This window comes from Cololabis saira, chromosome 17 (assembly GCF_033807715.1).
Source record: "Cololabis saira isolate AMF1-May2022 chromosome 17, fColSai1.1, whole genome shotgun sequence".
In the NCBI taxonomy this organism is placed as follows: Eukaryota; Metazoa; Chordata; class Actinopteri; order Beloniformes; family Belonidae; genus Cololabis; species Cololabis saira.
In genome coordinates this window covers 7,199,220-7,323,239 of record NC_084603.1, presented here as the reverse complement: position 1 = coordinate 7,323,239, position 124,020 = coordinate 7,199,220, and the positions used below count along the sequence as shown (strand labels likewise).

Below are 124,020 nucleotides of genomic sequence, written 5' to 3'. Positions count from 1 at the left end.
CATCACAATATTCAAATTTTCTGAGACAGTCCTATAGATAGATAGATAGATAGATAGATAGATAGATAGATAGATAGATAGATAGATAGATAGATAGATAGATAGATAGATAGATAGATAGATAGATAGATAGATAGATAGATAGATAGATAGATAGATAGATAGATAGATAGATAGATAGATAGATAGATAGATAGGCAAGACAACTTTATTTGTATAGCACAATTCAACACAAGGTCATTCAAAGTGCTTTACTTCAACATTAAAAGCGGCAAGACACAATTAAATAGTAAATAAATAAAATCCAGAGGTGTCAAAAGTATTCACATTCATTACTCAGGTAGAAGTATAAATACTAGAGTTTAAAAATACTCCTGTAGAAGTTGAAGTATCAACTCGTTTTTTACTCAAGTAAAAGTATAAAAGTACTGGTTTCAAAACTACTTAAAGTACACAAGTAAAAGTAATATGAGGGGGGAAAAGCCATTAAGGGCAAAAGCCTTTGAAAATGAATCCATCTTAGTATAATGCAAATATATTAAAGAAGCATATATGTGTACTATTGAGCATTAACATGTGTTTCAGAGAGCAGGAGATATGATAACTAGTTTCCTATAAGTATTGTAATGGTGCAAAAAGTCAAACTTCAGAGGCATGTTATCATTTATCCTAACCTTTATTGGAATGTACATCCAAGTTTAGTTGCAGGAATCTGAGGGAACGGATGTAAGAACAAAACTGGACAAGAACATCTGAAACAACCACAACCAAATTCACTCTATCCGGATGGAGCAATTTAACTGGATAGTTTTTTTTTTAAAGGCCAAAATGAAATAGAGTAACAAAGCTGTTTTTAAAATGTAAGGAGTAAAAAGTACAGATAATTGCGTGAAAATGTAAAAGTTAAAAGTAAAAGTTAAAAGTCGTCTGAAAAATAATTACTCCAGTGAAGTATAGATAACCATAATTTCTACTTAAGTAAGGTAACGAAGTATTTGTACTTTGTTACTTGACACCTCTGTAACATACACAATATAAAAGACAACTAGATAGATAGATAGATAGATAGATAGATAGATAGATAGATAGATAGATAGATAGATAGATAGATAGATAGATAGATAGATAGATAGATAGATAGATAGATAGATAGATAGATAGATAGATAGATAGATAGATAGATAGATAGATAGATAGATAGATAGATAGATAGATAGATAGATAGATAGGCAAGACAACTTTATTTGTATAGCACAAAGTAATTCAAAGTGCTTAACATCAACATTAAAAGCGGCAAAACACAATTAAACAGTAAATAACAAATGAAATGATAAGAAAAGAGGTAAAATAAGTTAGGGCAGTAGAATACAGCAGGTACGTATTTGATTTAAGAGTACGCTTCAGTAAACAGTCATGTTTTTAGCCCTGATTTGCAATGTGCAATAACCAGGACAGTGCAATAACGTGTGCAATATTACACAACACTTTTTCTATCCATATAATTCCTTTTATGGCACTTCACTTTTTATTTTAGTTTTTACCTTTTATTTCTATTTGTATCTTTATTTTGAATTTTTATCGTTTTATCTTTATATGGGTGTTTGGCTTTTGGGGTGTTTGATTTGTATATAACAGTGCTGTGTGTGTGTGTGTGTGTGTGTGTGTGTGTGTGTGTGTGTGTGTGTGTGTGTGTGTGTGTGTGTGTGTGTGTGTGTGTGTGTGTGTGTGTGTGTGTGTGTGTGTGTGTGTGTGTGTGTGTGTGTGTGTGTGTGTGTGTGTGTGAGATGGAGATGTCAATTTCCCCGAGGGAACCTCCCAAAGGGATTAATAAAGTTATCTGAATCTGATTTAAAGTCCTCGACTGGTCCAGTTTCGGGGCCCTCCATCCCTCCTTCATCACAAGCCGGGACCCAAATCAAAGACAATATTCTAGTTCTCAGATTCATTGAAAATGTAATGTAGCTTAAGCCTCAGATTGTAGAAAAATAACAGTGTTTTCAAGTACAAACGTGAAATAAAAAACTGAAACTGAATATTTCCCAAAATATATGGCTTTAGCTGAGCATCCACTAATTAGATGCATGAATACAGGAGTGAAGTTATTCAGTCATTAATCAAGCATCAAACAGGAATCTGATGTGACAATCAAATTATCTCAACAGCCACTTTTAACAGACTCAGGTGGTGTTTTCCTGCAAATACATGAAAAATAGGGAAGTATATCCAAAAAGGCTGAAAATGATGTAGATTTACCTGAGAACTTTACCATGATCTAAAGGCACAGGGTCCGGGGCCCACTGAAAACGGGTCTGTGACCCGCTTCTGGGTCCCGACCCACCAGTTGAGAATCACTACTTTAAAGGGTCTGGAGTGTGAAGATTCGTGGACCCCCCGACATCCCACCCCCACCTCCACCCCCCGGCACCAAAAGAGTCCGCTGACTTCTGCTCAAAATATAATACTATGAGGTATCACAACAAGAGACCCATAATAACCAAAGTAAGACATACAATGAAAAAACAGACACATTGCAAACTAAAAGACTCAGCACTTTAAGTATACTTAAAGAGCCTTAAGCAGAGAATACTCTGATTAAGGCTCTAATTCTATAAAACGGTCAGCAGTTATTGATGTAGGTTTGTCTTTTGTCCTACCCGTTGAAACTGCAAATTAATTTTAATTATCACTCAAAGCTTTTTTTTATTAATGCATCCAAAATATGCAGTTGTAAACTTTCATTTTCTAATTTGTATTAATATAATGTTGCATAAAATATGTACACCTGACAGCACATAAACACATATTTCTTCATATTCTTGGTGGTTATTGTGTAGTTGCTTATTTATCTAATTTTTTATGGCTATTCATTTATTTATTTTTCCCCATGGGTTATCTTTAGATGAGGACGTTCCTGCAGATATGGTTGCTGAAGAATCTGGTCTTCTGTCTCCTTAGATGTAGCTTTCTTATATAAAGGGGAAAAATATATATATATATATTCTAGCACTGGCATGGCAGCACCCGTGTCCAACTGGACTCTCAGCAGTCTGACCAGTACTTAGCTGTACCCTCCTATGTGATTTCTTGCTTGTGTTGTTCTCTCAGATGTAAGTCGCTTTGGATAAAAGGGTCTGCTAATGACAGTAGTAGTAGTAGTAGTAGTAGTAGTAGTAGTCAAAAACACACATTCAATAACAGCATGCAAACTGATCTATATTAGACAATTTTACATTAAAATCAAACAAAATATGTATTGTATCTCCACAGGCTTTGCCAGAGCTGCCCTCTGTTTTTCTTTCCTATATCTGTTTTGTGTATAGCTTTGGTAGGTGGTAAGAAACCTTAGACAAGGCCTTATGAAAAACAAAGATTCAGATTGTTGATGTGAATTGATAAGATTCAGCGCTTCAGCTTCAGTCTGATTTGGACTACAACACTGCTGTTCTTTAAATCAAACCACAGATCACTTCATATAAACCTGATTTTGCTATCTGCTGTGTGCAAACTGACAAACCAGCTCAGCTTATCAGCGTCTGTCTGAGAATGAATGATGAATCATGTTTGTGTCAACGAGATCAGCAAAAAGATACTCTGATGTGGTTATGTTTTGAAACAGGGCATACTATTTGCCGGGAATTTCTGGTTTGGATTCTTTTCTTCTCTTTTTTCTACTGTCCTCATTTCCAAACGTTATATTTAGACATTTGAAGCCTGCAATAATTTGCTCACTACTGTTCATACTGTCGTGTCAGGTTGAAGATATTTTTGGCATAGTGGAATACATTCAACATGGCTGTGATACATATTAGCAATACTGAGGTGTAGGACTTTATCAATGTTATTGATATTTAAAAAAAAAATTATATATTAATATTAAATTGTCGCAAAATGACTTTTTATGTTAAAATATCTTTTTTAATTTCTTTGCCAGGAATATCTCATGGCAGAGACGAATATGGGACCTTAGAAAATAATGACAGAAAGTAGAAAAAAGAAATGGGCACAAGCCAAAACAACAGTAAATCAGTAAAACAACATTGTGAAGTGGATTTCTTAACTACAGATGAAATGTTCCCTTAGAATGAAATGTCAAAATCATTTACAAAAAGATGTGGATATTTGTCAAATATAGTTATCTCAAGAGAGTCATCTCACAATATTGACACACACAAGCACAAGCTCCTCTTTAAAGCAGAACCTTTTCTGCTCTAAAGCAAAACGTTTTAATAAAGTTGAAACACTTCAACAAGTTATCCAAAAAATGTAATTTTGCAGTTTTTGTCATGAGTTTTTAATTCTAATCTTATTTTCGTGGCGCCCCCTAGAGGAAGCCTGTTGCAATACTTCTGATCATGTCTTGTCTTTCCTTTTTTTTCCCATATGAACTTCTTTAAGTGAAAACACAGATTTTTGAAGATTTTTACGCTGAATAGGATGCTGTGTTGTTCAGAATGAATTCTCGTGGAAACATGTTTTAACAGGTGTTATGAATGTAACCATGACAACAGCACCTTGTGCAGCATTTTATTGTACGAAAAGTGCTCTATAAATAAAGTTTGATTTGATTTGAACAGGAAAGTTGCATATGTGTGGGAGCGTCTAAATGAGCCTCAAATGCAAAAAAAAATTGAAGAAGAGATGTCACAGATATTAAGAAATGCAGAATATGGTCAGAAAAAAGGGGGAAGTTCAACTTGTTTCCTCCCTCAGTTGTCATGAATCAGTGACATGAATTAGTGCCAGGAAGAGTGAAAGAGGAGAGATTGCAGTTCATGTCAACGCTGTAATCCTGGTCCTGTTACTGTCAAGGAGTGTCTCCATGTTGAACTGTCGGTTGTGATTTTCCGTCCACTTTGTCTACCAAGACGTTTCAGCTGCGGCATCGGCCAATGCTGGTTCTGACTTTATCAGCTCAGTTGTTGTCAGGCTACACACAAAACACCACAGTCAATTCATACAAATCCCAGGAGATCTTTCTCTGCCAGACTTCTGACAGTTTCCCTGTGTATTTCATCATTTTCCTTTTTCCCAAATAATATATACTGCCTCCTACCTTTCACCCATCGACAGCTTGGATAAGCTCCAGCAGACCCCAGTGACCCTGAAAAGGATTGAAGCAGGAAAATGGATTAGTGGATATTGTTTTTACTGCAACAATATCATTCCTTTTTGGGGAATAATTATTCAAGCCATTCTCTATCAGTTAATATGTCTTTAAATTGCTTAAAATAAAGTCAGAGGTTCCAGATGAGGGGCCTTCATGTGTTAAGTAGGGCCTGATGTTCTCATCGCTACTCATACATGGTGTCATCATACCCAGAAAGAGTTCTCTAAGCCTTTTAAAATATAAAGTCCTTGGTCTGCATCAGTGTGGCATTGAAAGAACATTAACAATTATTTGAAACAAATAATTTTCCATAAAAATCAGAATCTACAGCTGGTGTAGGTTTGAAATAAATACCAACTTCAGCACATTTAGTTCAAAAACAGACCATTTCATGTAGAAATTACTCAAACCCAAGAGTTTCATCACAGGATCTGCTGGTGACTCTTGCAGTTGTTCTGTAAAAAAGCATGGGTCTGAAACCTGAGAGAAATTAACTAAGTTGCATATATTGCAACACTTGCATGGTAAGTTGCCTTTGTAAGACAAGTCAGCAAATGTGACACTTGAGGCGAAGAACCTCATGGGCTTGCTGTCAAATATTCTGAGCTTCACTGCTACAACCGGATATTGTGCGCTCATTGATTCAACTATGAATTCTGCATATTCATATCAAAGACTGCTTTCAATTAAAGTTAAGTCATCTGTCCAAAGGTTTTCAGTGCACCAGAGGTGAACTTTTTCACAGGAAAATCAGCCAAAATCCTACCAGGAAATGAGTCATGAAGGACGTTTGTGGAGTAGATAAATCAAAGCCTAGATAGGAATCCTGCTGATAACCATTGGACACTGTGCAACTGAAAGAACTTTGCTAAAAAGACACTGATTACTGATAATGAAAAACATCCATAGGGAGTCATTTCGAATAAAGAGTGCAATGACATTTTCTGCAGCATAATATTATCAATAAATCAATCAATGACAAAAAGTATTTCTTACAATCTGATACACCGTTTGAAAGAGGACCGAGGGCTCTCTTGCTCAAATATGTTTACAGTTACAATAGACCTTTTACATTTGTCCACTATATGTGTAATACACATCTATGACATTTCTCAGGAATAAGTCATCAATTATGTTCAAATGTTTGTTCAATATCTTTTTTCAATAGAAACAAACTGACACAACATAACATTTTTTGTTTGTTTATTTTGTAATGAACGGTTCAATCTCCCCAGTCTGCTGAATGAAGGAATGTCTGGTCTTCCATCCTGTAATACCTTGATTGTCCACTAGATGTCTCCTCACATCTTCCTCTGAGTGTTCACTCCACGCTGTGTGTAACGAGGGAATCACATGACACCTCGATGGCTTTTTCTTGCTATTGTCTGAATGAATGCGTTACATTGTTTATTTTCTTGTTCAGTAATGCTGAACTACTTGTTCTTTTTCCGTAAACACCATGAGTTTTCTGTCCTGGCAGTCAGTCTAATTTAAACTATAACTCCTTTCCAGACCTTTCCCCCTGGGTTGCAACCATGACAACCGTATTGTTTGTGCCAGCTTGCAAAATATCCTGAAGAAATATTTCCTCTTTCAAAGAATGAAATTGAAACTGTACATGCTACCCGGTACTGTCGTTATATGAATAATCAGGCGTAGGACGTGAGTGAGTGTTTGTGGAAACAGCTTGGTTATTAATTAACACTTTTAGACTTGACTAAATTAATTCTGATAAACTAACTAATTATCGGCATCTGACCCACTAAGAGTCCAACTACAAACTCTGCTAAAGTAATAAGCTTCCTCACAATTCCAACAATATTTTTAGTTTTCCCACTCATCTATGGAGTTTGGCTACGTTTTCTATCTATATGTCAGTTTGTTTTCACGTTGTTTTGTTTGACAATGTGGAGAAAATGCAGACATAGTAGCAGGTCCCTCTCTGATTTGATGGGTTATTGATCCATCTGGAAGCTTGTCAGTCTGTCTGAAGGGGTTAAAGGTGACTGACCTCATGAAAAGGAGTTGGCTTAGGGTCTTGTGTTGGACATTCTGAAAAAGGGAGGAGCTTTTAACAACATTGTTAGCTGAAATATTGTGAACAGGAATAGTTTTGTATTTATGTCTTGCACCATACATGGATAAATCTTTAACTGTGATGACTTGTCTGAATGGACAAACCACCTTTGTGTTCGTGATGAAGTATCTGTTCTCTTCTGCAAAGGATGTGCTTTTACTCTCTGTATTGCTGTAGTGAGAAGTGTCTTTTTCTTTCCTGTCCATCTTACATAATCTGCACGTGTTCTTACTTTCATTTTTCATATAAGTCCTTTTAGGATGAATACACTGAAACATAGCACTCTATCTTATCCTGAAACACGTAGAGCTTAACTGTCAAGATCTCTGTTATTTTTGGCACTAATCTACTGGAGATGTGACGGTGAGGAACATGTGTTGGCTTGGTTACCAATCCAGTATCCAGTGGCAACAGAGGTCTACTGGATGCTGGGTGGCTCTGTATTGGCTGGTGTGCCCACCACTCTCCCATGTCACCAAGTCACACAGGCACATCCATAAAGCAGTTCTTAATAATAATAAGTGGGGTTGTGAAATACACACAGCTCGGGAGTCAATATTGTGTGTGTGTAAGTGGGAGAGAGAGACTGGGGAGGGGTCAAACCTGCACTGTTATTACAAATAGTCTTTGTGGAGAACAACTTAATGTTCTAACCTGCAGGTGGTAGCGCATTCTGTCTCACCGTGCCACTTTCACTGTCTCAATCAAGTACACACACACACACACACACACACACACACACACACACACACACACACACACACACACACACACACACACACACACACGTGCGCACACCCTTACTTACTTCAACCTAACTCTCTTCCTCACATCCTGTCTACTATTCTTTCTTGACAACACCGGTCACGTTTCAGGATTGTGTCTGCTCTTGGTCATCACTAAGTCTATATCTAAAGGCATCCACTGGCAGGGAGGCAGACACAACAGGATAAGCGTCTTTGTCTCAGGCTCCTGTCTGTCATAGACACCCCCAACCCACCACCCCATATACCCCCTCCCAGCCACTCCTCTATTTGGGCGGCTGTTACAGAGAGGGCAGATGGCTCATTACCATAAATAGGACAGAGAGGGAGAGAGAAAGTAAGGGGCCGTGCACACCAACCAACAGAACCATGCCGCTCAAAAAACCAAGGAAATGGGAGTCCGTTGCTAGGAGAGAGGAAAGACAGCTTTATGGCAACACAAAGCCGATTCCCCCATCCAACCTCATCTCTCTCCCGCCCCCTCGTTCCCTGCTCTGGGGACCGAGCCTTGAATCTGCTGGCTGGGGACAGATGGCCGGCGGGCCCCACCGTCTCTACAGCTGGACACAGGCTGCACTGACACAGTGGGACCTGGCAGGACTGCATCACACCTCATCCCATCCAACCTATGAGAAGCAGGACTGGAACATGAACAAGCCCAGGCCATCAGCTAAGAATAGATCCACACTTGTTGCCAATAAGCAAATATGTGGCTGCACAAAAGATGATAATATGTGGAGTTTTCAAAGGTAGAACACACAGACGAAATCACTGTGTGTAGTTACAGCTACTCTCCTGCTTTTCTACAGCTACTTGATTGTATTTAACTATCCAAAGGACAGTCAGAGTAACAAGGACACACTGAGGAAGTGAGGTTACAGAACAGCTGATGGATGACGTGTTTCAGGGCAGTTTTTAACCAAGCACCAGTGGCTACTCATACCTTTATCTAACTCTTACAGGGACATGCTGCCCTTTCCAAGTTGAATAAGGCAAGACGTATTACAAAGCCGGATCATTTACTCTCTTTCTAATATGTCATGATTCTTCTTTTTAACAGACTTCCCCACATGAAGAGCAGATTGTAGGATTTGAGTATACAGTTTTTTACACCTCTGATGCAGCAGGTCCATGGCAAGGCCAACTGGAATCATTACATCCAAGTTGTACACAACCAAAGCTAATCTGGATTAAAACATTTGCATTTGTTGCGATTCCCAAAAGAGACTCACTGCTCCCCTCAACTATTGCAGCTTTGGACAGGATTAGAGAGTGGTCTAATGGGAGTGATATAAGTAAAGGATAAAGTTTTAGGCTTAATTCATCAACCCAGCTTCCGTGTTTTTATGAGGTATTAGCCATGTTCTCAGTAAGGGTATTCCTCTTTATGATTATTTCCAATCCATTTACCATTCTCCTACAAATATAACTTTCTTTATTTTTTATTTGTATCCTATCGCAGCAGGCACTTCGCCACTTTGGTCAGGATGGTGCTCCATCACATGGCTAGAGAGCGAGAGACAATTACAACCATGCTGAATATAACTTGCATGTTTGATAACTAGAAGGAAAGGACAGCATCTGCAGATAATTCACAGTTTATTCCCATTGAATTTTAATGTTATGGTTGACAAAAAAATAGAAGAAGCTGTGGTGAGAGGAGACACTTCGCCCTGTGCTGAGCATCCCTGTCAAGGCACCGCTTCTGAAACAATAGCACATCTGCTCCCACTTGACCTTTTGGTTGAAAGGGCAAGTAAACCAAACTGATCAATTGAGTAAAGACAAGAAATCGATTTAAATGGATGAAGAACTTTACATACACTTAAGCTACATAACTGTGACATGTGTTGAAGGATTATTGTGTCATAATTTAATTTGAGAACACAGCAATAATTGCTCTATTAAAGGCATTCACAGATTTGGACTAAGAGTTTGAGTAATTTCTCTCCCTGTCCCCCATAGAATTAGGGCAGAATGTGCGGCACAATCACATTTACATTTTAGGAGGGAAGAAGAGCAGAAAATGAGGGCAAAAAGGACAAATATCTAGTATGAAGGAAAGACAGCATAGCAGCAGCATGACAAGTAAGCAGAACAGAGGCGGTCCTGCATCACCTCGCCAGTCGTCCTGGTTGCATAGGAACACGAGGGCCATGCCTACCCTGCAGACACACTCCTTTCCTCTTTCCTCTGCCACGCTTCATTACCCAGTGTTCAGCCAGGCACAGAGAGGCACTGCACCACTTTCTCCTCACGACAGCCGTGCGTCCGCTCACAGCCTCGCTAACAACCAGGCTCCTCTCGGACCCAGCCAATGTAGGGTGTAGGCTCCCCCTCAGGCAACGGGTCACATTCACATTACATGTGTAATGCAGACATAACCATGAGAGGTCTGTACTGATGTCTTTTCTTGCTAAGCAGTGGTTTTCCACCTTTTCACTGCACAGGTGAAGTCTTTTCACTGACATGTGTCATGCGCCAACTGCGTCGCATGATCAGCTAGGCTGCAGAGCGTTCTGTTAGAACAATTTGAACTTTATATTATTTTGTCTACATGTAAGGCCTCCGCACTTGCCACACCTACAACAACCCAAAACCATGCAGATATCTTTTCTTTTTTCCATCAGCATGTTAAGTAAGCAACGTAGAAAAGTCCATCCTATGAATATTTTTGCATAATTTTACATGACTCCGGAGTCATTATGGATATCTTTGTGGCTGCTTTTTTTCACACTTTTAATAATTAAAAGAATATTTCATGTTTTCTTTTTTTATTGATAGTGTTTTGTTGTTTTGTCCAATTTTGGTAATTTTGTGCATCGTTGTGCACATTAAATATCTCTTGATGGTTGTTTTGCGCCTGACGTTTATCACTCTTTTGTCTCTGTGGTTATTTGCATTGAATTGTGGTTATTTCACTTCTCATTGTATGTCTTATTTTGAATCTCGAAACAGTTTGTTTTGTGTTTTCCGTTTGGCAGTTTTATGTCTGTGTTTTTATTTTATTCATATGTGACTTTGCTGGTATATTGTCTTTTGTGGTCATTAATAGTTTAATTTCTTCATTCATAGTCACTTTTGCCTCTCACTGTTTACATCATGTCTCTTTATAGGACACATTTAATACTTCGGGGATATAACCAAAGACACTGACACATTTTTTTAAATCCTTGATAAGTCAAAGTGATGGTTTTGTATTTATGTGTTGGTTGTTTTTGCACTTGTTTTGCACTGCATCCTGGGAATAAAGAAAATATCCTTGACTCTTCTATTACCTTACTCGGTGGTTAAGTAAATGTTTCTCCTTGTTTCTAAAACATATTTAAAGTGCAGCTGTCCTGAAATGTAGTTTCAAGTTGATTAGGAAAGCACCACAGCACTCACTTGTTCAGTGTTGGAAGAAGATGAGTGATCCTTTACAATGTGTCATTGCCCTCTACGGAGCTGGTAGTGCCAGACAACGCCACTGGGCACAAAACCATTATTGTCCCACAAGATAAAGTCCCCTTGTGACCAAGAAATGGCAGGGAGGAGCAGATGCTGTGAAATGATAAGGGAGTGTCAAAAAACGTTGTTTTTAACAAAAAATGCAGTTGTTTATAGTGAAGTTGACAGACATCACGGCTGCATTTTGAATTGTTGTTTGGATCTTTAATGTCAAACTGGGTTGTCTTCTCCTTCATCCTCCTACTACTCCACAGATAATTGACTGCAAGTGTTCATTTGCCTGGAGGAGCAGTCATTAAGGCTGAATTATAAAATTCAGCTCAGTGATAGAGCAGGCAAGGATCAATGGGTTAATTCAATTGCTCCCGCATGTGGTGTATTGTATAGCAGTGCAATTTGAAGGTCTTTACAAGGGAGTCGTGCAGTTTTACTGTGCTTTAAAGTGGAATGAGATAGCATTGAGACAAGGAAAGACCAAAGTTCAGTGATGTGCATTTGGTAACAAATAAATCATTACAAGACCATCTTTACCCCATTTTTTTATTCTGGGAAAGCACTATCCTTGCATATGTCATTGTATTCTGCTTATAAGCCAGAGACCGAGTAATGGATCATTTTACAAACTCCATTTCCAGAAGCTTTTTAAACTGCAGCAAACTCTTACATTTGTGATTCATCAATCAGTAACGGATAAAAATACAAATAAAATAATATCTCATTGTCTTTACTTATAAAGTTAAATGATCTGAAATGTGATGCCAGCAACACATTCAAACAGTTTGAAAAGAAGCAAAGACAGGCTCATATACAGCTGCTGACAGGTGAGAGGGTCAGGCTTGGCTATAAAAGGAGCATCCAACATGACACACCACCTTGTGCCGAGCTAGCAAGGATTCATCAAACATTTCAAAAGAAACAAAGCTTCCTTCTGGCATCAAATTATGTTTTGTGTCTGTGTGTATATGCGTTACAAAAAAAAAAGTAATCTGATTATAGTGCGCCGTAGTTCAAGGATAATACATCCCTGTAAGATGCAAGAGGGTTAGTTGTAATCAGATGCTGCTAATCATCAACCCCCAATGAGTTGTTCATCCAAATGTTTGATTAATTGTATAAAAATCGGATATTTTGGAAATTTCCTTGACTGAAGCATTCAGATAGAATAGAATAGAAGACTTTATTTATCTCCCAGAGGAGAAATTCAGTCGTGCAGCAGCCAAAACACACACACGCTTTATACAAAAAATTTAAAATAGAAATAACCAATAAATAGTTAAATAATAAAAAGAGCAATATAAAAAGTAGAAAAAGAGTATGTACAAGAGAGAAAAAAAATAGTAAACACCAAAAAAATTGATAATATTTACAAAAAATGTACAAATATTTTCAAAAATACTTGAGGTATTTACTGGTTATTGCACTTATAAAGAGACAGGTTTATTGCACATAGGTGGCTACAGTTGGTTATTATAGAGTCTGATGGCTGTGGGGATGAAGGACCTGCGGTAGCGTTCCTTCTTGCAGCGCGGGTGGAGATGAGTGTTACCACAATGCCAAGAGGGACAGACATGAGCAGTGGTCTTAGAGGGGGGAAAAATGTTGCTGCAGATCAGTCTGGGCGAGGTTATAAAAACATCTTCAAACCATTGATGTACCAGAAAATGGTTGTTTTGAAGCTACAAGTCCTCGACACCTTGCAGTCGTTGAGTTGACTATGAACACCTTGGTGTACTGCATTATTCTAGACGTAAAAAGAAACTGACATAGTCAAGTTAGAGCCAGAATTGTGGATTTTGCTTATGGCTAACATCCCTAGCTTTGCACCCTAGTCTCAGACTCTGTCCAAGCTATATCTTAATTTGAAACCATGACATTTTGTTACAATCATGTACAAAAATGGAACATTTTGATCTGTTGCTAATTCAATTTCAGTTTGTTATCAAAACCATCGCTGTGTCATGTGTCGATAAAAAGCATAGACATTTGGAAACGATGACATAATTGCACAGATTTGCACAATGATTTAGTCTTATGGGTCAGCAAGTATCCTTCCTTGATTGGCCAAGCCTATATTTTATAACCGTCACCTGAAGTTGACACACAGACGTGTCTTAATACTAGTGTAAACAACAACATGGAGATGAAACTAAAGTGCTGCTGACTTTGTCTGTGGTATCAGCTGTTATGCAGCTAAAGAGTGCATTTAATAATAAAACAAAAAACCAAAGCTTACTAATGTGGATGTGCATGTGGTAGGGGTTTCAAGTAAGTATTTCAGACAAGTAGAGAGAGATTGTATTAATTGTTCACATGCATTTGGGGGGTCATTTTACAAAAGGGGGAAACAAGGGCAGGTTAAGCCTTCTGTTTTAATTTACACAAGCCTTTTTGGTTATGAACTCTGCCTTTATAGTCACTCAAAATCAGTATTTACTAAAAAATAAATTGTTAAATCTGGTTAATAACAAAGGAAGTACAAATCTAACTAAGCAAATGACTAAACTGTGAGTAAAAATGTCATAAAATTCAATTTACCATCCCTAGTTCATGGTTGCGCTGCTGGAATGTACTGACATTTTTGAGGTATTATTACAAAATTTTGTTCAGTCTAATCTGAACAAATAAGACAAATCAATACAGAATTATAGCATATTTGCTTGACTGTTGAAAAGATCATTCCTCTGCCTTATGTGTTGAATTTTATTGCCCATGCATTAGAGGAGGCACTTATCTGCTGCCAGATAACAGACAATCAACACACTGCTGACACAATTCATAACACCTGGTAGGCCGAAAGGATTGTCAAACAAAGGCTTCTGTAGGCAAACACAGTCTTCAGCTGAGGATAACTGCAGGCAAGAGCAGGGAGAGCCTCATGGGAAAACAAACCTGAATAACAAAGACGGTGTTGCATTTGAAACAAGTTGACCACGCCTGAATGCACTGTTGACAGTTAGAGGGCGTGTACAAGTAACATTTAGACTCTTTTTGTAGAAAAGACATAAAATTAGCCTCTGACTATTTATTAATGGACTCCTCGGAAGAAAAAAAAAGCAGTTTGCTTTCCTTTCTTTGTGCTTTCGCTTTAGACAAGAAAGGTTTGCTCTCTTTAAAGTACTTAAGTATGGACTGTTAGTACCTCTGCAGGGGTGTCCAAAGTCAGTCCTCGAGGGCCGGTGTCCTGCAGGTTTCAGATGTTTCCCCTCCTTCAATACACCCTGATACAAAGGACTGTGTTATTAACAGACTTGTGCAGATCTTGATGACAAGTGATGATGATCCAAATCAGGTGTGCTGAAGCAGGGAAACATCTAAACCATGCAGGACAGCGGCCCTCAAGGACCCACTTTGGACAACCCTGCTCGAGTGTCCGTAACAGACCTCGAGCCACATGCATAAAGGATGCATGCACACAAAAACCATACTTATGCCTTTTCCTGCACATAAACTGGTATTCATGAAGGCAGAATTTGCTGTAAGAATGTGCAAACCTCATTTTGGAGTAGACCAGGAACAAAAGCAAGAAAAACTGAACATAAAATAGAAACCAGTATTTTCTCTAAAAGTTTCGTTTTTCATATATACTTTTTATAAATACTCATACTTAATTGTGGATATCAGAAATAACTCCAGCTATGCATAAGGATGACTACTCTGGCGGTTTTGAAAGAGAGCAAATACTTAGCATAGTTTTGATGTACTGACACAAGATCAAATTGGATATGCTGCTTTGGTTGTCATAGGGCTATTTAAGAGAACAGTTTCCATCTGCACATATGTGTCTTCTTCTCGATCATCACCATGTAAGGCTGTACTGTACAATATAGAGGCTAAACTTACATTAATGCAGCAGGAGCTGCTCATGATCTTTCTGTAGCTTGCACTGATGGCACCTTCTCTCTAAGTTGAGAATTGATTTATTCTGTTATTTTATTTTATTCTGTCAGTTTTTGTCCTGATTGTTATTCCAAAACTGATAACATTAAATTAAACAGAAGTCATAGTCTCTGCTTCTCTGATGAATCACAGTTAAGCATCATTTTGGTAAAAGTGTGCTTGTTTTCTGCCGTTTAAAATGTCATGTTTATTAAGTTGTAGTGCAAACAAGTTTTTTTTTCTAAATATGCAAATGAATAGGAACATGAATGTATCAGTTAATGATGGAAGTGGAAGTCGGGAGAAAAGAGAAAAGAAGACTCTTGTGCCCTTACTTGTGCGTGACTTTATAAATCTGCTAAAAACAATGTGTATGCACATGTCTTTGTGCCGACACACAAGCTTTATCAAGAACATGCACAGAGTAATGTGCACCTGGCCTCCGAAGGCCTCTGTAGCTCCACAGTCAGTTACAGCCTTTGTTGCACGAAGAGAATGCAAATGCTACCTGTAGAACCAGGTACTGGGTCGACCATACTTATCTAGGAAAATGATTTGCCGTGGAGCCTTCATGCCTGCATGCACGCGTGCCGATGCACACCTTTCTGTACACACACCTGTGCGTGTGTGTTAGCACTCTTAACATCATAATTCTCTTGATGACTCTCCCTCTTCACGTTTCAAAGTAGGTTCAAACTAATTAGCTCGGGGAGTCTATTTGGTCTGCTGCAAATCGTACTTTAAATAGTATGCTCTAGAATGTTCCCACCAGGGAACACAAAGTGCAACAAACCAGCGAAAATACTGGATAAAGTTTCTCAAAATACTTGTAGACATTTTGGACAATACTGCAGTCCCTCAAGATACAAAGAAAACCACAACCTACGGTAAACTATAGCATTTATTGTCCTAAACGTACATGTGAGAGACACGACAAGAAGGAAAGGGACAGACATGTGTCTAATGTCCTTGCAAACATTTTTATTCAGTATAGGTGTGTGTGACAGAGAAAAAAATATGGAAAAAAGAGGGGTCAATTTGAATTAAGAATACACCTGTGACGGGGAGGGTGTTTCTTCTGGAATGTGCATCATCCTGACAGTTTACACCCCTTTACTGGCTGTGTACCAATGCGCCTGTTTTCCCACTCCAGAAACCAAAGGTGTAATGAGGAAAAAAGAAAACACAGTGAGAACAACAAAGGCGAGAGGACAGATTGAATGAAGAGCAGCATACAAACAAAGGCAGTCCTTAATAGAGAGTTTTATGAGCTCCAGACCTGCTGAAATGGAGTGTAGTGCGTGTGCAGCAGCTCTTATCAGCTCGCTGGCAGCGGGGCAGGGAGGGTGAGAGCTTCCACACTCACAATCCGTAAAAATGGTCTGATTCATTTTCCGCATGAGAGGGTCTCACAGGGGCGGCATCAGACCGGCCAGTCCACACAGATTTATGGACCATTAAAACAGCAGGCCTCCTGACCGCTATGCCTCTATGGGCTGGCTGCTAAGACACACTGCACCCTCATTCATGCTTGGTCACTATTCTCCATCTCAAGCTAGATTCCTCATTGTTTATCCCTTCATCAGTGCCACTTTTACTGCCCTGCAGGAACTCCTCTCCCAGTCTGTAATTCTGCTATTCTTCACCTCATCCCTTTTGATATAAAATAAGCTGTTTACTGTTATCATTCTCACAGTTAAATGAAGGCCAGTTCCATCCACAACTCTTCGGTTGAATCTTTTGTTCATCTTTCATGTCATTAAAAGGACAATGTCTCACATCAGCTGCACATACAGAACAGGAAGCACTCTAGTGCCAAAATCACTGATGGTGGTCAGTTGGTAATGTTGTTTAAGCTTTACAGTTTTACAATCAAATACCAAGCACCTGCACACGCATTAGTAGTCTCTGTTGTTTTTTTTTTTTTAGGCATTTTCAATCAGCTGTTTCCGTGGTAATTAATGCATCTTGCTATCCTGTCTCTCATTTGCTAAGCTTTATAACTACATCATCACTAGGTGTGATACTGGAAGGAAAAATGGGGCAGAGTCTATGCTGCATGCTGGCCCTAAGAATAGCTCAGTGCGCAATAAAATGATGTAACAGAAAACTGAGCAAAGACTCAAAGACATGAATGAATGGATAGATGGATGAATGAATGGATACAGTTTTATAACTTCCAAATAAAGACCTTCACCTGACTCTTAGCTAGATAAATAGATTTGCCACATGAAAATCAATTCCGTGCCTTTGTATTGGCACAATTTCCCAATAAGTGGTTCTATTAATTAAGTAAACTCTGTCAAAAGGGTGCAGATACATAAGTAACCCACTAAAGTAGCGTAAAACTAATGACAAACACCATAAAGGTTCTTTTAAAGTGTTGTTTTGGTATTCGCTCCAACACAAAACCATCACACGTCACTGGAAAAGCCTGTTTGTCCAGTTGAAAGAAGAAAGAACAATGTGTGCCTCCATAATGATGCAAAAGTATTTACAGTACTGCAATGTGGCAGGTACTTGAGTTTCAAAGAAAACAGACGGCCTCTTCAGATCATTTCACAGAGGGCTACTCATGTGCGCTTATGGAATGGAGTGGCTGAGATGAGAAAGGTATCACTATAATGTGAAAGTTACAGTTTGGTGTGAAAGAAAACGGCTGGCAAGTAAAGCTGCACTCAACAGATAGGCTGGCAAGGATGCAAGACCAAACTGCCACCTCTCGTGAGGCACATCACTGGTTTTAAAAACACATTTCTACAGTCTTGGGAGGTAAAAAAATAAGAAATGTTAGTGCATGGATTATTATTATTATTAACATTATTATTTTTATTATGCAAAAAAAAAACATGCATCTGGAACTGAAGAAAAGTGATAACCTGATCAGTATTTTGTAAAAAATGTGCTTATATGCTGATGCATTACCAACAGTGCACGTGTTGCGTGTCCACGGGTCCTGTTTTCTCCTTGGATCATGGGTTACTCTTGGAGGCTGATTTATGGTTCTGCGTTACACCAACGCAGAACGTACGGCGTAGGTTACGCGTCGCCGCGTCGCCTACGCCGTAACCCTACGGCGTAGGCTCTGCGTCGATTTAACGCAGAACCGTAATTCAGGCTTTGGAGGGGGGGCCTATTGAGGGTATTTACTAATAATACATCCCATATATCTCCTTCGTCATAAATAAAGCTTTATTCAACCCATCTGTTTTATTTGAATCACCTTAAATAAATACGCGTTTCCCTGGCTCTTGCTGTTGGTAAAACTGAAAGAGAGCACACACTGCACGGGTGCAGAATTGGACGGCGTGCGCGTTCTCGCAGCTCCGGCGCTGCGGCAGTTGCCAGGGGAGATATGGAAGGGAGGGGCTGTGATTGGCTGAGAGCGGACCTGTTGCCATGACGACGGCGAGGGGTTTGGTAGCGTTGCCGTGCGCTGTGTGATCTGCGCGCTGCGTGCATGGAGGAAGCAGCTGCTGATCTGATCTCTGACATCGTGTGAGTGAGTGAGTGAGGCAGGCAGACATCTGAATTAAACTTAAGACGACGTGTCTGTAAAGAAACAGCATAAAAACCGAGGCGGGGATTGCATGATTGTAAGTATTTTTTTTTTCTCCACGGTGTTGTTTTTTTTTAATTCTCTTGTGATTATAAATGTGCCCCGACAGGAAGCGGGTGGTGTTCGGGAACAAGCTAAAAGTAAAAATTTGGTCAAGTGACTTTGCTTAGAGCCAGAGCAGCATGGCAGATCAAGCAGCAGCATGTGGCCAGCTAGCTCGTGTTTAACCTTACTTTTACGTGTCACTCGCTAACAGAATAGACGGGGATTTTTATTTTGTCGAGCCGGATATATTTGTGCTGTACTGAAAGATTTGTTAATAAGCAAGACTTTTTGTTGATAGTTTAATGTTATGCTAAAGCTAGCGGTGTCTGACTCATCGACGGACTGCTAGCGCTGCTTTACTCTGTGTTTTCTGTTTAAATACCAAGTCAAATAACTCGAGTTAATGGGAAACAAAAGTTTAACTTACCCTGGTGTGAGTTACCCCACAACGACTGATGTGTATCCGCGAAATGTGTCATTAGGAGTAACTTTGTAGTCTTTGTGTTGCTGTGGTTTGTCGTCTTGAGACAGAGGCTACAGCATTTCTTTTGAAGAGAATAACATATAATCTATATTTTTACCGCGGTTGAATTGGTTTGATATTAGATATTCGACATTAACACCCATAAAACTTGTGATACATACCACTGATTTTGGTCAAACCACTTGTGATGTGTTCATGGTCATCTAGACTATATACCACAAAACAGTAATTATTAAAAAATATTATTAAAAAATCATATATATGGGCTGATTTAAAAATCATATATATGGGCTGATTTAATGTAGTTTAATGAATTCAACACCCATACAACTTGTGATACATAACACCAATTGTTTTATGGGTGTTGAATTCATTAAACCTCGTTAAATCAGCCCATAATATGATTTTATAATAATTACTCTCTTGTGATATATAGTCTAGATGACCATGAACACATCACAAGCAATATGACCAAAATCAGTGGTATGTATCACAAGTTTTATGGGTGTTGAATTCATTAAACCTCATTAAATCAGCCCATATATATGATTTTTTTAATAAGATAATTTAATAATTACTGTTTTGTGTTATATAGTCTAGATGACCATGAACACATCACAAGTGGTTTGACCAAAATCAGTGGTATGTATCACAAGTTTTATGGGTGTTAATGTCCAATATCCAATATCCAATATCAAACCAATTCAACCGCGGATATTTTTTTCCACTAATTTGGAGTCTAATTGACCCAATTATATGGCTTTTGGGTTGTCATATTTTCTCAAGTTGTGCTACGCCGGGGTACGAAATTCTTCATTTTGTTTCTGTTAATGCAAGACACAAGTCTTCCCCATTTTCTTCTTATTATTATTTTTTTAACTATCTATAAATGGTTTAATATTATCGACTCTGCCAAAGGTTATGTTAAGAGTAGGGTTGCCAACCCCCTGAAAAATAAATAAGGGACACCTCAACCCTTCACCTTTCCTGGCGTGGTGAATTTTTTTAGCCCCTTTTTTGTGAGTGAAACGATTTTTTTAACTATTTGACTCGAACCTGAATTGAATTTGATGCATATTTTTGAATGCCATGAACACATGGAAAACAAATTATTATCCAGAAATTCACTTTAATACAAAATAACAAAATGAACTGAATAAAATAAGTATCTTTCTTAAACAGAATCATGTCCTGCTTAACTTAAAATTGTATAAATTAATATAAAACAATAGAAAGCAAGCAGAACATCCATTCTGTAATAGTGCACAATTTTAGTGCAATAACAAAACTGCAAACAGAAAGTCCGTAGTAAACACATTTGTGCCTCAAAGGTCATGACTGTAGGCTACAGTTGTAGTAAAACAGAAAAAAATAACTTATGAACTCAACAGCTCAATACCATTTTCTTATGGCATTTTATGACTATTTTTTGACTTTCACAGTAATATGGGACTTTAGTTTACGTACTTTAGTTTATAAATACAGGACGATTCCGTTTTTCAAGGGACGGTTGGCAACCCTATGTAAGACACAAGTCTTCCCCATTTTTTTTTTTTTAACTATCTGTAAATGGTTTAATATTTTATGGCTTATATCGACTGCGCCAGAGGTTATGTTAAGAGGTACACTGGCTAGCTGAGCACATGTTGTAATGGATTATCACAAGATTGTCCCAGATACCAGGCTCTACTAACAATGTCGGAGTGTGTAGGAAAAATGTGTCTCCTCCAATGGGAAATACTTGGTCCATATGTGTTCATATTGGCATTTTTATCAAAATGTGAAAATGAGAGTGTCAGTTTGAGGTATGGGCAATAAATGCATTCAAGTTGCATTTATTGATATGATAAATGGGTTACATTTGGATTTATTGTTCTTAATTAAAAAAAGAAATACTGATAACTCATGTAGAAAATAAGACTGTTGCTCTGCTCCTTTTCACCCTACAGAAGAACGTTCTTCTTTGATTTGATTTCAGCAGTGGGATGGCGTTAATGGAGCTGTCTCCATTTGAAGACCAGCCTCATTCATTTAAGAAGTGTGTGTTCAGATTTTGAGTGTAGTTTCTGACAGGTGCTGTCATAATTCGCTCTGCCTTCCATCTGCAAATCAAATCAATGCACTGCTTTGAGCAACTTAGGTCCACCATTAGGTATGTGATCAGGCGAAACAGTATTTTAGGCCTGAAATCAGAAAAGGACTCCAAACGTGTTGTACAGTGTGACGCTTGATTTTAATAGCGTCATAGCATTTAATCTCAAACCCAAGGAAACAGTGACTACTATTATCTGTTTACTAATCATTTTAAAACACTTAGAAGAAAAGTAATTAAGAATGTAATGAGTTCATTTACTTTGGTGGAGTTGGTAACATATTAACATAACTTATTCCATTTCTAAGAGGATGGCTTGTCATCCGTAACCTGTTACATGTCAGAAATAACCTTTCCCACACCGCATGTAATTTGTTATTAGAGTATCCACTGTTTCAAACTCTTTGAGTCTCACTTCCTGCTGTCTGTTTTGCATTTACTGGACTGAACAAACCTCATCTAAAATTAATGATGTGCTCCGTGGTTTCTCTCTATCTTTTGGAAAAAGAAAAAAAAAATGTAATGGGAAATTTATTTTACCTTTTGTTAAACTATGACTTCAGTGTATATCAGTGTTGTTCCTTTCTTTGTGCTTGACAGTTGCTAAAGCCTTTGTGATAAGAAGAGGACAAAGGCAACAAGAGCTTAAGGGTCAGATAAAGACAAAAAACAGATGTTTTCAATCCGCCATTATTTCATGGCAGAATTTCCATGATCATATTGTAGGTGAAACCATCTGTTGTCTTTGCTGGTGTTTGTGGCACTAGGATGCGTCCAGCCATGAATATGTCTGTTCGTTTAGCATCTGAAGGGTAAGTGCTTTTGCATCCCAGAATAGACAAGGTATGCTAACTTTACTGACGTTCATGGCTATAAATAAGACTTGCTGTAACCCAGTAAAGAAACTATCCTGATGTGAAATAGCTTTATTGACTACAGGGATGTAAATGTTCTTCTCTGGAGTTAGTTTTTCTTGAACATGCACAGGGGTATTTGAATTGCTGTTACAACTCAGAGGCATTGTAGCTAGCATATGCAAACTACTGCATGGTTGGAGTTTTTTTTCTACCACTATGACAGGGACAACAGAAGCAGAGTACTATGTTTCTGTACTGTGTTTGAAAAGGTAACTGGAAGACTCAAGGAAGAAAAAGTTTTGAGAGCAGTCAGCATAACGACGACAACAGATTACCTGTGCCACAGTATAATTTGGGACGTTCATAAATGAAATTCTCCTTTTACATATTTATACGACTCGGTTCAGTTCACATTATTGGGCTATCAAATACCAAAACCTGAATGATAAATAACTCAAGTACTGATGACAAATCAGAAAGATTTTTTGCAGAGTATGTATAATAACAAAACAGCATAAAAAAATGATGACAGGGGCACTGAACACTTATGCAGTGAATTACTATTATTCACTAGAGGCTGTCAGTTCACTCACCATATTAAATATTTTGTATAAAACTTCATAATAAAGTACTGACAATGGTGTTGAATCATAGCATATAATTGTAATTTGCAAGTTGCTTTGGATAAAAGTGTCCGCCAAAATAACTAAATGTAACTGTGACTCCCTGTCGAAGACAGAATGACAGAATCAGCAGTTTAAAATTGTGCTGTCATGTTATCAGTCTTATCAGAAAACTGTGTACTTTGACCCAGAGCAAATGAAAGACTATGTCCTCTGAAATCCACCACAGTCTTGTTGCATATGTGAGTGGCTGTGCCATTGAATTCTTCATGGGAGCAGATTCATGTGACAGAAACCTCTGGGATTGCTTAACACAGACTTAACCTGGATTCTTACAGAACAGCTAAACTGAAAAGCTCAAAGCTTCATAACCTGCTGTTATTGGAAAACCCTATAATTACAGTCACTTGTGATTTGCAATTAAGTGTTGGATTTTTTTATAGCTTTTATTGTTGAAATGTAAACTTATATGTTGGCAGAATAGAAGGAAGTTGGTAATTTATTTCCCTAAGTGACTACTTAGTACTTAGTGACTACGGTACTTCGTCTGTTTTTTTTTCCTTATTTAAAAATGGAAAATGGTTTAACAGCAGTTATTATTAGGACGGACAAAGTAGGGGCAAATATAGTCTTGTGTTATTTTTCTTTGACCACCCATTATGCCGGAGTAGGTTGCTAAACTGAGCAAATGTGTATTTGCTCAAGATCAGTCTCTAATCAATGAGCTTCAGCTCTGCCTGTTGACATTGGCCCATCTGAGTCACAGAGTTCAAGCAGTTTTGTAGTAGATGGTTTAAGTAATCACCCACACAGCCCCAGTGTGTTTTCGAAGCAGGGACATCCCCTGCAGGATGTAGTCTGCTGTCGTTTTGGGTCCGTGACGTTCTGTTAATCAACCATGGGTGGTAGCTCTGAATTTGAGTAGCAAATGTAAATGCCGTCAGAGACATATGTTATGGCTCTCGTGCTACCTTCCCCTTTTGTTATTTTCGTCTGCGTATGACTTTGTGTATGTGTGCTGTTCACATAATTGCTGGTTATTTGTGATGTTTCCCATCAGTTTGCGTCTCTAGCAAGATCACAGTTCTGTTGAGTAGCATCTGTTTTTATAGCCGTGAACTTCCCACTTCTTTGCACAGCTGTCAGTAGTTTGCAAACTAGGGGCAGCCTTTTGAGAGACTGACAAAAAGACACAACTGAATAAAACGTTTTTCTTCCCCTGTCGAGCTTCTGTATGTTTGAACCGTCACTATTTATAGATGTTGTTTATATGCAGTGTTTTTATTTTTGTTGTGGCACCCCTCCATCGACTTCATTCATTAGTGTACACCTCTTGATTGGTGGTCACACAGTGACTCTTTGGGGAGTCGCCTCCCTCCTGCTCAGCCGTCTTCCCTTCCCCTCCTTAACCCCCGACTGCTCCTGTGCCTGTCTCTTTTCTGACAGGGTGGAATCAAGACACAGCCCATTAAGGCCCGCTTCAGTGAAAGCAACAGTGACGTGACCGTTTCCTTGATTGAAAGAAAGGAAGAGGGAAGGACGGCTGTGTCCTGTGTCACAATGGGTCTTTGTCTCATCACCGTTGGCTGAATTAACAGGATTTGTTTAATTGATGGCAGTATGACAACAACAAGCTAGTTGACCAGCTTGTGTGTAAGTGATCGTCTTGAATATGTGGAGCTTGATGGATAGTCTCATCACTTTTTATGGAACAACTACCAGTCCAAGTGCTACAGAACTGTGGGACAGTTAGGTGTTAGGCCAAAATGAAAGCGAACACCTAAAAGGACTGTTTAAAATGAATGCATTATAAAAGCTCAGCAACTTTGGAGATTTGCGCTTTTAAAAAATGCTGGTTTGATCTGATCACCAAGGTGAAAAATAAAAAAACAGAAGTGGCAAACCCAATTATTATCGTATTGTTCCCTGCTGCTGCTAACTACATACTCATATGCTTTCTCTGAACTTGCTTTAGTTAAAGGGGACCTATTATGAAAAATATGTTTTTTCTTGCTTTAACATATATAAAGTGGTCTCCCCTCAGCCTGCCAACTCAGAGAAGGTGGAAAGCAACCAAATTCTGCAGTGTCTGTACAGCCGCCCGGATGAGCCATCCAGTGTGATGTGGATCTACGAGCCGTTCAGATTCTGCTCCCGTTGTTACGTAACGATTTACGTAGGTTGGCCTCCGATGCGTGAAACCACACCCACAACTAACGCGCCGGACGGAGATTCCGCCATTTTTTCGTAGCGGTGTATCGCGTCATTCAGGCAGCCAATCAGCACAGAGCCTCATTATCATAGCCCCGCCCACTCAGAATCCTGCATAGATAAGGAGGTTAGAGACTGGGATGATAAAGACATGGCTCAGAGGCTGAATTTCTCATTTTATTTAGCAAAAACAATCAAAAGCTTGTTTTTAAGACATTCAAGGCCTGTTTAAAATAGGTATTAGATGCCATAATAGGTCCCCTTTAAGTTACTTTGTCAGAAATCCACAGTCAATATTTTTGTCCTTTTGAAAACTATGCCTTGTTTTTCTGTGTTGGAACTCTGGGGCATTTGACACGAACATTTATTCTGTCAGAGTTTGATTATGAGTTTTGATTTAGAAAAAAGCTTTTGTTGCAGTGCCTTATTCCTGGGTTGTGGGTTTGTTGCGCATACTTATAACACTTGTAGTATTTATACACAACATAATCTTGTGCAGAGAAAATTCCTGTGAGGGTTTAAGGCAGGATTTCAGCTGGACTGTTGAAGACATTTCACTGGGGCTTCACAAATAGAAACGCTGTAGAAAAACTATGCTGTCATCTAATTTACACAGGAGTTTTGTTCTTAGTTTACAGGCAACTCAGTCTGTTATGTATGTTGACCATGGTGAGGGTTGGTGCGCTGAATTTATAGACAGCTGCCCAAAGAGATAAGGTTTCAGGTTTGACTGCCATGTACTTTGGAAGGCTTCACCTCTGTTTACAGTCAAAGTGCAGTCTTGTGTGTTTGAGTTTGTCTAAAACTTGTTTGTCTCTGGGTGATTGCATCAGTAGATACATTAGTATCTACCTGTGTCTTTCTAAGATACTTACTAATGGAATTTATAGTCTGTGAAAAGGAATACTCTTGCCACTCAGCCTGCTGCTTGTCTGAGTCCTCTGTTTTGGTTTAGATCAGGCCTTTCTGTCTTTGTGTGAAGTCTGAATTTGTTTTCTGAAAATGAACTTCCTCAACAGGCAGGAGGTGTTTCCTTCCCTCCCAGTCCCCTGTTTGAAACTGCTAGGCGAATACTGAGCACTTCGGAAACATGATTAGAGCAAAAACAACTGCTCCTTTGTATGGGCCAAGTGTAGGGCCAGTTGTAATGCTTTGTGCAAGCGTTTTCATTCACTTTCACCTCAGGCACTGAGTAAACGGTTTACGTTTACCAAATGGTTTTATTTGAAAATGTACCATTGAGGCATGTTTCAACCTCACATTAATGGATACTCTATTCGTCATGACATAATTTGTATCTTGCGTAAATTAAAAGAATTGGCCACTTGCCTGCCTCCCTCTCCCTCTATCCCACTCTAACTCTGTCCGCCTTTGTCTCATTCACATTTTTAGAGCCCCAGCCAGACTGGGTAGTTACCTAAATATCTGTTAGGGTTTCAAATAACAGCCATCACCGTGGGGCTTTGCGACACACCTTTGTGTAACTGGTTTGTGTCAGCTGGTTTATTTCGTGTGAATAGGGTGTGGTGTCATGTCGGTAAATGGACTCAAGGAAGATAGATCCATATTTATCTAGCGCTGTGAACCGTTGCTCTGTAGTTCAGATTAAAAAATAAAAGATGAACTATTTGCGTTTGTTTGTTTAACTTTTCGGTGCTTAGATTGGGCATGATGAAGTGTCGCTTGATGGCATTTAGTCAGGAGTTCCATGACATCCAGCTTGGCAATTGCCTTTCCCACTGCTCTTTGTCAGACAGGTTTGTGGAGAACAGCAGCAGACTGCTGGCTTCAGCATTTTCCGCCTGTATTGATCTCCCCACATTAACTCTCTCTTCATGCACAGACATGAGCACAATTGCTTCCCTTACAACATTGGCTGCCGTGGCAACTGAGTCCTGATCATGAGATCCACTCCCAGGGAAAGAAAAAAACAAAAAAAAACAAAACATCTCAAGCCAGGACCTTTTCATTTTAGAGCTGCTATCATCTCCTTTACATTCTCCGATACATATCTGACACATACTCTTGATTTGCCATTTACAGCTATCTCCATATGCCTTTTTGTATTTTTGAATAGGATAAGTGCTTAACAGGATAAAAGAGCAGTTTGAAAGGGGGAAAATGTGCCTTGGCACCTGCTGTTACCCTGCCTGTTTGCACATGAATATGATGAGGCCGGCGGGTGTTTAGGGCTGTTTTAACTTGTAGATGAGCCATCAGGTCAGCACGTTTAAGCTTTGTTGTGTTTTCAAGGATGTGCAGCAGTCAACAGGCCAGTCCATCTTATTTGCTCCCTCTCGCACCTTCACTACCTAGTGTCCCATTATCATTTGCGTTCTCAGCCGCCTGTCTTTGATGCTTTTTTCATAAGAGCAATGATAACCACAATCTAGGGCTGGGCGATATGGACCAAAAGTCATATCTCGATATTTTCTAGCTGAATGGCGATACTCGATATATATCGATATTTTTTCCGTGACGTAATTAGGGTTTCCCTTAAAGCATTATAGCATAGCATCTCTGTTAGCTTCATTTTTTTCTGAGGCAAACCCTTAAAAAAACAGTCAGTTTTAATACAAAGCCTCGTGCCAAATGTCACACAGGTTCCTTTATTAACAGAGGTCTGCACAATATCAAAATGTATAAAACAAATGAAATAAAAATAAACTGCCTGCATATATAGAATAAAAATGCTTCTTGAATAAAATAAAACAAATATCCCTTTCCTGCATAACAATTAAATTAAAATACACTGTGCAATTAATACAATGTAGACAGTAACAGGCAGACTTTTCCACTGAGGTTGACAGTTGTGCAAATAACAAAACATTTGTGCAAATCTCAAATAAAACATTCAAGTCAATTTGTCACAAAATAAGCTATATCAAAATCATAAAAAAAAAAAGTAAAAAAAAAATATATATATATATATATTTTTTTTTTTAAATCGATATAAACGATATTGTCTCGTACCATATCGTATTTGAAAATATATCGATATATATTAAAATCTCGATATATCGCCCAGCCCTACCACAATCATTGTCCAAGCAGTGGCAATTGACCAGCTGCCTTCAGGGTAAAACCTAAAATACTTTCCGTGTTTGGCTGGATGCACGGCAGCGTTCTCATCTGTCCAGCCTGCTTCTGTTGATATTCAAATCGAAGCTATTAGGAAGGGCTACTCAAGAGAGGATAAGCTTCCTCTGGTACCCATGGAGCCAGCAGAGAGGTCAAGTTTGGGACAATGGGCCAAGGTAAAGCTCTCCTTTGCCTCTAGCTTAATCACTCCACTCATTCTCCATTTTCTTTGCATCCCCCAGCCATAAAACTTAGTCAAGTTTATAACAGTCATTCATGCTCTGTCGAAGTAGAAAGGGTAACCATGTAAAGTGTTTACAGCTGGCTCTGAAGAGCACTTTGACCGCACCTTTTAATCCAACGACTCAGTGCACCGTTGGCTCTATTTGGCCACACCTTTGTAGGCTTGTCGTTTACTTTGACCTAATCATTTGCCATCAGAGTTTATTGACCGACAGAGTCAGAGATTTAGGCTTTAATTCACGTCGTACGGAATGGGAACCTCATCAAACGGTATCTTCAATGATACTTATTTTGCTCTTCCTCTTTTTTCTCTCTTGTAAAAAGCACCCTTAATGTGCTTTACGTTAGCTTTGGACCCTAATAAAAACAGGTCGTCTCTTCTAAAGGGTTTATAATGATACAATAAAGTCTTTCTAAACATAGTCCATAATGGTTTTTAGAAACATAAACTCTGGTCTTGTCTCTGTGCTTGGTCTCGTTACTGTTTGTAAATTAAATCAGAAAAGGAAACTGTCATGTCAAGGGATATCTGTGTTCTTGTTTCTTGAGCAGAGATTTTCGTCTGACACAAATGGGCAGTCTTCGTGCTGCCTGACATATCTGATTGCTCTACTTTGCTGAGAGCTGTGATTCATCCTAGACTGTGGATATTTTGCACAGCCTACCTCCCTACCAATTGGTTTCTCCGTCTCTTTTTCTATTGTTTTGTTCGTCTTTTATTGTTTTCAAATATCTGAAAGGACAGAGATAAATCATACCTCCTAACTATTGTAAAACCCTTTCTATGTTTATCCTGCTTGTTCTTTTGCCTTTGGCCTGGAAAGCTTATGCTCTTTAAACATAAAAAAAACAAGATCCTAGATTTAAACTTCACTCTTAATCTAAATTGGATGTGTCTCTTGTACGTTTAACCTCTTGATGATAGTTGAAGGGGAATATTGTAAATGGAGTAATGTTTCCTCCCTTTGTCCCTGACTGCATTATATTTACTGATATGTGTTTGTATACACCCCCTCTCTCCTGTCTCAGCCACTGTGCAAACACTCTTGAGTTTGACCTAATTCTTGTCGTCTGACAAATAATACTTACCTATCCACCACGCTGTGGGCCTTTACCTCTTCAACTTTCCAGCCTGTGCAGTTCTGTCTTAGACCACCTTAGAACTGTTTGCTCATAGGTGCAGAATCAGCATTACAATCAGAATCGGGGGGGGGGGGGGTTCTCAGTGGTCATCTGTGGCCAAGTCATGAGTCTAATTTTCTTACTTTCTTCTGCTTGTGTGATTTTTGCTCCTAATTGAAGGGACAACATGGTTGTCATGGTAACAACCAGGACATCAAGCTCGTTTGAGCTGAGTAAAAAAGTGAGCTTTAAATGTTCTTGGCTCGAGCAAAAATCACTGCTTGTATTATATGTGTGCTTTAAAGAACTAGCCTTTTTTTCTTTCATCTATTATTAAATATGCAGTAATATAAATGTCTTTAATGGAATCAAATCTCTTTTTCTGCATCGCAATTACTTTGCTCCAACTAAAACTAGGAAAGATCTCTGTTAAGACTGTCGGTCTTTAGCTTTTATATGTTCAACTCTGACATTTAGGTTAAGACTGATCCGATTTTTAGGGTTACAATATTAGTCGATTCAGAGTTGATTCATTATTGATAAAGATTTGACTTTGGCAGAAAACTTAGTTAAAACTGTTCAAATTATCTGCAAGTCTGTTCCAGTTAATGGAAGTTTTTTTTTTTTTTTTAATATATATATATAGTCTGGTGACTGTGGAGGCTACTGGAGTACAGTGAACTCATTGTCATGTTCCTGAAACCAGTTTAAGACCCCGTCCACACGTAGCCGGGTATTTTTAAAACCGAATATTTCCCCCCTTCGTTTATAAAAAAATTTGCATCCACATTACATCGTTTTTAAAAAAAACCCCTTCCACACATAACCGAAGATCTGCGTTTTCGACCACATTCATAAGCATTTCAAACCTGTAGATCATCTGCGGCTCCCGGGGAAGCTGCACCTCCGCGGCTCCGCTTCCCCGGCAGGCGCGTCTCCTTCTCCGCCACGGAGCTGCCGCCACGGAGCTGCCGCATTATCGACGCAGCCCTACGCCGTAGCCTACGCCGTAGGGTACGGCGTAGGGTGCGCGTCGCCGCGTACCCTACGGCGTAGGCTCTGTGTCGGTGTAACGCAGTAAGCGGTGGTCAAGACCAGAGACCATTTATTTAATAGCTTGGAGAACAGATGCTGGATCATCTGTAGTTCTGTAGTAAACAAAGATCGCACGTCAGAGCAGATTTGTTGTTGTTTTGGCGCATAATGTGACGTTCGAAAACGCAAACTCCGGTTGTCTCCGTCTACACGCATCTACATAAACGGAGTTTTCAAAAATCTTCACTTTGCCCAGAGTTTTTTTAAACCTTCGTTTATTTGCATTTTCGTGTGGATGACAGGTCAAAACGTAGGAAAATATCTCCGGTTTAGCAGATATCCGCAGATATCCGGCTACGTGTGGATGGGGTCTAAGATAAATATCCTTTATTCTGCTGGAAGTAAGATGGGTAAAGGGAAGGACATTGTCAGCATCAATACTCTGGCACTGAGGGGCCCAAACTAGGCCAAGAACATATCCCCCACACCATTACACCCCCAACATCAGCCCTAACCATTGATACAAGGCAGGATGGATGCTTTCATATAGTTTAGATTAGATTCAGATTCTGATCCTACCGTCTGAATGTCACAGGTGAAATTGAAACTCACCAGACTTGGCAATGTTTCTACAATGGGCTGCATCCTCGACTTCCTGTCCTTAGCTGACGGGGTTGGCACCCGGTAGGGATGGGCGGTATGGACTAAAAAATGTATCACGATTATTTCTGGCATTTATCCCGATAACGATAAAAATGACGATAAAAAAAATACCAATTCAACTCCACCTTTTTAACTATGAATCTATCTCACTCTCAGATCCGCCATGTTTGTCATCAACGGGAATTTATCTTTCTTTCTTTCTTTCTTTCTTTCTTTCTTTCTTTCTTTCTTTCTTTCTTTCTTTCTTTCTTTCTTTCTTTCTTTCTTTCTTTCTTTCTTTCTTTCTTTCTTTCTTTCTTTCTTTCTTTCTTTCTTTCTTTCTTTCTTTCCTTCCTTCTTTTCTCCCTTCCTTCCTCCTTTCCTTGTTTTCTCCCTTCCTTCTCCCCTTTCCTTCCTTCCTTCCTTTTTCCCCTTCCTTCCTTCTTTCCTCCTGCTCTCTCCTTCCTTCTTTCTTTCTTTCTTTCTTTCTTTCTTTCTTTCTTTCTTTCTTTCTTTCTTTCTTTCTTTCTTTCTTTCTTTCTTTCTTTCTCTCTTTCTTTCTTTCTTTCTTTCCTTCTTTCTTTCCTTCCTTCCTTCCTTCCTTCCTTCCTTCCTTCCTTCCTTCCTTCCTTCCTTCCTTCCTTCCTTCCTTCCTTCCTTCCCCTTCCTTCCTTCTGCTCCCACCTTCCTTCTCCCCTTCCTTCCTTCCTTCCTTCCTTCCTTCCTTCCTTCCTTCCCCTTCCTTCCTTCCTTCCTTCCTTCCTTCCTTCCCCTTCCTTCCTTCTGCTCCCACCTTCCTTCTCCCCTTCCTTCCTTCCTTCCTTCCTTCCTTCCTTCCTTCCTTCCTTCCTTCCTTCCTTCCTTCCCCTTCCTTCCTTCTGCTCCCACCTTCCTTCTCTCCTTCCTTCCTTCCTTCCTTCCTTCCTTCCTTCCTTCCTTCCTTCCTTCCTTCCTTCCTTCCTTCCTTCCTTCTTTTCTCCCTTCCTTCCTTCCTTCCTTCCTTCCTTCCTTCCTTCCTTCCTTCCTTCCTTCCTTCCTTCCTTCCTTCCTTCCTTCCTTCCTTCCTTCCTTCCTTCCTTCCTTCCTTCCTTCCTTCCTTCCTTCCTTCCTTCCAAAAATCAGCTTTACACAAAAACATCATCAACGGGAATTTATCGTTTTTACCGCGACATGACAAATTCTTATCGTGAGGAATTTTTTTGACGGTATATCGTGAACGGTAAAATATCGCCCATTCCTAGCACCCGGTGAGGTCTAATGCTGCTGTAACCCACCTGGTTCAAGGCTTTGGCCTGTTGTGCATTGAGAAATGGTATTATAACTTGGTTGTAACAAGTGTTTTTTTTTGAATGACTGTTGCCTCTCAGTAACTGGAGCCAGTCTGTTCATTCTCCTCCGACCTCTGACATCAACAAAGCGTTTTCATCCAGACAGCTGCCTCTCACTGGATATTTTCTCTATAAACTCTTGAGATGGTTTGTTTATGAAAATCCCAGTGGATCAGCAGTTTCTGAAATGTTCACACCAGCCTGTCTGGCACAAACAATTATGCCACATTCAGGGTCACTTAAATCCACTTTCTTCCCCTTTCTGATGCTCAGTTCGAACTTCAGCAAGTGGTCTTGACTGTGTCTGCATGCTTAAATGGATTGAGTTGCTGCTATGTGATTGGTTGATTATTTGTGTTAACAAGCTTGTTTATATAGTTGCAGTAAAAATTATTCAACTCCCACTGCAAATGAGGTCATTGGCAACATTTAGAAAAATAGTATCTGTTTGCAATAAATTAATCAAACAAGAACAAGTTAAATAGCTCAACACAACTAATATTACAAGTGATTTTCAGTGACTTCTGCCTGTCTCAAAATTATTCAACCTTAAGGTTTCCGCGGGGTTTTAAAAAGTATTAAAAAGTGATAAATGAAAATTGCCAAATTTAAGGCCATTAAAAGTGTTAAATTCACTGTCAGAGGTATTATTTTTTTTTAAATTGGTATTATTTTTTACCTTTTACATTTTAAGCAGTCTATTTTATTGTCATTCACAAAGTGAAATAAATGTGAAACATCTGGTCAACATCAATGAGTCTATAAATCTGTTCTGTATAGTGTTCTATAGTTCAAAATCTGTATTAATGTTAAAAGGTCTGTGATTAACACTTAATGTTGTGACAGTTTTTTAAAAAAATCTGAAGGTAGTGAAAAAGGTATTAAATTGGTATTAAATTTAACATAAGGATTGCTGTATAAACCCTGTAACTTGACCTAATGACTGAGATTCTATCCTTTCTTTCTTGTTCTGGAAATTAAGTAAAGTGGTACAGTATGTGCAGTTGTATTGTAATTGTAATTTCCACTTTGATTGTCTAAACAGTAAGGGCCCTTGAGTGTTTTTTACACAATACATTACTGATGGCAAAGGGAGTTTATAGTGTTAAATGACTGGGATCTCTCTGGATTGTAGCCTCTTTACTTAATCTGGCATGCAGGAAATTGAGGCTTGATACTCGCTGAATGCAGATCAGTCTTTAAGAGCCATCCACCATCAAAGATGCAGGACTTCTACTTGTTGCTGGAGTGACTGGATGTTCCCATGCTCATTTACACATATCGAGCAGCTGGGTCTTTACTGAAATGGGGTGGGTGTTGAAAAGTGGACCCTTAAGTCAGCTCAGCTTCGTGAGAGGATATCCTCAAAGGTCCTTGGTAGGAGTCAAGAGGAGGTTCAGTGAGAGCCTCTCCATCCTCCCTAGGCATGGAGGAGAGGAACGGTGAGTAGGCCAAGGAGTGCAGTAGAGCGAGACAGGCCTAGGAAAACCTAAGAAAGCCAGGTCAATGTTTGGAAGAGCGCGTGATTCCTACATGTTGCATGTGTTTATTTCAAGATGCCAACTTTATTCAGAAATGTCCTCAATGTCAAAACTTCTTCTTTTTGTATTTGGGTCAAAGACGTATAAGGCCTTTGAGTAGCCAATTTTTAAAATACTTAAAATAAAGATATTTTTGGCCATTTTCCAAACATTTGAAATGTAGTGTACACATACATGTATGTGAAAACTTCAAACAAAGGTATTTTAGTGTTTTTAAACCTTTAAACCGTCATTTGGGGCGACCATTTATCTCAAAATTAATAGATTTCCATAACAAAATGTATATTTTAATAAGTATCAGTAATTAAATTAACTGTTCAAGAAAGATAGACACATTTTTCCTTTCATTTTTTGAAAACCATTTTTAAATACATTCTATCCATAATGGCAGTGTCACCCTCTTACTTACTCTAAAATTCATAAAACTGATTTAAAATGTGTACAAGGTGTATCCACTTATGCATGCTATACCAATAATTTATATTTGAACCAAAACTGATAGACATTCAATTTTGAATTTGATACAGAATTGCCATTTGTTGGTTACCCCACATGACAGGTGGTCACCCCACATGATGCTTTCAGGTTTAATCAAATATAACAGGCTAACAGTTAGCTATATGATCTAAGCTAGCTACTTCTCACCACATATCACTAATAAATTTACCTTCAAAATATAGATTTGCAAATAAAACGAATTATTTACAGTTTTAGGGTGGTCACCCCACATGATATCAAAATGTGACGTATACACTGCAGCAGTTAGAAAGAGGATTTATTTGTAAAGGAGAGAGAGACTACTGACCTGCAGGTTGTCTCTCTGGGACCCTCATGGAGTAACTGGCTGATGCAACATCCTCTTTGAGATGATTGTCAATATAAAAGTCCCTCAATTGTATTTTTTTCATGGTCACCCCAGATGATAATTCAGACAATGAACATATTCGGACAAGATTAGTTTGTGTATTATGATTGAAATGTGTGTACAAATGTTCCATAACTTTGTCAATAAATCTAAAACAAGTTTGAAAGTATGCCCAATAGGGCAAGCATTATTTTTAAATTGTTTTAATGTGATTTAAAACCAGTTGTCCAAACAGAAGTCAAGGCCGGACGGTCACCCCACATGATGTTTTCACACTTCAGATGGCAGAAAATGACCAATAACCAACATGTTTAAATAAAATAAGAGTGGGCACATGTAGAAGGAACGTATTAGACATACATGTTATATTTTTTATTCATTTTTATGTTTATTATTAGGTAAAAAGTTCCATCGGACAGAAAAAGTAAGCGTCACGTCTTTGACCCATTTGTGGCCTATTTAACATTAACAGCCTCCCCTCTCTTGTCTCTCCAGACCTCTGTGATTTAATGGGTCCAATCATTGGGATGTCACCAGATAAAAAAACGGAAATTCCGGGTATGCAAGAGGAGCGGACAGGACTCAGAGGTGTCTGCGGTGTGGGTACGCTACCCGAGGCGGAGTGTGCGTCCAGTCCGCTGGCAACAAGCGTGGACCGCACCGGCGGTACCGAGGATGAGGAGCTCACTAACCTCAACTGGCTCCATGAGAACTTGCTTCAGAACTTCACACTGGGCGGCCCTGAAGCTCAGCCCAGCGGCAGCCCCCTCTTCGACATAGAAGGAGATTACGGGCCAAACCAGGGCCCGTCCTCCTCTTCCTCATCTTCGTCACACAGCAGAGGCAGGGAACGAGACTCGTTGAAGTCGAAGCCCCCTTTCTCGTTTTCCCTACTAATCTACATGGCCATTGAGCAGTCTCCCAGCAAGTCCTTGCCTGTTAAAGAAATCTACGGCTGGATTCTGGAGCATTTCCCTTATTTCTCCAACGCCCCCACTGGCTGGAAGAACTCAGTTCGTCACAACTTGTCGCTAAACAAATGCTTCCGGAAGGTCGACAGGAGTTTGGGAAAGGTAGGTCAGCAATGTGTTTATTTTCATTTTCAAAAACATCACAAGGAGAAATTTAGCTACTATATTATATAATATTAGGCATGGGACGATATGAAAATTTCATATCACGATATTAGTGGACAAAAATATCACGATTACGATATTATCACGATATTAGCGTGTCGCTTATACAATTCTTAAAATGCAAGGAAAAACACTAACCGTGGATCCACTGGTTCCTTCAGAACATTTATTCTCAAATCATTCTCAACACAGTGACACTTGAGGTAGAGAACAAATAGTGTACTGTAAATGTTATGCATTACAAAGTGTAAACTATAGTACCGGTACCGGTACTTATTTGAACTTTCTTTTTTTGTAAGAAAATACTTCCCTGAGAGTCGAAAGAAATAAGTGACAAATAGAAATAAAGTGACAAAGTAGAGCCAAATGCACACTGATTGTATTACTCTCTGAAACTTTAACAGTGGCTGGCTGCCTGCTACTTAGTACGGCTCTCTGGAAAAATAATAAAATAAAGGCACTGCTCTGTAGTATACAAAACAAAAGCTGCATGGCCAACACAAAGATTGAGTGAAAATAAAGTGCCACAGTAGTCAAATGCACACGGATTGTACTACTCTCTGAAAAAATATTAAATAAATAATAATAATAAATAATAATATTAATAAAATACATGAGAAAAAATAACACTGGCTTCTACCTGGCTGGTAGCCTTGTGTGACCAAAAAAAAAAAAATGTGGCGATAATTACAGTACCCCACGATAACGTTATCGCGGCCGTTTTTTATCGCGATATACGATAATATCGTATATCGCCCCATGCCTATATAATATATAATAATTCTGACGTCTGCTTTGTTTGTCAAAACAATGCAGATTTAAAGTATGCTGTGCTATTAAATGACAGTGTGGGGGACTTTAACACAGCTGCAGGGACCTTTGACTTTGCTACGATAAGAGTGGAATCCAGTCAAGGTTACAGATACCCCTCCAGGGAAAACAAAACACAGCACACTAAGAAAGGCCATCATCTCCTCAAGCACTTCAAGGTAGCGCGACTGTTTTAACCAGAGGAAGCATCTGACTCTTTGTTGGACTCTTTAGATTTCAGTACGCAGGAAGAAAGCCACCCTGACTTCAAGTGCAGTGTCTAGTGTGTAAGAACAATCTTTGCTTAGGGTTCCTGCTGGAACAGTTTACTATTCATTCCTGTTATCTTGTGAAAAGCACAAATGCACACTGCATATGCTGCACAAGCATTCTTGTGAGCAGATTGGGAGATATGCATTTACTGGCTAATGATACTGACTAACCTTTGTGTGGAAGAATGTGTTAAAAGTGAATCTTATGAGTGCAATATATGAATACCAATTAATATTAGTTTCTGAGAAGCATTCAGAGTTGAAGCTTGTAACCGCATATCCGAAAGCCTGACTCTCACAAAATCAGTTAGTGCAGTTCTTCAGTTTGGTGGGGTTGTGGTTCGAGCCTGTGGTGCGAAGGCCGCACACGGCCAAGACGTGATAATTTCCCAGCTTTGCCTGTTAAAACTCACCTAGCAGCAACACGGCGCGGTGCAGGCTGCTCAGCATGCAGCTGCACAGTGTGAGCCCTTCGTCTGCTGAGACGCCAGCACCAGTTTCACATGACACTGGCTGGTGGTTTCCGTTGCCATGGAGACATTTCCTTCTTCCTGCATCAGGGCTGGTTGGTAATCTGAGTCAAGGTTATTCTCCTCCCCTCCCTCGCTCCATTCTCCCACACTGGGCAAGAATATGCCATCATCAGATAAAGTGGCACACACTCCCGCTCACATCACAGTCATTGTTAGGACAAAGCTGTCACACTAATTCTTCTTTTTTATAGAGGCTGTTAAAGAATTATGTGGGGGGTTTTGTGTCTAGTTTTTTTTCTTCAGTTTTTTAATGTTTGTGATAGAGAACCACTTTCTGGATATTCTGACATTCCTGCAAAATGAGATTTAGTCTCATGAGATTTTAATTGTATTTATGTTGTATTTTGTCATCAGTTTCTTCCAGCTAGATTTTGTGTACAATATACGGTTTGAATATGCTTTAGTTAAAACGCTTATAGTCGGAAAAGTGATTTTGAAATGCAATGCGTCACCGTGGTGATTAATCTGCAGAGGTTAAGGTCATGCAGGATTTTTTTCTGGATAAATAATAATCTTGTCATTTGCAGTCAGCTGGCTCAGATCACCAAAATTGATGGCTAAGCTTTTCGAAGAATCTTTAAAGGAACTCTGCAGATTTTCTCTTCTTCCCACCAGTATTAATCCAAAAAGGGGGGTAAATTGTTATTTCTTTTATTTAAGTGAGCCTTTGTTATATTTAGACCATGCATGGGGATTACATACATCAAGGACAGGCTTCGCTACGGTGGGATGCACAGTCCTGATCCTGGTTTTTTCCCCCAATCCACTGAGAACAACTGAGGAAATTGGTGCATAAAGATGTTTGGCAGTGCATTCGTGAAGGGTATAACAGCCCATATTGCTACATTTAAGTATCAACAAGTCATGTACTGTATTTTCTGGACTATAAGCCGCACCTGTATATAAGCATCCGCTCTATTTAAAAAAAAAAACAATAAAAAAAGATATACAAGCCGCACCTGTATATAAACCGCATCCGCTCTATTTAAAAAAAAAAGATATTTAGCCGCAGATATTTATGTTGTTAGATTAGATATTTACTACATGTACAGAATGATTTTGAACTGTAAATGATGTACATGTTTGTACCTAAATAGATTCTTTCCTAACAGTGTCTTTTAACACGGCAGCAACTTTGCTGATTAAAACGGGACAGAACCAAGAGAAAATAACCGGTATTTATTTATCTATTTATCTGTTTGAAATCTGCTTCTACTTCTATCTGCTAAAGAAGAAGTAGCGTATTCTTCTTTGCATTTATTTTCTCTTAGTTTTGATTCTAATTCCGGTTAGAGCGCCTCGAGCGGTGGAAGAAAAATCCACAGAATAGCCACACCTTTGTATAAGCCGCATGGTTGAAAACCTATGAAAAAAGTAGCGGCTTATAGTCCAGAAAATACGGTATAAACAGTAACTGATGCTTTACAAATGTATTATGAGGAAGGTAATGTGCTGAATGTGTTTGTTCGGCCTCTGTGAAGCGACCATCGAGATCTTTCTCTCTCCACCGTGAGGACATTGAAATCCACATGAATCACAAATTGCAGACTCTTTGATTGACCCTTCTCTTTTCTTACAGGCCAATGGAAAAGGTTCTCTGTGGTGTGTTGATCCCGAGTACCGCCCCAACCTAATCCAAGCACTGAAGAAGCAGCACTTCCCAGCCGCACATGCCTTCTACACACCACCCGCCTCCCCACCCAGGTAAACTGTCACGACTCTCACAGTGCTGCAGAACTTTGTGTTGGCCTTAATGTTTAAAAGAAAAAAGGTCAATCTTGCCTGTTTGTTCTGTGTTGCAAATATAAATCTAGATGTTATTGTAGAGTTTTGTGTTTATTTCAATTATCCAAAATTATTAGAAGGTTACACATCAAGGGGATACGTGTCATTTTCTACCATCTCCTCTGCAAACTTGGAACCCGATCCTCCATAATCTATATTTTCTTTCCACAGTGCCTCCTCGCCCCCTCGCCATCTCTTTTTACAAGGCTGTTCATTTAAAGGTGAGACCGACGGAGAACTATCTCAGTTTGTGTCTGTGTATATGCACATTAAAAACTGTCCTCCAAGCAAGAAGCTGTGGATGTATAGAGTGCAGTTTTTGTAGCTTTGTTTTTTGTGCAGTATTTTAATTATGTTGCTTTTACACATTTCAGTCCCAAAACATTCAGCATCATTTTTGTCCTCAACCCTTGGTTTGATCTGTTGCTTTCAAGTCATTGATGCCTCATGTAGTCCATAAAGCAGAGAGCTCTCAGCCAATGTCTCAGCCCCCCCGCCCCCCCTTCTTGCCTCTTGGATTTGTAACCTTGACGACAAGCGGAGGTTTCTGCTGGTGCTCAGTGTCGAGTACTCAGTCTCACTGTAATCATTAATAATTTAGTGCTCCAGAAGTGAGCTATGAGGCTTCCAGATGCTTTGTCAGGTCTGAAAAGATCAGATGCACTCTCACCGTCAGTGGCTTAAGATTATCATCTGCTTTGTTTCTGTGAATCCTCTGCATACCCAGCTTGTTCAGTAAGCACCAGTTGGGTCACCTTGTGCCCAGTTCAAAACGACTGAGGAATTCATTCCAGCCAGTCCCAGTAGAGATGCGGCGCTACCATGCTTTCATACCTTAGGACTGACCGTCATGCATGTTCTCTCCTCTTCCAGAGTCTGACATTGATGCTGCCACTGCCATGATGCTCTTAAACTCTGCCCCCGGGCACCACGTTGACCCATGTAAGAGAATCCACAAGCAGGCATACTTTCACCTATTCTAGCTTTTTGTGTCCATGCCACCCCATCATTGCTTGATTTTATGTTCATTTTCTGTGCTTAAAGACGTCATTTTTTTTATGTTGAGTAAAATCCAGGTTCTTGCATTGAAAAGGATGCAAGAAAATGTATTTTACTTTGCTGCATGTATTTTTTCCTTTTAGAGTTTCGTTCAAATACATAGTAGAAAAAGAATGTCTGGCATTTGGGAAATCTTTGATACAACTCCTTGTTCGCAACTGTCTGGCACAAAGGGTAGAAATAGGGGTGAACAGCTAGAATGGCTGCTGGCAACACTAAACTCACTGACTGAGCTTATTTTTGTAATAAGATAAGTTAGAAAGCTTGAACTCAGATTATTTGATTCACTACTTTTATTATGACTGCCTTTATTCTAATGCTTGGTGTTCCTCTGCCAGGGTTTAATTCTGCTTTTTCTTGCATGTGGTGAACTGTTCATGAATCTGGTTTTCCCTAATGGGTCCACAAAATTTTTGTTCTGCTTAATACTTGAACTGTAAACAAAACAAGCCAGAGTTGCATTGTGTGAGGTGTCTGAAGTTTACTTTTTTTTTCTTCACAAAGTCCCAGTGGAATTTAGTCATTGTCGGCTGCTGCCTGTTCTAAACAAACCAAGTTTTTACATGGAATATTTAGAGAATAACTCTATAAAGCCTGTAAGATACCTGCATGTATAAGTGTACCAATCACTCTTTATCTTCTGTTTTCTGCAGGTAATTCTGACACCCCGCTGGACCTTTCCCGGCCCGACTCTGTACTGGTGAGCAGTGATCCAAAGCAGGACCACAACTACAGCAGTGCGGCCCTGCAGCGCTGCTCCTCCCGTTCCTCCTCTTCCTCTCTTTCCTCCCTGGATGAAGGCAGTTGTGACCGCAGGCAGTCCCACCGCGCCGGCAGCGAGGGTTTCCACAGCGACGAAGCCGACGAGGACTCCGACCTGTGGGACGAGAAGGGCCTCAGCCAGACTTCTCGACGTCCCCCCGCCATCAAGTGGCCCATAAGCAAACGGCCACGACGCGAGGTCAAGCCGGAGTTGGATGAGGAGCTGAAGGAGGCAGCCGGCTCGTTGCTCCACCTCGCCGGTATACGCAACTGCTCAGAGGGCTCGAAACGCACTGTCAAGAGCACAAAACTCAACAGGAAATAAAGTTCCCTTCACCCCCATAAGACTCCGGACCCTGTGAACCGTCACCTCTGACCCCTGATGATGTGTCCCAGTGTGCCTCCTTCTCCTTACCTGATCGTTCATTGGCCATTTTGAGCCTTTTTTTTGTGTGTGTGTGGGAGTATCTCTGTCCAACAAAACAAATGGCAATAGTATCGTTCACACAGGAGAACAAAGCCATATAGAGTAACTCGGGGGAAGGGCTGGCGGGGGGGGATTGTTTGGGCCAAGGAGAACGATCAAGATACCTATCCAAAATGACCTGCCTGCTTCTGTCGGATTAGAAGATTGCGATTCAAGAATTTTCTCAAAGAAAATATGGAATTCAAGGCCGAAGGTTTTATAACTCAAAGCGTTGCATGCTTCCTCCTCATACCTGTATTCTCTCTTCCAAGTGAATCTATTTATGAAGCGAATGAGTGCATGTTTGTAACAGACAAAATCTAACCTCCTGGAGTTATCAGTTTCTCCTCTTTGTTCTACAGACAAAAAAAAAGAAAAAAATGCCACTATTCCGAATGGAGCCCTCGCTCTGTAAATCCTCTTGTAAGAGATGCAATAATTCATCCATAACCTTAACTTTTTGACATTATTCCATGGTGGCAATTTTTCAGAGTTGAGTATGCTAGTAAAACTTTACAATTAAGAGAATGAATGGAGTAGTATTATGACCTTGTTATGCGATACACTTATTATTACACATGAGCCGTGGCTCTTTTTCAGGATTAGCAAGATGTGGAAATAGTATTACCCTGCCACTGCCAAATTTAGTTGCAAAGATAGCTATAGTACTTCTCTCAGTTTTTGTGCAGCCATTATGATGACAAGCCTGTTTCCTTTTTGTTGCAAACTCCCTGCACATCTATCAGTCTCTTTCATCACCAGCATGATTTAGACATTTATTGTGCAGAACATTTATTCCCATGTTTGGTGCCAGCCTATGCAAAGTGAACATCTGCCACGCCTTTGCCAGATCTTCACCGCGTGTTCATAGGTTACCCTGGTGTAGATTTTATTTTTGTGTATCATAGTGAATGTCGACTTCCACCTAAACCCGTGTTGATGGTCACGAGGAATCATTTCACACAGTCAGATAGTTTGCTTTTACTTTTCTGACAAATGTGGCTCCAATGAATCAGATGAACAGAAGATGCCAGATCTCCCTGCTACAGCTGTCCTGCGGTCCTTTTTGGAGGAGAAGCGAGGAACAGAAGCGGATAGTGCTTAACACAGCGTGTGCAGTTAGTTTATATCTCTGTCTCCTTGGTTTTTGTACAATGCACTTACAGAAAAATTACATAATTTATACAAGTGATCTTCTGTTGGGTCATTCCATGGCTAAGTTATTATACAATTTTTGAAGAATGGTTCTTCTGTTATGGTTGAAATTTTGTAAAGACACATGCGTTAGAGCATCTTCAAGGAGGAGTCCCTTTGCATGCGAGATAGTCGAGACATGTGCTGACCTCAGTTCTGGCTGGCGAGGAACGTTTGTTGTTGCTCTTCCCCTCCAGAACAAAATAAGGAAGTACGAGTTCTCTTCTGGAGTGCTTAATTGTCAGTTGATTACAAGCAGTTCGCTGAGGGGAAGTTGCCAGACACTCACGTTGACGGCCACAAATGTCATTTGAGCTTTTTGAGAGGCTGCACACTCATAGCGCACGTAGCAAAGACGAACTCAAGGGGGATAGTAAGAAAAATTGAATATTTCTTCCAACAGTTCTGGTGTTGCTGCGACTGTCAGTCAGGCATACATGGTCAGTGCCAAACCTTTTTCTTGTGCCACTGATGTGAAACTGCAAAGGGCCATGATCACTATGTACCACTGCTGACGCACTGTAGTTGCATTTTCTAAAATAAGGAAATGGGAGACGACTCGAGTCAGCAGAGTGACTGAACCAGGCTTTTGGTTTATTTCTGTCACTTACGAGTGGGAATAATTGAATAAGCTGCAGTTCCTCAGAACGAATACTTGCATACACTGGTTTTGCTCAGCTGTGAAAAAAAGAACAAATTATTGTTCATCAATCATCACCTTATTTATAACTATAATTTATGGGATTTTTGAATGCCTACTCTATCAAACACTGGTCATGTGAAACAAATGACAAGGCACCTTTATTTTCCTAACTCTGTGAACTCCTTTTACGGAGTATTTTTGATTTTCTCCTTCTTTATTTTACAGCAATACACTCTTTTTTTTGTTTTCTTTTTACAGTGATGAAGTATTTTGCCAATGTTTATTGTCTTTTGAGCGGGTTTTGTTTCCCTCCAATTTAACACAACTGCCAGGTTTTCTCAATGTTTTTGTTTTGCTTTATTTTTTATTAGACTGGATAGAATACAGTTAATTAACATTGATCCTGAAAGCTTTTTGTTGCCAAAACTGATGTATAGCAGGGGTATGGAAATGGAGGTTGATGCATTCCCTGTGTACTGTGAGAGTTCTTTTGGGCCGATTTAATCATTTTTATGTTCGTTTTGTGTATAGTTTATGTTTAGGTATGGCTTGAATAGTCAGAAATCGAAGAATAGCCGTCAGTCTCAACACAGATTAGATTTTTAAAGAATTACTGCCACTCATAACTCATGCTTCCAAGTGTTGTTAATGGGATGCTGAAATGTTTGGAATATCACTGTAAACTGGATCAGACTAACTCAGCTCCTGGGCAGCTGCTGTCTCATGTCAGACCTATATTTGAGTGCAACAACTGCAGAGAAATTATGGAAAGGCCTGCAGAGGATCGCTCACTCATTTTTTTTCTGTAGCACTTGAATAACTAACAATAAGTTGGTCTCAAAGTGACAGAGCGGATGTGTGGATGAGCTACCTAAATGTTTCACGGTCCCAGGACTTGCACAACTTCTATAAAAAAAAGAGAAAAAGAAAAAAAAAAAGGCCTTGTCGCTTCATTGCTCTTCAGCTGTTCTTGAATATTGATTGTGTGATTTTTGTTGCAGTTCCAATGGGTGTAATAATTCTTGCATTTGACGAAGCTGCCAACCCAGTATCAGTTTATTTGTTGTCTGCCATGTCTGTTGGACTGACACACCTTTTTGGTTTTTGTATGCTAACCTCTGTTGATAAAATGTTTATAAGATTTATTTTCGCCAAAGATATGCAATTGCATTATATATGGTATTACAAAATATTAATAAAATCCTGTTCTTGTTATTTCTGTGTGTGACTAGCTGAGATTTTTCTCTTTTTGTCCCCATAATTCTGCTGTAACCGCAAAAATGTTCAGACACATTACAGCTTTGTTAATGGTGTAGCGTTCTCAGCTTTCATGGCAAAGATTTCCCATCAAGCCCTGCAGTTCAGCTCTGTTTTGACTGCACATGCTGCTCACTTTACCTTTTCTCCAGCATGTGTTGTGAATGCAGCAGCGTGGCAGGCTGCCAGAAATGCACCTAACGTCAACTTAAATTCCAGGGCTGCTGTGCCAGTGATGGATGCATCATCAGATGTGCTAACGACACTCTTGGCTGTAAGTTAATTAGTCATGGAGGACTGTGGGATGAACACGGTGTGACCCTGAACAAGGGCCTGTCTGACTAGCCTCGGGCCCACTGGCACAGCCCTATTGTTCAATAGAGTCCTGTTTGTCGACTGGAAGAGGGGGGCTTCTCCCTACTGACTGCCTCAATTCAGCTGGAAATCAGAGCAGCATCCCCTCCACCCCACCCCCCCTCCCACACGGCCCTAGCAACCACGCCACGCCGACAGTTGCCAGGCAACCAGACAATGCTGGAGCCTCTGGATGTGCTGTGCGTGCGAGAGAGTCTGTGTTTTGCTTGTGTACATTTAAAATCAGGGACAGTGAGCCTGAAGCGGAGAAAATAAAGAAACAGTAATACTATGTGGTGAAAATCCAAAGAGATTATTATGGATTAGATCAAATTAATCATGTAGGATTTGTACTGTGATGGATGCATTAGTAACATGTCATTTCACTTCAAGTCTAAATGAGGTCATGTGCGTTTTAAAGGGAGAGCACAGAGACGACTATCCTTTGCGGTGCAATAACCGGCTTGTGATTTCTGACCTTGTTTTTGTTGTAGTACAGTATGCAGCAGTGTAACCTTGCTGTAAATAATATGTCTGGCTATATTTTGCTTGAAAAAAAAAAAAAGTAGAATATTTTTGGATTACTAAATCAACATATCAATATAAAAAGAAGGGAATTTAAAAATATCTAAAATTATTTTCAATAAAAAAAACTAAGAAATAAGGCATTCTACATGTTTTTCAGGCATTCAGATATGGTCAAAATGGTTAAAAGAAATATACTATAGTATAGTTGTAGAGTATGCCATACTGACACAAACGACTAGATAAGATAAAATGTATTTGCCATAAGTACATTTTTTAAAGTACATAGGAATTTCTTGTGCAGAGGTCATTCACAGTACAAACATAATAAAGAGTACAAATTTAAAAACTAAAATAAAAAGACTAGAATGTTGTCTACCACTGCAAAATCTTCTCTTTGATGGTTTTTTATTGGTATTATTATTATTATTATTACTGCTTTTAATCAGAAAAGAGAGTAGCAGTTGTTCACTCTCTATTGGCAATACAAACAAACTGTGTTAATTATTAATTACAAGAAAAAGTAATTCTATCAATCTATGTAAAATATGTTTACATCTATCTATCTATCTATCTATCTATCTATCTATCTATCTATCTATCTATCTATCTATCTATCTATCTATCTATCTATCTATCTATCTATCTATCTATCTATCTATCTATCTATCTATCTATCTATCTATCTATCTATCTATCTAAAATACGTTTACATATTCCCCAGTCTACAGGACTGTCTCAGAAAATTAAAATATTGTGATAAAGTATTTTATTTTCTGTAATGCAATCAAAAAAACAAAAATGTCATACACTCTGGATCATGGATGTATTAATAAAAACTGGATTCATTACAAATCAACTGAAATATTGGAAGCCTATTATTATTTTAATATTGCTGATTATTGTTTACAGTTTAAGATTAAGATTCCCAGAATATTCAAATTTTTTGAGATAGGATATTTGGGTTTCCTTAAGCTGTTGATCAGCAATATTAAAATATTAAAAGGCTTGCAATATTTCAGTTGATTTGTAATGAATCCAGAATGTATGACATTTTTGCATTACGGATAATAAAGGACTTTATCACAATATTCAAATTTTCTGAGACAATCCTGTAGATCTATTTCTCCCTCTCTGCCGCTAGGGGGCGCTCTCTTTTTTACGGCAGCTCTCTCTTTTCCTCTGACCTTTAGACTGTTGCGTCTACACGGCTCTCATTTCAGGATTTAGGCTTTAAGCCTGATTTATGCTTCCGCGTTAAATCGACGGCGTAAGGTACGCGTCGCCGCGTAGGCTACGCCGTAGGCTCTGCGTCGGTGTAACGCGGAACCATAAACCAGCCTTAACAAGACACATGACAGCCCGTCCATGTAAACAGTGAATATATCCGAGGTCTACCGGAACAACCCGCTCGGGCTCGTCAGCTTGAGTTAGCGGGGATTGTCAACATTTGGAGCCGCTAAAGTCCGGAGGACCTCGATCAGCTGATCCAGCAGCATTAACCGGGACGTTTTCAACAAAAATGGCTAATGTTACAGACCTGCAGACCAAATACAGCAAGCTGGCGCAGGAGTTCTCCAAGGTAAAGGTGGCATGGCTCATGTTAAACAGGATCTCACGGTATAAGGGGCATCCTGTCATGTTAGTGTGTGTATATCCGAGTTAACTGAGGATCCTTGTGACCTGCAGGTACAGAAGAACAGTCGCCTGTTGATTGTTTTATTTATGGATTCAGCAGTGGTTCTGAGAACACAGTCTGTGGTCATTTTTGTGAGCATTTTTACATCCTGTAAGTTTGTTGTTTTAGTTTAGTTTGGCTCTCTGGAGGGCCATGTGGCTGTCAAGTGTCAAAGCAGACAGCCAGGATTTGACTTTTTATACAGACAAAACCTGCAAATGCACATATTATTTACTAGAGAGGTTTCAAGAAAATGCAGCTCCAGAAGATATTAGTTTTAGTTTGTTTTTTTTAGTTTATTTTATTGGTCCTTTCAATTCCCACAAACCCAAAGTACCAGTGTAATTCGTCGGTGTCATACAAAAAAATATATATCATTTTTGATATATATATATATTAGGGATGGGCGGTATGGACTAAAAAATGTATCACGATAATTTCTGGCATTTATCCCGATAACGATAAAAATGACGATAAAAAAAATACCAATTCAACTCCACCTTTTTAACTATAAATCTATCACCACATTCAGTATTTGGAGCCCCCAAATCACTGCTCTAAAAGAATACTAAATAGCCTACTAATAAACTACACCAATTAAATTGAATTGATAAAAACCAATTAAATGACTTACACCTGTACTGCAAAACTGGAATGACTCAAGCTCCTCGCTCTCAGATCCGCCTTTCTTTCTTTCTTTCTTTCTTTCTTTCTTTCTTTCTTTCTTTCTTTCTTTCTTTCTTTCTTTCTTTCTTTCTTTCTTGGATCATTTCTTTCTTTCTTTCTTTCTTTCTTTCTTTCTTTCTTTCTTTCTTTCTTTCTTTCTTTCTTTCTTTCTTTCTTTTTAGGATCATTTCTTTCTTTCTTTCTTTCTTTCTTTCTTTTTAGGATCATATATTTCTTTCTTTCTTTCTTTTTAGGCTCATTTCTTTCTTTCTTTCTTTCTTTCTTCCTTCACGTACGTTTATCGTTTTTACCGCGAGATGACAAATTCTTACCGTGGGGAATTTTTTTGACGGTACATCGTGAACGGTAAAATATCGCCCATCCCTAATATGTGTATATATATATATATATATATATATATATATATATACATTATACACACAATTTTAGCTAAGGACCAAAAGGTGTAGAGTGAAGCCTAAGCTTATTACCCTTTTCACAAAAAAATGTTAGCTTTTATAAACTAGTGCAATGTCATTAATAAATATCATTCCATACAGTATTTGTATAAGTAATAATACAATAGTACATGCACACTTACAATAGTACATATACACACATATAATGAAGATGGCATAACTTATGAACATTTACAGAACAATGTTCATCAGTGTCATAAGATAATGTCACATGTTGAAGGGACAGTTGTTTTAAGAGATCTTAAGGTTAGATTAGATTGTCTTTTATTCCTCCCTCAATGGGGAAATTTGCAAAAAGGTTGTTTAACCACTAGGTTGCCACTCCCCAATAGTGTTTGAGTGCCACCAGTATTTTCCACTATCCCCAGGCCACATAATACTATAAACCATCACATCTACAAAAAAAGTGAGCTTTTTAGCTGTTTTTTTTTTTTTTTTTTTTTGTCCTTGCATGACTAATTTTTAACTCGGTCTCCAAATGCATGCTTTTGTTATGTTTCATTTGCCTACTAGCCACAGTAAAACCTCTATAACAGTGTTTTTCTGTATAGTCATTTGTGCCCTTTGTTTCTGTGTCAGCTGACATCACGGGGAGTGTAAGCCGTTTCCTGTCCAGCTCTCCCCATTAGCCAAGCACCATATCCTGCTCATGAAGTGCTGACTATGTAACTGTCACACATGTACACTCTCGCTCTAGTTTTAATAAGTTATTGTCTTTGAAGGCCTCTAGTTTCTGAGTTTTGAATATTTGGTGACCATCATATTAAGGAGAATCCTTAAAAAAACTTCAAAGATTTAAGAGTGTGACAGAGATTTCTGGTGTGAAAGGAATTGTAACGTGTACTTGATGCAAGATGCTACACACATTTATTTTAATCTCATCTGGAAATGTCCTTTTGTATAGAAAATCCTGACACACTTGTGCATTTTTTCTTCATTTGTTTTCACAGCTCCGTGCCCAGAACCAAGTGCTGAAGAAGGCCGTAGTGGATGAACAGGCTAACTCTCTCTCTATGAAGGTAGAATACTTGTAGAATAAAAGAAAAAGATATTATGGCTAGTGGTTCATTTGCAATTCTAATGTTTAATGTATAATAGTAGTTTTCTCTGGCAAAATGAGAAGCTGTTAAGAGGAAACTAACTCTGGATGAGTCTACACACTTCTGTGTGGCTGCGCAGCTTCTCATCTTTAATATGCTATCAGCAGGACTGATGCAGTTAACAATGAATCACTATTCTTTTCTGGTAATGACTATAATCTCTGCATACTCATCTTTCTTCACCTGTATGAAAGTAACTCGTTGAAACTATCAAAGTGATTATTTCCACAATGCTTCCCACCATTTCACATCATTCTTTAACTGACAGAGTGACGTAATGTGTGTCCTTTAATCAGAGGTGTCAAGTAACGAAGTACAAATACTTTGTTACCTTACTTAAGTAGAAATTTTGGTTATCTATACTTCACTGGAGTAATTATTTTTCAGACGACTTTTTACTTTTACTCCTTACATTTTCACACAATTATCTGTACTTTTTATTCCTTACATTTTAAAAACAGCCTCGTTACTCTATTTCATTTCGGCCTTTAAAAAAAAACTATCCAGTTAAATTGCTCCATCCGGATAGAGTGAATTTGGTTGTGGTTGTTTCAGATGTTCTTGTCCAGTTTTGTTCTTACATCCGTTCCCTCAGATTCCTGCAACTAAACTTGGATGTACATTCCAATAAAGGTTAGGATAAATGATAACATGAACATGAAGTTTGACTTTTTGCACCATTACAATACTTATAGACAACTAGTCATCATATCTCCTGCTCTCTGAAACACATGTTAATGCTCAATAGTACACATGGTTCTTTAATATATTTGCATTATACTAAGATGGATTCATTTTCAATGGCTTTTGTCCTTAATGGCTTTTTCCCCCCTTACATTACTTTTACTTTTATACTTTAAGTAGTTTTGAAACTAGTACTTTTATACTTTTACTTGAGTAAAAAACTTGAGTTGATACTTCAACTTCTACAGGAGTATTTTTAAACTCTAGTATTTATACTTCTACCTGAGTAATGAATGTGAATACTTTCTGACACCTCTGCCTTTAATGAAATCTTCTCGTTACTTCACTGTTGCTGTGGACATATCACATCTGCCATGCTCAGTTTTAATTTACAACCAAGCAAGCATGTTCCTTGTTTTTTGTTTCTGTATTAATTTCCAATATATTATAGTTATATGAATTACAAATTCTAAAAAAAATGTGTCCAGCTCATATGGGGGGGATCCCCAAATGCCCCCAGGCCAGCCGAGCAACTTAGTCCCTCCAGTGTGTCCTGGGTCTTCCCCGGGGTCTCTTCCTAGTTGGACATGCCAGAAAGACTTCAACAGGGAGGTTTCTAAGAGGTTCCTCACCAGATGCCCGAGCCGCCTCATGTGGCTCCTCTGGATGCAGCGAGGGGAGCAGCATCTCTTCTCTGAACCCCTCCTGCATGACCAAGCTTCTCATCACTAAGGGAGAGCCTGGACACCCTGCAGAGGCAGCTCATTCCTGCTGCTTGTACCCGCAATCTTGTTCTTTCAGTCATGACCCAAAGCTCATGGCCGTAGGTGAGGGTAGGAACGTAGACCAGCTGGTAAATCAAGAGCTTTGCCTTTCAGTTCAGCTCCTTATTAACCAGAGTCTGCACCGATCTTCCTATCGATCTCCCGCTCCATTCTTCCTTCACTTGTGAACAAGACCTCAAGATACTTAAGGGGGACCTATTATGAAAAACAGGTTTTTTCTTGCTTTAACATATATAAAGTGGTCTCCCCTCAGCCTGCCAACTCAGAGAAGGAGGAAAGCAACCAAATTCTGCAGTGTCTGTACAGCCGCCCGGATTATCCATCCAGTGTGATGTGGCTTCTACGAGTCGTTGAGATTCTGCTCCCGTCGTTACGTAACGACGGGCGCGATGCGTGAAACCACGCCCACAGCACAGTGCCTCATTATCATAGCCTCCCCGCCCACTCAGAATCCGGCATAGATAATGAGGTTAGAGAATGGGAAGATAAAGTCATGGCTTAGAGGCTGAATTTCTAATTTATTTAGCAAAATAAATCAAAAGCTTGTTTTTAAGACATTCAAGGCCTGTTTAAAATAGGTATTAGATGCCATAATAGGTCCCCTTTAAACTCCTCAACTTGGGGCAGGATCTGATCCCCGACCCGGAGAGGGCCTTTCCGACCGAGGACCATGGTCTCAGATGTAGAGGTGCTGATTCTCATCCCAGCCGCTTCACATTCGGCTGCGAAGCGCTCTATCGAGACTTGAAGGTGTTGGCCTGATGAAGCCAACAGAACCACGTCATCTGCAAAAACTAGAGACCCAGTTCTGAGACCACGAACCAGATCCCCTCCGCTGCTCGGCTGCACCTGGAAATCCTGTCCATGAAGGTAACGGACGGATCGATGACCAACGGCATCTTTGGCAAATTCCAACCCCCACATGAAACGGGTCCGACTCACTGCCGACAATCTGGCACCCTGTACTCCCGGAGAACAGGAGTCCCCGGGGGACACAGTCTCTCACGGCCTTCTCCAAGTCCACAAACACATGTGGACGGGTTCGGCAAACTCCCATTTCCCCTCATATTTAATACAGTCAAGGACTCTTATTAGTATGGAAGAAAAGAGCAGAAGGATGTGAATAAATTGTTAATTTCATTTATATTTGACACAAATCAACTGCCTTAATGTCATCATTGTGACAGCCCTAATTGAGGGTGGAGACGGTTTCCTCGGGCTGGGAAAAATATCTAATTTTATCTTGAAATCATAACAATTACACAGCTACTGTAGTGCTTGTGTGTAGGGAGGCCTGGTTAGTAGGCTTACAATGCAGAAGAGGGATGCTTTCAGCTGCTTCCTTCCACTAAAGTCAAGTTTTACATAAAGCCAGTGCACTGACCTCGTTAATGTTCTTACTTACTTGTACTTATTTATTTAGCAATATAAGACAAATATGAACAAAAAATGAAAAACAATGAAATAACATGCAAGGAAAGGAAGAAGCCTGGTGGCTTATATAGAATCCTTTCCATATATGAATAAAAAACAAAACAAAGCTTCACAAGGGAGAGTAAAAAAAAACACAAGAAAATGTAACTCAGATCAAATAATGAACATTACGAAGATGAAACAATAAGAAAGTTCTTTAAATGTTTTTTGAATATTGGCAAGGATGGTGATGATTTAAGAGATTTATTGAGTGAATTCCACAAGTGGGGGCCTCTGTAAGTGATGAAAGATTGATGTTTCCATGTTCTACAAAAGGTAAATTAAAATCATCTTTGTGCCTTGTGGCATAAGAATGAATATCGGAATTAACACAAAAGAAATTATGAAAAAAAGAAGGAAGATCTTGTATATAATTTTTAAATTTGAACATAAATAAACATGTTTTATGTTTGTAGTTGAGAAAAGTGACATGTTGTGACAAAACTGTGACTCTGTGAGGTTTTAAGTCCTGTAGCTCACTTAATTTACCACCCGATGTCACACGGTTGTAATTTGTATATATCGTGTGTTAAAGGCCTATTTGTTAATAGATGTTTAGAATTACATCCGTTTCCTAGACAAAAAATACATATGTTTTTTAATTTAATTCCATTTTTGTAATCTCTTGCTCATATTAGGAGCAGCTGAAGCTGAGGGACCAGAGCCTGAGGAAGCAGGAGCAGGAGATGGACAGTCTCAGCTTCAGGAACCAACAGCTGGCCAAGCGGGTGGAGCTGCTGCAAGAGGAGCTCGCTGCCAGTGAAGCCAAGGGCAGAAAGGGAAAGGTGATCATAACGGGAAAACACTAAGTGGCTTCATTGTTGGGCAGAGGGAAAAGGCTGCATAATTTGTAATGGTTAAATAACTAATCGCATACAGTATAAGCTTCAACAGTGATTTATGAAATGTAGAATTTACGACGATTATGCACCATTTTCAGGCTCAATAGATCATTAACACCTCTTATATTTGTTCCAGAGTAAAGGAGACTCTCCTTCACAGCACGGCCTACAGACCCAGAGTGTTTTTGATGAGGATCTTCAAAAAAAGATAGAAGAAAATGAGCGACTTCATATTCAAGTAGGCAGCTGTCTTTTTGTTGTTTTTGTTTTTTCATTTTCACCATTTAAAGCTATAGTAAGTACATGAATGTGACGGCCCTTCTTCTGCTCCGTGTTTATTAGTTTTATGAAGCAGATGAGCTGCACAAAAGGGAGGAGGCTGAGCTGAAGTCCCGACTAGAGGAGCTGGAGCGAAACGCCGAGCAGAGCCAGGCGGTTGTGGACGGACTTACTGCAAAGTACATGGAAACAATTGAGCGGCTGCAGGGTGACAAAGCACGTTTAGAGGTGAGGACCAGGCGAAATGGCTGCTGTTTATGAGACTGATAGCTTTAAAAGCATTTATCAACATTTGTTTTCCACCCTTTTTTGACAGGTGAAAGCACAGACTCTGGAAAGGGAATCAAAGGACTGTAGAATACGAACAGAAGAGTGGTAAATATGCTTTTTATTCTCAGTTTGAGGGTAATTGAATTCATACGTGAGGAGACCAAAACCAAAAGGGATGCAGTGACTGTTGTTCCAAGCAGTCCATGTACCAGGGTTGCACCCATTCATTTGTTTTGTCAATTGATCATGTTTAATTCAATGTCTTTCTACTCACCAAACTCTACAATAATGAACAGTGGCTGTTGCACAAACATTGCAGCTTTGCATAAAAGCTCCATGTATATATCTCCTTTCAGCTTTTCAAGCTCCATTAAGTTGTTACATTACCGACTATTAAAAATGACTAACACTCAACCTGCAGCTGTATAGAATTAATCATTACACTACATTTTAGAAAGTTGGGCAGCAAGATATGGAAGATTATGACATTCCTCACACATGAACGAGCGGGGGAAATGAAATCTACATCACATTTCTGCACACCCGTCTCACCCTCTAGCTGAATGGATCTGGATATAATGCATTTGTCATTGAGATGCATATTGTCATCCACTGAAATAGTTTTTCTTTTCCTCTCTTTTTGCAGTCAACAGCAGTTGAGACGGTGCCAGTCGGACTTGAACAGACAGGTGAAGCAAAGCAGCAGCGTAATCCAGGAGAAAGTGCCCTTCAACGACACCAGTGAGTAACCGGCACTGAAACATGGAAACATCCATTTGAAGAAATGTTAAGTATTTGCCATCGGTAGGACTAAACTATAATATGATAATATGAAGTAGGGGGCTTGGCGTTTTTGGACAAAAATAAAATCCTGATTTTTTTTTTTTTTTTTCTTTTTCTCTGAAAACCCGATTTTCGATTTTGATTTTTTTGGTAAAACTATAAAAGACAATGGAATAAATTGTTTCAAATATTTTATCTTTATTTTTAAAGAAAAATAGCAAACAACTTTCCCTATTGGGACTGAAGTGCAATTGAAAGATACTGTAAATCCTCATTGAGTTTAGTAAAGTGACAACATTTACAATTTTCTTGACCAAACAAAGATGACTAGACGAGCTCTGTCTGTAATGCAGCCAGCTGCAAAAAAGGAAAATCGATTTTCCGATTTTCCTTTTTTTAACATCGTCTTGATTAATAAATCCAATTTAGATTTAAAATCGATTAATCGCACAGCCCTAATATGAAGGCATTTTTAGATTAGCAAGGATGGATGAACATCGGGATGAGCGTTTTTTGGCCGGGTTGTGCTTCTTGAAAAGTCCCAGTTGGTCATTTTTGGGATCCAAATCCAAATCCAGGAGTAATGGAAATGGGACTATGGTTAAGCGTGATATCCAAGCTAAAGTCTTGGAAGTAGAACATTTCCGATCCTTGTTTTAGTTTGTAAATGCAGCTGGTGCGGTCTAATGCCCAAAGACAAAACCAAAAACCTTCAGAAATGATGCAGTTGCACGCATTCCCTTTGGTTGAAACACTAATGTGGACACAGACCAAACAAAAGCACACTAGTGTGGACGTCGGCTAACTCTTTCAGTCAATAAAAGTGAGTGCTGGGGCCAAGGTTCAACTCTGGTTTAATTGGTTTTCTTCTCTTCTCTTTGCAGAATTTAGTGACTACAACAGTTTAAATGTGCCATCCCACAATCGTAGGCACCAGGTCAGTGATAAAACAAGCCCCTTTTCAGTGGGTACACTGCCGAGCCAGTTCTACCCCTGTATTTATACTTGCAGAATCCAAAGCGATGCTTTCGCAATAGTAACGATAAGAACTTTAATATAATGCCTTATTTCTGTGGATTCAGCTTAAGGCCCGGGACATTGCCAGCCAGGCCCTGAGCTTCATCCAGGACCTGGTGGCTGCTCTGCTCAACTTCCACTCCTACACCGAGCAGAGGGTTCACATCTTCCCCCTGGATTCCTCTATTGAACCCATCTCTCCTCTAAACCAGAAGGTGATGCAGCCACACACAAGAAATTCAGAGGACCGGTGACTAGGGTTGCCACCTTTCAGAAATAGAAATAAGGAAGTCCTGATTTCAGCAGCGCAGGAGCCAAAAAAAAGCCCCAAAACTTCTAAACTGAATAAAAATGTGTTTATTTTATATGAAAAAACTAAATGCTTTGATTTAAAGTTTAAAGTGCTTTAATAGCATTGAACTTGCATGACTGTACAGACAGACAACCATACTAGCAACTGAAATATCCTCCTATGCTACGTATGTCCACATCAGCCCAGATGTATAATATAGCCTACAGGTGAAGAATATGGTGTAAAAGTTAATTTATTTCAATAATTCAACTAGAATATGGTGTAAAAGTTAACTTATTTCAATAATTCAACTAGAATATGGTGTAAAGGTTCATTTATTTCAATAATTCAACTAGAATATGGTGTAAAAGTTAATTTATTTCAATAATTCAACTAGAATATGGTGTAAAAGTTAATTTATTTCAATAATTCAACTAGAATATGGTGTAAAAGTTAATTTATTTCAATAATTCAACTAGAATATGGTGTAAAGGTTCATTTATTTCAATAATTCAACTAGAGAGACTGTTGATGTTTTTAAAAAGAGGCTCAAGACCCATCTCTTTAATCAGGCTTTTAACTGACTCATTTAACTATTTTAAATTTCTTATGCTCACCCTTATTTTTATTGGATCTTACTGCTCTGTTTTATATTTAGTTTATCCTTTTTTATCATATTTTATTTTCATTGTTTTATCTTAATGTTTTATCTAAATATTTTAGTCATTATTTATGGTCTATTTTATACATTTTACTGTCTTATTCCTTTAGTTTTTAATGTCTTGCTTTTTAGACATACTTTTAGGATTTTATGTTATGTTATACTTTTTAAAACTCTTTTAGTGTATTTTATCCTGCTTTCTTAGCTTTTAGCTCCAGTGTTTCCTCATGGGGAGCCTCCATGCTGGGAGTGACTCTGGCCTGCAGGGGGTCGTCCTGGGGGTGGTTCTGGCCTGGATGGTTGTGGAGCTCTGCACCACGGCTTCACCGCTGTGGTGTGGACTCCTCTTTCCGTCCGGGCCGGGATGGTCTCTGTGGGCCCCCCCCCCTTGTAGCTGCGGGCTATGAGACCTCCTGGCGTGGACAGCTCCCCGTTACAGTTTCCTCACCTGGATCCTCTGTGCCTAGCCATGTCTGCACCGTGTGTCTGTGTGTGTCTGTGTGTGTGTGCGGGGAGGGGGGAGGGGGAGGGCGGGGGGGAGCATTAATACATTTTATGTTTATGTTTTATGGAAAGCACTTTGTGTTACATTTTTTTTGTATGAAAGGTGCTTTATAAATAAAGTTTGATTTGATTTGATTTAGAATATGGTGTAAAAGTTAATGAAAATACGGTACAAATCGTGTCCCGTATTAGTTCAATACGGGACGCAACATTTTTTTCTCAAATAAAGGACAATTCCGTATTTGACGGGACGGGTGGCAACCCTACCGGTGACACTGGCTCTCCCTAAGGAGTGATGCTTATTGAACAATTTCAAGATGCATGGTTCTCGTCTTGTTCTAGTTCTCTCAGTATCTCCACGAGAACGCTGCATATGTGCGCCCCCTGGAGGACAGCTTTCTGCAGTTATACCAAAGCATCACAGAAGATACAGTCACAGCACTGGTGAGTTTTTGACAATATTTTTTTCCCCTCCAAATAAATCATGAATTAATTGGGTTTCTTTCTTTTTTTTTCTTGTTTTTTTTAAGGAGACTGTGGTGAAGCTGAAGAGTTTTGCTGAGAATTTCTTCTCATACACCCACTATCTGCAGAAGATTCTTCCCTACCAACTGAAAAGGTCAGCGTTGTGTTTGAGAGGGAGAAAGATAGAGAGATGGAGTGGAGGCGGCTGTACTGACGGCTTTCATCTCTTCTCCTTTCAGCCTGGAAGAAGAGTGTGAGGCACCTCTTTGCACCGCTGCCCTTACTGCAAAAAACCAGGAGTTACAGAGTGACATGAAGAAAGTCACGTCTGTCTTTGAGAAACTGCAGAACTACATTAACCTTTTGGCCTTACCCAGTAGGTTAACAGTGAACATTTGGGCTCCTTTTGCTTCTAACCTTCTCCATTTTAGAGAAAGGAGAAGCATTGTGAATCGTACTTGTTATACAAATGTGTGCCATGTGTGTCAGGTGTTCGGCAGGATGCCATGCCGCAGACCAGCACGTCGGCGGTCTTCACCCAGCTGGCCGCCTGCCTGCACAGTCTTCATGATGCCATTAAAGGTGAGCGGCGCCGTTAGCCATTCGTGACCCCGAGCCATTCACACGCAGCAGGATGATTCCTTCACACTTCAGCTGAGCTGCTTTTGCCTTTCAGAGAGGAAAAACTCCATTTAGATTTTCACTATAAACCACCAGCCTGCTTTGAATAATGAACATTTGGAGGCTTCTGTTCATTCCCTATTCCGCTACAACACCAAATTGGGAACCTATATTGCGAAGACTCGCTTTTTTTTCTTCTACTGAAGGCAACTTTACCTGAGTATCGTGCTGCTTTCTTGTACAGATATAATTCAGAGACTTCCTGGCTTAACATTTTGAGAAAACTTGTAGTGGTCAGCGGTGTAATATTCAGTGTCAAGCGTATGTTATTCTCTGAGTATGAAGAAAAATGGACCAATGACATCTGGCATAAGCCGAAACTTAGAACTTACCGGATGATGAAGAGTATTTATTGGCCTGAACCTTATGCGACCTTACCCCTGGATAGATCAAAAAGATTATGTGCTCAATTGCGAGCTGGGATTCTCCCTCTGGCCATAGAAACAGGTAGGTATAGCTCTGTTCCTGAAGAGGAAAGATTATGTAGTGTTTGTGACCTGGGTGTTGTTGAGGATGAGCTTCATTTTTTGTTTTATTGTCTATTATATGATGAAGCCAGGAAGTTTTTGTTTCAGAAAATGCAAGATTGTAAACCTGGGTGGTTTTGGACTGAGGATGATGTTAAGTTGGAGTGGTTTTTTAAAGAGGAGGTTTTCTCTATGGCTACTTTTGTAAAGAGAGCCTGGAAACAGAGAAAGGACAAATTGTATGAAAATTGAGAAAGGATCTGTTCTGTAATGTATAAGTGGATATTATAATTTTGTGTTTTTGTTTGTACGCAGTTGATGTTTGTTCACTGGCGTAGGGTATTGTGTCTCGTAAGCCCTTATAGGCTGGGCACCTTAAAGGTGTATGACACATAAATAAACAATTCATTCATTCATTCATTGTAGTGCATAATTTACAGACCAGTCAATGGACAGCTAAGAACTACCTTTTAAAGAAAAGATGATAAGATACCATATTTTGTTGATAAAGCATCACTTGAAGCAATGAATGTCATAAATCCATCTCCCTCTGTTCTCTTGTGTGGAGTGTTGTCAAAGCATTACAACCAGAAGGCCAGCATCGAGCAGGAGCTGCCCACCATCACCCAGAAGCTCTGTACCACCACAGAGTGCCTCCTCGGATCTTTGGGTTCCCTCACCAGCATCACTGGCAAGGTACGACCAGCAGGGGGCAGGAAGGGGCCATGTTTCTTCCACCAGCCGCCCCGTCTAAGCCAAATTGTTTCTTGCAACGTATTCAATCTTAATTGTAGCAGTGCGTTTTGACTGCAGCAGGATCGCAGTGTAAGTGATCACTAATGAGATGATGCAGAACTGGAGGACTCAGGTGGGCAGGGTTTAACTTTTGGGAGATGTTATCCGAATCCGAGTTAGAACAGCTGGTCTCCAGTTGGAGGAACAGCATAAATGAGATCTCTTTGTAAATCAGGTGAACTGGCCTGCAGCTTCTTCTAACATTCAGATGTCGAGTGTTTGGCTTCAAATATAATCAGTTCAGAGTTATTTTCTTGGACACAAGGATGTAAATTCAAAAGTATTGTATTAATCTCCAAAGGGGAATTAATTAACAAATTGTAGTGGAATTGTCTCGGTTCAAGCATACTGCTTAGTATCTGCATTGAAACATAAATACGTGTTTTCTGTTGTTTTTGTTTTTTGTATTTTTCTTTAAGATGAGGACGGTGCAGACATACATTTTGCTTATATAATATGACACAATTTCACAATCATTCGTTTCAGATTGCCACTTTTTTCAGCAACAACTTGGACTTCTTCACACTGTCGGGTTACAGTCCAAGAGGCGGAACGGTAACCCTCAACCCCTTGCAAGCAGAGAGTATGCTTGAGAACAAAAAGAAAGCAGCTGCCTATGTCCATGCTGTCAAAAAGGTTAGTATGCTGGGTATTCTGATTTATGGTGATGATGGACTGCCGAGCTTTTAGACCTAAAGCCCCCAGACTTTTTAAACAAGTTTATATTTCTGATGTCTTCTAAATCTTTTTTCAAAGACCTGTTAACAACAAAGCTTTTGTTGTTTTTTTTGCAGTCATTATTTTGTGTTTTGAAATCTGGTTTTTTGTATTATCCCATGCATTTTATGCCAATCTTATTTTTTTTTTTGAACAATATTTTTATTAAATTTCAATATAAATGTACAAAAAAGCAAAACAATCAGCAAGTATCATATTAATTATCCAACAAAATGTAAGCAGGTCCTGCTGTGTCCATACAGACAAAAACAAAACAAGACAGAAAAAGATTAACAAAAAATAAAAAAATTAAAATTAAAATTAAATGGAAAAAAAAAAAACTAAAAGAAAAAATGTCACACTCAATAGCCTCACAAACAAACTAAGATTGTCACACTTGTTCTACAGACATATATATTCTATTGTTGCTTGAGAAAGTCCATTAAAGGTGTCCATATTTCTTCAAATTCTTGTGCTTTACCTCTGCCAATCTTATTTTTAATGTTTCTTCTTTTCGTGCTTTTTTTTTTTTTTTTTTTGAAATCTTCATATATGCTGTTAATAATATTTACTCCCCTTTTTTTTTTTTCTCTCTCTCATTGATTTTCTTTAGGTCAGGTCACAGTCGGTTCCGTACAACGAAGCCCTCTCAAATCGCCGTGTTCTCACCAGCTCCACTGAGAGCCGAGAGGGGCTCACGCAGCAGGTAAAACTGAGCTCAGATCAGTCCTGAACACGGTGTCACTATTAATGCTTTCAGCCACCAAGCCCATTTATATGCAACACAGTGGAAGAGGGAAATGTGACGATCCAGACAGACCTTTAAATACCATTCAAATAACTAGTCACTATTCAGACTCATTTGTACTAAATGGGAAACTTCAGGACCTCTAGTCGTCTTCTTCAACCGGCCTCCCGCTCCTGTCAACAGCTCACAAAAGCAGCATGTCCTTGCGACCAGATGTTTCATTCGGCTGGATTCAGATGGATTTTGATGCTTATATCTGTCAGGGTTATGTTGCACAACATGTATGTTATTTATGTTACCTCATCATCTGGTCACAACATGGTAAACACTCCACATGCTTTACAGGATTACCATAAATCATACAAGCTGCCCCCCTGGGTTGTGAGCCATGACCTTTTTAAAGGGATATGCCAACATTTGAGGACTGAGGAGGAGATATACTGTTCTCTCCTCTGTGTGTCCAATAGCCCAGTCTGACCAAGACCACACAGATCTATCTTCTGATCACTTGAGGTGATTACTGGGCCTAGTCTACATAAGAAAATACAGTATACTCTCTTATCAAACTCTGGGGTTGATGGCAGGTTAGCTCATTCCCAGAATGTTGGTGTATCCCTCTATCGTGTTGTTTGCATTCAGATTAGGGATGGGCGGTATGGACAAAAAAATGTATCACGATAATTTCTGGCATTTAACCCAATAACGATAAAAAAAATACCAATACAAAAAGTGTCATCAACGGGAATATTTCTTTCTTTCAGGCTCATTTCTTTCTTTCTTTCTTTCAGACTTCTTTCTTTCTTTCTTTCTTTCTTTCTTTCTTTCTTTCTTTCTTTCTTTCTTTCTTTCTTTCTTTCTTTCTTTCTTTCTTTCTTTCTTTCTTTCTTTCTTTCTTTCTTTCTTTCTTTCTTTCTTGCTCATTTCTTTCTTTCATGCTCATTTCTTTCTTCTTTCTTTCTTTCTTTCTTTCTTTCTTTCTTGCTCATTTCTTTCTTTCATGCTCATTTCTTTCTTCTTTCTTTCTTTCTTTCTTTCAGGCTCATTTCCTCAATTTATCGTTTTTACCGTGAGATGACAAATTCTTACCGTGGGGAATTTTTTTGACGGTTTATCGTGAATGGTAAAATATCGCCCATTCCTAATTCAGATACACCATTTTAGTCCTAAATGCAGTGTTTTAAAACCAGAGAGAAAATAAAGCCAGTAAGGTTTCCACATGCAGTCATGTTTACTCTTGCTTTGTGTTCTTTGAGTTTCATTGATGCAAAAAAATGGGAATTGAAAGATGCAAACTTGAAACAGAATGCAAAGATGGTGTGACAAATGCACACATGTGGGATAGTTGCTCATAAACTCTTGCAGTAAGGTCATGTGATACTTGAAATGATTTGCAGACACTTTCTCTTTAGGGACAGGGTGTGTGGAATAGAGAGGCTCCACTAGAAAGTCTGTGTATATTCTGTTTTGAGCAAAAGTGTTCAGTAGGAATGGGCGATATTTTACCGTTCACGATAAACCGTCAAAAATATTCCCCACGATAAGAATTTGTCATCTCGCGGGAAGGAAGGAAGGAAGGAAGGAAGGAAGGAAGGAAGGAAGGAAGGAAGGAAGGAAGGAAGGAAGGAAGGAAGGAAGGAAGGAAGGAAGGAAGGAAGGAAGGAAGGAAGGAAGGAAGGAAGGAAGGAAGGAAGGAAGGAAGGAAGGAAGGAAGGAAGGAAGGAAGGAAGGAAGGAAGGAAGGAAGGAAGGAAGGAAGGAAGGAAGGAAGGAAGGAAGGAAGGAAGGAAGGAAGGAAGGAAGGAAGGAAGGAAGGAAGGAAGGAAGGAAGGAAGGAAGGAAGGAAGGAAGGAAGTTTTTGTGTAACAAACATGGAAGGAAGGAAGGAAGGAAGTTTTTGTGTAACAAACATGGAAGGAAGGAAGGAAGGAAGTTTTTGTGTAACAAACATGGAAGGAAGGAAGGAAGGAAGTTTTTGTGTAACAAACATGGAAGGAAGGAAGGAAGGAAGTTTTTGTGTAACAAACATGGAAGGAAGGAAGGAAGGAAGTTTTTGTGTAACAAACATGGAAGGAAGGAAGGAAGGAAGTTTTTGTGTAACAAACATGGCGGATCTGAGAGCGAGATATATTTATAGTTAGAATAGTTAGTTGAATCGGTATTTTTTTTATCGGGATAAATGCCAGAAATTATCGTGATACATTTTTTAGTCCATACCGCCCATCCCTAGTGTTCAGTATAAAATCTGCTTTCATTTTCCAAACATTACAAACATTTTTGTTTTTAGCTTCCTTGTTTCTTCCCGAATACTACTGCTGCCCTGTCACTTCTCCAAACCTCCACTCAGCTCTCTCCCCACCGGCTCATTGTCCAGTCCTCTCCTCTCCCCCCCCCCCCCCCCCCCGGCCTCCCGCAGGTGCACCAGAGCCAGGAGAAGATTGCTCGGCTGGAGCAGGAGAAGGAGCACTGGCTGCTCGAGGCCCAGCTGGGGAAGGTGCGGCTGGAAAAGGAGAACCAACGCATCTCAGACCTGGAAGTGCAGCTCGCAGCCGCTCTGGGGGGAAGTCCAGATTCAAAAAGTGTCCCGGCCAGCATGGTCACCCAAAGTCACACAGAAGAAGAGACAGAGCAGAGAGCCGAGGGGAAAGAGATGACTCTGTGCAACAGCCTGGTACAGATTTCTTTTCTTTTTTTTTTATTTGCTTGTAAATGAAGTTTTATGCCCATGGCACTGGTGCCTGATTAGCTCCAACAAAGGGAGTATAATCACTCTTTTTCTTGTAGCTCCCCTGCCATGCAAGTTTTTGCTGAATAAAACTTGCAGTTTGCTGACGTGGCAGACTAGAAGAATGCGGTTTTTTGTTAGAGCAGAGTTCACGGTGAAATCTTCCAGAAATGTTGGTTTTCCATGTCTGCATGTGTTTTACTTCTACTGATGTCTATACTTAAGTCAGGTTTCTTTTTTTTTTTATCAATCTGTTTTGACACCAGGTTGGCATGTTGTGCACAACACCTACAGTTGATCATGTGAGTAACTATACAATTAACTATTTAACTAAATGAAAATGCATGTATTTGGACATAAAAAAACAACAACTTTGAAACTGCAATGTTTCCCTGACAGGGGGAAAAGCTATCTATCCTGATGGATGTTGTGTCTGTGTTGGCAGGTGGGAGACGACGAGACCCGGGAGCAGCTGATAAAGACTCACTACATGTCCAGAGTGGGAGAGCTCACCACCCAGCTCCAGATTTCAGATAGCAAAGCTGTGCACTTTCACTCTGAGGTGAAGCCATTGCCACAACGTTTATCTCAGTAACTCCATCCCATGGCCACAGACTGACCCTTTTTTTTTAATCCCACCGCTTTCAACATTTTATGCTGTTTGAGAGGAGATATGAAAACGCGTCATCCTCTTTGCACTTTGGAAAATACCTTAGAATCACTAAACCTCTTCACACTAGTACTATTGTCCTCAAATTTTCCACTGGCTACATGTGAGAAGGCAAATGTCTTCATCAAACTAACTTCATATATATATATATATATATAAAATGGCCAGTTAATTCTGGAAAATTTGCATTTGGAGCTCATGTTTGGGTACGTTGCAATTTTCCAGGGATTTCACGGCAGTCATTACTGATATTTTCATTCTATCATATTTCATCAAAAACTAAAGCTCAGCTGTGGGTGACTTTTCAGGAACTAGGGTATTTTGGACAGTCCTAAACCCAGTTTTCCATCCACCACACCATCCAAATGCTAGATAAAGTTATTTGCCTCAAATGGCCCCGATGGGGAAGAAGTACCTTTGTGATTGGGGCTGCAGCAGTAAACACTTCTGTCTGATTGAATGTGCCTGATGTTTTATCGCCACCATGTAATGTCTGTCATCCAACATTATCTTTTTGGAATTTAACTTCAAGTTGTACTGCAGGAATGATTATTTCTGTTTCTTATTTAAGTTATGGATTTATGCAGAATTTATATTGAAAATCACTTGGACGGAATTGTTGATTTTGCTGATAAACTTCATTTTTGTCATGTAGAAAAAGGGATTTGATCTTTATCCTTTTTTAAATTTTGACCTTTGCTTTCACAATGACCCATCACTTTAGTGAAAAATCCTTTACTTTGTTTAAGCCTGTTACTTTTGCTGAAAATTTCCAAGAGGACATCATCAGTTTACTTTCTTTTTTTAAAATTCCACTCCCTTTGTAGTGTCGAGCTTTGGCAAAGAGATTAGCCATCGCGGAGAAGTCACGAGAGGCTCTAAGTGAAGAGGTCAAACTGGCTAATCAGAACATCACACGCTTGCAGGTAATATGCAAAAACCTTCTCCTTTTTAAAGTTGAATCTAAAGTATCGACTTGGTTGCCCTCCAAACCAAAAGCTGTGCAAATTATAACTGACCCGTCTCTCTTGTAGGACGAGCTGGCTACGACTAAAAGGAGTTACGAGGACCAGCTAAGCATGATGAGCGACCATCTGTGTAGTATGAATGAGACTTTGAGCAAGCAGAGAGAGGAAATCGACACGCTTAAACTGGGCAGCAAGGTGCAGCACCTCAACGATTTCTGTTGTTTGCTTTCTTTCTTTTCTGAATCGAGCTCCTTTCAAAATATTGCTGCTTTGACATATCGCTAATTCTCCATTTAAATCTGCAAACCCCAATGAAAGAGTAGTGTGTCAGGTTCAGCTGGGACTTGACGAAGTTTCTGTCAGTTCTGAAGTGAACTGGTTGTTGTGGTTTCTGCTGGGGTTTGATGGGAAAAGCACCTGCTGGAGTCATCTGAAAAAGTCGTCAAGCTAAGGCTAGAGTAAAGAGGCTTGTTTTAAAGTGTGCATGTTCCTGCACGTATGCATACTGATCGCTGGAGGTGGGGAAGTCACAGGCCAGAACACGTTTGCCATCTAAAGGTGCCGATTTTCTCTTTTGAAAGCCACTGACCAGCCACAGCTTGCTTTGGGAATGTGGACATAAATTTGCATTTAGCTCAGCTTATTACACAAAAATGCAACATGAAGAGCTTTTTATTTTTCTCCTTCCCACCTCCCTAAAATGATGTCTTTTGATCCCTCTAGGTAAATGCCAAAAAGAACAAGGGCCGCTAGAGCTGCCCTCAGAGCTTGGACACTCGGCGAGGACCTGTAAGTGGAGCATCATGTCTCCAAACTACAAGAAGGCTACAGCCAATACAAAGAAAAAACTGGATGCTTGAACAACTTTGACTTCAAAAAAAAAAAGACACTGTTTCTCTCTTTCTTGTTGCAACATCTGTTAAAATATAACACAATTTGTTAAAAATGGTTTCTGAAATTCTTATAGTAGTTTCAGCATGACTTCTTGGTCAAAGCACAGTTGGAGAGAAAAAGCCCCACCCCCCCCCTCAAAAAAATAAGAAGAAAAGGGCAGAGAAAATGAAGAGCTGCAACAGTTGAAGTTGTAATACTTCCTATAATTAAGACTTGAAGACCAAACCCTGTTAATGTGTGTTTTCTAACTTAGTGTGTGACTGAAAATCAAACGTCGTACTCTCACTTATCCGAGTAGTCAAACAGAGTAAACACTGGTGCGGCTCAATGTGTGCAGAGTTGTTGTCTCATTGTCTGAATGTGTCACCACACTTTAAAGAAAAAAATATATATATATTATATTGTTTTACAATTTTTTTGTTGTTTGTTTTTTTACTAGATTGAGAATATGTGTGCAAGTGGTTCCAGGGGACCTGTAAATCTACACCATAATATCCCTTCTAACACATGCAGATGTCACAAGCTTCTCGCGTGAAGGGCTTTAAAATCTGAATGATCAACAAACAAAGACTTGAATTCATCGCTCATTTTTGAAAACGTGTTCAGTCGTCTGGGAGTGGAAAAAAGAAAAGATCCCTGCATTGAAGCACTGATTAACTATGTTTACCTTCATGGAAAGGGATGGACAAGTTGAAGCTTGTGAAAACTGTCTGTTTTGGGGAAGTTACTGTGTAACAAGCGTTTTGTTTCATATCACCAAAGCAAGTATGGATGTGACTCAGCTTTCAACTAATGTGATATATATGGATAAAAAAAAAAGGTTTACGTGAATATACACTTATTTGTTATCATGATGTTAAAAATTATGTATATTAAACATATGCAGTTATTCAGAGGTTATAAATCTTTCTTTTACAGACCTTTTTTATGGAAGTTGTTGCTAGTATTTTGTGTTCACATTGCTGGGAGGAGTCAGATTTTCTCTGACTCGTGGCGGAGGGCAGCCAGAGTTGACTGGTAAAGTAAAACCTCTCAGTCTTGTAGCAAGGTGAGATTAAGGAAAAGAAAACTCCGGAGCTGTTCATACAAAAACGTCTTTGTTTGCCAGTTTAGACCTTTAATTACAACGCCAACACCCTCTACTGATTGGAGAAAGAGGGTGAAAAATGTAAGGTAAAAACACGAAAATATGTGACAAAATAAAGGCCTTTCTCATAGCTTAAATAATTCTTGCAGTGAGATTCACTTGGTTTTTAATAGCCGTTTAAGCTGTCTGACCTGCCATTACGTGTTGCATTTATGGGAGTCTGAGGCGATGGAGATCGTAAATGGTCTGTAATTTAAAAACAAACCAAAAGAAAAAACAGCCCCTAACACACCCTAACCGCTGGGAAATGAGGCAGCACAGTTAACTGGACGTGTAAGTGCTGGAGCCTCAGCTTTTGATGCAGTCACTTGTTTTGGAAAAAGGAGATAATTTGAATTTGTTTCGCCTTCAGATGCTCTTTACGGTGACGTTAACAGAAGTACTTGTTGAAGCATTCAGTAATCTATGGAAAATAGATAAAAATAAACTTTTTAATAGAGTATAAATCTGTGCCTCTCATCATTAATGTGAGAAACAGTGAAACAGTCTGTGTTTACAAGAATAAATTCACCAATATCAAAATGATTGTATGTGAAATTGTATTATTTACTGTGTAGATACTTCCATATAAGCCTTTTGTTCAGCATAATGGAGGCACTGAGAATATTCTTCATGAGCATGTGGCCTCTTTTTATTTCTTCTACATCTGTACTTGCTATGACTATTCATTTTTTATTACTCAAACCCACCCAGTTATTTATTGATCTGCTCCAAAAGGCTTGTGCTGTGAGTTGCATGTCATGTTTTCAGTCACGGGTGGGCTGATACAAAGTCCACACATACTCAACTCTGAAACACTGACGCATTTTACATTTAACTCGTGACCCTTTTGGCTTCAGGATGTTTACAAACAGGAGACAAGTATGCAGCGCATCCAGAAAGTAGTTAGAAGTCTTTCACATATTCCGCAATTTATGCTTCTGAGATCCAATGGATTAATTTAGTTTCCCCATCAACACACGTACAATTCTCCACAATGATGAAGGAAAGCTGGAGCTAAGATATACAACTAAGCAGCACTTCACTGGGCATAGGTTGCAGCAAGTCTTGGGAATGACTATAATCTTGGCACACCTTTCCCAATTCCATTCCCGTTATCCACGCTCAAGCCAGTTGGATGGAAAGGGTTCAAGTCTACACTGAGGCGGGATAACTCAAGGCAATTCTCAGACGTTTCTGGTGGTATGCATAAGGTTATTGTCTTGATGAGATTTTTATCGTCTCCCCAGATTTCCAAACAGCTGTTTGCTCTGTTTGTGCACCCGTTTCTCCCCTCTGTGGATGTTTGGCCGCAGGGGTGGATTTAATGGGGTCATGCTCAGTGCCTGGTTTGGTACATTCACACGGCAGGCTGGAGTTGTGGCCTATCAGTTCAATCTTTGTTGCATTAGCGCTAGGGATTTTTTTTTTCATGGTCTGAGAGTTGTTCAGTTGCTTTTTAGCAAACTCCCAACAGGCGGACATGATCATTTTATTGAAAAGTGGTTTCTTTCTGGATTCTCTTCTGTGAGGGGTTGACTTAGTCACAGATGTCATCCGTCTGTAAATGTTCTCCTCTCAGGATAGGGAATGTTGGATTTCATTGGTGGGATTCTTTGTTCTTTTTCAAGGCCTTTTTCATTCCTTGATTGCTTGGTTTGGCATTGCAGTCAGATTTAGACATACTGGTGTTGGTGTTTGCAAACTCATTGCATTAAAGAATGTTTCTAGGCTGTTTACACGCTGCGGACAACTTTGTGCCATCAGTGTTTTAGCACAGTGCTTTCAACCTAATGGCTTGTTTTTATTAAATCTGACCAACAGTAACTGTGAGAATTTATATTGGCAAGTCTGCTTCCTTCTTCCATGTCTGACTCTGGTCTGACCAATGGGGAAGCATGTGCCCACTGCGGGATGTTTGTGTCAAAATGATTCAATCAAAAAAAAAAAAAAAAAAAATCACTTCAAATCGAAAAAAATATTTTAAATAAAAAAAAGTGTTCAAATGCAATTTTTTGGGTCTCAAATATTTGTTTTGCATTCAAACACTTTTTTTCTTTGATTAAAAAAGTTTTTTTTATTGAAGTGATTTTCTTTTATTGAAAATATTTTTTTCTTTTTAAAGCAACTTTGATTAAATGATAGACACAAATGTCCTACCCATAATATGGCCCAAACACAAAAAAACACTACTTCAATCAACAAAGTTGCTTCAAACAAAAAAACCTTCACTTCTATCAAAGAAAATATTTCCAATCAAAGAAAAACAGTGTTCATTTTTTTGAGTCTCAAATATTTGTTTGCATTCAAACACTTTTTTTCTTTGATTGAAAATTCTTTTTTTGATTGAAGTGAAGTTTTTTTAACTGAAAATATATTTTTTGATTGAAGCAATCTTTTTTTTTTTTTATTATTTTTATGTTTATGTTTTGTTAAGGCCGACGCACAAACGCCAGGCTAGTCTTCCTGGGGTCTTATTTAAAAAGTACAATATAAACAACAATACACAATAACATACAATTCCAGTTACAAAACATACACAGATCCAATTGCAATTAAAAAGAGAAGAAAAGAAGAAAAAGAAAAGAATAAATCGCAGTTCCCAAAATGATAACATAACACTATTAACTCTCCAATCTAAAAAATGACTTAACATGTTTTTTGAATGATTTCTTCTTTGTAATGCTCCTAATATTTAAAGGAAGAGTGTTCCATGATGAAATTGCTCTATATACAACAGTGTTTTTCATTGAATTAGTTCTTGGTCTTGGTAATGTAAGTTGATGCTGAGTTGAAGCTCTGGTACTGTAATGATGAACATCTGCACTATAACTAATCTGATTTGAGAAGGCAGTGGGATGCCTGCTATGAATGTTTCGAATAAATAATAATAAACTGGTAGATAACCTATGATTCACCTTCAGCCAACTGAGACAAGAATGCATTCGGTCAACACTAGATCTATAAGCAGTACTCGAGTTGAGGGGGGATGAGGGGGGATGGCATCCCCCCTGAAATAAAAACGGGCAAAATCATCCCCCCGTAAAACTGCCACCACCACTGCCATGGAAAGGGGGTTTCCATCCCTTATGTCATTTCATCAATGAATGTGGTTTTACTGCTATTTCAACATTTAGAGTCATCACCAGAAAAATAACTTATTTGACCATTTTCACCTGTTTCAAGTACATTTTCACTTTAAATAAGTAGGAAAATCGGCCACTGGGACAAGATTTTATCTTCTTATTACAAGCAAAAAAATCTTGTTCCACTGGTAGATTTTTCTACTTATTTCAAGTGAAAATCTACTTGAAACCGGTGAAAATTGTTGTTTTTTCCATTGATGATTCTTGTTTTAAGGATAATGAGATTTTTTTTTTAATAAAATGAGACATTTTAACTAGAAATAAAACAAATATTCTTGTTAAGATTTTGAGTTTTTGCAGTGATCCATTTTACTTATCCTGTGAAGGACAGAGTCATATTGATAAGTTCAGAAAACTGTTTTTTATTGTTGTGTTTTGATGTATTTGATGTAAGCCCAGTGGATATTTAAAGCTTACAGAAGGCTGCATTTAACTGCTGCTATGCCATTCCTGCAGTATTTCTGCAGGTGTTTTGGTCAGTGCTATTATTTGTAATATATTATATTATTTGTAATCAGCACAAATTATCTATCCCCATATGATAAAATCCACCATCCCCCCTGAATTCTTTTTACAACTCGAGTCCTGTCTATAAGAACAATTAAGAGTAAGTCTAGCTGCCCTATTTTGAGCTGTTTGTAACTTTGTAAGCTCAGACTTAGGTGCACACGCCCAGATAACTGAACAATAATCAAGATGACAAGCACCAATGTTTGTACTACATTGAATAATTAAGACACAAAACATATGTGCGCCCCTTCTAGTCGCCAGGGTCTAAATGTCCTATGGTCTTGAACGCAGCACCGTTCTGTTCAGCGCCGCGGTGTTACGTTGGAGGACAGTCTGTGAATTCGGGAGGGGACGCGCTGCACCGTGAAAACTCCCAGGATTTACACTCTGCCATTTTGATCAAAAACGCGGCCGACATCGGAGTTCAGACGTGTCCATCATCCAGGAGTCATGACTCAAACTTAAAGACTTACCACAGCGAAATCTGTGAGTATTTCATAACTTGGGTTGCATTCCCGTGTCTGGTTTCACAGGGATGAGATAATTGAGAAAACGGGTTGCTGCTGTTTTGCGGGCTCTCGGTTGTCAGGTCGTGTTGCGTGTTATGCCGCGTTCCATTTGTCCTCGGAAGTCGGAATTTCCCAGTTCCCAGTCGGTATTTTCAACTGGAACGCCCCTCGAAGTGGGATTTCCTACTGGGAAAGTGGGAGAAGCTTCACCACCCCGGAGTTACCATTCCAAGATGGCTGCCATTCCCAGTTCCTAGTTCCGATCTCCGACGTAAATGGAACGCGGCATTAGTTCAGTCCAAAGTACGATAAAAGTAGTGACAACTTCACTAAGTTTGTGCATCAGAGCAATAGAGAAGCAGTGATTGCCGGACTGGGCCTCTTCTAATGATGACAGAAACTTGTTCTGTTTGTTTTTTTTTCCCAGTCCTCGTTGCTATAAACGAAAATGAGGAAAAAAAAAGTTGTTTACCGGCAACTCGTGTGTTTTGAGAGGCATTTGCGGTCCCATTTGCTGGGTGTAACAATACAAACCAGGAGGATACAAATACCGAATTCACTTAAATTGACTAATACATATATGCTTTTAAAAACTGGGGTTAGTGTAAACTTTATACGCCCACACAGTTGTGTTTTCAGGCGTGAGACCGTGTTATTATTGTGACCAGTTTGCACACAAGCGGGTTTGCAACTGTAAAAGCCGACAGTCACCACTTGTAAAGCCTGAATTATGGTTCTGCGTTAAATCGATAGTGTAATATAGTGTAACGCGGAACCATAAATCAGCCTTTACACTATTAATTAATTTACAATAGTCTGTCACAACTGTGCTGAGAACCAAAAACGTTGTTCCAGCGGAACGTATTGTTGCGTTTTGCGCCTCACTGTGCTGAGATCTGGGGAAATAATTACAAAACTTCATTAGGAGTCACTTACCATCCTGCAGAAAAGAGCAATAAGCACTATTCATAAGGTCAACTACTTGGAACACACAAATCCACTTTTTATACAATCAAAACTACTGAAATTCACTGACATCATATCTTACCAAACAGCAATCATCATGTAGGCCTATAAAGCAAAAAACAGACAATTACCAGAAAATATCCAAAATGTATTTAGGGATCGGGAGGGAGGGTATCAGTTAAGAGGGAAACATAACTTCAAAATCTTAAACATACAAACAACCTTGAAAAGTTTCTGTATATCTATTACCGGTGTCAAGCTATGGAACAACCTAAGTGAGGAACTCAAACAAAGTCCAAATATCCAACAAAAATACATTGTTTAGAGGGTACAAAGGATAAAGTTCATGAATGATTATTGTTTATTATCATTCATTTGATATGGCATGGTGATGAGAGGCGCATATATATATATATATATATATATATATATATATATATATATATATATATATTTTTTTTTTATTTTAGACAAAGGGGTGAGAGCTAATAAGCTATGCTTCTTCTCATTCCTTTTCGAATATGTCATTTATTTTTGGTTTTTCTGTGATTTATTATTTTTGCTTCCTGGTAATTGGCGTATTCGAAATAAACAGTACAAACAAAAAACATCTGTATACATCAGTAGCAGCTTGTTTGTGGAAAACAAACACCTTTTTTATAGAAAAACGTCCAGCTGCGCTAAAGCTCTCCAACATAAGACAATATTTGGCAGCCAAAACTACTATTGAGAAATGTAACAAAGCCCAAGCTTAGTTACTAAACCTATGCCTACAGGTATTTTATTTATACATGTTTGATTATGTTTTTCCACAAGGTACGCATTCCCAGTTCTATCAGTAAGTCTTACTAACTAATGTGGAAACCTAGGTGAAACCTTGTCCCAAGATGTTTTAGACAAAATTTTGGGCACAAATAGACCATGATTGCTGAGGAATATTCAATTGTGACCCCCAAAAGGCAATGGAGGGATATGTACAAAATGTCAAAATAGATGTGTAATATTGTTCAGTTGCAGGCGAGGGTTTACATAATACAGTGGAAGTGGGAGAGATACCTCAATTTACCGCCAGAATCAAGGATAACAATATCCAGAATCATGCACTGCATTTAATTAATAAACTTTATTTAGTTTATTTGGAAAGGCATTCCACTACTTTGGAAAGGCATTACTACTAGTAGATCTGAAAGCTTGAATTAGAGCAAGGGTCGGCAACCCGTGGATCCAGAGCCGCATGCGGCTCTCTAGCACCGCCCTGGTGGCTCCTAGAGCTTTTTCAAAAATGTTTGACCTTTTTTTCCTTTTTTCTTCTTTTTTTTCCTTTTTTTCTCTTTTTATTTCTTTTTTCTTATTTTCCTTTTTTTCTCTTTTCTTCTCTTTTTCCGTTTTTCTAATTTTTTCGTCCTTTTTCCTTTCCTTTTTAATCTCGACATTTCGACTTTTTTCTCGAAATTTTGACTTTTTCTCAACATTTCAACTTTTTTCTCAACATTTTGACTTTTTTCACAACATTTCAACTTTTTTCTTGAAATTTCGACTTTTTTCTCGACATTTCGACTTTTTTCATGAAATTTTGACTATTTGAAAAAAAATCTTCCCCCAGTTCTAACTAATATAGATACATGCAGCATGTGTTGTCTTCATTCTAAGGCTTATACAAGACTTTTCATTTTTTGCGGCTCCAGACATATTTGTTTTTTGTGTTTTTGGTCCAATATGGCTCTTTCAACATTTTGGGTTGCCGACCCCTGAATTAGAGCATCCAAACTGAGCCTAATACTGCTGCAGTCAGTCTGAGAGCAGACAAAAGCCTCAGCACCCAAACTTTCTCCTGTGCTTTGTTTGCCTGCAGCCCACTCTCCAGCGCCGGTGATGCCGCTGGAAATGGCTCATCACATTTTCAACCCTGCATCAGATTGCATTGTCAATGTGGTCACAACAGTAGTACTTGCTCTTCAAATTACAGGGAGTGCTGTGTCTTTTTGTTTATTTTTATATTCACCCGTGGAAAACGCTTGGTCCACTCAAGTGTGTGCATCCGTGCATGTGTAGGATATTTCCAGAGGATTCAACAGGAACTTGCCTCAAATTATCAGGAAGCATCTGTCTGTCAAGATTGAGTTCTCCTTTATTATTTTTATTTGCCACTTTGACTCTGGCGCTATGGGACTTTTTCCTGTCATCATTTATCACTAAATGACCATAAGTAACACTGGAGCACTTCCTGTTATTGTGAGACAGTTGAAATTGCTGTTCTCTCCCTCTCGGCTTTGAAGTTTGCATGATTTTATTCACTTCAGTCCAGTTCAGCGTCAAGAACTTTTGTGGTTTTTGACTGCTGCTCTGTCAGCAGAAGTATCAGTTTAGTCATGAAGTTTTGAGGTCTCCCAGATCAAAAAGCCTCACAGGCCTGTTTTGTTCCAATGCAGACAATTATAGCTGCCTATCTACCTTTTGTGACTCATTCAGGCTCAACACTGATGATTACCTCCTTTCATTATAGGTTTTATTCATGAACTATGTGCTTTTTGCATTATTAAAGTCTTATGATTTATGGTGACAAGAAAAATGATACAAACCCCTTGTAGTTAACTGGCTTTCTCCATCACATTGCCATAAAATGTGATTGGATCTTCATTAAAGTCACAATTATTGGCAAACACAACGTGCTTAAGATGAAAATGCACCATATGGTAATTTTTTTTAAATGTTTTTATTTAACACACACTCATTAAACATTCAGTACTGGAGGAAAAAGTAACAGATTATTTTATAAGTAATAGCTGGTCAAATCTTCTTTGGCATCAAGCCCTTTCAGTAGCTCTGTCAGCGACTTTTTCCCTCTACTCACTATAGCAATCATCAACATGAGGAGGATAAGACCGCTTCCCAGACAAAGCAATTTAAATAAAAACACACTTCAACAGAGATGTTAGCCATATATCTGTTTTGTATTACATTTCCTTTTGTTTATTCCCTCATATTCAAAGTTTTAAGAGTTTAAGACACATAATTGTGACAATTACGACGGAGTATTAGGGCCAAACTAAGACAAAAAAAAAAGAAGGAAATTACGTGAATAAAGTCGTAAAATTACGAGAATAAAATCGTAATATTTTGAGAATAAAGTCGTAATATTACGAGAATAAAGTCATAATATTATATATATTATAAATATATAAATATAACTTCACAAAATGCTCAATATTCCTCATTTTTACACAGGGAGAAGAGTTCTCATAAATTATATTCTCATAATATTACGACTTTATTCTCATAATGTTACGACTTTATTCTCATAATGTTACGACTTTATTCTCATAATGTTACTACTTTATTCTCGTAATGTTACTACTTTATTCTCGTAATGTTACGACTTTATTCTCGTAATGTTACGACTTTATTCTCGTAATATTACGACTTCATTCTCGTAATATTACAACTTTATTCTCATAATACGACTTTATTCTATTACGACTTTATTCTCGTAATTTTACGACTTTATTCTCATTATATTATGACTTTATTCTCGTAATTTCCAATTTTTTTTGTCTTAGTTTGGCCCTAATACTCCGTCGTAGACAATAGATGATGTTAAAATTGTAAAAGTAATTCCTCAGACTTTAATGAGTTTAAGTTAGGCGTATTGAACTATCTTAATCTGTAGTTTCCCTCTTTCTCAGCATCTTGGTAAACCTGGGAATAATTAATAACCAGACAAATCAGAACCGGTTAATCTGGTGAACATTTGGAATGTGATAAACTGTCATTAAGATAATATTTGTAAGCTCGGGCACATGGAGTAGCCTGGTATTTCCTGTGTGCATAAGCTGCTTGTCCCACGAGGAATGTATGGAATGTATTCTTTTGTCCTCCGTAGATTTAGCCCGGTCTCGTCTCTGTACAGCCTGTGTGAGATCTCGAAAGAGACAGCTGACTCGAAATGAGACTTGTCAGCCAATGCCCCCCGTGAAGAACCCATCCTTCTCCTTGAATCAAAGCTGATGGGCTCTATAAGTCCGAGAGAACGGCTGAACATGTGGACATGTCTGCGTCTCCTTTTAAAACAGTCCCTCATTATGGAGATGTTCTCCAGTGTGTTTGACTGATGAGATGTCAATCCACTTCCCTGTTTATTTATAACGAGATGAATTTTCCATTGGATGTCTCTTTCATGGAAGTCGTGGCTGTGATGTTGAAGAGACGAGTGACGCTGTAATTGAGGCTTTTTGTCCCCTTTTGATGGGGAGATGAAGCTTCAGCAGTTTATCAGACTATGTGGACTTGATGCTACTTAAGACAGAGTTGCCAACTCTTCAAAACAGAACTATGATCCATAAGCAGGCAAATTAACTGTTTGAGTGTATAAAGAGTGGATAATGTTTTCTTTCTGAATGCTGTCAGCTCAAATGATTGGGTTATCATTTGATTTCCCTACTGAAATATGTCCCCAAGGAAGATATTATTCATCTTCTAGCAAACAAATTCCACACTCAAGCAGCTCTGTTTGTTGCTCCGTGTAACACCAGCTGCTGCACTACATTATGGCCTATTCTCATACTTGTCTCCATGCTGTTTGATAAGGCTGGATTTTTACTGTCATGACTAACATCTTTCACCATTTTGGAGCAAGTTTGGCATGAAATATTTAGACTATGCGTGAGTTTTAAAGCACAGCATGACTAAAAGCTACCATATACTTGCAAATCTTTTACACTTCAGCAGGGTTTCCGCGGGGTTTTAAAAAGTATTAAAAAGTGATTAATGAAAATTGCCAAATTTAAAGCCATTAAAAGTGTTAAATTCACTGTCAGAGGTATTATTTTTTTAAAATTGGTATTATTTTTTACCTTTTACATTTTAATCAGTCTATTTTATTGTCATTCACAAAGTGAAATAAATGTGAAACATCTGGTCAACATCAATGAGTCTATAAATCTGTTCTGTATAGTGTTCTATAGTTCAAAATCTGTATTAATGTTAAGAGGTCCGTGATTAACACTTAATGTTGTGACAGTTTTAAAAAAAAATCTGAAGGTAGTGAAAAAGGTATTAAATTGGTATTAAATTTAACAAAAGGATTGCTGTATAAACCCTGTTCAGGGACTAAAGGAACTTTTTGCTTAATTTATGTTTGATATATTCCTTTTATACAAAAAAGAATATTTTTTTAATTGGTAAAATAATTAGTCCATTTGGAGTCTTTTTTTTTTTTTTTTTTTTTTTTTTTTTTTTTTTCTTTTTTTTTTTTTTTCACCTTGTCTGCACACATATTATTGATTGATACCATGACGGTAGAAACCAAAAGTGTATATATGTGCATTATTACTATATGTAATATATACATATATATACGCACACATATGCGTACACATACATAAATATACACATACAAACCCAGTGTTTTTTTTTTTTTTTTTTTTTGGGGGGGGAGGGGGTGGGGGGGGGGGGTGACGACATCCACTGCCAATCCAGGAAGCAGGAACACACGGAGACACACGTCAAGCACTGGAAATCTGCAACAAAAAACCACAAACAAAGCACGAAACCGGCACGGAGCCATCCAAAACACGAACAGCAATCGACCTAAATCTTGAGATCTGATCGCAGTCTGAGCTAAGCTATCGCTACCGCTACCTAAACCCAAAAACTAGAGTCAGCATGCAGGTGAACAAGCCAATGTGTATGTCTATGTGTGTGCGTGTGTATGTATATGATCATGCGTGTGTGTGTGTGTGTGTGTGTGTGTGTGTGTGTGTGTGTGTGTGCATGTGACTAAATGACTATATGTGTGTATGTGTGTGTGTGTGTGTGTGTGTGTGTGTGTGTGTGTGTGTGTGTGTGTGTGTGTGTGTGTGTGTAATAAACCAAACAAAGCTCCACCTGAAGTGTATCTATAGTGGGGGAGGGGGGGGAGCGACCCCGCCACCCGCGAGACCAGAGGCCGACAAGGAAGAGCCCGGAACCCAGGCCACCGGCAAACCCCACAGAGGGGAGAAGTAGGAGGGAGGCAACCCACCGCCTGCGAGGCCCCCCCCCCGCCCGGCGGCGGCCGAGGGGGCCCGCGGGCGGGGCCCCCACGGCGCGGAAAGAAGCAGCCAGGGATCCCGCGGCGGCGGACCGCGACCCAGGCAATCCCCGGCCACCCGGTCCGGGCCGGACACGCGGCCAGGAGGCCCTCACCCTTCAGGCCAACGACCCCCACCCGGCAGGGGGCCAGCCTGCCCGGAGAGACAGAGCCGCCCCGGCCTCCGACGCGGGCAGGCGCACCCGTCCCCCACGAAAGTGGCCCTCCCAGACCAGAGGGGCGCCCCGCCGTAGAGGCAGCGGGGGGGACCGGAGACGGGCCCGGAGAGAGGGAACCCCCCAACAAGGCGACACCCGCGCAGGCCCGACAACGGAGGGCCCCAGACCCAGGCATCCCATTCATTCATCCATTCACCTATCCGATACCTATACTAATAATAACATAATATACTATACATAATAATAATAATAATAATAATAATACTAATAATAATAATAATAATAATAATAATAATAATAATAATAACCATCTTTGTATAATCCATTTGGAGTCTTGATGACAAAAAAAAATGTCTTAGATGTTTGTCAGTAGCAGCCAGGTAATAATCAAATGGATTTTAAACAGGGGGTTTTGGCAGCTTGCTGGTCTGGTCTGTTAAAACAATACTAAGGAGGAAGGACATCAGCAGTGAACTTTGAGATGCAATTGATGTGGCCAGTTAATCTGGGAGGTTTATGAGGCCATTTCCAAACAGTTATGAGTCCATCATTCTACATCGAGAAGGATTATTCACAAGAGGAGAATTTTCGAGACGGTTGTCTGTCTTCGCAGGAGTGAGTGTTTGAACAAGGTCAAGACTGCATTGCCCAGATAATTTCTAAACATCTAGATCTGCAGCAATTGCAATTTTTTTTTACCAATTCATTTTTTATTTATTTATTTTTTTACAATATGTTGTACTGATTCTTGTATATTTTGTCATACTCCAGTTTTCTTTCTCCTCGCTACGGTCGGATGCATAAATTAACTTACATCAACAAGGAACTATAACAAAGGCTGCAGGCTGTGTGCTCTATTGTTTTTTGTTTTTTTCACCTCTTAACCTTTTGTTTGCTTCAAAATGATAAGCATGCTCAGCAGTGTGCTGATTTTAAGTGTTTGATTCAGTTTATCTCAAATGTTTTGATAGTTTTTATTTGTGTTTATTTATTTTTGGCTTAGAGGGAAATACTTGCTCGTACTGGTATTTGTGAGTATTTACATCTGTGCAAAAGCCATTGCCAAGCTTTATAAACAGAATCCCAATTCTTCTTTGTAGCTCTAACATCTAGCATAGAAAGTTGCACGATATTGCTTTGCAACTGTCTGTTTTGAGTGACCAGGTAGAGAACTGGTCACCCATGAATTACTGGATTGATTAAACTGTCTAGCATTAGCATTATCTTGGCAACATGGCTTTAAATTTCAGCTGGAAAATCCCACCAGGAAAACTGCGACAGGCTGATATTGCAAGACTGCAGTTTCCATAGGTGGCACGAATGTTACTAAAAATAACACAAGTGTCCTCATGAAGCATTTAACAGCCTTCGAGTGAAAAAGCACAAGTTTGTCAAGTCAACGAAAAAGATAGATGCTTTTCAGAAATGGGAGAAATCTCCCAAAGAGAGTCAGAAACCCAGAACAATGATGGACAACTGTAGAAGTCATTGTCCTGGATGAGCAGTCTTCATCCACGCTTAAATGAGCATTTGGAGTCACAGGACAGCTGCCCAGGGAGGAAATGCATCCCTCAAACTGCTTTCTGCAAACAGTATTAATTGACATATTTATTGTCAACTAAAAGAAATGAAGACAATCTGTTTTAGGACAGATATTTTGAGATACATCTATCTTAAAAATACTGCCCCCCCCCCCCTACATGAATAAGAAAGTAACAAAGGCTATGCACATGATGCATGTGCTGGATGGCAAAAAAAAAAAAAAGATCAGCTAGTGCAGGCCGACACCGCTCAAGGTCAATCAGACAAAAACCAGCTGATCGTTTTTTTTTTTTTTTTTGAAAAGTAACGCAAGACACAAACATCTCTGACTCAATAGGCCTCAGTTTGCATTATAAATGCTTGTTTCAAAGGGTTACCAGGAGACATCCTTCTGTTTCCAAAAGAAAAGGAAAAACAGCTTGCAACACAGCTTAGGTTAGCAAGGTTGTCCTTTAACAAAAGAGACCAAAGTTGAACATTCCGACTGTGAACGAATTATCTAGGTGTTGCTACCCGATTATTAAATGTCCGATATAGGTCTGAAGTAGATCGGATTGAGGTGTTTAAATGCAGTTTAAAAGTCCAAACGATGTCTTATACCAGGGTTTCCGCGGGGTTTTAAAAAGTGATAAATGAAAATTGCCAAATTTAAGGCCATTAAAAGTGTTAAATTCACTGTCAGAGGTATTATTTTTTTTAAATTGGTATTATTTTTTACCTTTTACATTTTAATCAGTCTATTTTATTGTCATTCACAAAGTGAAATAAATGTAAAACATCTGGTCAACATCAATGAGTCTATAAATCTGTTCTGTATAGTGTTCTATAGTTCAAAATCTGTATTAATGTTAAAAGGTCCGTGATTAACACTTAATTTTGTGACAGTTTTTTTTTTTTAATCTGAAGGTAGTGAAAAAGGTATTAAATTGGTATTAAATTTAACATAAGGATTGCTGTATAAACCCTGTATACGATCAGAACTCCGATGGAACTGCTGCATGTAAACGTACTGTGTGAGGATGCTTTGGGATAATGGACAGTTTTATGTTCATCAGTGCAAACTCCTCATACTGCCAAACACTCTGGTGGAGGGACGATGACTTTTATGTTCTTGGGTTGTTGTTGTTTTTTTATTTTTTATATCAGTTACTGAACCTGAGCATCTTGCAGGTGTTGAGTCAGCCATGAACTCCAAAGTATTCAGGAGTAAAATGTGTATTTGTCCAAAAGCTAAAGGCTGCCTGAAGTGGAGTCGTGCATCAGGAGAAGGTTCTAAAGCAAATCAACAAATCGACAACTGAATTGGTGAAAACGAAGAGAATCAAACTTTTGCGACGTCCCAGACCAATGTGGTTGCACCTTAAGACAGTTGTACTTAGACAAATGCCCACAAACCTCAACTGACTGAGTTCCTCCACCAATGGGACCAATTAGAAAGACTGATGATGCCACATCAGTCTTCAGTAGGGATGGGCGGTATGGACAAAAAAAATTATCCCGATAATGATAAAAAAAAATACCGATACAAAAAGTGTCATCAACGGGAATTTATCTTTCTTTCTTTCTTTCTTTCTTTCTTTCTTTCTTTCTTTCTTTCTTTCTTTCTTTCTTTCTTTCTTTCTTTCTTTCTTTCTTTCTTTCTTTCTTTCTTTCTTTCTTTCTTTCTTTCTTTCTTTCTTTCTTTCTTTCTTTCTTTCTTTCTTTCTTTCTTTCTTTCTTTCTTTCAGACTCATTTCTTTCTTTCAGACTCATTTCTTTCTTTCTTTCTTTCTTTCTTTCTTTCTTTCTTTCTTTCAGACTCATTTCTTTCTTTCTTTCTTTCAGACTCATTTCTTTCTTTCTTTCATGCTCATTCCTTTCTTTCTTTCTTTCATGCTCATTCCTTTCTTTCTTTCTTTCATGCTCATTTCTTTCTTTCTTTCAGGCTCATTTCTTTCTTTCTTTCAGACTCATTTCTTTCTTTCTTTCTTTCAGACTCATTTCTTTCTTTCTTTCATGCTCATTCCTTTCTTTCTTTCTTTCATGCTCATTCCTTTCTTTCTTTCTTTCATGCTCATTTCTTTCTTTCTTTCAGGCTCATTTCTTTCTTTCTTTCTGACTTCTTTCTTTCTTTCTTTCTTTCAGACTCATTTCTTTCTTTCTTTCTTTCTTTCTTTCTTTCTTTCTTTCTTTCTTTCTTTCTTTCTTTCTTTCTTTCTTTCTTTCTTTCTTTCTTTCTTTCTTTCTTTCAGACTCATTTCTTTCTTTCTTTCAGGCTCATTTCTTTCTTTCTTTCTGACTTCTTTCTTTCTTTCTTTCTTTCTTTCTTTCTTTCTTTCTTTCTTTCTTTCTTTCAGACTCATTTCTTTCTTTCTTTCTTTCAGACTCATTTCTTTCTTTCTTTCTTTCAGACTCATTTCTTTCTTTCTTTCAGACTCATTTCTTTCTTTCTTTCTTTCATGCTCATTTCTTTCTTTCTTTCTTTCTTTCAGGCTCATTTCCTCAATTTATCATTTTTATCGTGAGATACAAATTCTTACCGTGGGGGATTTTTTTGGCGGTTTATCGTGAACGGTAAAATGTCACCCATTCCTAGTCTTCAGTATGGCTTAGTTTTTGTTAAAAAAGTAATGATGGGGTACAATGTGTTGGGTGGATTTTCTTGGCCACTCTAGAAACCTGGTGAGGACCTGATGGTTTCATTAAATCATTTCCAAAGACAGAAAACCTTAGAATCAAAGAAGGGATTACTATCTTTATCACATGAATTTATATTCATATGAGCTCTGTTTTCTGCTGACATAACTATGGTTGTTTATGCGTTTAAATTAGAAATTACATGTTTTAAGATTGATAAGTTATCTCTTGTAAATGAACATTTGATGCCATTTTCTAATTCTATTTTGTGTTTGTCTACAGGCCTCTGAATTGAAGTTCATTTGTTGTGAACTCCAGCGCCATGTGTTCCACGAAACAGTCAAACTGGGTCACATTTGATGACGACAGCGGGCCGCTGTCGCAGCCTCCCAAGCCTCAGCAGTCCCCAGCTCTTATCAATGCATCGTTACCACGTCCCAATGGTCTGAAGTTGGCACTTCCTCCAATCAAAGATACTTCCTGGAGCTTCAATAATTCCCTGGAATCTCCTCGAAGCCGCTCAAGTCTTGGTGGAAAATCTTCATGTAACACGCCCGTTTGCACTCCTGTGAGTCGAGCTGCTAGCAGTGCTTCCCAATTTCACTCAAAATCCAGGGAAAAAAACATCTTCCGGAGTTTCTCCAGCCCATCAGGCACATCTGTTTCCTCTCTTGCAACAGAACCCCAGAATCACGCTGCTGACGAACCAAACCCCTTCCCTTCTTTCCAGGGGAACTCGGGACACTATAACCCGTTCTGGAACGACTCTGGACTCAGTGCAGATGCCGGCAGCTCCTCCTCAGACTCAGACACGGACAACAGCCTACCACGTTTCTTTATTCGCACCAAAGACGGCAGCGAGCCTCCACGGGACCACCTCCAGAACTCTTTCTCCGATGTTTGCCACAACTTTGAAGATCTACAAGTAGGGACTGATCAGAAACCAGAGGCACAAAAGGATGGGGATGGGGAGAGACGCCTTAGCTGCAAAACGGAGGTGTTACGTGATGATTCATCTCAGTTCGGTCCTCGAGGCCTGTTTCGTAGCCAAAAGAGAGACGGCTGGTCTGTTATGCTTAGGATTCCGGAGAAAAAGAACCGCATGTCCTCTCGACAGTGGGGGCCCATCTATGTCCGCTTGTTATCGGGAGGCGTGCTGCAGTTGTTCTACGAGAAGGGCCTGGAGAAGCCTTTCAAAGAGTTCCAGCTTCTCCCTCAGTGTAGGCTCTCGGACCTCAGGGTGGAAAGCCACGGCGAGCCCCGGAAAGTCCTCACAGTCAGAGTGGAACATTTTTCCTACACTGAAAAGAAACGCTATCACCCAAAGTTAGAGGTCAGTCATGAGCCGGAGGTAGAGCAGCTGCTCAAGTTTGGCTCCACGGCGCATGACGAGATGGAGGACCTGGTCGTCTCCATGGAGGAGGAGATCTTTAAACTCGGTGTGTCGCACCAGCAGAGGCGACACCACGAGGAGCAGGAGCTGTCGTTGCAGATCACCGATCACATTTGGATACAACTGAACAAGTCGGGGGAAGTCATTGAGCGGACGGCCTTCACCCAGATGCACTGTCTTGCTTTCCTGAACGGACAAGGAGACTGTTTTCTTGCCCTCAACGATCTCGGGTTGCTGCAGTGTGACTCCAGCTACGGGCCCGAGGAGGGCGGAGAACCTTGGATGGAGATCGCCGACTGCCATTTCCATAAGTGTGTGAACGAGGCAGAGTTTCAGAGGTCCCGGCTCCTTAAGTTCACACCTCCCGATGCTTGCAGGGTGGAGCTGATGCGCTACAAAACGACAGTTCTGGGCTGCACAGACACTCCCTTCTCAATTAAAGCTGTGGTTACGGTTCAGGGGGCCTACGTGGAGCTCCAGGTTTTCCTCAACATGTCCGCAACCTTTCTTGCTTCTCTCCGAGGGTCTGACGTTCACTTCCCTCTGTGTGAGAACGTAGTGATCCGTGTGCCGATCCCTGGCGAATGGGTGAAAGTGACCCAGACAGTGGCGTTACTGCGGCAGAGGTCGCTGAAGGCCCGGATGAACAGAAACGCTTGCCTGGGGTCCGTCACCGCTGCAGACTCTCAGCCGGTAATGCAAGTGTCGATCGGCTCTGTCAAGTACGAAAATGTTTATTCAGCCGTTGTGTGGAGGATCGACAGACTGCCTGCCAAGAATACAGGTAACATCTTTCTCACTAATTAGCCCTGTGCCTTGAATGTAATGTTCACTCCAGCACCAGTGGTGCTTGGAGGAAAAATACAGCGACAGTAGACAAAAAAAAAAAACAATCCCCCCTGTTTTTATATGTTTTTTTTTTTTCTTTTAATGTTTTGTATGGTTTTTAGTCACTGAGTTCTGAAACATGAACTAGTTTCTTCTAGGGCTGTTCGATTAATTGATTTTAAATCGTAACCGCGATTATGTAATTAGAACGATGTTAAAACGTGAAAATCGTAAAATCGATTTTTCACTTTTTTTTTTTTTTTTTTTGTTTACCTTGTCTGCACACATATTAATGATTGATACCATATTAATGATTGATGTAAATACCTCTCAATACCTGAGACAGGTGCCCCATCGGAGAGGCTCTTTAGTGTAGGAGGGGGCGTTGTATATGCATCCCTAAAGCCAGATGCGGTAGACCGGCTCGTGTTCCTTGCAAAAAACTTGCAAATGTGAACAGCAAATGTAATTACTGACATTACACACCTCTACCTCCTTCATGGGTTGCATTATTATTTAGCATGCAAAGACCCAGTTTAGTTTAAATAGAAAATGTCTTGTTTTATTTAATTGGAAATATAACTTACTGTATGTTTGCAAGTGCTGATTTGCTGATTTTTTTTTTCAGAGATAAAACTTTATATTTTATTATATTTTTTAAAACTTTTTTTCAACTTATTTTACAGAGTTTTGCACTTTATTCATTCATTTTTGGTTTAATAAGAGCAAAGTTTGCACTTAAAGCCCAATGGGGCAAATGTTCAATAAAAAAACTGCATATTTGAAATCATTTCTTTGCCTTTTGTCAATTCACAAAATAATCGTAATCGAAAATCGGATTTTGAGAGAAAAAAATCGAGATTTTATTCTTGGGCAAAATCGAACAGCCCTAGTTTCTTCTTATTTTTACGATAACATGAAAAAAAAAACAACCTTTTTCTGCCTCTCACTGAGGTTTACACTAACTACAAAAGACCTTCTGTTTTCTTCCTCCCAGCGGTGGATCATCCCCATTCCTTTTCTTGCAAACTGGAGCTGGGATCTGATCAGGAGATCCCCAAAGACTGGTACCCTTTTGTCACGATGGAATGTGAAATCATGGGTGCAGTTGTGTCGCAGACAAAGGTTAAGTCTCTCGGCACTGTGAACGACATCCAGCCGCAGAAGCATGTGACCAGCTGGACCCGCTACCACTTTCAGGTGAGATGTTTTATCGTGCACCAGTACACCAGTTTTAATCTAGGTGGACCTGAACTAATTGTCTCTTTTTTTTTTTTTATAGGTGGAAGTGGAGAAGAAGTGGATTGAGACAGAGTCACAGAAACAGTCTGGTTGTATGACACAGTGACAGTTAAGGGAGCTCTGAAGAGAACATTATCCATTTCATTCAAAATAGTTTCCGAGATAGAGATCTTCATTACGGTGAAAAGGGATGCCAAAAATGAGAATGTTGAGGGACTTGTTTTTTTTTTTTTTTTTTTTTTTTTATATCAGTCTCAAAATAATCTAATTACACATAACCTGGGGTACTTATCATGGTGGTTAACACATCTTGTATCATGAAACTAAATATTTCTAGATCTAATCAACAGTTTAACAGTCTTTTTGCCTAGCACTTTACATTTAATAGATTTGTTGTAAGATTTCAGTTTATACTACTGTGTGTGTGTGTGTGCGCGCGAGTGTGTGTGTGTGTGTGTGTATGTGTATGTATATATATACTGTATATACATATGCTTGTATTTGCATCATGTGCACTGTCCTCTAGAACGACCGTGATTTAGTGATGACAAGATGAGCTCATGACTAGCTGAAGTTTGAGGGTGGGGTCAGACTGAAGTTTCCATTCTTGACTGATTTTTCTGGCAAGTTTTTATTGCTGTTTTTCAGGAAAACATGCATTCCGTGTATCAGTAAGTCTTACAAAATGATCTGCAAGAAGATGCATTTACAAAGTAAAGCAGCTGTTGCAATTTTCAAATGAGCTTAACTGTAACAGCTCTTAAATTCTCTGCAGCTTTACATAAAATGACTGAAATTTGCTCCTCAACACTTGCAAAGTGAGATTACTTTTATTTACCTTTTTTTTCTTTTTTCTTATCTTCAGCATACCTTTTTGTCTTTAGATCAATGGAAGTAATTTGGAGGACTGTAATTTTATTTAAATCAAATCTTTATGATGAGATCTATCTGCTTATGGGTTGTAAGTAGGGTTGGAATAAAAAAACATAAAAATAAAAAATGGTGTTGGGCTTCAATGATTTCTTTTAAGTATGAGGTACCTGGTTTAAGTCGTTTACATCAAAAGTAAAAGTTTAATTAAAACAGCTTCCTGGTCATCACGTTTATGGTAAACCGATTACAGATGCAGAGTTTATACATCTGGTATTGAACAGAGGAGAACGGTTATTTTCAAAAGACAGCTTTTGGCAGAGACAGAGCCAGTGCCCTCCTGTCGCTAAATAAAATGTGTCATTTTTCTGAAAATGATCAACTTAAGTGCTGCAAGCAGTGTGTTATTTAGTGTCTTGGCTAAAGTTGGTTACCACAGAGGGGAGAGCCCTCAGGAGAACCCACTGTGAACAGGTGTGGATGTAACGTATTTGGAAAGAAAAATACCATAAAATGAACATTTATTTCACCAGACCACAGGTGTCTTATAATGCAAGACTGTCTACATTGGTCAGCTGAAACTTTAACCTGCAGGAACTTAATCAGTCCTTCCTGTTAATGGGGGGAAAATGGTCTAAAAACATGGATTCTGCTGCACTCTTCAACCTGAGTCTTCACTTAATGTTCTATTGTTTACACCACAAGGGACAATGTTTGTATTTAAGCTATTTCCCAGGAAAGAATCCTGTTTAGGTTTGAACTTGCCTAAGGTAAGGATAGCATGCTTGAATAAACACAAGATGGCTGGTAAAGTATTGCAATACTGGGTAATGGATGTAAGTCGCTTCGGATAAAAGTGTCTGCTAAATGACAGTAGTAGTAGTAATAGAATACAGACCACTTTTTGTAATCCAAAAGAAACCTGAGTGCTAATTTCAAAGTATCTTTGGTCACTGCTGCTTCAGTACATACTCTGCACCATCTACTGACATGTTTCATGTTGCTGCTTTTAGCTCCAAGCTCAACCTCATCACAGGAGCCAATCTACAGCGTTAGGAAGTATGAGCAAGCAGACGTTTGGAGGACGCAGAGGTCGTGGCTCCTGCTAACGATCACAATGTGGAAAATGTGGAAAGTATCTTGGAAAGAGAAGTGATTTTTAACTGGATGTGTTGTGAACTAACGGGGTCAAAGTGCACTGAACCACAAGTATTTCTCAAAAACAACACAAAATTGGTCGCTGGTGAGATTAATTCACTGCTTCAGAGGTGCAACAGGGTTGTATAGGAGATGTAACATGTTTATGAATGCAATTTATGTGTTTTCTTCTGTTGTAATTAAGTATTTGAAATCCAGGCTGGGATTACCTGAAGGTACTTGCCCTCAAACAGGTGACATGCAGCTGGAATATCGCTTTAAAATACCAAACTTTACAGAACCGATATGTGTCAAGTGCCGTCAAGCAGTTGTTTTACAAACTAAATGGAACCGAAGAGACAACTGCTTTAATTGTAAAATGGATTGCACCACAGTGTTTTTTGTGGAAAAGCTTGGAAAACAAGCCAAACAATGACTCACTCCATTTGCTCCTGCTAACCAATGTGATGGCCCAGGACAAATTACTGAACATGGAGGGAGTTCCTGATCGTATCTCACATATGTACGTCCCAAAGGAGACGAGACAAATAAAATGACCACAAAAATGTTAACCATATGCATAACAACCTAACAGTGACAGAAAGGCTATAAATAAATGTACAATGCTTAAAATGTGATATAAACAACCTATGTGCAAATTAACACTTGATGCAGGGGTCTCCAAGCCTGTTCCTCGCGAGCTGCGGTGTTCTCTTGCCTCAGCACACCTGACTCTAATAATAGTCATTATCAGTATGTCATCAAGGTCTACACAAGCCTGCTAGCGACACATCGTCTATCAGCCATGTGTTGGAGCCGGGAAACATCTAAAACATGCAGGACAGTAGCTCAGGAGGACCATGGCTGGAGACGCCTGACTTAAAGGAGCCGTCTGTAAGAAATGGCCAAAACTGGTACTGCAGTCACTTTCAAAATATTGTTGAGCGGCGTGTACCCTCCCCCCGACCAGAGGTTGCCAGGTAGGCTGCAGAATGCAGCAGGAACGTAGGCTGCCATGGCTGCGATAATTAGAGCTGAGCTGGCAACCCGGATGCCGAAACAATACTGACTTGGTGATTGGGAGATAGGTGGAGGGTGGAGCTTCAGAAACAATACTGACTTGGTGATTGGGAGATAGGTGGAGGGTGGAGCTTCAGAAACAATACTGACTTGGTGATTGGGAGATAAGTGGAGGGTGGAGCTTCAGAAACAATACTGACTTGGTGATTGGGAGATAGGTGGAGGGTGGAGCTTCAGAAACAATACTGACTTGGTGATTGGGAGATAGGTGGAGGGTGGAGCTTCAGAAACAATACTGACTTGGTGATTGGGAGATAGGTGGAGGGTGGAGCTTCAGAAACAATACTGACTTGGTGATTGGGAGATAGGTGGAGGGTGGAGCTTCAGAAACAATACTGACTTGGTGATTGGGAGATAGGTGGAGGGTGGAGCTTCAGAAACAATACTGACTTGGTGATTGGGAGATAGGTGGAGGGTGGAGCTTCAGAAACAATACTGACTTGGTGATTGGGAGATAGGTGGAGGGTGGAGCTTCAGAAACAATACTGACTTGGTGATTGGGAGATAGGTGGAGGGTGGAGCTTCAGGCCAAAACAAAAAATGACAACATCAACATCAGTTGAGGGCTGCAACTCCTCTTTTTAAACTGGAATATCCTGGCTTGAGTGCTGTTGTCAGTGACATAAGTATTTGAAATGAACATGATTTTTAAATGTCTGTTGACATATCGGGGTCATTTTATGATTCGTTTTATTATTGCTCTTACATACAGCTCCTTTAATGTCTACATGCAATATGTGATGCCAAATGAATAGGGAAGAAACACAAATGATACATCATTAAGAACTCATTCAATTAGGATTTGTTATTTGGAGGGCTCTGTGCGCTCAGAGTTGCAATGGTTCCACTGTGTGTTTGCACAAAAACTACTAATGGTGACTGTAATTTGACCAACCATTTAATACAGCACGGTGAGGCATCTCTGTGGTCTCCACAACCAGTCATTTCAGATAGTTGGCAGTGTGCAAAACTGAAGAAATAAAATATGTGTAAGCACACTCGCCCATGTACCCATGGAGCCCTCTAGGGGACACGGGGGAGAAGAAAATAAATCAACAAGGGAACTTTTGCGATACATTGCAGAGGTTTCTGAATCAGACACAAATTCGGTCTCTTGCTACAAATAGGAAGAAAATCTGCATGCGAGCAATTAACGCATTTTTATTCTCACCTTGGCTTCAAATATAAAAAATACATTAAATCAGTGCTCGATAAGTAATAATTATTTTTAAATGATTTACTATTTTATTTAAGATTTACCCTAAGATAGGGTTTTACTTCAGAAACAAGGCATGTTTCTCCTTTGAGGCCAGAAGGAGACTGGTCTCTGTGACATTTTTTACTAATTTTGGATTATGGTGATCCATTGTATATGAATGCTCCTGCCCAGTTCTTGCATATGTTAGACACTGTGTATCATAGTGCACTGAGATGTGTTAAAGTGTAAACCTCTAACCCATCATTGCATTCTGTACTCCAAGGCTGGCTTACCTTCACTGACATGGCAGAGGCTTAGTCATTGGTACTTGTTCACATACAAAGCTATATTAGGTAAACTTCCATTTTACATTTGTTCTCTGATCAATTTGAAAGCCATCAGTAGTTATAGCCTGAGATCAAATGATGCTATCCTGCTGTCCTTATAAAGTGCGAGGACCAATAGGGAAGAAAGCCTTCAGCTGTTCTGCCCCACTTGCTTGGAATAGCCTCCAAAAACACCTGAAGCTAAACACATTAGTGTCAATGTCTGATTTTAAAGCTCTCACAGATGCATTTTTAAATGACTCTGTTGGTACTTGTCACTGTCCTTAAGTATTGTAACTTATTTATTGCCACTGTTTTGTGATGTATTTTGCATTGTCCTTCTATTTCTGTTGTTGTTGATTTGTTGTTTTGTCTGTAACTTTTAAAGCTGCCATTTTTGGCCAGGTCTCCCTTGAAAAAGAGATCCTCGATCTCAATGGGACTAAACCTGGTAAAATAAAATAAAAATAAAAAATGTATGAACTTGTCTATTAGCATAGACAAAGAAAAAAGCTGTGATGTAATGTAGCTTTTGTGCTCTAACCAGTGGCGTCAATTCAGTCGAAGCTAAGGTATGGCAAGGTTACGAGTCACAGAACTGAACTAGAGTATCAATCAACACGTCCAGCAAATACTCATCACAGAAGTTTATGTAGCTGATCTGTGTGGTCAAGAAAATTGGAACTTTTTCAAATGCAGTCTCACTCACTGCAAAAACTCAAAATCCTACCAGGAATATTTGTCTTATTTCTAGTTAAAATGTCTCATTTTTAGTCAAAAAATCTCATTACACTTAAAACAAGAGTCATCACCAGAAAAATAACTTGTTATTTGACCATTTTCACCTGTTTCAATTTGAAATAAGTAGAAAAATCTGCCAGTGGGACAAGATTTATCTTCTCATTACAAGCAAAACAATCTTGTTCCATTGGCAGATTTTTCCACTTATTTTAAGTGAAAATCTACTTGAAACAGGTGAAAATGGTTGTTTTTGAGTCTTGTCTTAAATGTAATGAGATTTAAAAAAAAAAATGAGACTAAAAATGAGACATTTTAACTAAAAATCTTCTTGTTAAGATTTTGAGTTTTTGCAGTGTATAATATCGATCATGTTGTTCTTATTTGCATTTGTAGTTATTCCATAAATGTATTTAAAAAAACAAACATTTACATTTAACCCTTGAAGCCAAGGTGTGGCGGCTGCCATACCTTGCCATACCCAATTGACGCCCCTGGCTCTAACCCTGCCGTCCAATTACTGAGGACAGCTGGCTTTGCACATTCCTCTGAACCTGCGCTCAGCAGCTGCACTAATTATTTAATTAGAGCCACCTGCGTTTGCCTGAACGACGCGACAATTCCGCCTCAGCTCCGTGAGAGCTGGAGCCGTTCAGACGTGGTCGCTTCAGGTTTCCTACAATCATGTTAACCAGCACAACCCAAGTGGTGAGCTCCTTTAAGGCTGATTTATGGTTCCGCGTTACACCAACGCAGAGCCTACGGCCGTAGGCTCTGCGTCGATTTAACGCGGAACCATAATTCAGGCTTTACTTTCTTAATATGTGGGTTCGATCTCAAAAGTAGTCTGGGATTTATTGCTGATGGGGTTTTATTTTTGAATTAGTCTGAAATGATCCGGAACAATTAAGAGTTTGATTAGTTTGGTGAATCACACTGATACAAATATTGTGCTTGATCTACTTAAAAAAAAAACAGTCAACTTTTTGCATGAGATTATTATGTAGATCAGGAAAGACTAGTCTTTGTATGAACTACTTATTTTTTTGTATGTAAATAATACATTTTGCAAGTACAGTTAACATAATTGTGTTAAATTTACTTTAATTATCAAAATGAAGTTGACTTTACTTGCAAATTAATTTTTTACATAGCCTACAAAAAAATAGTTTATACAAAGACTAGTCTTGATCTACATAAAAATCTCATGCGAAAATGTTGCCTTAATTTTTTAAAAGTAGATCAAGCAAGATATTTTTTTACTGTGGGGTTTTACTTAAAAGAAATAAAGCATGTTTCATCTAAACGTTGGTCAATCTGCCCGATGGATTAAAATTGTTACAGGAAAAGTAAATACAACAAGATCATTGCTTGTTGTTTGTGTGTAAATGAAAAGATTGCCTGGGATTACACGAATACTGCTTGTTAAGGAAAAAATGCACAATGTCTTGTTTTTTTGAACAAATGCAAAACTAGATGTATTCATGTAAAGCAACAAACTTCATTTTTAATTGTTAATATCACAGATTTAAATATGTTATATTTACATGTGCTTAGATTTATTTCTTTCAGTGCACAAGCAAGAAGATGGTTTTTGAGTCTTAATGTGTAACCAACAACCGCAGGCGAAGCTGTACTTGTCCATAATCGATGATGTGATGGAGAGCATGAAGGAGCTGTTCCTGGATGAAGGGCTGGAGGACAGAGTTCTGGACGACCTGAGACATGTGAGTCTCTTCCTATGTTAACCTGATAGTCCATGGGCCAGACCAGATATCAGCACCACTCAAGGTGACAAAACTTGCTTTTTTTTAAACATCTATGTCTGTAGATGATATTTTGGTATGATAATCCTTCCTGAGTGGCAGCTGTATCATAGTTATCAGCTCATGAAGTTACCCACTCCCTTCAGAAAATTACATTTTAGATGCTGCTGCATATCCTGTTTTAGACTCATGTACAGGAAATCTGTCAATGTTTCACAATATTGTCTTTGCTTAAAAGGTCCCCTTTAAAATGATACTATTCATTCAAGCTAAGATGTGTGGGTATATTATACATTTGCTGAATCCTTATGGTCCTGTGAGTATTCCAGTTTTTGTATTTTATGTCTCTGTTGTTCCTAGGTGATACAGGGCTAAAAGGTAGTATATCATTTAGGCAAAAATTGTGTAAAAATGTGTGTTTATAGTTTGTATTTAAGCTATTTCCCAGGATAGCTTGAATGAATGCTTAAATGGTCCCCTTTTAAAATGATACCAAAGACAATATTGTGAAACATTGACAGATATCCTGTACATGAGTCTAAACCAGGATATCCACCAGCATCTAAAATGTAATTTTCTGAAGAGGTTGGGTAACTTCATGAGCTGATAACTATGATCCAGCTGCCACTCAGGAAGGGTTATCGTACAAAAATATAATCTACAGACATGGATCTTTTCAAAAATCATAAGTAAGTTTTGTCACCTTGAGTCGTACTGACAAGTGAAATTTTGGGCTCTGGCCCATGGACTATGAGGAAGGGGTTGTCGTCGCCTCTCCTCCAGGAAGATGAACCGCTGTGTTTTGTTACATCCAGCTTTGGGAGTCAAAGGTGGTTCAGTCAAAAGCGATGGACGACTTCAGAAGGAACAGCCTCAACTCTCCTAACTTTGTGCTCCAGCTGCCTGCCAACTATGGACAGACTGAGCAGGAACGGGCAGGTAAACTGTTCATGGGAACGGTTTTACAGCTGAACTGCTGCTTTAAGTTAATCACCCAGCTGGTCAGGTTTCAATGTTTGTGGCGGGGGTTTTTTTTTTCTTTTTTTTTTCTTTCATAGAGTAAAATGCAAAGAGGGACAAATGCAATTTTTTTTTTTAAATTTTTTTGTGTATGTCACCTGCTTTGGTTTAAATTTCTGCTTTCACCCTCAGCTGGGATCTCTACAACTCAGATTAGCCGCAGTTTACCCATCAAGGCAAGTGTCATGTTATTTAAATTAAAGCAAAGTTTTTTTTTAATTTTATTTCCCACTTTAAGCTCATACATTCAAGATTTCCCCTTGAGGCAAACTTGAGTCCTTAGACCCTATAATTCTGGATGGATCATATTTGATACATGAATTTCTGAGACCTCTGAACTGCCCCAATGATTAAAGGGAGGGCTACAATTGCCCAATTATTTTTTTTTAAAACCTGGAAAGAAAAATACGAAGTTGCCCAATATAGTTATGATTAAAAAATATTTATTTAGAAATGTTAGATATAAAAAGATATAATTGATTCTTCAAATATGTATTTTGTTTTCATGTCAGGCATTAAATGTTAAACAATTACTGTTTAGGTTCAGGAACATTTTGGATTAAAGGGGAAAAATAAAATTGATCTATAAGAAATCTGTTAACCAGGTATGTGTACCGTACATGGAATATGTCTTTAAATCTATTTTTCCCCTCTTTTTAATAGTGAAAGGAACTTCTGTCTTGTTTTCCATCATTACTTTCTTTGGGTTGTTAATTGCTTTTTTGTACCTCAGTGAACTCGCTTTATCTTAGTCAGTGTTGGATGTCATAAATATGTTGCGCAACACTACAAAGCAATATGAAGTTGTCACAAGAGACAATCGGGCAAGGAGTCCAAACCTTGATCTGTAAAATTTAAATCACAAATGACGTTGGAGGGTGTTAACAGTGAAACACTTCACAGCTTTAAACTCAGTCGCATTTAACCTTCAACAGAAATCATTCACCTTTTTTTTAGTAAATGTTCTCAGATCTGTCCAACTATGCTGGAGATGACCTGCTTCTGTAGGTGCATTACTTTTTAGTTTAAAGCTTAAAGGGGACCTATTATGGCATCTAATACCTATTCTAAACAGGCCTTGGCTTGAATGTCTTAAAAACAAGCTTTTGATTGTTTTTGCTAAATAAATTAGAAATTCAGCCTCTGATCCATGTCTTTATCATCCCATTCTCTAACCTCATTATCTATGCTGGATTCTGAGTGGGCGGGGCTATGATAATGAAGCTCTGTGCTGATTGGCTGCCTGAATGACGCGATACACCGCTACGAAAAAATGGCGGAAGCTCCGGCCGGCGGAGTTAGTTGTGGGCGTGGTTTCACGCATTGGAGGCCAACCTAAGTAAATTGCATTTTTGTTACGTAACGAAAGGGAGCAGAATCTGAACGGCTCGTAGATCCACATCACACTGGATGGCTCATCCGGGCGGCTGTACAGACACTGCAGAATTTGGTTGCTTTCCTCCTTCTCTGAGTTGACAGGCTGAGGGGAGACCACTTTATATATGTTAAAGCAAGAGAAAACATGTTTTTCATAATAGGTCCTCTTTAAAGTATCACTTATGTACAAAAACTCATGAATTATTGTTTTGCTGTGCAGGCAAAGATTGATAGTCCCTACTTCTGTAAATTACTGTTTGATATGCTGACTTATATTTTCCCTGTGGTTTTAATTGCAGAACACTTCAGAGACACTTGCTACCTTCTCCCTCCCTGCTGGGTTGGCGTACCCTGTGCAGATACCAGCCGGAGTAACTCTACAAACAGCTTCTGGTACAGAACAGTGTTGGGCCTTCTAGCTCTATGTTCATGCATTTAAAACATCCCTGAATCGGCTGGCAAAAATAGCACTTAACTCTTCTGTCTTCGTAAGGTCAGCTTTACAAAGTCAATGTTCCTGTTGTGGTTACTCAGGCCCCAGCACTCCAGCAGCCTGCATCCCATCCCGCACAGAGACTCCCTGAATGGAGGGAAGCGCCTGCCTCTCAGCCAGCGTTGGTCCCACCAAATGCCATTCTTCCCCGTGAGCCAGAGCCGCCTCGTGTCCCAGCCCCCGCTATCACACAACCGAGAGCCACTTTACCCCTGAGTCAGGAGAGCAGCCTCCCCCAGCCACAGCTCACACTGGGAGATAATGAGCCAGGTCCACCAGCTGAACCTGTGACTGCCTCACCTTGCAATCAATTATTAGACTTCCAGATAAGGAAAGAGGAGGCTTTGGCGCAGACGGCCCCGAGCCAAGACATTGACGACATCTTGAAAGAGGTGATCGAGGGGGAGAGACAGAAAGTAGAAAGGGCAAGGAGTCAAGCAGCTGGGAACACCGGCAGTCGGTGTGAGGCTGATCTCCAGGTAAATTAAAAAAGATTGTCTTATTAGCAAATGCCAGTAAAATAAATGAAGGGAAGATGTTGGTTATTTAACAGCTACATATTGTTCAATGAGCATTTTTTATTTGGGAAATGCAACTCAAAGAATCTCTTCCTTTCTCAGACTGTCTTCAGTAGGTGCTTGTTCATGTGTTTTTTATGAACTGAAAGTCATGCTCAGCCATCTAGAACTTTCTATTCTTCTTCCCTAACAAGCTCCAATCTCCTACTGTTTCTTTCTTTAGTCATTATTCAGTTGTAGTGATTTTGCACAGTCTTATCAGTTCTGCCTTGTGCATTTGAACTCAGCCACAGCCTCTGTACACATCCAAATTCATCCCACCGCTCCCATCAGTGCTCACGTCATCAATACTTCCCTGTGTTTACTTCCATTGGCAGGCGCACATGTCGGCCTCATCATGCCACTTGCACCATGTTTGACACATGGTTTAGTCGGGTTTTTAGCTTATGAGCATTTACTTTCAACTTCTCTTGCCATTATTTGATCTGAGTATAAACCTGTCAGTTGATTTGGTGTGTGTGATTTCACAAAAGAAATGGTGAGAAAAATTCTGTTGAGATCCAATTACCAGACCTTTCGATGCAGAGCAGTTTTTTATTGGCCGGTTTGGCCACCTCCTGAAGTTTCTGCTCTCTTGCAAATTGTTTTGGCCTTTAAGGCTTAATGACTTTATATACATGCTGCAGTACATTTCTCTGGACGTATGGTCAGAGAGCAGCATCATATATGTGTGAACTCAACTTATTGTTATTGCTGTGTTTGGTCTTCATCTTGGGCTGAAATAATAACCAGAAAACCGAAACTGCTCATCCGTTAAATGTCCAATTAATTTTAAGCATGAGGAAAAATATTTTGGCTCAATGCAAAATAACATGAATGCAACCCTTTAACTCTATAATACCAGGTGTATTATTTGATACATGAATTTCTGAAACATTTGAACCATCCCAATAACTGAAGGATGGGGGGGTTATACAAATACATTAACTCAATGTCGTCATAAGAAATGGCTATTTAGAAATTAATACAAAATTGGAAGTGAGTTTTGATTTCAATCTATAATGAATGCTTTAAAAAAAAAAAATTTGTGTGTAAATGTTGTAATCTTAATATTCTTCACATTTAATTCCTAGTAGTTCCAGTTCTAAAGAATGCAGGATTCGTGCATCAATTTTTCTTGAGTTTACACATGAAATGCATTCTGGAAAAAGTGCCTCAAAACAACTGCACTTCTTTTGTCAATTCCCTGGACATAATCATGACGTAACCTTTTTTTTTTTTTGTCATTTCTGACAGTTCGTTTTGGACTACAATTATCCTGAACTGTCCGAAATCGTTCAGCTGGATGGTCCTGCAGATAACTCTGAAAAAGATGCCGAAGTTCCACTGGAAGAGAGTGACTTTCTCGGTTTAATCAATGCAGAGGCCATAAAAGCCTTGCAGGAAGAAGATGGAAGCAGTGACAATGACAGCATCTCCTCCAGCAGCGAAGGCGAGAGAGATGAACTGGCTCATGTTGAGGATGAGGTAAGGGAGAGCTTGAAATGCATTTTCATGAGTCACGATTGCTTTCCACTGCCTGGAATGACAGCATGTCTTCAATCCCATGTTTCCCACAATGTGTTTTAGGACCCTCTGAATTCAGGCGATGACGTTGTTGAGCAGGACATCCCCGATCTTTTTGATACTGACAACGTCATTGTTTGCCAATATGACAAAGTAGGAATCTTTTTTTTATATGTTATATGTTTTTGTTTTACCTTTTAAAATCTAGTACTGAATATTTATGCTAGCTATAATTTTATCCTATTGCAGATTCACCGCAGCAAGAATCGCTGGAAATTTCATTTGAAAGATGGGGTGATGTGTTACGGAGGCAGGGATTACGTGTTCTCTAAAGCTGTGGGGGAAGCAGAATGGTAATGAGCTGTAACCTAAACACATCAAATTATGTTTGGGGGGGGGGGGCAAAATGAAACGATTACTTAAATGTAAAATCTAAAATAGACTTATTAAACTTGGATCTGGTGGGAATGTAATATGGTTTGAAGATCAACAAGTTAATGCACTGCAGTGCAGATTCATGGATATTTATTTTTTCTTATCGTGTAATTTGCAGTGAAACTGCAAGTTGTTGATGATGCAACAGCCAATTTCTTTGCTTCAGTTTGAGACAAGTGACATGGATTTGTGTTCTTGGATTTATTGGTTATTTTCTGTCATTAAGTCTTTAAAAATACCTGACATGTTTAGATTTTTCAAGTAATGTAATAGTTTGCCATTTAATTATGCTTTAAATAAATCCCACTTCACTGTTGTGCTGCATTCAAGAACAATGTCTGGGATATCTTGTTGTTTTATTGTCGTTTATAATATCACAAATGTACTACCAGTGACCTTGATATACAAGAGCACATGAAGAAGCTCAGACTGACCCTCTTATTGTTAGTGTATGCAAGTAGTCATTTGTTGGGCTGTTTAACAGACACTGGGGTAAAAGTTGGTGGTTGTATATCAGAAATGGGACACAACACACTGATGTTTTTGCTGAATGAATCGGGTATAAATGGTTTGTTTGGGTACAAATGAAAATAAACATGACCGCGAGGAGTCGTAACAACACATTTTATTTAAAAAATACAGTCACAGAAATGGGAAACATAAGTTAAACAAATTTTATCTTAAATATTTCCACCTGTCAGGACAACTTCTTGGAATAAAGCTGAATGGATATATATTTTCTGTAAAAAATACAGTGGATGATGTATTTGGGCTGGCTCTACATTTAAAATTCAGAGAGGTGTTTTTTTTTTTTTTAACTTTCCAAAGTTTCCCAGTACAACCGTAATTAATACCAAGAACTTACAAAGACATCTTCGGTATTACCTACATATAATAACAGGAAACATTTTACAGTTCACAGGTGGAATCTGCGTGAGGGGGTCACCAGGGAAGTTGTGAACCACTGCTCAATGCAATGGTGTCAAGATGAGTTAAAAATGTGTCAAGTGCTTGTCACACAGCTGAACAAGTTTCATATTGGATATTTTCCACATGTTGAGCAGCACCAAAAAAATGCCATCATTCTCTGCAGTCTGCTCTGCTTATAGGCAGTACTCGAGTTGTAAAAAAAAATCAGGGGGGATGGTGGATTTTATCATATGGGGACAGATAATTTGTGCTGATTACAAATAATATAATATATTACAAATAATAGCACTGACCAAAACACCTGCAGAAATACTGCAGGAATGACATAGCAGCAGTTAAATGCAGCCTTCTGTAAGCTTTAAATATCCACTGGGCTTACATCAAATACATCAAAACACAACAATAAAAAACAGTTTTCTGAACTTATCAATATGACTCTGTCCTTCACAGGATAAGTAAAATGGATCACTGCAAAAACTCAAAATCTTAACAAGAATATTTGTCTTATTTCTAGTTAAAATGTCTTATTTTAGTAAAAAAAAATCTCTTTACACTTGAAACAAGATTCATCACTGGAAAAAACAACAATTTTTCACATTTTTCAAGTAGATTTTCACTTGAAATAAGTAGAAAAATCTGCCAGTGGAACAAGATTTTGTTGCTTGTAATAAGAAGATAAATCTTGTCCCACTGGCAGATTTTTCTACTTATTTCAATTAATTTTTATTTCAAAATTTACTTGAAACAGGTGAAAATTGTCAAATAAGTTATTTTTCTGGTGTTATTTTTCTGTTGATGACTAAATTTGAAATAGCAGTAAAACCACATTCATTGATGAAATGACATAAGGGATGGAAAGGGGGGATGATTTGGACCGTTTTTATTTCGGGGGGGGATGCCATCCCCCTCATCCCCCCTCAACTCGAGTACTGCTTATAGGGACTATTTTTAGGAATAAAATAGTCAACTGTTTGTAGATGTACGCTTCTCTCACTAGAGTTAACTTCCAGTGATGATGAAAAAAGACAAATGCTGCTTTAGTTGGTGGATTTTTTTTTTGTTCCCCCCTTCACAGGTTTCTTAACACCAATTAGAAAAAGCAACTCTAAAGAAAAGACACTTGGCACAGAAATCTACATCGTTGAATGTTTATGGCTAATAATTGTGAAAATCAAAGATGTGTTCAGTAGTAGTTCTTTGAACTTGGCTCTGTTGAACTGAGTTATTTAATATTAATGTCTGCAGTGTTAAAGCATTTGCCGTTTGCAAACAAACTAGTTTGTCCATGTTGGGCCCATCTGCTTCTTTGCACAACTGAACCGGTGCAGAAGTGGCACCTGCAACACGTACCTTCTATTTGTGGTCTGTTGATCCAATGGATGAAATTCTCATTATTCGAAATAAACCAGATTAAATCTGATTATTGCTTGCTATGCAAAAGATCTACAATCTCTCCATCTCGACCCAAATTTTGAAGAACAATTCCAACAAGACAGGAGATGCTGTCTTTGTTCCCAATAAACATCTGAACGCTGATAATCATGTGGCTCCCTTACTTAGAAAACAACCTTTCATCTTAATATGATAAGCATAAAAGCTGAGCGAGTGGGGATTTCTGCTGGTCACTTTATTGGTGCAGGCTCGTTGTGACGCCAGATTCTTTGATCTAAAAAGATCGGCACAGGCGTAGGAGCAGCTGCAGCGGCTCACCAGCAGGCACACATCCTTCCTGAACGTCCGTGTGAAGATGGTGTACAAGAAAGGGTTGCAGAGGGAGTTGATGGGATAGAAAAGGATCAGCAGGATCTTGGAGTGCGACACGGTTATGAGCGGCATGCGTAGGGCTGCAGAGATGGCGAAGAAGGAGATGGGGGCCATACACAGGAAGTCTGTGAAAATAAGCACAGCCATTCGTTTGGCCAGCTTGGCGTCTCCGTGTTGTGCAGAGTGCTCTGGGTTGTGAACACTGATATAGATGCATATGTAACAGTAGCACACCACCAGGAAAGCAACAACATTGAGAACGAGCACAGTCACTACATAAACCTGGGAGCTCACGGTGTCGATGTCCATGGGTAGACAGATGCTCACTTTGCTGTAACTGCTGACCCCCACCAGAGGGAGCAGGGCAACCAGGAAAGAAAAGCCCCAGCCCGCTGCCATCATAGCGGCCACATGGTGCATCCGCAGCCTCTTGTTGACATGCATGGCGTTGGTGATGGTGTGCCAGCGCTCCAGGCTAATCACCGTCAGCGTGTATACTGATAGCTCGCTGGCAAACACGGTCAAAAACCCAGCGGTGCCACATCCGGGCCCCGTCTGCCAGTCCGTGGCGTGGTTGTAGTACTCGTGACGCGAGTGGTAGTCCATGAAGGCAATTAACATCAAATAAACACCCATGCACAGGTCAGCAAAGGCCAGATTACACATGAGAAATCTGGAGATGGTTAGTTTACGGTGGCTAATGAGCAGGATGACCAGGACAGCGAGGTTACCGGCCACAGCGAAAGCTGTTATTATCCAGGTGAGGCAGCGCAGGAAGAGAAAGCCCAGCAGGTCCTCACACGGGTTGAAAGCATCCGGCTTCGGCGTGCACACGACGAAGGGGCTGTTGTGACATTCCAATTCCAGGTCTGGATACTCAAAGTTGACGTCATAGATGAGATTCATGCCATCGTCAGTGGGTTCTCTGAGGATAAATGTTGAGATGACCGTTGAAAAAATGAGTAAGGATTGTACCTGGAAAGATATAATTGTGTGTATCTGTCTGACCCAAACACCTATTAACTAATTGTTGGCTGAATAACATACATTATCTGGCCATTCAATTATTATGCATCATGCAATGACACCTTAAACTCTTGGGTTCAAAATAAAGCTTTGGTGAAATACTTGGTATCAGACTCTGACTGTGCAACAGATGAGTACTACGTACTCACTTTAGAGAGCACTACTGAATGCTCGTGGTTTATGACGTGGGCTTATGTCTCTACTATTATGCGTTTATCCATGAGGGTGCATCCTCTTAAATTCTTCCTACAAACAGAGGTGTCAAAAGTATTCACATTCATTACTCAGGTAGAAGTATAGATACTAGATACTCCTGTAGAAGTTGAAGTATCAACTCAAGTTTTTTACTCAAGTAAAAGTATAAAAGTACTGGTTTCAAAACTACTTAAAGTATAAAAGTAAAAGTAATGTAAGGGGGAAAAAAGCCATTAAGGACAAAGGCCATTGAAAATGAATGCATCTTAGTATAATGCAAATATATTAAAGAACCATATATGTGTACTATTGAGCATTAACATGTGTTTCAGAGAGCAGGAGATATGATGACTAGTTGCCTATAAGTATTGTAATGGTGCAAAAAGTCAAACTTCAGAGGCATGTTATCATTTATCCTAACCTTTATTGGAATGTACATCCAAGTTTAGTTGCAGGAATCTGAGGGAACGGATGTAAGAACAAAACTGGACAAGAACATCTGAAACAACCACAACCAAATTCACTCTATCTGGATGGAGCAATTTAACTGGATAGTTTTTTTTTAAAGGCCGAAATGAAATAGAGTAACGAGGCTGTTTTTAAAATGTAAGGAGTAAAAAGTACAGATAATTGTGTGAAAATGTAAGGAGTAAAAGTAAAAAGTCGTCTGAAAAATAATTACTCCAGTCAGGTATAGATAACCAAAATTTCTACTTAAGTAAGGTCGTACTTCGTTACTTGACACCTCTGCCTACAAATGAGTTGCATCATTTCACCAGTTTTGAAATACTTGTGCAGAAAGTTTTATATCAGAGTTGAAATAAAACTTTTTTAACGAACCTCTCCATGGAATGGTTTACAACACGCAGGGAAGACACTTACATTTCTGTTTCGCTGAGCCCACAAAACTTTGTGAAGTTCTTTGAAGCACTTTCCCTTGAAATGAAAAAGAGAGAGAGAAAACTTGATATTGCATTAAGTGCCAGGTAACCTGACTAATAGCTGCCCGCTTCAGTTGTTTATGCAGATGCAGACAGATTTGTCACATCACCGGGAGCGGCCGGTCGGGTACCTTTGTTTCCGCCGCCATGTGTGGAAGGCGCAGCAGTGGCTGGGGTACGTGAGCTCGGCCTCCAGCAGCTGGGCCAGGCTGTCTGGTGGCGGCAGGCTCTTCAGAGCCAACGCAGAGCTGGCCTTCAGAGATCGCACCTGGCTCAGTCCTTTATGCGGGAGAGAACTCAGCGCGGTGGAGGAAACATCCCTGAATTGCACACACACACGAGATGCAGAGATAAAGAGAATTTAGATAAGTCACTTTTTTGTGTGTCATCTAAACTGTGGAACAGAAGCTAGTTTTTTGCTTTTTTAATGACATCTTGTTTTAAACACATTTTATACATTTATTGGAGGCCTTTACTGAATTGAAGCTGTTTTTTGTTGTGCAATAAAGATAAAAACCTAATGCAAAGCAGCATGAACTATCTCCTTTGCTCCTTTATTTGAATGCAATACTTGTAAACTCAGAGATAAAAATGCCCACGCTGGATCCCACACATGCAAGGCGAGGACCTTTTACCATTTCACAAATTCACAAGCAAGATAAGAGTTAATTCCAGCAATCAAAGACCTTGTGAGCTGTTTGCTGCAGACTGTTGTTTGCTAATCGGCATTTAGCAGTCCTGTTTGTTGGTTGTTTACACAGACAGGCTGTCACCACTTTAATCTTTTACACTATAGACTTTGTCATGAATAATAATTTTTGACCCACTTCAAGAATAATCATTTTAATGTAGACCATTAAACTGTTATTTTATAAATAATTTACATTTTTATGCTGCGTTACACTTAACTGCGTCTCTTTTGCAGATGTCATTTTCTTTTGACAGCAGTTACTTTACAGATATGTCACTTTGATCCATTTAAATTTATACGGTAATTATACGATAAATCAATTGAAGTTAAAAATTAAAGTAAAAAATTGCCTTTTTTGTTGAGAAGTTTCAGCATAAAACAATTGATTTCAGGTTAAAGCTCATAATCTGCCTTTTCTCTGTTTAAAAAATTTAAAAAGCATATGACACCAAATAAATTCAGAAATTATCATATAAGAAATACGTTTTATTCAGAACAGAACTGAAGCAAAATGGTAAAAAATAATGGGGTGGATAAAACTAAAGGAATAGGAAGAAAAATGTTTTCAAGTGCACAAATAATCCTCATTTACAGGCTCACCATGTTTTTTTGTGGTTCTGCCAGAATAGTTTTACAAGCATTAACATTCAAAAACACATTACATCTCTCAGCCTGTACACTACCGCTGCACATCACGCCTCCATCTGCCTAAAACGCTCTGTTTCATCACCTCTCTCTTTAAGAGCCATCGTGCCATGGAGTTAATATTCCCGATTGTAAATGGGTTTTGACATTTATTTTTCACATCTATCCTGCAGGGAACACTTACAGCTGACAGGCAGCCAGCATGTATGAGGTGATTTTTGTCAGGCGCCGTTGTGGATATAAAATCGGGATCTCAGACACTTTCTAAATGCAGAGGGTCAACTGGAAGTATTGTTATAACTGACGGCTGGTTAACATGTTTGGATTTCGGGAGTTTAAATAGAGTTTTAGCCATCAGCTCGTACTTGCTCCGCTGTCTGACATCCCAAACTGAAAAGTATTCCAACTGAAACCTGTTTATTGGGAATTCTGCTTCACTGTAGTAACGTTCAGTATGTGACCACAGTAGGAATGGGCGATATTTTACCGTTCACGATAAACCGTCAAAAAAATTCCTCACAATAAGAATTTATCATCTCGTGGTAAAAACGATAAATTCCCGTTGATGATGTTTTTGTGTAAAACTGATTTATGGTTCTGTGTTAAATCCACGCACAACGTACGTGAAGGAAGGAAGGAAGGAAGGAAGGAAGGAAGGAAGGAAGGAAGGAAGGAAGGAAGGAAGGAAGGAAGGAAGGAAGGAAGGAAGGAAGGAAGGAAGGAAGGAAGGAAGGAAGGAAGGAAGGAAGGAAGGAAGGAAAGGGGAGAAGGAAGGGAGAAAACAAGGAAAGGAGGAAGGAAGGGAGAAAAGAGGAAGGGAAGAAGGAAGGAGAGAGCAGGAGGAAAGAAGGAAGGAAATGAGCCTGAAAGAAAGAAAAAGAAAGAAATGAGCAAGAAAGAAAGAAAGAAAGAAAGAAAGAAAGAAAGAAAGAAAGAAAGAAAGTTGATGACGTTTTTGTGTAACAAACATGGTGGATCTGAGAGCGAGATAGATTTATAGTTAGAAAGGTGGAGTTGAATTGGTATTTTTTTTATCGTCATTTTTATCGTTATCGGGATAAATGCCAGAAATTATCGTGATACATTTTTTAGTCCATACCGCCCATCCCTAGACCACAGATATCCAAATATGACAAAGACGAGAATGCTCTGCATCTGGGGTATTTCCTATGATGGGACAGCTGCTAGCATCACTCCTGGAGCCAGAATCAGAGCCAACACCTGCCGTGCTTTACTTGTGGCTGAGCACGTTTCCAGTTACAATAAGCGGAGGAAAGACCAGTGAAGTGAAGAGCTGCTGTTAATTATGAATACATTTATGGAGGGAGGGAAAGAAACTATCTGAAAGACATTAAACAAAGCAATAGGCAGAGGTGTCTTCAGTATTCACATTCATTACTCAGGTAGAAGTATAGATACTAGAGTTTAAATACTCCTGTAGAAGTTGAAGTATCATCTCAAGTTTTTTACTCGAGTAAAAGTATAAAAGTACTGGTTTCAAAACTACTTAAAGTATAAAAGTAAAAGTAATGTAAGGGGGAAAAAAGCCATTGAAAATGAATGCATCTTAGTATAATGCAAATATATTAAAGAAGCATATATGTGTACTATTGAGTATTAACATGTGTTTCAGAGAGCAGCAGATATGATGACTAGTTGCCTATAAGTATTGTAATGGTGCAAAAAGTCAAACTTCAGAGGCATGTTATCATTTATCCTTTAATAACCTTTATTGGAATGTACATCCAAGTTTAGTTGCAGGAATCTGAGGGAACGGATGTAAGAACAAAACTGGACAAGAACATCTGAAACAACCACAACCAAATTCACTCTATCCGGATGGAGCAATTTAACTGGATAGTTTTTATTTAAAGGCCGAAATGAAATAGAGTAACGAGTCTGTTTTTAAAATGTAAGGAGTAAAAAGTACAGATAATTGCGTGAAAAAGGAGTAAAAGTAAAAAGTCGTCTGAAAAATAATTACTCCAGTGAAGTATAGATAACCAAAATTTCTACTTAAGTAAGGTAACAAAGTATTTGTACTTTGTTACTTGACACCTCTGGCGATAGGTAACGAATGAAAACATCAGATTACACACAAGAGCTTTAGGACAGTTCAGGAGTAGCGACCTCTGTGAGAGTAAGAGCCTAGGAATGTTAACCTGTGTATGTGGACAAAAATCTAAAAAACACACAAAAGGGAAAGAAAACGAAAAGTCTCTTGACAGCTCTGAGAAGGACAGACTGATGAATATTTTCATTGACTTTAAATGAAGACGTTAAATGACAATACTCATGTGAATACTTACAGGTAGCTTGGACCTGTGGCTTCTTCGAAAGCATCTTCTTCAATATACCTCAGAAACTTGTTGTCTCTCAAAATTCTACAAAATACATCAAGAAAAAAAAAATCAATGCTGCAACATGTGTAACCTTGAGCTCAAACTGTACTTTTAAAAAAAAATTTAAACAATATGGAGGGAAACTAAGGATGACACAATAACGGCATCCAATGGCCCCAAACCATTATTCATCTACTTTTAGTTTTTCTCAAGTTGACACTGAAGAGGATAAGCAGTATTTTTAGACTGCAGGGTGTCTCTGCATATCTCATCCTCATCAGCATTCAGCATTACAGGGCAAAGCAATAAAACAACGGGGCATCCAATCTTTGTTTAGTCTTACATAAGATTTGTTTACTGGTACTCTCCGTTTTTATGATTAGAACAAGGAAAAGCTACAGTAACATTCTTAACAGGGACACGCTGCATTGTTGTGGTACAGTATATTTCATATCTGTCATGTCAAACAACTATTTACAGTGCTTACAGAGTGTTGAGCTTGGTGCCATTGAAGGCGTGAGACTTTATTTCCTTGAAGCCGTTTCTAACCAGGTTCCTGTCAAGGACACAATGTTATAAATTCCAGTTCAGTGTCAAAAGCACCTATCGCCAAGGTCGGAGAGCTGAACATTCAATTACACAAGATCCATCGATAAGCGTTCCTAACCGCTGCTGTTGGCTCAGATAATGCGCTAACAAAAGGAATTATGCCTCTGTACTCACATGTCCACATACTCCTTTGTGATGCCCTGGAAGGAATTAGCAGGAATGATCTCGATCCGCATGTTGTCGGCCATTTCTCTGCAGGCGGCGGAGATAACATTCAACTTCATGTTCAGTCAGACAAGATTTATTCCTTTTACATAAATGAGCAGTTTGAACTGTGGCACAGTTGGACAGCGTTTCCAGCAGGGTTTGATGGAGATGTGACATTGATAGAGGAACTGGGTTCAGATTAAATAGCAGAGAATTATGACACAAGGAACACCTGCATCCACAGATCCAGTTCAGACTTTTAAACTGTATTACTTACAGGATGAAATTTGGTGCCAAGGACGAGATGGATGTGAAGTCTGGGAAGTGTCTCATGCCGGTGTTAGAGATGCTCCTGAAAAGAGCAGCAGAGACGGGTGATCAGAAGCAGATAAGTCTTCAAACTGCTTACAAAATGTCACAAAAGATGACATTTATAGGGCTCACTTCTGGAAAGAGCAGCTCTCACTACTGAATAAAGTGAAGAATATCTACAGAATGACTTTGTTTTTTGGATAGAATAGTAACAAGCTAGAAAAGCATCACACGTTTAAGGAAATCTAAATTGAATTGTTGAGGGCAAAAGACGGGGAACAAGCCGGCGTGTTTAAGCTGCTTTGCTTCATAGCTCTCTAAGGAAGGATTAAGATGCAGTTGTCACTTTCACAAGTGTGCTGTGAATGACATTTTTCTTATTCCCAACAGCAGATGCTCACTCATCCCCAAGTCAACCTGCCTCTACGTTCCTGCCCCAGAGGTCAAGAGGTTCATAAGAGGTTCATAAGAGGTTGCCCACTGGACATAAAGTCTTCTTATCGAAAAAAAAAAAAAAAAGTCTGGTGACCCACAATGACAAAAAAAAAAAAAGTTTAGGAAAAATTTCAGCCCAAACTGAACATTGTTGTGCATACAGATTCTAGCACAGGGGTCGGCAACTCGCGGCTCTAGAGCCGCATGTGGCTCTTTAGTGCTGCCCTAGTGGCTCCTGGAGCTTTTTCAAAAATGTTTGACCTTTTTTTTTTTTTTTTCCTTTTTTCTCTTTTTTTCTTCCTTTTTCCTTTCCTTTTTGATCTCGACATTTAGAAATTTTGACTTTTTTCTCTTTTGACATTTCTCTCAACATTTCCACTTTTTTTTCGACATTTCCACTTTTTTCTTGACATTTCCACTTTTTTCTTGACATTTTCACTATTTCCTCAACATTTCGACTTTTTTCTCAACATTTCCACTTTTTTCTCGACATTTTGACTTTTTTCTCAACATTTCTCCTTTCGCCATTTGCCTTCATTCTAAGGCTTATACAAAACTTTTCATTCTTTGCGGCTCCAGACATATTTGTTTTTTGTGTTTTTGCTCCAATATGGCTCTTTCAACATTTTGGGTTGCCGACCCCTGTTCTAGCACTTGTGCAGATGTGTGCAGATGTTTCCAGCTGCTCAAATACTGACACTTCTGTGAGTGTGGCTGCCTCCTGCATGCAGCTGTGCATCGTGGGAGGACGAGTCTCAGGACTCATCCTCTGGAGATGATGAATGAATCCCACACTTCACACAAACTAAAAGTGTACTTTAATTGCCTCCATTGGCACTTTTGGAAACTGTAAAGATCCTAACCCTAACCCTAACATTTACAACAGTCACGTAGGAGCCAAGCTTGACTGCAAGGAGCGAGAATGACTCCTTTGTTTGTCTAAAGATGATGAAACATGCGTGTAAAACAAGGGGAGACTTACAAATATTCCAGTCTGGGCAGGTCAGTGAAGGCCCTTTTTTCAATAAACCTCAGACTGTTGATATTTCGCACTGATCTGTGGGAATAAAAACCAGGAAACGTATCAGTAATTACAATATTGTTGGCAGCAATTGTCAACAAACAAACATTAAAAAAAACCTCATTCATGCATCAGCGACTCTGAAAGTCAAGGATTAAACACGCTGCTTTGTAATGGACTGACTAATCCTACGAGACTTAAATTATATGCAAAACACAAACCAGCTGTTCAAATGAATAATTGCTTTCATCGTGGTTGAACGTGATGTGTGGAAGAAGGTGAAGCGTCACTCAGCCTACATTTGCTCCAGACTGTGGAGGGACAGGAAGGCATGTCGCTGGATGTGTGTGATGCAGTCACTCTGGGAGATCTCTCTGTGGCACAAAGAAATAACTCCATGTCACACAATAAAAAAGGATGCTAAGGAAAAATACTCACAGATCAAGCTTTTAAAAGATATTTTCCGTGACATACAGTGCAGGATGTTGTTTCTCGTAAAAGAAAATAGGACAGGGTTGATTGATACAAGGTTGCAAGCCATGAGGGAAATGTCAAAATAACACCACAGACAATTCATATTTTCTAGGCCACTCCGCACACATCGCCGTCCTCGTGTCTGGAAACAATCCAAACGTACATGACAGATTCATCCAGGCCAGGACGACCGAGTGAAGATGTTTAAGAAGGAGGACTAAACAAAGACGCGGAGACACTAACTAAGTCAACAAAACTTGTTGACTTGTCCTTGATCCCTTTCTTGTCTGACGGCTGACTTTACAGCGAGCCATCCATCCTCCGTTTGTCTGCTGGTGATGGTGCTTCCACATCAAACAAGGGAACAGTTAAAGAACTCCAGCTGTGCTGGAGATCCATTCTGCCATTATTCCTCCCCCTCGTCTCCTGACTCTACTATATATTGTGTCATAATTGCCGCCTACAGTTTATAAAAAGCCCTCTCGCTTGATCGTGTAAATGAAGTCGTGCTGGGAATTCAAGTATGTGTCATCGGTGACAGAACCGCTATAAAGCCCCTCATACCGTTCCACCTTTACATGGGTTGATAGGCTGAGAAAATAATATCAGTTTGAAATTTACCCTAAATTGACTTTGACGACAACATTTAAACACAATGAGCCAATATGAGCATAATAAGGGATATTCATGTGCGCTCTGCTTTGGTCACATTACAGTAGGGGTGGGCAAAAATATCGATATGGCAATATATCGCGATACTTTTCCAGCCGATTCAATATCGATATTCAAAATTTGAATATCGATTTTTAATTTTTTTTTTTTTTTTTTTTTTTTTTTATCCCCGATCTTTTTCCCATTATATCACCCAGTGCTCCTACCTAAGTGACAGTCCTGGGCATTGCCACTCTCTACCAACCCTGGGAGGGCCCTGCCCTGACCTTCGGTTTTATTTCACGTTTTATTTCATTTTATAATTTATTTTTTATATAACACAATTGCCTGTCCTTAAAAAATGAAAAATAATGGACAGAGGTTTATTTATTTATGGATTTATATCTATACTGACTGATCACTGTGCCTGTCCTTGGTTTTAGTACCCATCTTTCTTGTGTTTATTATCATTTGCCACATAATTAAAGCAACCTCATACTAAATGTAATGTTAATTTCATATGATGTAAATAATATGAAAAACATATACAAATTTGTTGTAACTTTAGCTTGTATAGTTATAATAAAACATTGTTTTGACTCAGTTTGTCCCATGAATTGTCACTATCATCTGATGAACGTGCAACTCAGATTTTAAGATCCATCACTATCATCTGATGTACATATATACAACTTGGATTTTAAGATGTGTAATGCATTTTTTAATTTTTTGGTGAACTATATAGAATATAATAATCGGGATATCGCATAATCGGGATATCGCAATGTGTATCGTATCGTGGCTCAAGTATCGTGATGCGTATCGTATCGTGAGGTCCTTCCCAATACCCACCCCTAGTATTCGGGTGTGATTCAAACCTTGGTCTTTGATAACGTAATTCCACAGCCCTCCTTTTCTTTTTTTCTTTTTGCTTCCAATTCATTTATCAGTGCATTTGCTGGTGGGCTGAAAGTCATTATATTGTTGAAAGGTCAAGCCCACATTTATCCCGTCATAATGATTTTTGTTGGACTCCCGTGCATTCAGTCCAGTTTGATCCTAACACAATCATTACTAGTGCGTGATTGATACACTGCTGGCAGTTCAGTTGGTGGTCCTAATCTTCTCTTCCTGTATAAAAACCTCAAATGGCTACCATTAGTTCGCTGTACCACTGAGTGAGGGCCAGCAGTTGTCTAACATTACTGCTGATCCTCCAAACGGTAATAAAGTGGCTGCAACCACATAGAAAGGTGCTATTAGTACCACATTCCTGCTGATGTAATCAATAGAAATAATAAAGAATAGTGCTAGGTGGAGTTCATATATATATATACCAATTTTAGAAGTTAAATACTGATAGAAAACTCACTCAGATGGTTATATATTTTTTTATTTTTTTTATTTTTATTTTTTTTATTTATTTCGATCACGTGCTCAGTATGGTACACTCATTCATAACATGTCGTGTAATCATTTGGATCGAAAAGGAGTAGGCTGAAGCTCTGAGCTTATAAATGCCTACCCTTTAACCTTCACATTATTATTATTTAAACTTTCTATAACAAATGCTTTCTAGCATTTCCACCCAAAAAAGAAGCAAACACGAAAGAAAAATATATGTAACAAAAAAGAACCAGTAAGAAAAGAAAAAAAAGGAAAAATAAATAGTAAATAGTCCTGATTAAAACAAGGACAAAAAGATCAGTAATTATTACGTGCATAATTCCATAATTCTCTCTCTTGCGTCTTATCCTTTAATCTTGTTGGTATTTACTAATCATGATGTGTTTTAAACTATTTTTGAACTGTATGATGTTTTTACTTTGTTTCAGATTTTGTCTGAAGATAATGAACCACACACATTCAAGTGTGTTTGGTTAAAAATAGGACAATATAACTTAATCCTTCACCAGTCAAATAACCATATTTGGTAACTCTGGTCGACATATATACTATGAATAAAAAGTTACAAGTGAAAAAAAGGCTTATATACTCCAATAACCCTCTAGAGTTGATACTTTCAAATTCCAAGTATTTAACTGACTGACCCTTGAAGGATTAAGAGTCAAAAACAGAAAAAATACCCTGTAACTGCTAAATTACTCTATCTGGATAAAGAGTTGCGTTTGGTCACAGTGGGAATATTGATTAATTTAGTTTGGACTCTTCTAAATGGTGTATTCTAAGAGTAAATGTTCCTTATTATCTAATGAGGTAAATCAAAACCAAAAAGACATGTGGTTCAGCTCTGTGTGGCCCCTCTGGAAGCTCAGTTACATCTGCAGTAAAACCTTCAGGGTGGGATGCAACTTTCCCTCCACAGCAAGATGCCACTTTGTTGGGAAATAACAAGTTGTCATGAACTATGTTCGCCTTTCCTACAGTACAAGGCATAAAACATTCACTTTTACACATAAAGTTAATGTCAATGTTGATTTAGGGCAAATTATGTCATGGTTCGAGACTAGTTACTGTACATGGAGTGGGGTAAATGTCAGCCAAACTAGATACTCATCCTTGAGTTTCTGTGTTCTGTGTGTTACACAGCAGAGACACGATTATGAGCAGCATTTCTCCAAAACCTAATTAGCACTATATATATTCAGTCATCTATGATTTAAAAACATAGATACTTACATAATGGTAACGTTGATGAGCCCATTGAAGGCGTGAGTGGGAACTTGTTTCAAGTGCAGATGGGTGAGCCTCCTGTAAGATTCATGAATAAGGCTTTTAAATTCACATCCCTACACTCTGCATTTCTGCAAATGGCTCTTGAAGAACTAGTTCCAGTGACAGTAAGAGAAATAACAACTTGACAAAGTAGCCTAAGTGTACAGAAGAGAATTGGGGCCATGCAAGAGAAAAAAAATTTGAGAGTGGAAGATTTTTCCAAATGTCGAGATTAATGTTGAAATACAATTTCGAGAAAAAAGTCGAACATTTCGTGAGTAAAGTCGAAATTTCGCAGTTTTTCCTCAACATTTCAACTTTATTCACGAAATTTGGACTTTTTTCTCAACATTTCGACTTTTTTCTCGACATTTCGACTTTTTTCTCGAAATTTCGACTTTTTTTTCGACATTTCGACTTTTTTCTCGAAATTCTACTTCAACATTAATCTCGACTTTTCGACTTTTTTCTCGAAATTTCAACTTTTTTCTCGACATTTCGACTTCTTTCTCAACATTTCGACTTTTTTCTCGAAATTTCGACTTTTTTCTCGACATTTCGACTTCTTTCTCAACTTTTCGACCTTTTTCTCGAAATGCATAATGAAAAAAAATCTTCCTCCTCTAAAATATTATTTTTATTTTTCTCCTCCCTGGCCCTAATACTGTTCCATATAAGTGTCTTGATGGGTTTAGTGTGAAACACCTCAGACTTGTCTTCGGGAGGATTATTATTATTAGACTGTGACTTTAAAGTGAAGCGAGGGCAGAAAGTTGCGTTAAGGCTGATTTATGGTTCCGCGTTACACCGACGCAGAGCCTACGCCGTACAACGGCGTAGGCTCTGCGTCGGTTTAACCATAATTGAGGCTTTACTCACAGTCTGAGCACGGATGCAGACACTGGTCCTGCGGCCAGCTGAGTGTCTCTGCTGCACTGGAGCGAGTCTGCGCTGCAGCGGCAGATGGGAGGACACGGAGACGCGTTCAGGACGCAGTTCAGGACGCAGGACAGCGCGACCAGGAGCCGGACCGCCCGGGGAGCCATGCGGGGAGCCATGCAGGACACCGGGGCCACTGCTCTGCACTGGCTTCACACAACAATATCAATGCAAAAACCCTGCCGCCTCTCCTCCCAAATTGAGGTTTAAACACCACTCAGGAAAGAAGAAAAAAAAAAAAATCTGGTCTTTATCATACCAGGCCAAAGGAACAAGGCTAAAAAATAATCTCTCAGTGAGAGGGAAGATCTGCTGCTGCCTTCAGGTGCTGTAGTAATTGTAAAGTTGCCGGCTGAAGAGCCATTAAAGAGAAACAGGGAATTTTCTTTGACAGCAAAGCAGCGCAGATGTGACGTTTTCTTGTGGGTGGGGATCATAAAAGCTCACATTGATGCGGGGAGGTTGGTGGATCACTTGCAAAGAAGAAATTGAGCTTTTGGCCTTTACACTGTTGATATACCAAAGAGTGTCATATGGCTTCAAGCAACCATTTATATTTCTATGGATTTTTGTACTAGCTCTCTTGGCATATAACATCTTTATTGTAGGCTAATATGACATAACATGACGCTATAACTGACTGCAATGTTTTGATATACACTGTGCACAATTTTCTTTGATGCAGTTTGTCGCATATTGATGAACCTCAATTATTATATTATTATAATAAATATTGATGAACCCTTTCTCTCAAATGCTCTTTTTATACCTAGTCATGTTACTGAGTTGTTGCCAGTTAATCTATTAAATTGTCAAATGCTCCCCCAGTTGATTCTGATTTGTGCCAGCCACTTTTCCAGTTTTTTCCCCTCTCCAACTTATTTTGAGATCCATTGTTGCCATCAAATTCAAAATCAGCAAATATTTTCTATGGAATGTAAAACATGTGTCAGTTTCAAGGTTGGGATTTGTTGTTTTTGTTCGACTGGGAATAAAATATCAGTTTAGAAGATTGAAACATTGTTGCTTTCGGTTTTTATATTCATTTTACAAAGCATCCAAATGTTTTCTGGAACTGGAGTTGTACAGTTAACATAAATTAGAGAAACCTTTCACTGTGTTATGGCATTGCTCTGTACATTGTCTTTTTTGCGTTTAGTCCTTCACCTCAAATTCATAAGGATTTGAGATGACAAATGGTGTCCTACTACATTCAGCGCTTGGGTTTCCTTTTTGGCTACAATTTCTGAATGCAGGTGGTGCAATTTATTGTGCTTTTTTCCTTTGAAAAAAAAGTATTTATTTTTGCATTTGTAATTTACACTTGATCTTACTTTATCCTCTTCAACAGCAGCTCATAGTGCTCATGATATCAGCAAAACTGGGGAAAAGGAAGTGATTTACAGTTTGTAGACAATAATATATGCACTCTCTTTCCTTTTCTTAAGCACAATCAAGCAGCAAAGATTTCCTTTGAAAAGTAGGGTGTATGAGTGTATTGTATAGATGTACAAAGTAATCGGCTGAATCACTGTTAATTTAAAAATAAGCAGGGGGGATGGGATTAAAAAAAAGCTAAATCAAATGATTCTGGTGACAGCAGTTTATTATGCGGCCCCTGAATCCATCCTAGGACACGTCATGTCCAGACTTCAGAGAGAAAGTGGACACAAGTGTCCCAGACCGCCATCAAACGCATCCCGAGTCATCAGATCTGCCTCCATCCTGGAATGTGTTCAGACCATGCATTAGTGGTCACTTGCTTGCTTTCTGGATTACAGGAACCTTTTCCTAGTTCCTCCTCTGTTTTCCACTTCACAGTGTCTGATAACAGATGACTGTAGTTTATTGAACTGCTTTTTATGGGTTCCCTTTAGCTTTCCTGGGAAGATGGCACTCACTTGTGACACACTTGTACTATATTGGTCAAAACTACAGTATGTGGTGTATAAGCTCAACACCTGAGTCTGCTGTACAAAAAGATCTTGTAGACATTGGTAAATAAGTTGGCCATGGAGACACTAACGCTTTATGTCAGTCTTTATAAATTGGAGCAAAAACACAGAGGGGTAAAACAAGCATGGCGCTCAGGATAGGTTGAGCTGATAAAATGTGATGATTTTCACCCACCAGCTGGCCGTTACATCATGTGCCTACTTATGAATGAATAAGAACAAAAATTACATAATCAAACATGATGAAAGCCCCAAATCTATGTAAAGACTCTCTTAATCAAGATTTTGGCTTCAAGTACTGTTTTGATATACGATAAAATGGTTTCGTGCTGAGTCATACAAAAAAACCGCTTCTCTCCTGAGGAGGAGTCTATATAACTGGGACTTTCTTAATAAAAAGAGCTGTGTTTAGATTTCTCAATGCCAATAAGATGACAAGTATATGGGAAAGGTAGAGTTTACCCAATTTATGACATCCACAGTCCAATTATGCTGTAACTTAGGGAACAGATGGAGCTCGGAGGATGCATCTTTTCTTTTTTCTCTTTTTTTGGCATATCAGTTTGGGAAAAGTGGATGTGAATGAGGTCAATTAATTATACAATAGACATTTTACTCTGGTTTGTTATTTTTGTAAAACTTTGCATCATGACAGACAACACAGGAACACATCCAGGTCACGCTTTGCTTTTTGTCACCTACAGTGAATCTCCCCTGCTCTCAGTGACCCTGACCTGACTGCTCTCTCGTCCTGGTCCTCCAGTAGGCCAACGTGACCCATGTCAATATGCCTGCAACACCTCCTTCTCACATCTTCTTACCAGTACTCGAGTTGTTAAAAAAATACCAGGGGGGATGGTGGATTTTATCATATGGGGACAGATAATTTGTGCCGATTACAAATAATATAATATATTACAAATAATAGCAGTGACCAAAACACCTGCAGAAATACTGCAGGAATGACATAGCAGCAGTTAAATGCAGCCTTCTGTAAGCTTTAAATATCCACTGGGCTTACATCAAATACATCAAAACACAACAATAAAAAACAGTTTTCTGAACTTATCAATATGACTCTGTCCTTCACAGGATAAGTAAAATGGATCATTGCAAAAACTCAAAATCTTAACAAGAATATTTGTCTTATTTCTAGTTAAAATGTCTCATTTTAGTAAAAAAATCTCATTACACTTAAAACAAGACTCATCACTGGAAAAAACAACAATTTTCACCTGTTTCAAGTAGATTTTCACTTGAAATAAGTAGAAAAATCTGCCAGTGGAACAAGATTTTTTTTTGCTTGTAATAAGAAGATAAATCTTGTCCCACTGGCAGATTTTCCTACTTCTTTCAAGTGAAAATTTACCTGAAACAGGTGAAAATGGTCAAATAAGTTATTTTTCTGGTGAGAACTCTAAATGTTGAAATAGCAGTAAAGCCACATTAATTGATGAAATGACATAAGGGATGGAAAGGGGGGATGACAGTTTTACAGGGGGGGATGATTTTGACCGTTTTTATTTCAGGGGGGGATGCCATCCCCCCTCATCCCCCCTCAACTCGAGTACTGCTTCTTACACAGTAACACACACACACACACACACACACACACACACACACACACACACACACACACACACACACACACACACACACACACACACACACACACACACACACACACACACACACACACACACACACACACACAGATGCACGGTATATGATCAGTTTCCTGGAGAGATGACTGTTTTACAAATAGTCTTGCGTTCCCAGCAAACCTCCAGTATGTTTTAACCCCGTGGTAAGGGAAAGAGAAAGAGAAAGAAAAAAAACTCTGGCAAAGAGAGGTAGGCTAATTTATGCAGACAGACCAAGATCTGCCCACGCTTTCATGCTAACCACCATGCTGCGCATCACTTCACAACAAGGTCATGCACAGCAGGGACAGAAAAGCATACAGAATGGATTTAGAAAAATAAAGGTACATCACCTTAAAATGACATGCCGACTTGGCAGACAGCACCAAAATAAGTTTCACTCATTAAAACAGCTGCACAGTTTCAATCGTTAGATTAGTTCTGTCTTTCAAGATCACCAGGGCTTTATTCGAGGTTTGCCTGCCTAATTCCATTTACAAGCAAAACTGAAACGGCTACAACTTAAACATATACGACTGAAAAAAAAGAGAAAAGAGAGGGTTCTGGTACTCAGCGCCTGTCTGCTTTGAGGACCATCAGAACATTTTCCATAATATGCTTACATACTGTTAGTTGATAAGCATTTTAACACAGGTCTTTGATATGCAATGACATACCACAATATGCTCAAATATGGGTTAATATCTTTCCTGTGGGTGGAAGTGCTTTCATTTTTGTCATCGTTGCCTTCTTGTACAATGTTCTTGCTTCTCATTCTTTGTGTGGGGCATGTGGAACAACCCACCGGACAAGCGTTGTACACGTGTTCCACAGTGATGCTGCCAAGTCCAGGAAAAAAAGGCTCTACAATAAACAAGGAATTTCCATCAGTTTTGGAGTAGTGTACTCTGAGACTAGACCTTACTTATTAGTGTGTTTATTTTTTTAACTTTGCTTTTTCCATGTACAAAAAGTTATAAAAACATAAGGAAAGGAGAAAATCCCAGAGGCATTACATGACCTGATTACACTCTTGGCTCTAAAAGCGACATTAGCATTGACCTGAAGAGGAGAGACGTCTCATCTACGCTTAACAGAGTCAGAGATCTTTACTCTTTGGTCATGTCCACACTTCCTCTGACACTGAACTTGATAAATACTGTATATTTACGTGTGATGTAAGGCTGAGGAACCGGTGAAGATGCTGACGAGGAGCCTCTGACATGCAACAGCAGTAATTGTATTAAGTGTGAGATGGACAGACAGTAGGTGTGTTCTCACCACACGCCATCCCTTTCACCTCCTTTGTGCCTTTTGTTAAAGGTTTTCCTTTTTACGAGCAAGGCTCCTCTTATCTCCGCGTGGGAGACTGTTGACCTGCTTGCATCCTGCTGGTTATCAGAGCGCTAATAAGTGTGCGACGCAAAATGAACTGCCCTGGCACAAAAATCATGTCATGCAAAATACAGCCATAAATCCGAAAAAAGTGAGAAAGGTATAAAAAAAATGCGCAAAAAAGAGGCCTTATATTAACATTGTCCAGAGGTAGGGATGTCGTATGTGGACTTAGAGGCATCTGGGATGGAACATTACACAATGGAAACATGTGTTATAGTCAGACAAATGAGTATTCTTGATCCAGCAAAAAGTCCAAAAGCCATGCTCTGCGATGATATGGACTTTTATCAGTGTCCTTGGCAAAACTAGTCTACACTTCTGATACGAGAGTTACTTCTTTTTTTTTTTAAAGTGCATTTTTACATTCTGTTCCAACTTTTTCTGAGCTGGAGTTGCGCGACGCTTTAGCACCAGCGCTCATTAAATAGTAAAACACAATATCAAGCAAAGCACGAAAGAAACAAAACTGGAATTGTATGAAACAACCAAACACAGAAGCATGACAACCCTTTAAAACGGAGGGGAGAGTTGGGGCCAGCCTGCAGTCATTAGACGCAGCAGGCTGTGTCGAAAACTGTTTAAAACTGCTATTCACACATAAAGCTATATTCAGGTAGAAAGTTCAAGAGTGAACACACATCAGCATGACATTTCAGGTAATTGGCAGCGGAGACAGAGAGCGTTCTCTTGTCTTATGCCTTGCTGCAGCTGCAGACCAACAATGAGGAGCGACTTCTTTGCACAACGTGACTTAACGGATGCTGTAAAACTAAACAGGAGTTTTTTAGCACAGCTAATAACATCCAGGTGCTGAGAACTGCTAATCCTCGACTCCTGTCACTGCTGCTCTGCAGATACCCTCATGACACCGCTGTGTGCTGATGCAGCTCCTTTCCTCCACGCTGAAGCCCTCCTTCTTAGCTAAAACTGAATAGAACAAGAGCTACCTTGCATGTTAAATATGGAGGATCCAATCAGTCTTTGGCAATGATCTGATTCTAAAACATTTTAATGTTATTTCTGGAGTCATACGTTATTATTTAGACAAAATCCGTCTCATACAACAGTTCATTACACTGTGTGTGCTGACTTCCCTACATAGCAGAAGACTTAATTTGACACTTATCTAACTAAGTTATGATTCTGCTCCTGGTGTATAAAAAAAGAACATACTTTTATTAGTGCGTGTTCTTTATCAATTGATTTCTTCCAATGTAGCACAAAATGTGAGCTGATGGCATTTGTAATGAGGCAGCTGACTGCATTCGTCCCACCGACTGTTCAATACATCTGCTGCTTATGTATTGATCGGAACTCTCTGGGGAGTTCAGGCATGGGCTGTGTAGCAAGAATGTAGGAGGATCAAATCTGATCGGGGACCTTTATTGCATTTTTCCTCTCTTTTCAGTTTCCTCATTTTACAGTCACCTCCGTACAGGCTGATCTTCTTTGTGAAAATGTTCAGCGATACCATACTGAATACTGGGCACATACAGTCACTTAATAACATACGCTTTAATTTTTATGCATTTAAATAACCAAACACTTTGACCTTGTGTGAAACACCACGTGATATACCCAAGAAAAGACCTTTAAATCCCACAAAGGATCCGCAGATAAATCTTAAAGTAATCACAGAGAGGTTGCACTGAAGGCAAGTCAGGAAAAAGCCTTTGTAGAAAAGAACTGCGTTAGAGAAAAAATACATGAACCTCCATTTAAAAAGATGGGTTTTGTACTTACAAAAAAGACTGATTTGGCCCCTAATGGCAGACACGCTTGTCACAGATCAGCGACAGATCTTTCAGGGAAGCAGCTTCAGCTAATGTCATGATTAAATTAAATAACTCAATAGTTAACTAAATAAAAAAATCAGGATTGTGTAACTTGGACAAAAAGCTTCCACATAAGCGGCTGAACACTACGGTTCAGTTTTGGTTTTTCTACCAGTCATCATTTGAGTGCATCCATGGATGCCTGCTATTCATCATGACTGCCACATGGTTTTGCACCTCAGATTGTGGGCACTGGTCCACAATTCAGCAGAGTGTTTGAAGTACACTAAAGAAAACCCTAGAAAAAGTCTGCAAAAAGACTGCAAGAAGATAATTCTACCAAAGGGAGCAATCATGCTTCTGTAATAATATTCCTTCTTGAAATAATTCTGTATATTAACTTTTCTTTTTTTAATATTCCTCATGCTGTTGTTCAAATGCACCCCCTAATCCATCAATGAAACAGCCGTGACAATATATGCCCAGTTTGTGCTGAAAGAGTAGGTCATGTGATTTTTTTTCCCCCCACGATACAGATTTTACAGTCAGTCCGGAAAGTATTCAGAACGCTTCACTTTTCCCACATCCTTTTATGTTACAGCCCTATTGATAATAGGAATACATTCATTTTTTTTCCTCAGAATTCTACACAAAACACCCCATAATGACAACATGAAAGAAGTTTTGATGCCACTTTTGTAAATTTATTAAAAATAAAAATAACAAGAAATCATATGAGAATTTATTCCTATTATCAATAGGGCTGTAACATAAAAGAATGTGGGAAAAGTGAAGCGTTCTGAATACTTTCCGGACTGACTGTATATATTTACTTTTACATTATAGGCATATATTAGGTTCTATTTCTTGTGTAGGTTGTGTTGTATGTACACTCACTGGCCACCTTTTTAGTTACAAAAAAAGCAAACTGTACTTTAAATACCTGACAAATTGGTGTGTGTGTGTGTGTGTGTGTGAAAATACATACGTATACTCAACAATGTATTAGGTATCCCAGATGTAGCAAATAAGGTGCCCAGTGAGTGTACATGTTTTTCATGTCAAGACAACTGGAGTGCATTCGAAACACCAACAATTATCAGCATCCATAATGCTGTCCTGTTTCCTCAGCATGTACAAGGAGAAGGATATCCTGGAAGAACTAAGAGTATCAGAATTATTGCCACGGCTCCACATTCAAGGCCTCCGCAGGAGTGTCGGATCACGAACAAGGAAGTGACAGTCAAGGAGACGGAACAAGAGCCAAGAGAGGTACGCAAAGCAGAGCACAGATAGCCACATGCTCAGAGCCATCCCTCACAGACGACTTTTACCTCCTAATATACCAACTTAATCCTCCCTGTTCATGAGGGGTTTGTGTACGAGGCATGGTGGATCTCGGATGAACCACTTCTGCAGGTTCTAATCACTTCCATATGCCCTCTAATCATTCGCCCTCACTCCCACTCCGAACAAGTTGTGCAGCATGAGCACCACTGGGCCAGCATGTTAATGAATGTGGGCAAAACAAGCATCTAGCAAACAGGGAGTTATTATTATGAATTATTAGGAGGAATTTATGCAGTCTTGTTTTTAATAGCATATAACCTTGAAGCTGTCCCCTTGCTCTCTCAGTCGCTCATCACACACACTTACAGGCAGACAAACTCATGCACAGTTTCTAGAAAGGGCAATGTTCTTCAGCTTATCAGGGCAGGAATTCACAGGTCCTTGGACATTTGAAATGCATCACAGAGATATCGAGTTAACCCCTTCCCAACCGGACGAGCCTTGTTTGCTGTAAAGTCCCAACTCTAAATGTTTGTCCCAAAAGCTGTCATGGTCTCGTCTCTTCAGTTATATTTTATCAGGCCAGGCGTTCCACTGGCTGAAACGCACACTGAACTCTGAAGTGGTTGTAGTTCTCCAGATTGATCAACAGGTGTCACAGAGCACGTTTCCCTCAAATCTTGGACTGAGCTCAGGATTCCAGCTGGGAATCCAGTCACTCTTTGATCAGTCATGCGTTCTGATCTGGAGTAAAAGAATAATCAGTGTTGTGAAAATGCACGGGCCCGGCTGCTGTCTTAGTGGAAGCTCTCTAGCTCAAATGATCACGTCCACAGACTCGTACAGACGTGGTGAAATCTCTTTGTTTTTCAGACTTTGTTTGATCTATGCATGTGTAAAACAGAGAGTACAGAATATTTGATGTGCAGTTCATTTTTTTTTGTTTCAATTTCAATTTCATTTATATAACATCTATTACAATTAGGGATGGGCGGTATGGACTAAAAAATGTATCACGATAATTTATCCCGATAATGATAAAAATGACGATAAAAAAAATACCAATTCAACTCCAC

General features: G+C 39.1%; 5 protein-coding genes across 8 annotated transcripts; 4 read left to right on the top strand and 1 right to left on the bottom strand.

Annotated features, from left to right (window-relative positions):
- Nucleotides 1-18,703: 18,703 nt before the first annotated feature.
- foxn2a (forkhead box N2a) lies at nucleotides 18,704-44,877 on the top strand. Of its 3 annotated transcripts, XM_061744724.1 has the most exons (7): nucleotides 18,704-18,870; nucleotides 24,381-24,587; nucleotides 35,498-36,075; nucleotides 39,333-39,457; nucleotides 39,710-39,759; nucleotides 40,412-40,480; nucleotides 41,251-44,877. In XM_061744724.1, the coding sequence occupies exons 3-7, from the start codon at nucleotides 35,512-35,514 to the stop codon at nucleotides 41,682-41,684; spliced, it is 1,242 nt and encodes a 413-aa protein (XP_061600708.1). In that variant the 5' UTR covers nucleotides 18,704-18,870; nucleotides 24,381-24,587; nucleotides 35,498-35,511; the 3' UTR covers nucleotides 41,685-44,877. The 3 variants fall into 3 exon arrangements, with proteins under 3 accessions (XP_061600708.1, XP_061600709.1, XP_061600707.1); XM_061744723.1 differs by lacking the exon at nucleotides 24,381-24,587 and having other exon boundaries at nucleotides 18,705-18,870; XM_061744725.1 differs by lacking the exons at nucleotides 24,381-24,587; nucleotides 40,412-40,480.
- Nucleotides 44,878-47,185: 2,308 nt separating this feature from the next.
- Nucleotides 47,186-67,327, top strand: ppp1r21 (protein phosphatase 1, regulatory subunit 21). Of its 2 annotated transcripts, XM_061744846.1 has the most exons (23): nucleotides 47,186-47,380; nucleotides 49,572-49,640; nucleotides 53,302-53,448; nucleotides 53,642-53,743; nucleotides 53,848-54,012; nucleotides 54,101-54,159; nucleotides 54,701-54,795; nucleotides 55,722-55,774; nucleotides 55,920-56,069; nucleotides 57,654-57,755; nucleotides 57,842-57,930; nucleotides 58,016-58,152; nucleotides 58,266-58,358; nucleotides 59,493-59,620; nucleotides 60,206-60,355; nucleotides 61,050-61,142; nucleotides 63,597-63,851; nucleotides 64,172-64,207; nucleotides 64,351-64,467; nucleotides 65,403-65,501; nucleotides 65,610-65,738; nucleotides 66,267-66,332; nucleotides 66,877-67,327. In XM_061744846.1, exons 1-22 carry the CDS (start codon nucleotides 47,321-47,323, stop codon nucleotides 66,294-66,296), a joined length of 2,358 nt encoding a protein of 785 aa, XP_061600830.1. In that variant the 5' UTR covers nucleotides 47,186-47,320; the 3' UTR covers nucleotides 66,297-66,332; nucleotides 66,877-67,327. The 2 variants fall into 2 exon arrangements, with proteins under 2 accessions (XP_061600830.1, XP_061600829.1); XM_061744845.1 differs by having other exon boundaries at nucleotides 66,267-67,327.
- A 4,237-nt stretch (nucleotides 67,328-71,564) lies between these two features.
- LOC133463765 (stonin-1) lies at nucleotides 71,565-87,567 on the top strand. The gene is made up of 4 exons (XM_061745476.1): nucleotides 71,565-71,705; nucleotides 83,381-85,275; nucleotides 86,317-86,519; nucleotides 86,602-87,567. The coding sequence occupies exons 2-4, from the start codon at nucleotides 83,421-83,423 to the stop codon at nucleotides 86,665-86,667; spliced, it is 2,124 nt and encodes a 707-aa protein (XP_061601460.1). The 5' UTR covers nucleotides 71,565-71,705; nucleotides 83,381-83,420; the 3' UTR covers nucleotides 86,668-87,567.
- Nucleotides 87,568-93,514: 5,947 nt separating this feature from the next.
- gtf2a1l (general transcription factor IIA, 1-like) lies at nucleotides 93,515-99,007 on the top strand. Its single transcript, XM_061746064.1, has 8 exons — nucleotides 93,515-93,637; nucleotides 94,492-94,615; nucleotides 94,829-94,872; nucleotides 96,373-96,466; nucleotides 96,567-97,045; nucleotides 98,381-98,611; nucleotides 98,714-98,803; nucleotides 98,900-99,007. Exons 1-8 carry the CDS (start codon nucleotides 93,515-93,517, stop codon nucleotides 99,005-99,007), a joined length of 1,293 nt encoding a protein of 430 aa, XP_061602048.1.
- Nucleotides 99,008-101,554: 2,547 nt separating this feature from the next.
- On the bottom strand, nucleotides 101,555-115,005 carry LOC133464050 (lutropin-choriogonadotropic hormone receptor-like). Its single transcript, XM_061745998.1, has 11 exons — nucleotides 114,824-115,005; nucleotides 113,909-113,980; nucleotides 110,443-110,517; nucleotides 110,105-110,179; nucleotides 108,653-108,727; nucleotides 108,343-108,420; nucleotides 108,107-108,175; nucleotides 107,587-107,661; nucleotides 104,073-104,261; nucleotides 103,883-103,936; nucleotides 101,555-102,704 (listed from the first exon to the last, which is right to left on the bottom strand). The coding sequence occupies exons 1-11, from the start codon at nucleotides 115,000-115,002 to the stop codon at nucleotides 101,555-101,557; spliced, it is 2,091 nt and encodes a 696-aa protein (XP_061601982.1). The 5' UTR covers nucleotides 115,003-115,005.
- Between the last annotated feature and the right edge of the window lie 9,015 nt (nucleotides 115,006-124,020).

Coding starts and splice junctions, on each gene's coding strand:
- foxn2a (XM_061744724.1), top strand. CDS start 35,512: ATGGGTCCAATCATTGGGATGTCACCAGATAAAAAAACGGAAATTCCG. Junction 39,458..39,709: donor CCACCCGCCTCCCCACCCAG/GTAAACTGTCAC, acceptor TTCTTTCCACAG/TGCCTCCTCGCCCCCTCGCC. Junction 39,760..40,411: donor ACAAGGCTGTTCATTTAAAG/GTGAGACCGACG, acceptor CTCCTCTTCCAG/AGTCTGACATTGATGCTGCC.
- ppp1r21 (XM_061744846.1), top strand. CDS start 47,321: ATGGCTAATGTTACAGACCTGCAGACCAAATACAGCAAGCTGGCGCAG. Junction 57,756..57,841: donor AAGATACAGTCACAGCACTG/GTGAGTTTTTGA, acceptor GTTTTTTTTAAG/GAGACTGTGGTGAAGCTGAA. Junction 64,468..65,402: donor CTGTGCACTTTCACTCTGAG/GTGAAGCCATTG, acceptor CTCCCTTTGTAG/TGTCGAGCTTTGGCAAAGAG.
- LOC133463765 (XM_061745476.1), top strand. CDS start 83,421: ATGTGTTCCACGAAACAGTCAAACTGGGTCACATTTGATGACGACAGC. Junction 85,276..86,316: donor ACTGCCTGCCAAGAATACAG/GTAACATCTTTC, acceptor TCTTCCTCCCAG/CGGTGGATCATCCCCATTCC. Junction 86,520..86,601: donor GGACCCGCTACCACTTTCAG/GTGAGATGTTTT, acceptor TTTTTTTTATAG/GTGGAAGTGGAGAAGAAGTG.
- gtf2a1l (XM_061746064.1), top strand. CDS start 93,515: ATGTGTAACCAACAACCGCAGGCGAAGCTGTACTTGTCCATAATCGAT. Junction 94,873..96,372: donor GCCGCAGTTTACCCATCAAG/GCAAGTGTCATG, acceptor TTTTAATTGCAG/AACACTTCAGAGACACTTGC. Junction 98,804..98,899: donor TTGTTTGCCAATATGACAAA/GTAGGAATCTTT, acceptor ATCCTATTGCAG/ATTCACCGCAGCAAGAATCG.
- LOC133464050 (XM_061745998.1), bottom strand. CDS start 115,002: ATGGCTCCCCGCATGGCTCCCCGGGCGGTCCGGCTCCTGGTCGCGCTG. Junction 110,518..113,908: donor CTCATCAACGTTACCATTAT/GTAAGTATCTAT, acceptor TTTGTGCCACAG/AGAGATCTCCCAGAGTGACT. Junction 102,705..103,882: donor GGGCTCAGCGAAACAGAAAT/GTAAGTGTCTTC, acceptor ATTTATCCTCAG/AGAACCCACTGACGATGGCA.